This window comes from Canis lupus, chromosome 27 (assembly GCF_003254725.2).
Source record: "Canis lupus dingo isolate Sandy chromosome 27, ASM325472v2, whole genome shotgun sequence".
Classification (NCBI taxonomy): Eukaryota; Metazoa; Chordata; class Mammalia; order Carnivora; family Canidae; genus Canis; species Canis lupus.
In genome coordinates, this window is record NC_064269.1 from 30,659,782 (window position 1) to 30,803,960 (window position 144,179).

General features: G+C 36.8%; 1 protein-coding gene across 2 annotated transcripts; it reads left to right on the top strand.

Moving 5' to 3' along the window:
- Nucleotides 1–11,350: 11,350 nt before the first annotated feature.
- SLC15A5 (solute carrier family 15 member 5) lies at nucleotides 11,351–93,776 on the top strand. Of its 2 annotated transcripts, XM_025455658.3 has the most exons (9): nucleotides 11,351–11,711; nucleotides 16,251–16,473; nucleotides 27,511–27,680; nucleotides 38,796–39,016; nucleotides 43,401–43,587; nucleotides 56,932–57,120; nucleotides 68,614–68,742; nucleotides 88,265–88,373; nucleotides 93,110–93,776. In XM_025455658.3, the coding sequence occupies exons 1-9, from the start codon at nucleotides 11,351–11,353 to the stop codon at nucleotides 93,255–93,257; spliced, it is 1,737 nt and encodes a 578-aa protein (XP_025311443.3). In that variant the 3' UTR covers nucleotides 93,258–93,776. The 2 variants fall into 2 exon arrangements, with proteins under 2 accessions (XP_025311443.3, XP_035562879.2); XM_035706986.2 differs by lacking the exon at nucleotides 56,932–57,120.
- Nucleotides 93,777–144,179: the final 50,403 nt, after the last annotated feature.

Consider the following 144,179-nt stretch of genomic DNA (forward strand, 5'->3'; position numbering starts at 1 on the left):
AATCCATATATGGAAACTTTTGATGGCATTCTACTAAGTTCAGAATAAAATCTATACCCTTTATCTTTATAAAAGATTCTCCACAATTTCACCTCATCTAATTCATCTTTCACTACCCCCTTCTTTTCACTGTGCTCATGTCCCATCAAAATATTTGCAGTTCTCAAACTCTTTCTTTGGTTTCACATATCATTGCCTGTGGCTCACTCCTCCCCCTTCCCAGAATGCACTTCCTTTGGCCTGGATAACCCATTCTTCTCCATTGATATTTCACTCAACCCTACCACCTCCAGAAAGCTTTTTGTATACAGTTGCCTTAAAGTGTATTTCATCTGTTATCCCATAGTGCCTTGTGTTGTGTTATCCCATAGTGCATACTTCTATGAAAACAATTGTCACTATTTTCTTTTTTTTAAGATTTTATTTACTCATGAGAGACACACAGAGAGAGGCAGAGACATAGGCAGAGGGAGAAGCAGGCTCCTCACAGGGAGCCCCATGCAGTACTCAATCCCAGGACCCCAGGATCATGACCTGAGCCAAAGGCAGATGCTCAACCACTGAGCCACCCAGGTGCCCCAATGTCACTATTTTCTAATTTTATTTTTATTTCAATCTCTACCATCAGACTATAAATTCCTTGAAGGCCAGATCTATGTCTCTTTCTCTGAGTCCTCTCTACTTATTATAGTTTTCTAGGATAAGCAAAATTAAATAAATATCTCTTGGATGAAAAAAGTCATCTTGTCACAGTCATATGTACATATGGAATATCTAAAGTATATACTTATTGAAGAAATTGAGAGTTAATGATCAGGTCTTATTTACCCTTGAATCCCTAGCATCATGCAGAATGGCTGACATACAGCAAGTATTCAATAAATGTTAAATTTTTATTGGCCCTAAATACTCCAGATTGAGTTGATTTGGTGCCTGAGTTCCCTGGAAAGCCATGCCAGCCCTCTGCTCTCTTGTCCTATGTCAAACTATGGAGTAATTTAGTCTGTCAGTCTGTCATTTGAAGACCTATATTAAGCAAACACTGTGAAAACCTTAAAAGATTTGGTCTTTGTTCTCTTGGAATTTTTACATAGTTGCATATATAAGTTTAATACCAGAGTCCCTCACACGATCAAGACAGAAAGGCCTTACTATTCCTATAAAATAGTTCTACACACCCCTTGCCCTCTATGGATTCAGAGGTAACCTTGTTCCCATTTGTGGATGCTGTTTTACAATACAAAAACTTTTCTAAAATCCCTATCAAGAGCTAGGAAATGAGTCAGAAAAAGACATCTCACTCTATGAGATAACTCTCTCTAATTTCCTCATTAGTGAAAACGACATCATCATAAAGAATATCTGCCAACAATCTGATATAAAAATGTACATGCATCATGAAAAATAATTGCTGTTCAATTACTACTGAATTATAAAGCCGCCGTACAGGTGCAATAATGCAAGAGCTTTGAAAGTATGAAAAACTGCTTAGCTTAGGTAATTACATGTGTTCAAATAAAGTCCCCAGAATAAAATTTGCAGTTTGAAAAAACCAATAAAATCAGAACCAGAATGCTATTTATAGCTATATATTTTTTAATTTTCTGGGTTTTTTTCCTCTTATATAAATTTTGAAAGGCCAGGCATAATTTTTAACTCTGGGGTCCAGAAAAAGAGAGCGATGTAGTAGCTCTTCTGTGCTTTCTACCTTCCCCACCTCTCAAATTGGATCCACAGGGACAGTACTACAAAGATAGAAATAGCCATAACCAAGGTAATTGTATCTTTTAAAATAGTTAAATCTTACTTATGCCCTCTGCATAGTTTACATATATGAAAGAAAAAATTTATAGGAAGACAATTCCATTACTATTGTGAAAGGGATATATTTCTTATAAATTTCCAAGGTCTTTAGCAAGGGAAATTAGAATCAGAGAGCCAGAAAGGACCTTAAATCTCATCTAATCCAAGGCCTTTAGTCACTTTTTAAGAAAACGGAGGTCCTAAAAATTTTATTGTACACATTTGTGTAGACAGTGGAAAAACTGGATCTAAACACATTCCTATTATATTATAGATTCGATTAAGCATAAGCTCTATTGTTCCAGATCAGTTTCTAATTTTCAAAGAACTCAAACTTCAAAGCTCTAAGACATATTTTTACCCAACTGCAGTGTTATAAAAATAAAATTAGACTAGCAGCAAAAGGACATGAATTTATGGCAGGACAGGCTATTAATTAGTTAAAATAGCTTAGAACAGTCATTTCACCTCTCAGACCTTCAGTTGTAAAACACTGTGAAACAAGGAGCTTGGCCAAAATGCCCTCTCCCAGATCTAAAATTATACAATTTTGAAATTAGAGGCTAGCTGGTCTAAAATTATGAGTTTCTAAAATGAGATACGACCAGTCCTATTTGTGTATCCCCAATTTCCAACCTCCCCCACCAATGGTAAGACATCTTCCTTAGGGGAGGCATCATTCCTTTAAAGCATGTCTGTTAACTTATGGCCAAGCTCATAGTCTAAGCAAATAATTGTTTTGCGGGAGGGTGGGTGGTGGGTGGTGGGTGGGGTGTTAACATTCATCATTACTTTAAGTTTTCAAGACCAGTGCTATAGAAGTTAATTACTTCCTCCTACATATTTTCCCCAAAAGTGGTGCAGGCAAAACCCAAATCTGAGATGAATGACAGAGAATTAGTTTTACCTTCTTGTTGATTAACATAGAATGTGGTCCAACCACTTTCATTCTTGTTTTAATGAAAATATAATCTAGTGTTAAAATAACAGCCACATTGTTTAATTTACTCTAAGTAATAAGAGGAAGTGACTCAAAAGAAATTACAATTAAATGGTGCATGGGTGGCTCTGTTGGTTAAGTAGCTGCCTTCAGCTCAGGTCATGATCCCAGGCTCCTGGGATCTGAGCCCCACAAAGGGCTCCCTGCTCAGTGGGGTATCTGCTCTTCCCTTTCCTTCTGCCTCTTCCCTGTTCATGCACTCTTTCAAATAAAGAAATAAAATCTTTTAAAAAAATTAAAATTAAATTAGATTTGTATTTTGTAATTAATTTTAAAACAACTAAAGCATATCTGTTTTCCTATTTTAATAAAAACTTCAATTTTTTCTCAAAAAAAAAGATTATTTTTGCTCTACAGTTTATGTTTAGCATTGGCTGTGGTCTCCTACAGCTGTCTCTAAATCCCTTCCATAGGAATAGCATAAGAGCCCCATAAATTCTCATGAAATTTGAATGGTATTCAATAGAGGTGATTAACTACTAAGCAATGTTCTAAGCTTTCTTTGCTTTGGGAATGTGTACTATTGTTACACAATGTTTCATTGGAAGGTAGGTTTACTTGGGCTCAAAGCAAGAAGAAACTCTTTCCACATGCATTAAAAAAAAAAAAGTGAATCTGATTCCCCTCTTTCATGGCCTATTGAATATGCTATTGGGGCCTCAAACTCCATCTGTCACATAGGTCATCTTCTTTTACCCCAGATCTGTTCCTTTGTGCTGCATAACACCACTATCCACAGAGATGTCTATACTAGAAACCTACACATCATCTTTATTTTTTTTTAAAGATTTTATTTATTTATTAATGAGAGACACAGAAAGAGAGAGAGAGAGAGAGAGAGAGAGAGAGAGGCAGAGACACAGGCAGAGGGAGAAGCAGGCTCCATGCAGGGAGCCTGACGTGGGACTCCATCCCAGGACTCCAGGATCAGGCCCTGGGCTGAAGACGGCGCTAAACTGCTGAGCCACTCGGGCCATCATCTTTAATGTCCTTCCTTCCTCATGCCACACATCTAAGGAGCCCTAAAACTTCTGTCTGAATTTCTATCAAATCCTAGTGCTTTTTTCCCCTATTTATTTTTACCTAGATTGCTATATTCATACTCTAGGTGGTAATGGTGGGAAAAAGAAGTAGCTAGAAATTATTGAGTCATGCCAGTGCGCTCTCTGAGCCAGATCTTCTGAATCTGCTCCTGCCTTGAGCCATTAAAAACAAATTCTCAGGTCCTTCAGAGTAAATGCTCTATATTACAGACAACACACTCTGTTAGGAAACCCTTCGCCTTACATATTTTCCCCAAACTGAATTCTATTCCTCAAAAGAACCCAAGCATAGATATTGCTTCAATGGAAACCTTTTTGTGAATTTGCTGATATCGGGATACAAGCATTACTGTATTTTCTGTGGCACTTTCTTTATCCTCCATCATGACACATAGCTCACTGGACTGTAGTTCTTGCTTGATTGTTGATATTCCTTACTACATGGTAAGCCCCAGAAAGTCAAGGCTGGTATTTTGGTCATTATGGGATCCTCAGGGCCTGGCTTCTACTGGGCACTTAATAAATATTGGGTTATAGTTAGATAAAGTCCACTGGTACGCAGGGATGCTGTTGTTTTCTTCATAATGTCCCCCAAATATCTAATCCTAAAACATTCTTTCATGTATTCATTCAGGAAGTCAACAACACATTCATCCATTCAAAATGTTTTAATACATAGGCATCAAGTGGATTTTACTCAGTTACTAGAGTCAAGATCCTGGTAGCAGACTGAGAAAACCAAAGGAATAGCACTCCTTTGAGAACTCTGAATAAAGGTTATTTGTATCTGAATTTGGCAAATGGCATAGCCACCATCAGCCACTAGACACATACTAAAGCAACTAGTACATTCCAGACAATGTGCTAGGCAGTGGGGCTATAAAATCAAGTAGTAAACTGCTCCTGTTCTCCAAGATCTCATAATCAGTGCAGAAAATAGTCATGCAGACTAATTAATAGAACATAACATTATGCATTAAAAGAGAGAGAGAGAAAAGAAAGAAAGAGAAAAAAGAGGAAGAGAAAAAGAGAAAGAGAAGGGAAAGAGAAAAAGAGGTATAGTGTTTTCAGAGCACAGAAAAGATTATCTGAGAATCAGAGGAGCCTTTCCTGAGGATGTGATACTTATGCTGAGTTTTAAGGAATGAAAATAGGCTCCCTGAGTGGAGAAGTGTTCCAGGCAGAAGCAGTAGCATGTGAAAAGCATGAAAAGATAAAAGAGCATAGCCTAGTCATGAAACGGTGAGTATGTTATCCAGCTCCATGGCAGACTGGCAAGGGAAGATTCTTGTCACAAGGCAGCAACTTGATCTTCAGAGGCCTTAGGTGCCAGCAAAGAATTTTTAATTTAATCTCTTAGTCTAAAGGAGTTGTTCAATGACTTTAAGCATGGAAGAAAATTGATCAAATTCAAAATTTTAAGATTTTTTTTATTAGAGACACAGAGAGACAGAGACAGAGACAGAGACAGAGACAGAGGGAGAAGCAAGCTCCATGCAGGGAACCTGACGTGGGACTCAATCCCGGGTCTCCAGGATCACACCCTGAGCTGAGGGCAGCGCTAAACTGCTAAGCCACCGGGGCTGACCAAATTCAAAATTTTTTAAAAAGCCTCTGGAGAGTTTAGGGAGAATTAAATGGAAGAATGTTCCCCGATATCTTGGAATTGGAAATGACTTTAGGTGATATGTAGTTTGGGCATCAAATAATGTAGAATTCTGTGAAAAAAAAAACTGTTTTTGTTTTTACATATCTTTCCATATTCTTATTATATAAAAAGAAAAAGCATCTGTTAGGTGTAGGCTCTGGAGTCAGAACACCTAGGTTGAAGTTTCTGCTCTAGAATTGATTATCTTGAATAAGTTATTTGGATTCTGGGCCTCAGTTTCCATAACTGTGAAATGGAGTTCATAAAAATAACATTTATGCCATCAAGTAGTTTCAAAAATAAGTGAATTAATTCTTAGAACAGAGCCTGACCGAAAAGCACTTAATAAATGTTAGCTATTATTTTTAATTAGTATTATTATGTTTATCTTCTATTAGGGTGAGTGATACCATTTATAGTAATTATTTAATTTTTCCTGTTAAATAGACTTACTTGATTTTAAAGAGCAAATCATTCTAAACAATACTGCTAAGGAAATAATATAACATATGAAAAAAATCAGGACAGTCAGAGGGACAAGAGAATACACAGGTATGGCAAATAGGTGAAAATAATGTACACATGACTGGGGTTGAGATCAAAGGAAGCCAAACTGGAGGCAGTGAGAAAGGGAGAAAGGTTAAAAATTCAAATTTAGATCAGGGTAGAAAAGGTGAAGAAGAAAAAGATGGATTTGTGAAACATTTAGAAGGTTGAATTGACACTACTTTCATGCTCCCAAAGTCTAGGATGGTGCCTGGCACGTGGAAAGAACCCAACAAATATTTTCTACGAAAGGATAGATAAAAGAGGTGAGTAAACAATAAAGAAAAAGTCTAAGAAATCTCACAGTTTCCAAGTCTGAATATTTGGGTAGGTGGTGATGTTAAAGAAAGTAGAGCAAGAGGAGTAGGACCTGGAAAGAAGATAATGAGTTAGCATAGGATGTGATGAATCTGAATTTTTCAGTAGAAATCTAGATGGTGATGTCCATCAGTTTACCAGAAACTCAGGACAAATGTCCTGGTTACACATATAGGTTTGGTAGCTAATCAATTCCATATTCTTAAGTACATCTTTGTTTTTCCTTCATGATCAAAACAAAGACAGAAAAATAGGGATGGTATGGATGGTTTTGATCGGTCAACATTTTCCAGAGAAACAGAACCAAAAGGATACACATTTATCTTCTATGTAGGAATTGATTATTGTGAGGAATTGATTTACATAATTGTGGAGGTTTTATGAGTCCTATATCTGATTGAGGACTCTGAGAGGCTCGAAAACCAGGAGAAAGTTACAGTTCTGGACCAAAGGAAAAACAGGAAGAGCCTATATTGTAGGGAAGTCCAAAGGCAATTTCCTTAAGGATCACCTTCTGCTCAGGGGAGTGAGCCTTTTGTTCTATTTTGGCCTTCAATTGATTGGATTAAGCAATCTGTTTTGCTTAAAGTCAGTGATTGAAACATAAATCTCATCCAAAAATGCCTTCATAGAAGCATCCAGAATGTTGTTTGGCCAAATTATCTGGGCATTGTGGCCTAGCCAAGGTGACACATGAAAGTATTACAGTGTACATGTGATAAATCCTTCTCATCTTACTGACTTTATACACATATATCTTCTATGTAGAGTTCAGTGCAATAGCAAAATTTATAATAGTCATTAGTTGGTATGGAAGAAAATCCCCTCTGGAAGACAATGGCCTTCATTATTAGTTATCCACAGAAAAAGAAGAATGGAACATTTTCTGTGTACTCGGGACTGCATGAGCTATTATCTGCTGGGGTCTGAAGTAATTCTCTTTCTCACTAGATAAAAGGACCAGGGTAGAAATATATACAATTGCCAGAACCTCTGTATAATGGAAGAGTAAGGATTAACACAGAATGTCTTTCCTAAAACAAAACTACAGCCCAATATGTACCTTTGCATTTCCACTTTCAGCCTGAACAATGCAGCAAAAATTTCATCCCAACAAGTCTTTGTGCACAATTTTTAATAATTAAGTTATAGTTAAGGCCAGTCCTTGGTCATGTTCTTGACAACATTCAAACCAGGTTTTTACCAAACTTCATAGTCAGCGGAATAAAATGGAATTGATAGGCCTAAAAGAGTAAATATCTTCAAATGACCTTTGTGCTTATCATATACAGAGAATTATTGAGCTAGGAAAGCTCTTCCCTTAAAAAATGCTTATTAAGTGTTTAGAAGACCTATGAAAAGTCATTCCACAAATGTACATAAAATTTGAAAGTGTTACAGTAACACATTGTAAAATACTACAGCTTTCTCAAAAGTTATAATCAACTTGGAGATTATAAAAATACTTTATAATCCTGCATTGCTAAAAATAGCCTCCTTAAAATCAAGGGTTCCATTTCTGGTACATTATCGCAGCCCTCATGGGCTCTGATGCAGTCACACTCTGGCTTCTTAGTAAAAACCATGGAGGATCATTACTTCATCAAATGAGCTTGTGACTAATTTTCCATATTAAATAAGATACATTTTCCAATACTTATAAGTATGGTCAACACCACCCTACACATTGACTTATGACTTTTGTTTTGCCAATGAAGAATGCTACTGTTAAGTATAGTCTTTGCATTCCAAAAAACAACAAAGGCTTTTCAATTAAAAAAAAAAAAAAAAACACCTGAAGTTTATATTGCAATTTGATTTATGTCAACATGCCTGAAAGCTTTCCCACATTTTAACTCAGTAATATGGTTAAATACTAGTCTATGAGTATAATGTGGGTTCTTAAATTCCATATGTGAGTGACTTCATATATTTGTCTTTCTCTAACTTATTTTATTTAGCATAATACTCTCTAGCTCCATCCTTGTCATTGCAAAGGGCAAGATTTCATTCTTTTTGATGGCTGAGTAATATTCCGTGTGTGTGTGTGTGTGTGTGTGTGTGTGTGTGTATGTGTATACATACCACCTCTTCTTATCCATTCAACAGTCAATGGACACCTGGGCTCTTTACATAATTTGGCTATTGTTGACAAGACAAATGATCATAGGGGGAAAGAAGAGAGAAGAAGACCAAGAAACAGTCTCTTAACTATAGAGAACAAACTGAGCATTACCAGATGGGTGGGGGGGACCTGTTAAACAGGTGATGGGGATTAAGGAGTACACTTGTGATGAGCACTGGGTATTGTATATAAGTGTTGAAACACTAATTGTACACCTGAAACAAATATTTAAATTTTTTAAAAGAATGTAATGTGGAAATAGGCAAAGCTTTATGAATAAATACTCATTCTAGCATTGTTTATAAAGGTGTTTTTTCTTTTAGATGTAAATTTATATTCAAAAGTTAAAGAACATCTGGGTTATAACTGATCTGGGACAAATGTAACCAACCAAAAATGGAGGAATAGTTAAGTGAATGATGTATCTATTAATGCAACCATAGAAATTTATGTTCACAAAGACTTCATAATGGAATGTTAAATTACCTACAAAAGGGATATAAAATGCATTATACAGTAGGTGCATATAATTATATAATTTAAATATTTAAAGTCTATTAATAAAAAAGAGTTACAGGGGAAAACAGCAAAATAAATTCTGCAAAAACTCTCACTCTTTTTCTATTTCCAGATATTTTCCAGGTTGGATCTAGGGTACATGCATTGCTTTTAAAATGGAGGGAAAATATGATTTTATTAAGGGAGCTGGAGTGAGAAAGAAAACAAGCCTGATGTTTGGGGGGGAGGGGGGACGGGTTGGCGAAAGTTTGCAGGAAGTTAGCATAAGCCTCATTTACAGGCTCAAATTTGTTGATAAAGGTGATGGTATTCACTGATCCCTGCAAAGTGTTACTGTCTAGTGGAATTGACGCTTGGTCCTTTAAGCTCTCTCTGAGGTTGATATTGAGAAATAGTTAAAAAAAAAAAAAAGAGGTGTTTTCCTATTGCTTTAACTCGACTCAGTAATTGCTGTTGCACTCCCGGACTCAACCACCTCCAAACCACATGTTTGCATTACCTGTGGCCCGTCTGGGGACAAGGAAATGCACTGTAGCTGAAGAATTCAAACATGCTAATCATCAGGCCCTGGAAAGGGTTAGCGCTATCCTACTTCTGATACACCCCTGTGTCAGGTGCTAATTAAATATATACCCAGTGGCTGGGGAAAAAACTGTTCCCTGAACTTGGGACAAACAACAACAAAGTATCACTTAGGGTTCTCTGTAAACCACAGAAATCAAGCATGTCTAACTTAGTCAAAACTAAAATTGACTGAAAAGTGAGTCCTTTACAGAAGAACAACTAATCATGTCTCCTGAAGAATACCAACCAGGATGGCACTGAATTCTCCATCAGTACCTCATGAACAATCCCTTTTTTGAGAGCTACACCTGAATGACTCCGCTTGCACATCCAAACTGGAATCATTCCACCCATGATGAAAATTCTCAGGGAGGAAATAGAAGAGGATTGCATGGGACCATGCGCTGATTCCTTTGGCCAGAAGAAAACCCCACCAGGATCCCATGGAATAGATGGCAGTTATTCCCCAACAGTAAGACTATCTTGGGGCTTGCCCTAGGTGGTGCCAGTTTCTATCGACTTTTCAGGAAGAACTATAAATAGCTTTATGTTCACTCACGAAAATGTCCAAGTTTAGATAACATATTGCATGATCACTCTACACAAAGGAAAAATAGGGCGTTGTTACCAAAGAGGGGGAAGTGGATGCTGAGCAGATGAAAATAGAATGAAACTATTAGTAGGAGCTGAAGCAAAGCATTTGCTCCCAATCTCTCAGGTCAAAAGATAAGAATCAGAGTCAAAAGCCCTTATCAGGCTTCTGCTTCTGACTCCAACATAAAATTAACATTCCTTTACTTGAGTAACTGTTGAATTATGACTTTAAGCCAATAGTTCCATCTCCTCATCTTCCTATGTCCTTGCAGCTAAATCCAGAAATGTTCAAGTGTTCCTCTTTTGCTGCTGCTTTTTTAGCTTAATTGGTGCCCTCCTGCTTTCCAAAATAGAATGCTAACATCCACTCACCCAGCTGGAGGAGGGTCGGGGTGATACCGGATCCAATATTCCCCAAAGCATGTGTGGGATGGTTGCTGCATCCCTGCTGCTGACTAATAATAAGGAGTCAAAAAGCACCTTTTGATTTTGATTTCCTCCGAGAGGCTGTTCTACAAGCATGGGGTCAACTTAAAGGAAAAAGGGTTTTTGTTTAATATTTTCTCCTTTCATTAGCGCACTTAAATTACTTTCTTACAAACTCTGCTTGTTACCTAAATGTACTAGCACTTTTTGTTACCTAATTAGCTTTCTTATCAGAATTCCAACCAAAAATAACAAGAAATGTAATAATGATAAGGTATCCTGCCTCCTCAAAACAGATTTCCTTCCGCGCTTTATCTCTTGGTGCTGTTCTGGCTTGTTTAATTAAAGTATCAGAAATTATTAGGCTCAAATTATTTCTTGATCTAGCGCTCAAATTCTCCCGAAAAACTGCTTCTTTTGCCTCAGTATTTAAACCTTTATCAGTGTGAGACAGATGAGTTTCCACACATATGCAACAAGATTCGTGTAATACAATATACGTTTGGAGGAAGAGCCTAATTAGCCTCCAAATAATTAGACAAACAAATCAGATTTGGCTACTCTGGGCTACCATGAACATTTAAATCCTTGTGTCTCCTCTCCTGTGCTCCCCAACATTAATGTGCAAAAGAACCTTGCGAAACTTTAGCATGGAGCTGTGAAATTCAAAGGAGAGATCTTATTTATTTTTTCATTAGGAGGGTGGGAGTAAAAAATCACCCAGTTCAAAACACTGACATAAGTTGTATTCGAGAAGGGGAGTCATGTCTGTTACAGATTTGAAAATAATGGATGAGAAAGTATCCTTACATCACAGCACTGAGAAGGAGAAATCTATAAGGCAACCTCGTTATTTCTCTTTGGGATATACTGTGAAAAAAATTTGGGTTGGAATCTGCTTGCTTCTGGTGGAGATGTGTGAGAGGTTCACTTTCTTTGAAGTTGTCTGCAATATGATCCCCTTTTGCACTGTCAAGCTTGGCTATCCCAATTACCAAGCAGCCATTTTGAACTTGTGTTTTATTGGAACTTCAGTACTTAGCCCAATGTTTGCAGGATGGCTTGCTGATGTCTGTCTAGGAAGAAACAAACTGGTATATGTTTGCTTATGTCTACATTTTCTGGGTGAGTGTCCTTCTGGCTGGATCGTTTTGCAACTTAGTTGAATAGATTTTTGTTAGAATTTTTACTCTCTGTTATCTTTATCTTGTTCTTAGTGTAAAATGTGATAAATGAAGTAAGAATGTTGTTTCAATTTGCTTTGTTCTCTGTATTATTTGGGGGATGTTAGTAAATGTATGTGCGTGTGTGTGTGTGTGGATATGTGGATGCTTTGATACCTATATTGTTGTACTGATTGTATTTTATAATAATTATCTCTTTACATATCTATCTTCTGTACTCCTCAAACACACTTCTTTTCCCCCTTGCTACTCCAAGCCCAAATTTGTGACAAATTCTAAATGAAACATGAGGTTCATTTGCTTCACAGCTAAGATGAAGTGTGCTAAAGATTTTTGAAGTTCATGTAAAACAATTGAAGAATGTTCTCATCAAAAGGTGGTTTTTAATTAGTCATATAGTAATTAAGATTGCATATGAAGATATGATTTCTATATTATGAACTATGGTTACATGCTAAATACATTAATAAATTCAAACACTACAGTAGGCTTCTTTGCATAGAGAAAAATAAATATATCTACAAAACTTTGGGAGTGAAGTGATTGTGAGAAATGTTGGAGAAATGTCAAGATTGTTTGATAAGGTACAGAGAGTGAGTTGATGAACAGTCTAGAATTTTGGACTAAAAAGTTCAGTTGTTCTTCTGTATAACAAGGAGTTACTGAAGATATGATGAAAATATCTGGGAAATGTTTTTTCTTCAATAAACAAGATAGGCAACCAAAGTGAGAGGTTAAATAGAGGGAGACCAGAATACCTCAGGAGCATGGTCTAGGAGAAATGTCAATCCAGGAGAAAGCATATGAAAAACTGTAAAAACATGGCAACTAAACAAGAGCACAAATATTATGAGGAACAAAAATTAACTCCAAGTTTCTGAGCTGAGGGACTTAGGAAGCTAGTATGTGGTTTACCGATACTGAGAAATTTAGCAGAAATGCAAGTGTGGGGAGACAAGGGAAGAGATAAATGAGTGAGGGATGAATATCAAGTATTCAACAAACCCTCCAATAAATTGCCATTCACCATTCATCAATTAGATTGTGATCCAAACATAACTCATCAGTTTTGTTAAGTAAAAATGAAGTCACTGCATGGCAAATATTCATTCGACATTCAGCAAATATTCTTCAGTGGCCACTCAGTGCCAGGCATTGTCCCAGGATCTGGGAATGCAACAGAAAAGAAAGCAATCTCTTTTTACCAAAGTTGACTTTCCAGTGTGGAAAAGAGAAAACAAATAAGCAAAAGATATTATGTAAGGTGTTCAGGAGTATTATGATGAAAAATATAGGTGGGTAAGGGACAGAACAGACTAGACAGTGACATGATTGCTGTTCTGTATCAGGGAATGTTTTCTGATGAGGAGTCATTTAAGTTAGTGTCTGAATGATTTACTTTTCTCAAATTGGTAACAGGCCATATCCATGGTACTTGGCAACTTCTTATTTAACACGGCAATTCCTATCAGTCTAAATTCCTGTGTAAGCATCAGACTAGAATTGAGTCCAAATTTTGGAATTTGACAAACAAAAGACCTAAGTCAGATCCATAGCCATTCATTTTCTTACTAAAAGCTATTTCCTTGTGCTCCTTACTCATGGCTGCCATCAAATTCTAACCAATCACTGAGTATCAGAGTTTCTATAAAAAATGTGTCTTTTGTTTCAAATGCTAACCCTTAGCTCAAAATCCAGCTTTCTTTTTCAAGGCCATTACAATGGCCTGCTTACTGGGCTATCAGACAATCAGTGTGACTCCAATCCATACACCTTTCTACTCACAACATTGACTTGCTCAAAGAATACATCTATATATTGGCTCTCTTGCCTAAAAAACAATACCTAATTTAGTTCATAAGAATCTTTACAATCTGTCCCAAATTTACCTTACCAGACTTTTGTCTCAAAAATGACCTCAACCATGCTGAAGTTCTTGCTTGCCTCTAATCCCCTACTTCTCTCCTATTACTTATACTTTTTTCTATGCCTGAATTTATCAACCTTCCTTTATTTCTCTACCCCATAGCCAAGACAAGAAAAATCCTGTCCTCCCTTTAAGACCCAAGGTGTTCAACCACATTCTAATCATACCTCTACAATTTCACTTACCACATTATAATTTCCATCTGCATGTCTGTCTTCTACGATGGACTTGTTAGCTCCTGGAGTGGAAAGTCAGCTGTCCCCCACCACCTAGCAGAAGATATGACACATCCTGGTGTTTTATACAGAGCTACTAAGGATATGTGCTGATTTTGTAGTGCACAATAGCACACATCGAAGAGACTCTATCATACATGTCATAGACTTGTATTTTTATTACTTCAATTTTATAACAGATAAAAATAAAGTTTTGATCTAATGCAATCAGTATATTATGACATTTTCTCAAGAGATGGAAGTAGAGTGCCTTCTTAATTTGCACAAAGGTACCACTAAAAGTGCTTTGTCTCTAAATATATGGCTGCTGCAAGAAGTAACTCCTCTGCCCATCTCCTTTGGTTAGCCCTTAGCCTAAGCAGGCTTTACATCACACTTCCAGAGACAAGGAGGATTGAGGGGCAGAGAGAAAGCAGCTGGGATCATATTTGGCCAAACTTAATAGGAAACATTTCAAACTCACTAACTTACAGGGCCTACTCTCATGATAAATCATTTTGATACCACATACTGAGTACACATATTCTTCAGATTGTAAAGTCCACTATAAGGGAGAAAAAACATTAGACCTAATTTCTGCCTTTAAGAAACTTATAGTCCAAATGAGAAAACTAAACACATACAGCCACCATTTAAAAATAAATAAATAGGGATCCCTGGGTGGTGCAGCGGGTTGGCGCCTGCCTTTGGCCCAGGGCGCGATCCTGGAGACCCGGGATCGAATCCCACGTCGGGCTCCCGGTGCATGGAGCCTGCTTCTCCCTCTGCCTATGTCTCTGCCTCTCTCTCTCTCTCTCTCTGTGTGACTATCATTAAAAATAAATAAATAAATAATAAATAAATAAATAAATAAAATAAAATAAAATAAAATAAAATAAAATAAAATCAGGGGATCCCTGTGTGGCTCAGCGGTTTGGCACCTGCCTTTGGCCCAGGGCACGATCCTGGAGTCCCAGGATCGAGTCCTGCGTGGGGCTCCCTGCATGGAGCCTGCTTCTCCTTCCTCCTGTGTCTCTGCCTCTCTCTCTCTCTCTCTCTCTCTCATAAATAAACAAATAAAAATAAATCTTTAAAAAAAATCATACCAGCACCTAGGTGTCTCAATTGGTTGAGTGTCTGCCTTTGGCTTAAATCATGATCCCAGGGTCCTGGATTTGAGTCTGGCATAGGACTCCCTGCTCAGCAGGGAGCCTGCTTCTCCATCTCCTCCTTGCTCATGCTCTCTCACTATCTCTATCTCTCAAATAAATAAATAAAATCTTTTTTAAAAATTAAAAATAAAAAAATCATACCAAAAATATGAATGCTAAATCAATAAAATGGAGGACAAAAGTAATAGGGAGAAGCCATTTTTCGCTAATCAAATTGACAAAAAAAAAAAAAAAGATGATTTGACCAGTTGACGAGAATTACAAAAAGTGGCAGATTATATCGGGTTACTCTGTAACATTGGGAAAGCCACTTAATCTCACCAAACCTGAGTTGTGTTTTTTTTTTTTAATTGGACTAAGAAAATCTATCTTCTGACATCACAAAGGTTTTCCAAGATGAAACAACATAATACATGTAAATGTTTTACAGAATTTAAAGATCTTAGCAAAAGTATGGAATTGAATCATAATTTCTATTAAACAAGGAAAGTGTTGTAGTCCCTGAGAGATGGAGTTGAGAAGAGGCTCACCACCCACTCCTTGTCCTTTCCTGTCCTCCTCTTCTCCCGCCCTGTACCGAATCACCCACCTCACCTTCTCACCTTTGTGTGTGCCAAGATGGCTCTGCTCAGTGGCATAAGAAGTGAGAGAAATCAAAGGGCAGGAAAAGGAGAAAGAGAAGTAGAAAAAGAAAAGAGATCTATATTCTTCTTACCACTATGATAATGTTCTCTGTAAAACATTTTCTTTAACAGGCTCCTTATAAGTCTGAGATCTTCAAATTTTCTATCTCTCTAGTGATTGAGAACAAATAACCCTTACTAACAGTGGTTTTCTCTGGGGGTGAGATTACAGGCATCTCTCATTTCTTATATATTTCCAAATTTTGTTAGAATGGACATGGTTTGCTTATACATTCTGAGAGAGGAGATAGGTCAAGTTAAGGGGGGGGGGAATAATTAGGCCTCTGGATGAATTAAAACACCTATTGAAATTTTTCACATTTAGGAAATCATGCTATCTCCAGAATTGCAGTGACTAACAAATATTTCAATGAAAAAAATCACATAAGGATGCTACTTTCAGAGGAAAACCTTATTTATAATGCCATTTGGTGATTCAGTTGGTCTATGCCATATTTATTCTCCTTTTTTCTCTACCTACAGGCTCTGCTTTGTTATCTGTGGTTGCTTTTCCCTTGGAAGATTTCTATATAGGCACTTACCATATGATTAACAATATACCAAAAAAAGAGCAGAACAGGCTGTTTTACATAGCGCTATTAGCCATCTGCCTTGGCACAGGAGGAATGAGAGCCATCGTCTGCCCACTGAGTGCTTACAGCCTTCAGGAGTATGGATCCCAGAAACAGATGTCTTTTTTTAACTGGTAAGCATCACTGGCCAGGAAAGAAATGAGGCTTATGACATTTCTCCTCTTCTGAGATTTCTCATTGTTTGCTCTCTGCTCCCATTTTGATGGTAGTAATTCACTGTTTGTCATTGACTGGCCTTGGTAAAGTGATGACGTGACAGTGCCTATGACAATGATTCAGCCAGTAACTGTGAGAGTCTATGAGTCAGGTACAGACCAACACAGCTTACCAGAGCCTTCCTAAAACACATAGATAAATTATAAACAAATGTGAGGTGGCTTGTCATACTTAATAGAAGGTGGCTTTGGAGCCAAATAAGCCTTTACTCTACTTAACACAAGCTATCTGACCTTGGTCAAGTCATTTATTCTCAAAAAGTTTCAGCTTAATCATTTGTAAAAGGTTATAATACCTCTTCTTGGGTTTTATTAGAGGCAATAAGATGTGTCTTGCAGCCAGAGAACCTGGCACATAGTAGGTGAAAATAAGTGGTAGCTATTACTAGTTCTGCCCACACTGGAAGAGACTAATATTTGGCAGAGATTATAAATTCACAGGATAGTGCAGAGAAGATAAAGAGGATAGAAAAAAGTATTTTATAATTTGTGGAAACATCAACCAGCAACTCTGTTTTGTATCCACTTTGCCCTTAACATCTAAAAGAGTTTGTATTCCACAAAAATCAAACTGCTGTTCTGTGAATCTTTTTTCTCTCCAAGTTCTTAGACAGTTTTATGTGGTTTTAAGTAATCGATTTTTTATTATCCAATACAAATTCAAAAAATAATTTTGATCTTTACATAGAGTTCTTCAGTGTTTAGTACGGAATTTTGTTGTTATTATTACTTGTCAGTGGATGTCAAGTAGATCTGAGATACATTCTTTTGTTCCCTCTTTTCTGTGAAATGAGTTGTCAACATTTTTCTAACTATTCTGTCTTTCTCCCAGTGTTAGCAATGGAAAAAAAAAATCAATGCACAGACAGAATCAGACAAAACATTTAAAGAAAATTCATATTTAAAGCAGCATTAAATGAAAGAATTTAGAATAAATAATCTAGGTATATATAACTATCCAAGGCAGTTTCTTTCTTTCCTTCTTTCTCTCTCTCTCCCTTTCTTTCTTTCTTTCTTTCTTTCTTTCTTTCTTTCTTTCTTTTTCTTTCTCTCTTTCTCTCTTTCTCTCTTTCTCTTTCTCTTTCTCTCCCCCCCCAATTATATTAATATTACAAAGCACTCAGGCCTATTTTGGATTCAGTCCAAACGTCAGAAAATAATGCAGTTTTACCAAAGGTGGAAGGGACTCTCTACTTTCTTATAGCAAATTCTGCCTCCTTGACCTGCCCAAAGGAGAAAGAAAAATCCTTCTTTTTTATTCTATTCGAAGGTTTTAATCCTTAATTAGCAACATCATTTTGATTAAATAAGACTCTAGAGGATTAAGACTGGAGAGCAATCAGTTGTTCTGAAAGATAGCTCTGGAGAATTTATTGTACTGTGGTCTTAGTCATTCAGAGTTGTGTTTAATCAAAGTGACATTTCTCAGTGTTGATTACAAAGGAGACATTATATGAATGAAATATTTCCTTTGGGAAAGGGGGGACTCCCAATGAGTTTGTACTTTAGGCCTTTAAAGGGGGGATGGGGAGTAGGGTGAAAATGAATTTCTGCAGCAGTGAGGAGCCAGGCCAAATTTAGAATGAACGCATTTCAATGTGGTTTCTTATTCTTTCCTAATTTCACTAAAATCTCTAATAAAAGCTATCATGCAGGGGCGCCTGGGTGACTCTGTTGGTTGAGCATCTGACTCTTAGTTTTTGGCTCAGGTCATGATCTCAGGGTCAAGACATCTAGCCCACATTGCATCAGCTCCATGCTCAGTGGGGAGTCTGTTAGAGGTCCTCTCTTTCCCCGCCACCTCCCCCTTCCCACCATGCTCAAGTGCTTTCTCTTTTTCTCTCTCTCCCTAAAATTAAATAGATAATCAAAATAATCATGCAGAGTTTTTAAAACCTAAAGTTAAAGCACCTAGAAATGTGCATGGGGAACCAAGATGTTACTTTTTAATGTGGTAAAGGATTCTCTGGATGGTAAGCTTCTTGAAGGCTGAATCTGCTTGTTACAGGTTTTTTGGTAGTTTGTTTTGAGGGGTTTTTAAAATCATAATACCAACCTACAGGGAAATTTCTCTGGGCAACTGCTTTTTGTAATTTATAGAAAAGAATGCTAACTCTATTGGTATACATACTGCAGGGGTGGGTAGCAAGATGGACAGAGACACTTACAGAAGACAGAAGGGACAGGATCCCAGCTCTGTCACAGGAGTTTTATGCTTTTCGGCAAGTCCCTTTACTTCTCAGAGCACCAGTATCTCATCCACAAAACGAGAATACTCTGGAGGGCATTTGTATAGCTTATAAATAAAGTATCCTAGCACATCATAGATACTCAAATTCTGATAGCTATTATTATTAAATGACAAATCAGCTAAAATCATTGTCTAAATTCTGGGTAAGAGGGAACCCATTTAGGAGGAGGCCATCTTTAAATGGGCAGTGCCTTAATTTAAAATCTATTCTCCAAGTAAAAAATGCTTCTAGAAATCACAAGCTTGGTTAATATAATGAATTTCAGTAGTGTCTTTAAAAAAACAGCATACCACTTGAATCTGTAACCGCTTGAAAGTTGCATCCAGTTCTATTTTCAGCACAGATGTCAGATGTTCCTAGTCACAGGACCTTTAATGAGATGTGTCATTGCATCTATACCACCTAAAGCTTCCCAGTGATTATGTTAAATAGTATAGACTGGAAGTCTCGAGCATTGAAAGCACCACTTCCGAGTAGAGCTGCCAAGTGTAGGTGAGAAAACCACTCCCAGCCAACATTACCATCTGGTACTGGATCTTCCTCAAGTATGTACCTTATTGAAAGAATAAAGCTAAACTCCCTGAAATCAAGAGGCATAATAATCTTCCAACATCCTTGTGCTGTTATCTAGATTAGAACCTGAATCTTCCAGCATTTTCCAAAATCTGAGGTGTGCAATTAAGAGTTCACCACATTGGAGATCATCTAGGTAAATACACCTGTGCAGAATCTTTTCTGGAAGCAAAAAGAAAGGTGGATAATTAAGTCTGTCTATAACCATAATTTTAAATTCTACTGCAATTAACTTCAAATCTTGCTTCCACATTTCTCTACTTACTTCACCTGGTAATTTGCATCTGATCTGCATATCATAGTCTGTTCCTAACCAGTTACCAGAGTGAATTATACATGATTTAAAAGTCCAAATAGAATATTGGTAGAATTTGAAAAAAATCTAGAGACTGACTTATTCTATTCCAGAAATTTTAAATATCTGGTACACAGATTGATTCTACATAACATTTGTCTCACACTAAAATATTCTGATGTTAATACTTGAATTTAATAACTTTTATATTAGGGAGACACTAGAGGTAAAAATTTATTATCCCACAGAATTTCTTTTCAGAAGCTGTTTTACTATTCACTTGAGTGTTATTTGAAAGCAGCAATCCTCAATCCTAGATGGACATACCCCCTGAAGACTCAAAAATACTGATTCCTGGGTCTCAATATCAAAAGCCCAAAATATATTGGTCTGTGATGAGTTCCAAAGACCAGGATTTTTTGCTTTCTTAAGTTGCCTAAGTAGTCAGGTTTAAGAACTACTGCTCTCAAGTAGTCATCTAATTTTGAGAATCACTTAAGGGCTTTATTTAAAAATGTTTCCCAGGCCCCACCTGTAACACCCAAAATCAGAATTTTCTGGAAGCATCGCTGTTAATGCATACGATTTTTATCAAGTGCTTCAGAATTTTGAAAACAATTCCAGAGGTATAAGGAAAGGGGATACTAATGTGGTCTAGAGATAATTTTGAAAAGAAATGGAACTGGACTTTTTTTGAGTGCACATACTGGAAGCTGCGTGGCTTTGGAAAGTTTTGACAATTCCCAGCAATTTTTCACCACACTTAGAAATATATCTGGTTCAGAGATCCTACCTAATCCTTGAGAAGAGAAAAGAAATAGAAATCTACTTAATTCTGCACTAGTAAAATCATAATTTATAAGGTATATTTCAGCCAACAAATTCAAAGCAGTTCATAGAATAACTGTATTAATACTCAGAATATCATCTGAGGTGCATACTGAGGCATAGCCTGTAAATAGCTTTAAAAAAAAATCACTAAACCTTCCAAAATTCTATTTGCATGGGCTCTAGCCAAGTTGAACAAATGCTACCCACCCACTCTAATAACAACAGTCACCTCCTTCCTTACCTTTGCCAAAATTGTAAGCTTTCAGGAAATACACTCAGAATTCCTCTCCAACATATAACTGTGGAAACCAAAGAATATTAAGGAAAGTGAAAAGAAAGAAAGAAAGAAAGAAAGAAAGAAAGAAAGAAAGAAAGAAAGAAAGAAGAAAGAAAGAAAGAGAAAGAAAGAAAGAAAGAAGAAAGAAAGAAAGAAAGAAAGAAAGAAAGAAAGAAAGAAAGAAAGAAAGAAAGAAAGAAAGAAAGAAAAGAAAGAAGAAAGAAAGAAAGAAAGAAAGAAAGAAAGAAAGAAAGAAAGAAAGAAAGAAAGAAAGACACATTTTTTATGTGGCTTACTGCTCCTTCTTTTTCTTAAGCCCTGCTTGGTTGCTATTCAACTTGGTAGGTACATGACTAGGGGCTTATTTTCATCAACAAATATGCAGTGTTCTAAAAATCTTAAATGAAGGAAATAAGAAAAGGATATATAGGAACAACTGTTATGATTGTTGAAGGAAAAAAGGAGGGGGATTCAAGAGAGAAAAAGAATAGAGTAAGTTAAAAGAAGGAGAGGCAAGGAGAGTAAGAGATAAAGAGTGAGACATTCTCCTAAATTTCTTAATTAAAAATATTCCCTTTACTTAAATTGTGCTGCCTACTCACCAAAAATCAAAAATCTTCCTTTTAAATGTCTTTTCTTTAACTGCAATGTTGAAAAAAATTACAGATAAAAGTACCTAGAATTGTAAAATTTCCATTTGCTGCTTCGTTCTTAAATTGATGGCTTCCAGAGTTTTCCTTGAAGTCCTTCAATGGGTCAATGGTTATGGTAAAAGGAGCAACCATTGACAACTACCTTCCACCAAGAAATTAGCAACCAAGTGTTTCCTTGACTTTCCTAAACAGTTCCATTTTATCCCACCCAGGAGCCACAATCCCCTAGTGAAGTATCTCAATATTGTTTAGTGCAAAATAAAATATTCTCCCTGAACTCTGTAAACTGTCCACTGCTACCAGAAAGACCCAAGAACTTGCCTTCCCTCTTAGACTAAAACAAAAAACAAACAAAAGCAAAGCAATGCAAACCATTTTCCCTAAAATCACTGATAATAAGTCTGAAGTATGTCAAAATGGGTCAAAGAAATGACAAAAAAATTGAGCAACTTTATTCATTATTACTAAATAAGTTATGGGAAATGTTTAAAAGAAATAATTTCAAAGGGACTGTTGAGATTTGCAGCGACAAGTTTTTTTCCCACCTTATTTGTATTCAATACCATAGGATCACGCAGACAAAAAAAAAAAAAAATTAGACTTATACCTACTCCCAGTTATTTGCAGTTCCCAGTCTGTATTTAAAAGTAGGCTAAGGAAACATATTTTTACTGCTGCTTTCAATTTTCCTTAATCACTGGTATTTATTTTGCTTTAGTGCTTTGCTCTCTGACTTTCTGTGTGAGAGGTGCTTTATATACTCAATTTGCTAGTGAGCTATGAGATGAAAGGAGTCTTAATGGTGAGTTTGAACACTGTGGATTTTTATTTCTTTTTTTTTTACAGTTGATACATATACAATTTCACCCTTAATTATCTATGGCTTATCCTGTCCATGGATCAATAAAGGCATATATAAAACATGCTTGTACTAGGTAATTCTTCCAGAAAATTACACAATCAAATAGGTTGGATGGCATTTGTTAAAATACATTTAGTACTTGGTGTGAAATCTCTTCCTATACATAGATATTCAACACTATAATTCTTTTGTTTCTAACCACTTTTCACGAGATTTAAGTCTTAGAATAATTATAATTTTCCTTGACCCTCTTTAGAGCATTTTAGCTTATATCACCATGTTCTGAAGAGCCACACAATGTCCTCTTGGATTTTCTCAGCAATATTGAACATTTAAAAAAAGGGTTTCCTAAAGATTGAAAGAAATATACACTGCTTGCAGCCCCAGCTTCTCCCAGTTGCTACAGCCACAACTCAAGTGTGCAGCTGAAGCAGCATGGATGACCAGAGACAGAGCCTAGGGACTCTATCCAGTTGTCCTATAAAACTCTAACTTTGTGTCTCACCTGCAGTGTGACAAGTTTCTAGTCATGAATTATAGTAAACCAGGTTCCTCAGCATGGCCATGTTTGATGCTTTATCACTTTCCTAGTTCAATTATTGAAAGTTTGTCTTTATATGTTGTTGTTTGATCACTTGATTTTTTTAATGAGATGCCATGTTATTCATCAATCATTTATTTCCTATCCCTTTACTGTGGACCCAGAACCATGTTATGTCCTGTGGAGACAAAGAATAAGCTGTTGCTGTCAGAGAGCTTGACAATCTATAAGTGAGAAGACAGAACGGACAAAAGTGAAATCATTCCAGAACAGATTGTTTTAGAAGTTCAGAGAACTTCTATTTAAGACAATATTGAATGAAGGAAAAGAAATTTGATATGGGACTTTAGTTAAGTAGGGATTGGGGTGTCTAGTGGCTCAGTTGGTTACGCATCTGTCTTCCGCTCAGGTTATGATCCCAGGGTCCTGGAATGAAGCCCCACGTGGGGCTCAGCGGGGAGCCTGCTTCTCCCTCTTCCTCACGCCCCCTCCACTACACTGCACACGGTGTGTGCTCATGCACACACTCTTCTTTCTCTCTCAATTAAATAAACAAAATCTTAAAAAAAAAAAGTTATAGGGATGAAAATGAGCAAGCCTGTTTAGAGGAGAGTGAAAGGACAAGGCTAACTGGGCACATGTCTCCTTTCCAAATATACATCACACACTTACCTCCCTCTCTTCCTTGACTTTGCTACCCCCACAGAAATTCACTCCTGGCTCTCTTCCAACTACAGTACCTGTGATTGGTCTCCTTACCAGGCCCTATCTACATGCATAGAGCTGACACAGTAATCCTTTTTCCCATTTGAAAGCAGATCATTTCAGCCCCCTAATCAGTCACCTTCAAATGACTCCCCAATGTACTAAGAATAAAAACCAAACTCCTTACTATGGACTTCAAGTCCCTGCATAATCTGGATCACCTGTACTCACTGATCCTCTCTTCAAACGCTCTATTCCTTGCTCACCATGCTCCAACTTCACGGCTTGTTTTGTTTCTGAAATCAAGATGGATGAAAAGTGAAGAACATGACGATGTTAGCTTAGCGCAGTGCAGCTACAGTCAATGTTCTTCATTCAGGTTTTACAAAAACCCTGTCTAGAGGGTATGATCCCTATTTTAAAAACAAAGACCCAGACTTCCAGAGTGCCTAAGACACAGTTATGTGATTCTCACAGTAATCACTCAAATTCATGTCTTTTTTTTAATTAATTAATTAATTTATTTATTTGAGAGAGAGAGAGAGAGCATAAGCAGGGAGGAGAAGCAGAGGAAGAGGGAGAAGCAGGCTGCCTGCTGAGTAGGGAGCTGGTTATGGGGCTCAATCCCAGGACCCTGGGATCATGACCTGAGCCAAAGGCAGATACTTAACCAACTGAGCCCCCAGACATTCCAAATTCATGTCTTTTGAGTACCATTCTAAAGAGAAAAAAACAATATTTATAATTAATAATATATAAAATGTGGTGAGAGGCATGAGTGAAAAGTAATTTCAAATGTTAAAGCTTATACTAATGAGGAAATGGTGGTGTCATCAACTTGATAACTAGAAAGACCTAGGAAGAAGTATAAAAAGACACCTAAAGTTAGCCTCTTCTTAGAGGGTACACCAGCACAGATGGCTCCTACTCATGGCTTTGCAACAACACAGCCATGAGAATTTAGTTGAATCAGTTCAGGTCTCCAATGCCAAAATTCCTTCTCCGAAACAGAGATGGAAAATTTTTGTGATCTAGGGTTAGGGAAAGATCTCCTAGATACAACACTAAATGCATGATCCTTAAGAGGGAAAAATAATAACAATTGGGCTTCAACAAAATTAAGAATTTATGTTCTTCAAGAGACGCTGTTAAGAAATGAAAAGGCAAGTCTCAGCCTGAAAGAAAATATTTATTAATTATATATTTGATGAAAAGACTTGCATCCAGAGTATATAAAGAACACTTAAAATTCAATAAGAAAATAGACAACCTAGTTTTGTTTTAAATGGGCAAAAATTTTGAACAGCAATTTCACAAAGAAGGATAAAATCACATGAAAAGTTGCTCAATATCGCTAGTCATTAGGAAAATGTAAAATAAGACCATAATGGGATATGAACACACATCTATTAAAATGGGTAAAATTAAAGACTGATCATACAATGTGTTGGCCAAGATGTGGAGGTTTCAGAACTATCATACACAGTTTGTGGGTAATGCAAAATGTTATAATTACTTGAAAACCATTTGGAAATTTCTTAAAATGTTAAATATTCATCTATTGTATCATCCAGCCATTCCACTCCTAGGCTTCCTCCACACCCAAAATTGAGTCTATATCTATAAAAAGATTTGGATGTGAATGTTCAGAAAATTATTTGTAGTAGCCATAAGTTGGAAAAACTGTCCATCAACAGATATATAGATAGATAAATTGTGGTATATTTATGTAATGGAATACTATTTAGCAATATAAAGGAATGAACTGATAAAAGAAAAAAAACAGCATGGGTCAGTCTCAAAATAATTATGCTAAATGAAAGAAGCCAGATAAAAAGAGTACTTTTTTTTTTTTGTATGCTCCATACCCAACACGGTGCTTGAGCTCACCACCCTGAGATCAAGAATCAGAGGCTCTACCAACTAAGCCAACCAGTCACTATCATCAACTTCAAGCAGCCCCTTAGTATTACCTAGCAAGCAACCAGTATTCAATCATTCCCTTCCTCCTCTTTTAGATGAGTTCTAACCTTTTCTTTTCTCCTCAAACCTTCAGTATCCCTATAGCCATTCTTACCTGTTGACTCTGTTTCTTCTTTCACTTAGAAAAAGAAAGAAGAAAGAAAGGTACAGGGAAGAGAAGGGAAAGGAAGGGGAGTAGGAGAGAGGGAGGGATGAAGGAAGGAAGGAAAGGAAGAGGGAGGGAGAGAGGGAGAGAGGGAGGGAGGGAAGGAAGGAAGGAAGGAAGGAAGGAAGGAAGGAAGGAAGGAAGGAAGGAAGGAAGGAAGGAAGGAAGGAAGAAGAAGGAAGGAAGGAAGGAAGGAAGGAAGGAAGGAAGGAAGGAAGGAAGGAAGGAAGGAAGGAAGGAAGGAGGAAGGAAGGAAGGAAGGATCAATTAGAACATGTAGAGGAAATGCCATAGGATGAGCCCTATCCTTGACAGACCCGTCCCTCAGAGTCTGGGGACAACCTGTTACCTGATTCCACCCAATAGAATATGGCAGAGATGACAGATATTAACCCCTGATTATGTTGCTATATGGCAAAAGTGCAGGGATTTTGCAGTGTAATTAAAGGCTCTAGGGGCACCTGGGTGGTTCAATCAGTTAAGCCTCTGAATTGGTTTCAGCTCAGGTCATGATGTCAGGATCATGAGATCTAACCCTCATTGGGCTCCTTGTTCAGCAGGGAGTATGCTTGAGGCTCTCTCTCCCTCTCCCTCTGCTTCTTCCCCCCTTTGCACACACACACTCTCCCTTTCTCTCTCTCTAAAATAAATAAAATCTTTTTTTTTTAAGTCTCTATTCATTTGATTTTAAATTCGTCAAAGGAGAGATTACCCTGGAATCCTGGGTGGGCCTTATCTAACTAGGTAGGGCCTTTAAACCTTAATGATAATGTTAAGTGTTCTAAAACTTAGATCTCTTAGTGTTTGCCCAAATGAAACATTTATCAGAATTCATAAAACTCTATATTGAGCAGCTATTTAATTGTATTTAATTTTACATCAATTTTTTTTTAATTAATGTTAAGACTCCTCCTCTGCAATGGGATTCCAATAGTGGGGATTGAGACCCAATGAAAAGTTGAGTGATACAGATTATTTCCCAAAAATTACAAACCAGACTACTGCTATAGGTACTTCCTTATAATATTATTTGTTAGGAAGAGGTACTGAAAGTGTTATTCAAATGACACTCATTTTTCTGGTTTAATGAATGATCTAGTATTACCAAGGTATTCCTGAGTTTACCCTTACTTTGAAAAAGTAGAATAAATAGGAAGGATCAACTCTTTACTCACACAATCTTTTCCAGATTCATTAGGCACATTTTTTAAAAGGTGTTATTTATTTGAGAGAGAGAGAGAGAGAGCATGAACCAGAGGGCGGCAGGTGGTAAAGAAAGAGGGAGAAGCAGACTCCTTGCTGAACAAGCGGCTGGATATGGGACTTTATCCCAGTACCCTAAGATGGTGACCTGAGCAGAAGGCAGACACTTAACCAACTGAGCCACCCAGGTGCCCTCATTAGGCATGTTTTAATAAGTATTATCTACTGCTTCTCTAGTGCCACAACACGTAGTTGAGTGGTTGCTATAGAGATGGTATGACCTACAAAACCTAAAATATTCACTGAGGCCCTTTCCAAAAAGTTTGTCAACTTCTACTTTAGATAAGAGAACACATTCTTTCTACCTCTGTTCTAAAAAGGAATGAAACCAAGATAACAGAATAAGATATGTATAAGAATATGATAAGAATATGATAAGACTCCATAGCTGATATGTATACACTTAGTAAGAAATCCAATAAACAATATTTGCACATTCTAGTTCAGCTAACAGACCAACACTTCATAGCTTACATTTAGATCAAAGCATTAAACTTAGCAATCGTTCTCTGAAGTAACTGAATGGTATCTGAAGTAACTGTCTGTGTATCACAGGTTTTGTTGGATCATGAACCTGAAAGCAACTGTTGTCTTTCTGGGAATATCTTACATTCAGCACTCAGGGGCCTGGGTCCTAGTTTTACTCATTCCTTTTATGTCTACACTTATGGCTCTGATAACTCTTCATATGATGCACTGTAACCTGATTTATCAGCCAGAAAAATGTAAGTAAATCACAACTTACATTAATTTCTTGATTTTTATGGTTTTCTTGATCTACTCAATCCTCTTCATCTTTGATCCACTGTAACTTCTCTTTCAACTCAGAATTTGTAGAGTCTCCTAGGTATTATACTTGAAAGCAACAGGGTCTGCAAGAATATCAACAATCTCTAACTTGTTTTGTTTTTTCCTCGTTGAAAATAGTTTAATACTTGGGTGTTTTAAACATAAACAAAAGTAGGGAAAAAAATCATGTATGCACTCTCAGCTTCAACTCTCATCAACTCCAGTCTTTCCTCATCCTGCCTGGTAATTTTGAAGCAATAATTAAATATTATAGTATTTCTAAGTGAAAGAAGTCAGTAAGAGTAGGACAAATACCCTATGATCTCACTCAGATGTGGAATTTAAGAAAGAAAACAGATAAGCATATGACAAGGAGGAAAAGAAAAAACAGAGAAGGAAATAAACCATAAGAGATTCTTTTTTTTTTAAAGACTTTATTTATCTATTCATGCGAGACAGAGAGAGAGGCAGAGACATAGGAAGAGGGAGAAGCAGGCTCCATGCAGAGAGCCCCATGTGGGACTCAATCCTGAGACTTGAGGATCACTCCCTGGGCCAAAGGCAGACACTCAACTGCTGAGCCACCCAGGCGACCCACCATAAGAGATTCTTAAAAATAAAAAACAAACTGAGGGTGGATAGAGGGAGGTGGGTGGGCAATGGGCTAGATGGATGATGGGAATTAAGAAGTGCACTTGTTGGGTTGAGCACTGGGGTGCTGTATGTAAGTGATGAGTCACTGAATTCTACTCCTGAAATATTGCACTGTATGTTAACTAAAATTTATATTTAAAAATTTAAGATATTATAACATTTCATCTGTGTGCATGAATGTATGTCAATGAAATACTTTTTAAAAAACATATTCACAATGTCATTATTACAGACACACACGCACACACACACACACAATGAAAGAGAATTTCTCAACACAATTGAATATCTGCTCACTGTTAAGATCTCTGTTTCCATTTTTTAAATTTGTGTATTTTGTTTTGTTCTAATCAAATCCAAATAAGGTCCCTACATTCTAAATGGCAGATATGCCCCTTACATCCTCTATAGTCCCCTTTCATTTCTGTCTCTTTTCAAATTTTTTTAAAGAAATCTGTACATTCACAGAGCATTTCTCATAGTCTGGATTTTGCTGATTGCAATCACGTATTGTCACTCAACAGGTGTTTCTCCTTAATTCCTGTTAATTTTCCGAAAGACTTAAATGCTTGATCAGATTAAGAGTTTTTTTTTTTTTGGCAAAATTCCTTCATAGATGGTGTTCCGTACTTCAACGAAGAGGTGTGATGTCTGCTTATCTGTTTTTACAGTATCAGCTGATGATTTCTGTCTAATTCCTTACTCCACTTTGGTTTGCAAGATGGTGGTAGTCTATAGTTATTCCTCCTTTATTACCTGAAATAACTCTATAAAAAGAAATATCTCCTCATTAACTATTCAGTTATACAGAGGTACAGTTTATATAAGAAGAAGAAAACAAATGTTTAATTCTTTTCCCCTATTTTTAAGCCTTCAAATTAATGAGTTGAACTTCAATATCGTCCATTGGCAACCTGTTAGTTGTTGTTTTTTAAAACTATTATTATTAATTAATGGGCTTAAAACCTTCAATAAGTTTCAATCCACTGCAGTTATTGATGTTCAAATTATTCCATATTTGGGCAGTGAGGTCCTTTTCATGTTGGTGGCTGAGTCCTTCAGATAAGTCCTTCCGTTATCTTTAGTTGCTCTCTTGCTTTCTGATATGACAACAAACTCTGTGGTTATCATTTCCTTCCCTGAACTTGGAATCATCTTTTTTCCCCAAAACACTGTTTCCTTTTCATGTACATTGGTATTTAGAGACTATAATTTTGGCTCTGGGGACGCTCAATGCTATTTAGTCTATCACAGTTTCTAGGCTTTTCTGTGCACAGAACTACAAAATGTAATTTTTTTCTTTCTAAAATAACATACATTTTGTAATATACTAATACTCTAATCAAAACCAGTGCTGAAGGATTTTTACTTATCAAACTCAGATCCTTTTCTATTTCTTCCCAGGTCGACAATCCTGGTTCTTAAGGACAGCAATACATTTGCACATTTGCTGTATCTTTGACAATAACACCCCCAGTACGGCTGTTGAAAACACTTTCAAGATTCTTGCAGGTTTTTTTTCTTTATGTTATAATCCCTAGGAATGCACACCAAACTTACTGTGTTTTAAAGTCACTTATAGTTTTTCTTTGTCTGGTTATGTCACTAACTTTATATACAATTAAGTGTATTTGTTCCATTTTTCTTTATACTTAGACATGTTTTTAAAATTTAATTTAAAAAAATAAAATTTAATTTTTTTAAGACATGTGAACATTTCATGTACTAAAATTCATGGACGAAACAAAGTGTATTTGTATTCCTCTATCCTCTCCTATTCCCTTAGGTCTACACTTATATATTTTTAAATAATTAAAAATTAAATGGAAGGATTCCATTTTTGAATAAGGGAAAATACTAAAGTTTTATATGCATATGTATATGTCTCCATGTATGTATTTTCTTCCCTCCTTATATAAGCAATAGCTATTATTCACTCTTCTCACCTGCTTTTCTCATTGAATATAACGTAGGGATTGCCTCATGATTGCATATACAAAATATGCCCCATTCCTTTTTTTAAAAATTATATATATATATTTAAAATTTTTATTTATTTATGATAGTCCCACAGAGAGAGAGAGAGAGAGAGGCAGAGAGACATAGGCAGAGGGAGAAGCAGGCTCCATGCACCGGGAGCCGACGTGGGATTCGATCCCGGGTCTCCAGGATCACGTCCTGGGCCAAAGGCAGGCGCTAAACCGCTGCGCCACCCAGGGCTCCCTGCCCCATTTCTTTTTACAACTGCTTGGTACTCCATTGTGTAATGAACCATTGTCTATTTCACCAGTCTCATATTGTTGGGCATTTGGGTTGTTATTTTTTGCTTTTGCTATGTTAAGTAGATTCTAATGAACAGCCTGATGTAATCTGCTCTTTGCATTTTTTCCTTCACCTTAAGGATAGATTCTTAAAAGATTATTTAATCAAGTAAATTACCCACAATTTTGCTATATTTTGGCAAATTACCTTTCATAGTATACCATGTTGTGTTTCCACCAAAAATGTATGAGAATGCCTATCTTGCCATAGTCTTTCCAAGAGTAATGTGAAACTTTTGGATTTTTGACAGTTTGAGGGTGGACAGTGGCATCTCACTGAAGTTTTAATTGACATTTCTCTTATGAGAAAAGTTGAACATCTTTTCGTTGTCTAGAACAATTTGTATTTCTTTCAGTGAACTATCTGTTCATACATCTAGTCCATTTTTTTTCTATAGGATTGTGGACTTTTTCTTTCAGTTTTTGGAAGATTTTTCTGTATTGGAGATGTTAAAACTTTGTCTAATGATAAAAGTTGCAAATATTTTTTTCTGACATAGGCAGAGGGAGAAGCAGGCTCCCTGCGGGGAGCCCAATGTGGGACTGGATCCCAGGACCCTGGGATCATGACCTGACCTAAAGGTAGACACTTAACCACTGAGCCACCAAGGTGCCCCAAATTTGCAAATATTATTCCTCATTTGTCATATATCTTGAGTTTGATTCCTGTGTTATTTTCTACATGCAAGATTTTTTAGTTTATTTTGTCTTTTTTGGGGGGGGTTAGGTTTAAAATAAAATTTATCAGTCTTTTCCTTAATTGCTTTAGATTTTGAATTACGTTAGAAAAGTTTTATTTACTCCCAGATTATAAAGATATTCACTCATAACTTTTCTATCAGTATTCATATTCTTTTTCTTTTTTTTACCTTTGCATTTCTGACCCATTTGGAAGTTATATTAAAATAAGTTTGAGGGTGCCTGTGTGGATCAGTTGACTAAGCCTCCAACTCTTGATTTTGGCTCAGATCATGATCTCAGGGTCATGGGATCGAGCCCTGAAATGGACTCCATGGTCAGCACAGAGTCTGCTTAAGATTTTCTGTCTCCCTCTGCTCCTCCCCCTGCTTGCACACACACACACACACACTCTCTCTCTCTCTCTCAAATAAACGAACGAGTAAAATCTTTTTAAAAAATAAAATAGGTTTTAAGAGTGAACTCAGTTTTATTTTTTCCATATAACTATCAAATTATCCCAACTCACTTATTTAAAAGTCTGTATTTTCCCCACTATTTTGAGATGTCAGCTTCACTGTATACAGCAACTTGTATTTCTGGAGTTTTTGCTCTGTTCCTGTGGTCAGTCTATTTTTATCTATCTTGTCTAACTCTAACCTTAATTTCTTATAATTTTCCTTTTACTACTATCAATGTCTTTACTACAACTATGATCACTAAGAGTGATGAAATGAGGTGTATTTTTACAAATTGAGTACCTTCACCAACATTACTTTATTCTCACCCCCAACCTGTGAAGTAGGTGGGAAGGGTACTGTGTATCCTTTTATAGCTCAGATTCCATATGTTTTACTCTGCTCCTGTGGCAACTTCAGCACATCTTTGCCATTTGATCCACCATATTATGTTGAAATGATCTACTTATGAATACAGTTAGGTATTCCTGTGTCTTATATGGTAAATGCTCAGTGTTTGTTATTGGTAAACTGACTGCAGAAACTGAGGCATAATTAAACTAAATGACTTACCAAGGACCTCACAGAAAATGGCTGATGTGGAACCAGAAAGCAGGCCTTATTTTTCTCAGGCTAGGTCTCATTTTATTTACTTATTTTTATGTTTTAAAATTTTTATTTAAATTTGAGTTAACATACAGTACAACATTGGTTTTAGGAGTAGAATTCGGTGCTTCATCACTTATATACGACACCCAGCATACAGCTCATTTTATCACAGCACAATCAAGAGTGTAGAAAATTTCATCCACAAGAGCTTCTGACCCCATTTCTCAGGACCCTGTAGTCTGTGGATCACAGCTAAGCAGTGCATATCCTCCTAGCAGGCTGTGGAATGGGTTCAATATGCAGAAAGGTATTTGAGGGATGGTCTTTGTCAGCCCCACATGGCAAAAAAAGAGAAAAATGTAAAGTACTAAATTTTATGGAAAGACAACTTCAGCTATTTCTAGAGTGTATAATTAGCACATAATCCTGGAGTTTTGTGAATATATGTATTTATTACACGCACATACAAAAATATATAAATTTTAGATTTAAATTTTCTAAAAACTATTATGGCATCCATCCATTTGCTTCCTGATTTCCTGTTTGAGAACATATTTATCTCAATACAGAAGTATAATTCTTCATATTACATATTTTAACATAGATGAAGTAAACTGTCTTTGGAAAATTACAAGAAAAAATTATTAGTTGCAATTAAAAATATGACAGAAAATCTTCATGAGTTGTTTACTTTATACAACACTCCATAAAATGAATACTTCGCAGTTTTGAGTTTTGTTTTGTTTTCTATTTCCAAGTTATAAGATCACCCAACTATGATGAAGTGAAACTCTGTCTTCCCTCTAGCAAACTATATAATCCTTATTTTGGCTTCTTCCTCTCTGATGACTAAATTGGAAATTCCTCAAAGCTGTAATTCAAAGCCATAGGTGACCTTAAAGAAATGATTTTTTATATGCTACCTTTTATTTTAAGGTAACTTTTCAAATGTGGACCATGCATTCCATTATGTTTAGCTGTCAAGCACGGCCTTCATTTGCATTTCTTCCCACTGCTATAATTTTGAGAACTGGCAGGTGACCAAAGAAGAAAAAATGTGCATCTACCATCTAGAGTGCAATGTAGGCTTTTTTTATTATAATTAAGTAGCATAGATATTCATGATTAGATCAAGGTCAGAGGAGCAGAACATCAGAGCCAAGGACTTAAAGGTACAAAGAATAGAAAAATTGCTTTCTAAAGTTTTTTTTTAATAGTAATAGCTACAATCTTTAAGTTTTGCAATAAAACATTTAAAATAGCTCATCTGTTTTATTTTAAAATGTGCACGCCTGGTGTGTTTGCCATGCACATTTAAACTAGAGCTTGAAGTCTCAGTTGCATTTTCATTCCTTTTTTTTTTTTTTTTTTTTTTTTCAACTTCCCATTTCTGCTCCTGGTGCAGAAAAGCAATTTGAAAATTATAATGACAATGGATTTTTTTTAAACGGAGTCTACATGACACCCCAAATTATTTGTACAGAGGGCATGAATTTTCTATTAAGTCTAATGGATTAATCCAAGGAGGCGGTGTGATGTTTAGATGTCAATGTTTTCAACAGGATTATCTCTCCTGACATTCAGAGCTAACTCCCTGGTTTGATGGGGCAACTGTTGCTCTCCTCGGGCAGACAGATTAACTGTACGATTCTTTTTCTTGCCCTTTCCAACTAGCTTATGATTCCCTCCCAGGCCAGCTGATCAATTTAGGCTTACTATTTCCCCTGCTTTCTTTTCCCCTCTGACTTAAAACCCGTATAGCACATTGTCCACTCCTTCTCAATGCCCTTGATAGTCTTTTTCTTTTCTCCTCTGATCATCTTCTAACTGATGCGAAACCCTAGGATTCATTCCAGGGACCCCATATCTTCATATCATTTTTTCTTAAGTAATCTCTTACCCACTTTCAATGCCAGCTATGCACCAAATGCCCAAGTTCATATTGACCTCACCTTGAAACTCGTATATCCAACTTCTAGTTAACATTTCTTTTACCACACAAAACTTTTATTTTTTCAATTTGATACATTTCTACACAGTTTACCTCCCCTCTCCTATCATATATATACATTTTGAAATTCAGAGAGAAGAATTCTAATCAAATTGTGGATTAGTCACATGTGTTTAATGCTACTTCTCAAAACGTCATTAAAATAAAAATACAAGGATGAAAAGGTATAAGCCCTCAAAAAGTGAAAAGGAAATAGGTTATTAGAAGACAAGAGCTCATACATTTCTTGAAGATGAGCATTGACATTTTGCCCTGCTTATCTAATAGTCCTCTCAAACTTAACCTGACCAAAACTCAACCCCTGATTCACCAAGCTGTAACCCAGCCCCTTTCTTGTTTTCTCCATCTCAGTGTAAATCACCAACATCCAGTTTTTTAAGGGAAGAATAAGTAGTCATCCTCAAATTGTCTCATTTCTTCAAACTCCCCCCACATCATAAAATATTGCTGGTTGTTCAAACACATATCCCCTGCTGTCCACTTCTCTTCATTGCTATCACTATGTCCAAGTTACCACTACCTCTTGCCCTCTAGCAGCTTCCCTTCTTGTTTTCTAAAACCTATGATCCACACCACTACCAGACTTCCAGAGTAACTTCTTAAATGTACAATATCCCCCCTCTGCATAAAATTTCTTAATACTTTCCCATAACATGCGAGTCAGACCCCAAGCTTCTTACTTTAGCCTGTAAAGTCTGATTGATCCCTGGCCAACTCTTGGACCTCACTTCCTTCAATATTCTTACTAACTGAGCTACTGCCTCATTGGCCTTTATGGATCCTGAACCTCTTTCAGCTTCTTTCTTTCTTTTTCTCTTTCTTTCTTTCTTTCTTTCTTTCTTTCTTTCTTTTTCATTTCTTCTTACTTTTTAAGAGATTTTTATTTTATTTTATTTGAGAGAGACAAATAGAAAGAGCATAAGCAGAGGGTGGGGGCAGAAGGAGAGAGACAAGCAGATTCCCCACTTAGCAGGGAGCCTGACCCTGAGCTTGATCCCAGGACCCTGAGATCATGACCTGAGCCAAAGTCAGATGCTTAACTGACTGAGCCACCCAGGTGCCCCTCAGCTTATTTCTACCCTATGACATGTCTCACATATGCTGCTTCCATATCTTTTGCCTACTTCTGGTCATTCAATCCTCAGTTCAATTTTCAACTCTTTCTGTAGTCTTCATACTCTATCCCATAATGAATGTCTACCTTATCGGTCCATTTTGTTTTCATCATTGAACATGCCTAATATTTTTCTGCTTATTTAGTGCCTCCCCCACCATAAAGAAAACTCAGGGATTTGTGAATCTTGTTCACTATTATATTCTCAGGACCCAAAAAGCCCTTGGCACATAGTAGGTACTTAATATGTTGAATGAATGAATGATTGCATTCACATTTGTTTGGAATCAATTATGTGCCCTCCTTGTCCTAGCTAAAACTTTAGACCTCCTTCATGCTCAATCATTTCTTGTTCTTAACCATTTTGTTTTTGTTGCTTCATATTACCCTATCAGATATAATTTTATTTGTTTAAATATATTTATTTTTCAAAGTTGTATTCAGTTGAAGCTAGTGCTATTCAAAGTCTTGTCCATGGAACAGTGCTGATCAATGAACTGTTTGTTACTGGTGTGCAAGAAAATAAATACAGACACTGAGAAGAAACATGTAGAAATATTTACATAAAGTTAGATTTTATGTCTGTTTAATCTAATAATAAAAATGTCAGAACCTATATTTTATATTTTATTTTATTTTATTCTTAAATGAGGTTATTATTTAGGTATTACATTTTGCAGTATTTTTAAAATGTATTGACCATAATGATTGAAACTTAAAAAAAAAAAAAAAGTTTTTTTTAGCACAGCTAGTTTAAGAAGTAATAATCTAAAGATTTCTCTTTAGCAATAAGATGATAGGCACACCCGGTGGCACAGCGGTTTAGCGCCGCCTGCAGCCCAGAGCATGATCCTGGAGACCCTGGATTGAGTCCCACGTCACGCTCTCTGCATGGAGCCTGCTTCTCCCTCTGCCTGTGTCTCTGCCTCTCATTCTCTCTCTGTGTCTCTATAAATAAATAAATAAAATCTTTAAAAAGAAAAAATAGAAATAAGATGATAAAGATATTCAACTGTTTAATAAGATTACATATATCAATTTGCCATGCATTAAGAGCAGATGCGGGGATCCCTGGGTGGCGCAGCGGTTTAATGCCTGCCTTTGGCCCAGGGCGCGATCCTGGGGACCAGGGATCGAGTCCCACGTCGGGCTCCCGGTGCATGGAGCCTGCTTCTCCCTCTGCCTGTGTCTCTGCCTCTCTCTCTCTTTGTGACTATCATAAATAAATAAAAATTAAAAAAAAATTAAGAGCAGATGTTAATTCATCTTGAAACAAATAATGATTTGCTTAAACAAAAAAGGAAAAATGGGTTCAAAACATGTATTCAATATAAGTGCCTAAGTTTTAAAAAATAGTAGGGAAATTGGGGAGAATATCCTTGGAATTAGTCTTCCATGCTGTGAATAGCGATCATATCATCATAAAGTCTATTTGAAAGCATAGAGTAAGTTGGATTAATGCCAGTAATAACCTTACCATCTACACATCCCTGTTTTGCAAAAGTTGAGCAGAGAGCAGGCTGATGAGCAACAGAGACAACATCATAAGGAAATGTCAGGAAGTTAAGCCTCCTAGCCCAGACCTGTTCAAATTCAGTCTCCAGACTGTTCATCAAGACATTCTCAGTTCTCATTTTACTAAAGTCTTAAGTAAACTAATTGAAATAGCTAAGAAAGTCTCATAATAGAGCAGTTCTTCCTGCAATAATAAAAAGATGTCCCTATTCTTTCCTAATAGACATAGCACTCACAGGTGTTTCTGGGCCCTTGGCATTCTCACGCCTGGGGCTTTCCTCTGTGTCTGGCAATAGTGACTAAGAAGAGGCAATAGTGACCACAGGTATGAGCCTATAGGCGATGCAATTATTCCAACATACTTCCACTTGACCTCAACACACTTCACAGAGGCCACCAAAGGGCCACTGCTGTAATCATTCTTGGTCACTACCAATTTGGACTGGATTTGATTCAGTGACTTAGAGGTTAAAGGTTCCATATTCAATTACCAGGCCCCCCAGCTTCCTCAATTAATCAAAGGCTGACATAATGGGTCTATTACAACTCTTAAAAGAGATCAAATCAATATAATCACTCTATAACTATAAAAATTTTTAATAAATATTCTTTATTTAAATATAAAAACCAATACTCAGTGGCACTTATATGAATTTGGTTAGAATGTATTTCATGTAGAATTTCATTATGGGAAATTTGAACATAAACAAAATAACAATCAGATTATACCTTTAATTTCTATAGTGGCCTTCTCTGGGGGAAACCCAAACATTTTTACATTTATTATACCACTTATTCTGCAACCATGATTTGGTGTCTAGTAATTTGTGGGAGGATTTATATGGTCAAGGGAGTACCATGAAAAATTGTAACAATTATGGTGACACAGCTGTACTGCTAACTAAAAGGGGGGGGGGCTTATCTCATTGTATCAGGAAGTCCTAATGGAGTCAAAGAGAAGGTGGAATCTGAAAGATCATAAAAGAAGCAACAGTGAGGTTGCAAATCACAAGCAGCAAGTGACTGCGAACATCTGAAGCAATAAAATGCTTCGGATGCTGAAGTGACAGCCATATAAACCCAGATGAAACTACTGGAAAAGTCAAAAGCCAGCTAATCCAATCTGAACTTTTAGTGACACTATCAACATGTATAAAGTCATTTGAAGAGTTCAAAGTTTAACCGTACGTCTGAAATTCAAGGATAAAGTCAAAGCAGAGAATACATTTCGCTTCATCTCCATGTCAAAATAAGAAACCACCCTCTACCTGACAAGTGAGGATTATTTATATAACAATTTATATTAAGAAATAGTACTAGTTCTTTGTGTTACAACTGTAAAAGAAAGTTCTGGTTGTCTTACTCATTAATGAGTTAGACTTCTAAGAGATTGTGGAATTTCTTACTTTGGTGTTTTATTTTGTCACCTTTCTTCCCTTTTTAGTATGTTCCCATTGATCTTATCTTTTTCATTTTTTACATTAGCTGTCAGGCACCACCTTGGGCTGGTCACCAGGATGCCAGAACCCTTGTCAGAAGAGTGTTCCTTTGAATTCAACCCCTTGGGTGCTAAAACCTTCTCAGTCACTTTACTGCCCTTCATCCTTGCAATTGTCATCTTTCTGATTGACATCTTGGAAAATTGAAGAACAATTCCTTTACTAATACATAATATCTCGAATTACTTACAGGTTGCTCCCTCCTGACAACCTTTGGGGTGTTTATTAATGCACTGAAAATATGCTGTCTGCACTATTGCAGTCTTGCTAGAGATGTGACAAGCTGGTTAGACCATGCCAAGAAAAAAAATGGTGGTTGCTACAGTGAGCTCCATGTGGAAGACACAAAATATTTCTTCACCCTTCTTCCTCTCTTCATTTTCCAGCTCCTCTACAAAATATGCATTATGCAGGTAAGGAAGGGTAATTAGCACTAACCCAAGAATAATAAAATGATCGTATGTGAACATTACAAGTAAATATTTATTTTCAGCCCATCAGACTCTCCTCACTGCCTAACTTTGTCAGGCAGTCATCCTATAAATGTTTCTCATCACCATAGGCTTTAATTTCAAAAGACAAGTGAGGTCAGGCTGAGGCATACCTGAGGAGCACCCAGTATGTTGTTTCTCTCGTAAAACTGGAAATGTCTTTCAGAAGATGTGGACGATATTTCAGAGTGCATAGTCACAAGGCATAAGAGCAATACACGAAAATACAAGATCTATGGGCAATTACCCAACCTTTTTTCAGCCAAAGATTGGCCTTCCTCCTTCATTAAGCCTTTAAAAATTAGTACTAACATGTAACTAACTTGACTGATTTAAGTACCACCTCCACTGTATTCTTAAGTATATGTACTAATGAGCAAGTGATTTTTTTTTCCCCACCCACCTTTAGTTCCTTGGTGAATCAGTGCCTGTGCTATGGAGAAATTAGAGGGAAAATAGCAAGTCCAAAGTACTTTTCATAAATAAATGTGATTTCAAAAAAAACAACTTTAATATGATAATTGTCAAAGACAAACTTATGAAGACATATAAGTGATTATAAAGTCTTTGAAGAAATTCAGGACCATATTTGCTGCTAAGCCACAACTTTGAATTTAGAAGGCTAATGAGTAAGTTATATCCATAAATCTTAGAGCAGTAGAGCTGAAAAGAAATTTAGAGATTAACTTACTCAACTACTTCATTTGTTGAAGAGGAAACTGAGACTCGGAAAAATTAAGTGATTCTGGAAGGGATAGCTAAGTCACATAGTTAATATTAGTGAAAGGAAAAACAAATCCACCTGCTGACTCTGAGGACAAAGCTTGCTCTAATAGACCAGGGGTCAGCAAATTACTGTCTGCAGGCCAAATCCAGCTCACTGCTTTTTTTTTCTTCATTCCCTGCAAGATAAGAAGGTTTTTATATTTTTATATGCTTGAGAAAATCAAAAGAAAAAATATTTTATGACATGAAAATTACAACAAATTCAAAATTCAGGAACAATAAATAGAGTTTTATTGGAGCATAGCCATTCTTGTTTATTTGTCATACTAGGTCTCCTAATGCATGAAAACAATAGGACTGAGTATTTGCAATAGAATCAGTATGTGGAAACATTTTTTATCTAGAACTTTGCAAAAAAGTTTGCCAAGAACCTTTGCTATAAACACTGCATGAAAGCTAAGTTAATTTAGCAAATTCAACTTCCCTCCTGACTCCACATTAGGAGCCAGCACAAAAACACAAAAATATAACCCATATATATGATCTTTAATATCATAAAAAATATTAAAAAGCAAAATTAATAGTAAGTACAAAATTACTAAGTGGTCCATAGCCAGCCTCAAACCTTCTGTGCAAATAGCTGATTCTTTATCTTCGTAATGCAGTGACACTTGCTATTTCTTTTGACTAAATTTGAGCTTCTTCTGCAAATTGTCATAATTTTTTAATTTGACATAAATTACCATAAATATCAATAAACCAGTTTTTAACTCCCTCACCAAATCTAGATGCCCAGTTATTGCAAAGAACAAAACTACTATTTTTTGATCACCTATATGTATCATAGCTCAGAAAAGATGACTTTACAGCATCCAATTTAATCCCCATAGCAAGCTTACAAAGGCTGATATTATGATCCTAAATCCAAGGCTCAGAAACATTAAATAACTTCTAACTTGCTTGCAGTCACCCCACTAACATATGGCATTCCGACTCAGTGCTGGTATCAATACCCACACTTTCCTATTACCCAAAATGCCTCTCTTTCAGCTGCATTAAAAATTCCTGAGAAACACCTACTGGTTCCAAAATTATTCACAGTAATGTTATGCCAGAAAATCCAAACAGAAGAAGAAGAAGAAGAAGAAGAAGAAGAAGAAGAAGAAGAAGAAGAAGAAGAAGAAGAAGAAGGAGAAGAAGAAGTTTAGAATGTACTTCTCAAGGGAGGCAGAGAAAACTTCCAATGGGACAAGCTGAAATTAGATTTTTCCCTTCAGATGAAATAATCACCAACATAAAAGCGATCAAAGTATCAAGAATAAAACATCCTTGAATTCCATATTTTAAATTTAGTAGCTATTATTGACCTTCAGTTCCGAGGCATACATTTAAAATATGTTGATATTAAGGCTGATGATGTTGCCATTTGACATTACTGGCCACTCAAAGGTGAAAATGAATCTCTATTGACAGCAATTATTTCTGAATACTCAGAGGCTTGTATGAAATAAAAGTATTTAAAATTTTAAAAGGGGATGATTTCAGAACTTGAGGCAGAAGCAGAAATGATTTCAAGCTTTCAAGACACTGGAGCCTTTTCTTAGATTAGGCAATATATTAATATTGCTTCACTAAAGATTAATAGTACATTCACCACATTATTAAGTTAACAGGTTTCTGTGTCTGTGATTCATGCCGATAATAACTTTATTCCTATTAACAATAATTCTCATTTGAAATCAGTAACAGAAACTTCCAAATTATGCTGGGAGCCTTTCAGTCTTAGAGCAGATCTGCTGCCAGCACTTAAAAAAAAAATCATTCATTTTCCTCTGATTGAGGGATACGTGCTTAATAATTTTATTGAAGGAGGGCAGAACTAGCTAATGTCCCCTTCAGTCTTGCCGTCTGCACCCAACCAAAGCAGTCCTTGTTTATAATTCTAAAGGTCAAATGAAAGCTTGGAAGGTGAATTATCACCAGGACAGATTTTATATAGATAGAAAGAATGTCTGTGAAAATGTGGTCCATTTCTGGTTTTAGGTAGTTAACATAGCTAACATAGCTAACATAGTAGGAGGCTCATTTCGTAAGTGGTGGGCTTGTTAACAGCTGTACTCGAGACTCTAACTCTTCTTATACTCTCTCAAATTGTACAATTGATAACAGGAGTCAGTGAAAAGTTTCAAACAGGAAGTTATCTATTTGAGGTGGGCTGTGCTCCCAATATGGTGGGAAGGCAGAAATCCTAATGCAGTGCATGCACAGCTAGAAAAAATGGTTGGAGAATCCATTCCTTAAGGACAAGACTCAGGGGGACCTCCTCTCCAAGCCACTTAGCAGCCTTGTGTTCCACTGGGAATTAAGGACATACTAAGCACTGTGAGTGACAATGATGAGTGATTGCAACCAAGTTCACAAACCAGAAAAGTGACGAGATGCCCTCCTTCCTGTGACACCGTCTTTTTAACAAGAGGTTTGGAATACTTGGAAAGGCTCCAAGTTAAGGTTATGCTTTTACTTAGGACTAGGGATTTTTAAAAATGAAGAAATTCTGATACTACTACTCTGAGGGTTTGGGATGGGGTACAGGTTTTCTTTGTTTTGGTTTTTTGGTTTTGGGGGGATTTTGTGTGTTTATTTTTCATTTCTTATCTCTTAGTTTATTATGCAAGCCTTTTTCATGCAGCTTCCTTTGTGGTCCGCAAGTGCCACACACTTAGTTTAAAACAGGAGTGTAGGGATCCCTGGGTGGTGCAGCAGTTTGGCGCCTGCCTTTGGCCCAGGACGCGATCCTGGAGACCCGGGATGGAATCCCACGTCAAGCTCCCGGTGCATGGAGCCTGCTTCTCCCTCTGCCTGTGTCTCTGCCTCTCTCTCTCTCTCTCTCTCTCTCTGTGTGACTATCATAAATAAAAAAAAAATTAAAAAAAATAAAACAGGAGTGTAAACACAAGTATGTTTTGTTTCTCGTTTTTTTGTGTTACTTGGCTCATTTTAGAAGTGAAGCCAATCCAAGAAGGCAATAAAGACAGCCTGTGACAAGTGCTGTGTTTCTAGACTGGGCCTCTCTTCTTTGTAACAATCATTCCTATCTATTTTGCCACCAAACTAGATGCTTTACAAAGGATTTTTTTCTAGCCTCCATTTTTTTTCATCAGTGTAAAAACAAACATCCATAATACTTTGTACTGTCTTTTATTTTATTGTTTGAGGGAAAAGTCTGTTTCATTATAAGCAATGTTACATTTTTTTAGTAAGTTATTTGATTTCTTATGTGTCATCCTAAGCACAAAATTAGGGCCAGGCCACCTTTACTTTCCATAGGAAAATTAAGAAGTTAGACTGAGTGACAAAAGATTCTCCATAAAGGATCAAAGGATCAGTAATATTGTCAATAGACTAACAGAGCTCATATTGCCCTTTGTCAGCTCATAATTGGGACATTGAAGAGCTGGGGAACATCCTGCTCATCTGTCACAGAGAACGTACAAAGGGCAAGAAGGCATCTGCAGCAGGACGCTTTCTCCAGAGTTAAACTACTATCTTAATGCCTGGCTGCTTTCTCCCTCAAATACAGATTCCTTCAGGATATTATGTGCAGACCATGAATTCCAACCTGAATTTGGATGGATTTCTTCTGCCAGTTGCAGTAATGAATGTCATCAGCATCCTACCACTATTAATTCTGGCTCCTTGTATGGAGTATTTCAGCACCTGCCTCTTTCCCTTGAAGAGAAATGGATCATTTTTGTTGGCATGCATTAGTAAGTACAACTCAGCATCTCAAGCGAATTGTTTGTAACTTAAAAAAAAAAAAAAAAAAAAAAAACTCTGCTGAGATCTAAGCTAGCTATATGTTCTGGAGTAGAGACCCATTTTGGCAAATTGAGAAGAGGGTGAATTTAAGAAGAATAACAGCCAGCTCCTCAAGTCTCTATGCAGACATCAGCAGCCCATTTTCTTCCCATCCTTTTATGCTTCCTCAGAGGACACAGCTAATTTAAAGACCCAGTGAAACTTCCAGTACTACCAAATGGCCTATCTTCCCTCAAGGGAGGCAGTCCTTACTCCTGAGTCAATGCTGAATATGTTCTTAAAAAGTAACACAGGTTAACGAACCCATAAAATGCCTGGCTGTACTTGGGAGGCTTTAACTTCTGAGCCAGTAGCAAAATTTACTAAAAATTATTAGTATGATTCAGAGTTTCTACATAATACTTATTCATAAAGTAAGGTACATAGCAAAAATTTCAAACATTTTTCCCAATTTTATTCATCTTCCAGCTTAATTATCATATAAGATTTTGTAAATTTAAGGTGTAAGATGTGATGATTTGATACATTGTATATATTGCAAAGTGTTTACCACAATAAGGTTAGTTAACACCTCCTCTACCTCACATAACTGCTGCTTTCTTGTTGTTATGGTGAGAACACGGAAGCTCTACTCTCATTTTTGAAAGGGGAAAACATTAGGTCATCTTACTCAGAACACAAGCAGTAGACCGTAAAATAAAATTTCTCCCATTTCAGTGGGAGAGAAGGAGCTGAAGCCCATTCTGATCACACTCGCCTCTTCCTGGCCGAGCTCCCTCAGGCACCACCAGGGAACAGGGGACAAGTGCTGGTATAGCAAAAACCAGGTTCAACCTAAGAATCAGAGCTCTGGGCCTCAACCTCTGATCTGCCACTGAGCTGTTGCTGGGTGACCTGGAAAAGTCACCTAACCTTTCTGTCTTCTACTTCGCTTATTTTATTTACTGAGGGGCATATCTTAGATACATTTGTGGTCCCTCTGTTCTGAAAGACTTTCAGAATCACTCCAGATGACTTCAGTGCCTGGAGCATAGACCGGACACATAGTGAAAGCTCTATAAATGTTTACTATTGAGGCACAACCTGGGTGACTCAGTGGTTGAGTGTCTACTTTGGCTCAGGTCATGATCCTGAGGTCCTGGGATGGAGCCCTGAGTCAGGCTCCCCGCCTGTGTCTCTGCCTCTCTCTCTGTGTCTCTCATGAATAAATAAATAAATAATCTTTAAAAAATTAACTAGTATTGAGCTATCATGTGTAGGGAACAGGTCTAGCTGGTGGGCATAAACAGAAAGCAAAAAGGAATTTGAAACGTTTAAGAAATATCATGTAATGGTAACTTAATGTCTTATGGTCTACTTGAGAAGTAATTCCATTGAAATAGTCAGGGTCAGGCATCTAGAAAATTTTCTTCTCTTGGTTAACCCATTCTTATTCTTAATTCTTTCCTTTTAGAGATCTGTGGAGACCATGTAGCCTTTTAGTAACCTGTTATTATATATTTTTGGCTGTTTCTCTGTTTGTAGAAGTTACTTTTAAGGAACATACTTCTTGTTATTTACCAAAGCCATCAACCAGATTACCTCAGATCACATCACAGGATAGGTTTGTTTTTGGAAAGAATCCAAAATGACTACACTTACCTCGGTGTACATTGCCATCTCCAAGTATAGAGGACCTTAGCAAATAACCTTTGTTGATATAGTTCTTAAGCCACTAACTTCAACATTATTTATTGTAAGAGATTTAGGCAAACCATAAATCTTACTAAGCTTTGAGAATCCTTAAATCTTAAAAAAGTACTTTTTGGTCTGCCACTGTAGAAATTCTAAAACCAGTATTTAGTGAATGCCCAACACTATTTCAAGATATAAACAAAAAGCAAGACATTGTACATGCCCTCAACAAGTACACTAGTTTTTAAGAGATTGATTTTATTTATTTATTTATTTATTTATTTATTTATTTATTTATTTAATGAGAGAGAGCAAGCACATGCAGGAAGGGGCAGAGAGAGAGGGAGAGAATCTCATGCAGGCTCCATGCTGAGTGTGGAGCCTGATGCAGGGTTCAATCTCATGACCCTAAAATTATGACTTGAGTTGAAACCAAGAGTGAAGGCTTACCCAAGTGAGCCACCCAGGAGCCCTCAGCAAGTACACTATTAAAACAGAGTGAATGTGGGAAAGAAAGGGGGTAATTTATATTGCAAAATGGCAAAGACTTCAACAGTCGTGTACAGTATACTGGAAATCCAGTCTGGGCTCCCAAATTATGCTTAATTACTAATTTTTTTAATTGGGCCATTTTAGGAAAATATGCTATACAACATGGCTGAAAGAACTACATTAGAAGCCATTCCTGAGAATAAGATATCTTAAATTCATTTTAAATATGAGTTACTGGGATCCCTGGGTGGCGCAGCGGTTTGGCGCCTGCCTTTGGCCCAGGGCGCGATCCTGGAGACCCGGGATCGAATCCCACATCGGGCTCCCGCTGCATGGAGCCTGCCTCTCCCTCTGCCTGTGTCTCTGCCTCTCTCTCTCTCTCTCTCTGTGTGACTATCATAAATAAATAAAAATTAAAAAAAAATAAATAAATAAATAAATATGAGTTACTTTCTCTTGGACAGTTCTTCACTCTTACATATTTAAAATCATTTCTATTCTTTAAAAGGGGTATGTTTTTTATGGATGGAGGGAAGTTAGGCAGAGTTACCTAACATATCTCATATATATGAACTAAATATTCCCCTTCAAGTTTGGTAACAGACTTGTTGGACAGGAAAAAGAAAAAACTAGACTCATTAAAAGAAAAAAAAAAAAAAAAAGCTATGTTCCTCTGAGTACAGAATACTGAATTCAGTTGTTTCTAAGCCAGACTCCATTCATTTGTTCATTTACATACTTGTTCATTTATTTGCATAATATTTTGCTATGGGAATATAAAAAAAAGTGTGATGATATGCATCTTTTAAAACTAGATGTTTGCTTCAGTTCTCCATATTCTGCTTATGATTATGGAAGATTAACAAGTTTTATCAGGACATACAAGCACAAACAGGGTAGTTTTTTTGGTAGTAATTTACATAAGTGAATTAGTCCAATATTAAAATTTCCTTTTATGAGTTCCTAATTTGAACCTACGCACCTTCTTATCCTATTTAGCTTCATGATAAACCATCATTTAATAGATCAAAGGTCTCAAGAGAGACTAAGTGCCATTTGAATTCAAGTCATCTCATTCTAAGGCCATTGTATTATTATTATTATTATTATTATTATTATTATTTTACATACCAGTTATAAATAATTGTTAAGTTATAGCAGGTAAATAATTTATCATTGTTAATTGGAACCCTTACTATTTCTTGTTTTTTAAGATTTTATTTATTTATTTGAGACAGAGAGAGAGAGAGAGAGAGCGAGCACGCACTGAAGGAGGAGAAGCAGACTCCTCCCTGAGCAGAGAGCTCAATGTGAGGCCTAGTGCTGGGCTCAGTTCCAGGACCCCGGGATCATGACCTGAGCCAAAGGCAGATGCTTAATAACTGAGACACCCAGGCACCTCCTTGCTATTTCTAATTAAGTCTATGAAATGAAGGGAAAAAAATCCTTTCATCACCACAAGGGACAGTTACATTTGGACCTCCCCCCCCACACACACACACTCTCTCTTCCACATTCGTCTATTTCCCTCCCAGAAACTGTCATGTTTCAGGAGGCAGATGATGCAGACAGTGTAGATGCCTAGTGTTTGACATGGATAATCCCAGCCCAGGCCAAAAGTGAGGGTTGGTCAAACTACAAATTTAACAAAGGGAAAAATAAACTTACTTCTTCTATCTAGCTCATAAACAATGCAACGAAAGAAGGGTTTCTGATTCAAGATATGACAGTCTTGCATTTATCGCCTAAAGAAATCAAAAAGTATATCACAGTACCAACTATAAAATATCTCCAAACCCCCCAGAACTGTGGAAGGCCAAAGCTTGATATACTCAGACTTTTATAAAGACTATTTTCCTAACATTACATGTGAACAGATTTATCTGTTTAAAAGTCAACCTTAATTCACCTAAAATCTAAAATCAGTGATATTGTGATTTATTCTCTGTCATAATTGGACATACTTCATTTTAGCCTTTTTCAGTTCAAAAATGTTTACATTATGAGTATTTCCTTTCCTTAGTGTTAATTAAAATCCTGCAGTATGTGGTATTTAGTGGTTTAGTGCTGACATACACAAGTATTAATCTGACTAAAATTAGCCTAATTAAGATTGTTATTAAGTCTTACATAAAGCAGAAGTGTATAACACAGTAGGTAGCAATTATCTTGGCTTTTAAATAACATTTAAATTGAAATGTGGATGAAGTACTTTCAAATATCTCACAGACCTTCCTCTTTAAAATAAAAACTTGAAAATTCACATTTTAACCCCATGTCCTTTATGATAAAGGGACAGCCAAGGTGTTGGTCACTTTTTACGAAACCAGTAACTATGCTTGTTCTAAAAATTGACAGTGATAAAAGGTTCCTTTTTGAGAGAGCCTGGGTGGCTCAGTCGGTTAAGCAGCCAACTCTTGGTTTGGCTCAGGTCGTGAGCTTATGGAACAGGAGACTGAGCCCTGCCTGGGGCTCCACCCTCAGCATGGAGTCTACTTGAAGATTCTTTCCCTCTGCCCCTACTCCACTTGTGCATGTGCAAGTGTCCTCTCTCTCTCCTGAATAAATAAATAAATCTTTTTTAAAAAGGTTCCTTTTTTGATTTGAACCAAAGTGCTTGATAAACTAAAAATTGAGTCAGGGGTCCAATTACCTTCATTGCACATAGGATTATTTTAGCAAAACCACTCTTTTATTACTACAGTTTTAGAATTGATGCTTCCCCCCCCCCCAAAGATCACAGTGCATGCCCATTGAAAATACCCAATGAAGAAACTGTAAATACTAGTAAAAAAAAAGTAATGTGTAAATATCTCTCCTGAATCATTAATTCACTCAATTGTTGATTTGTTTCATTAAAGCATATCAATGTTCTCAAGTTCTTATTTTTAAGGTGGACATCAACAACAGATTAAACTTGAGGTAAAGTAGGCTATCTAGAACACCAACCGAAACAATAATTGATGTCTTATAGATACATTTGTGAATCTGATCTCTATGTAAATGTGTTACCTGCTCCATATTTAAAAATTAAAACACCAACTAAAGCTGACTATCCTGAAATGAGTTCCAGTGGTCTAAAGAGATACAAAAGATAGAATATGAATACCTCAATTCAAATATAGGAACACACTACTAATAGGAACAATAAAAGCAAAAAATATGCCATTCTTGTAGTGGGTAAGTAATATCTTCTGCAAGGTAGCAGATACATATGACAATAAAATCATAGCTGTCTCTGTGAGAGTGGTTTATGGACACCCATATACTCTTACATGAGCAAATTTTCTATTCTGGGAATTGGCCAAAATCATGGATCATTGCTCACTAGAATTTCATACTCACAGTTATATTATGTATCAGAAACTCATATATCAGAATACCCATTAAAAAATACCATAGTTTTCTCAGTCAGTAAATTTAACCAATAACTAAAGAATCTTAACATATCTATTTTTTAGTATTAGATTTTGTTTCAATATGAAATGGCAATATTTGAATAAATTCTGACTTTTCTTTATTTCATTGTGGTTTAATTTGGAAAATTATTACATGGCAGGGTAATAGAATAAACTATAAGAGCTTCAAGACTCTTATGGACTTGTCTACAACTACACAGCTGATATTAAAACATACATTATTTATCTGAATATAGTATCTCCTGTGGAACCATGTGCTTTATCTTGTAAATACAGATCTGCTGGAAGTTTAAAATGTGTACATTCTGATAAACTACACTCTGCTTTAGACGAGTTATGATCTCATAGAAGTTAAGAATAAAAATGGAATGGATTAAATTTAGGTTGGAATCAAACTTTGTTTTGAATTTTAAGAAAGTCATTTTTCACTAGCATCAGAGTGCAGTAGCAAATAAAAAGCAAATGTAGTTATCTAGATCCTTCAGGTAAAAATATGCTTTGCCCTAAAATATCTGGGTAAATGAGTTAAATATTTGCGCTTCGCTTGAAATTGTCTAGAGAACCGTCTTTCATTGGATTTTGCTAGATTAGGTCTCATAGTGCTTTCTTCGAGAGTAGTACTTCTCAAAGTTTAATGTGTACAGGAATCTCTGAGGCTTATTGTTTAAATGCAGATCTGATTCATTCCTTCTAGGCTGGAGCTTGAGATTCTGCAGGGCTAGCAAGCTCCCAGGTGATACCTATGCTGCTGGATAGGGATTACAGTTGAGTATCCAGGACAAAGAGGCCATGAGACTGCTCTGTCATGTTTCATGCTTGTGTTCAGGCAGCAGGAGCCCAGAAAAACTGCCACAATTTCTCATGAGGTCAGAGCTAAAATTCAGGAGTAGGCAATAAAAGCTGATGGCTAAACCAGGGCCAAATCTGGCCCACCATTTGTTTTTACACTGCCAGCAAACTAAGAATTATTTTCACAGATGAACATTTGATCTGATGATAAGAAACAATAACTTTAAATACCAATAAACTGAAATTCCATCACCTCCCCAAAAGAATCATTATTTTGAATTTCATCAATCAAAAATTTGTGGAACATTCTATCTCTTGTTGCATAAATTACCTTCATATCTTCAAAATTTTGCCCTTTGTCCCACAAAATCTAAAATGTTTATTATTGGGCTTTAACAGAAAAAAATAGCAAATATCTTGTCTAAGCTTTTGCCTCTAATGCTACAAACTTTTCTGAATAAAAGATAACCTTGTTTAAATAGTACAAAGTGATAACCAAAAAAAGGGGGATGAAGAGGTGGAGGTGATGTTTTTTTTATCTAGATTACCCTAAATTAGTTAGGATGAAGGGCATCATAGAAGATTCTCATAGACTTCAAATTCTAAAACGAGACAGTTTGAGCACTTTCTTTACAGTTCATATGATTATCATGGACAAAATAGTTTGTGCAATTTGTACAACTTAATTTTTTTAAGATTTTATTTATTCATGAAAGACACAGAGAGAGGCAAAGACATAGGCAGAGGGAGAAGCAGGTTCCCTGCAGGAAGCCCAACGCGGGACTTGATCCCAGGACCCTCTGGATCATGCCCTGAGCCAAAGAGAGATGCTTAACCACTGAACTACCCAGGTGCCCCAGTACAACTTAATTTTTATATAATGCCTGAACACACCTGTATCAGTTTTCTCAGGCTGCCATAACTAAATACCACAGACTAGGTGGCTTAAACAACAGAATTTTTTTGGTCACCATTCTGGACAATAAAAGCCCAAGATCAAGGTGTAGGAAGACTAGGTTTTTCCTAAGGCTTTTCTTCTTGGCTTGCAGGTGGCCATCTTCTCACTATGTCTTCACATGGCCTTTCCTCTGTGCATGCACAGACATGGTGTCTTTTCCTCTTCTTCTAAAGACACTATTGGATTAGAGCCCTACCCTTATGGCTTCATTTAACCTTAATTACCTCTCTAAAACCCTTGTCTTCAAATAGTGATGTTGGGGGTTAGAACTTCAATATATGTATTTTGAAAGAAACATAACTCAGTCCATAGCAACACCAAATATATGTATAAATCCATCTCTGAAATTGGGTGACATATTATAATGGATTGGCAGGATATTTTTTTCCTTTCTCAGCGATACATAAAAATGTATTTCTTCGTATAGTTGAATTCATCTTAGATTCAGGAAACATGTTAGGTTAGCAAATAAATAATTCTGAAAAATTCTGAAATTGTTTTCAAATTTTAAGTGTTATTTGTCTAAGTGAATACTGCTAAGTAATATGATTACTAAAATATTTTTATTTAGATCAGTGATAAGTTTTACATATATACACACATACTATATTTATAAAATAGATTATTTATTATGTATATTTATTACAGATTATAAAATATAATTATATTTATTTAAAATATAGTATATAATATATAATAATTTATAACTTTTTGTGTGTGATAAGAAAGAACACAAGGTCTATCCTCTTAGTAAATTTCAAGTGCACAATAGAGTATTATTAACTATAGTCACTATGCTGTATGGTAGGTCTCCAGGACTTATTCATCTAGTATAACTGAGACTTCATACCCTTTGACTAACACTTCCCCATTTCTTACTCATCCTAGTCCCTGGCAACTCCATTCTATTCTCTGATTCTATGAGCTTGATTACTTGATATTCCATATGTAAGTGTTATCATGTAGTATTTGTCCTTCTGTGTCTGGCTTATTCTACTTACCATAATGTTTTCCAGCTTCATTCATATTATCACAAATGGCAGGATTTCTTTCTTTTTTAAGACCGAATAATATTCCATTGTATGTATATACCACCTTTTTTTTTATTCATTCTTTATTCATTTGTCCATTCATCGACATTTAGTTTGCACCCATGTCTTGACTATTGTGAATAATGCTGCATTGAATATGGAAACACAGATATCTCAAGATCCTGATTTCGATTCCTTTGGATGCATACCCAGATTTGAGATTGCCAGATTACCTGGTAGCTCCTTATTTGATTTTTTTTAGAATATCTGTACTGTTTTCCATTGTGGCTACACCAATTTATACATCCCCACCAATAGTGTGTATTAGAGTTCTTTCTCCACACCCCTACCAACACTTGTTATCTCTTGTTTTTCATAATAACCATCTTGACTGGTATAAGGTGATAGCTCATTGTGGTTTTGATTTGTTTTTGCCTGATGATTACTGATGCTGAGTACTTTTTCATATACCTGTTGACTATTTCCATGTATTCTTTGGAGAAGTGTCTATTCAGTTCCTTTGCCCATTTTCTACCAGATTTCTTGACACTGAGTTTTAGAAGTTCTCTATTTTGACTATTACCTCTGTATCAGATACATGGTTTGCAAATACTTTCACTATTTTATAGTTTTCCTTTTCATTTTGTTTGCTATGCCAAACCTTTTTATTTTGTTGCAGTCCCACTTGTCTATTTTTGCTATTTTTTTTTTGCCTTGTACTTTTGATGTCATATCCAAGAAATCATCACCAAGACCATTGCTTTTCCATGTTTTCTTCTAGGAGTTTTACAGTTACAGGCCATATGCTTAAGTTTTCAATCCATTTTCAGTTAATTTTTTGTACATATAAGAGTTCAATTCCATTTTTTTTGCATGTGAATATCCAGTTTTCCCAATTTGAGACTGTCCTGTCCCCATTGTGTATTTCTGGCACCTTTGTCGAAGATTATTTGACCGTATATGCATGGGTTTATTTCTGGGCTCTCTATTCTGTTCCATTGGTCTATATGCCTGTTTTTACACCACTACCATACTGTTTTTGTTATTGTACATTTGTAATATTTTTCAAAATCAAGAAGTGTGATGCCTCCAGTGTTGTTCTTGCTTAAAACTGCTTTCGCTATTTGGGATCTTTTGTGTTTCCACATGAATTTTAGAATTGTTGACTTCAATATCTGTAAAAAAGATGTCACTGGGATTTTAATAGAGATTGAATTGAACCTGTAGATCACTTTGAGTAATATGGATATCTTAACAATATTAATTCTTCTAATCCATGAACATATGATGTCTATTTATACCTAATTTAATTTTTTGATCCATGTTTTAGAGTTTTCAGTTTACAAGTCTTTTGTCATCTTGGTTAAATTCATTCCAAAGTATCTTATTCTTCTTGTTGCTATTGTAAATGGGATCATTCTCTTAATTTCCTTTTTGAATAGTTCATTCTTGTGTATAGAAATACACGTGATTTTTCATGTTGATTTTGTATAATGAAACTTTACTGAATTTGTTGATTAGTTCTCACAATTTTTTGTATGTATTCCTTAGTATTTTCTGTGTCAGATCATGTCATCTGCAAACAAATTATTTACTTCTTCTTTCCTGCTCTGGACACCTTTTATTTCTTCTTTTTTCCTAATTGTTCTGGTTAGGACTTCCAATTGTATGCTGGATATCAATAGCAAGTGTGGGCCAGTAAAAAGTAGGGGAAAATATTTCAGAAGAACAAAGCAAAGACTCTAAGATGGGAAAAAATTTAAGGTCATCAAGAAAAACCAAAAAAATGTGTCTGAGAAATGGTCCAAAAAGGAGAAAGTAGCAAGCAATTAGAGTGAAATGATAAGCACAGGCAAGATCATAAAGGCCAATTTAAAGATTTGGGATTTCATCTTATCATATGGAAATCCATAGAAGAAATTTAGCAGAAGAGTAACATTGAATTTGCATTTATATAAGATCTCCCTGAGTCTTAGGTACTTAATAGGGTACAGGTGGATAAGAATGAAAAATGGAAGCCACATAGTCTGGGTTAAAAATAATAATGACTTGGACTAGAATGATGACAGTGGCTATAAAGTGAAGCAGGTTAATTCACAATATATTTTGAAATAGAACCCGGAAAACTGAATAATATATTTGGAGATAGGAGGAAAGACAGAGGACCCTTGATTTCTGCCTTGAGCATGTGAAGGTACTGGAGGAGATGGGGAAGAGTGAAGAAGAAGTAGGGGAAAGATCAAAAGTTCTGTTTTGTGTAATCACTTCTTTGAAAACTTCCCTTAGAGATTACTTGTATTTCTGACCTCTTTCCATGGTTTTAGCTCTTTTTCTTGCCCCAAATGTAAATACGTTGAAAGACATTTCTAAATGTTCTCTTCACTCACTCCCCATCATTTTTTAATTTCACCTGACCTTAAATTTCCATTCCATGTAGATGATTCATTAATCTTCATCTCTTGACTCAACCAGTATTCTGACCCATGATTCACATTTTCAAGTGTTTTCTGAGTACTTCTCTTTGAATTATCTCTTTGTGCCTCTACCTCAACTCAAAATCAAATTCATTTTCTCCCTATCATGGGTCTTACTGATATTATGGGTAGTACCATCTTTCCAGTCAGCTAGACTTACACTCAACATTAACATCTGCTTCCTCCTTGCTCTTGCTGTGGTTTTATCAGTGGAATCTATTGCATCTTATGTTTATATTCTCTGTTTCCTGGAAGTGGGAGCCCTGACTGTAACTTAAGCCCCCATTATACTATATCAAGATTTTTAACTTTCTATCTTCCTACCTCCACTACCTCTCCCATTCTATCAACCAGCACATAGCCTTAAGAGCAATCATCCTGAATGACAGTTCTAATCATTTCACTTGTGTCTCACATCTTCAGTGATTCCATTATCTTCAGAGCAATTTACAAATTCCTTAAAAATATATTAAATGCCTCTTATGATCTGACCTCAATCTATCTCATCCCCTGATTCCCAAATAACTTGTTTCTCACTATTCTGAAAATCTGTCTGAATCTTTCACAAGTCTGTTTTTGCTCATGCCAATGATACTACCTTCACCTCTCCATATGGACACTCTTCTTTTTTTAAAGCATAAAATTATTTTTCTCATCTCCCCAGATAGAAATAAGTTCTTCTTCTTAGATTCCCCAATAGAATATGAGTTGGCAATGACTGAGAACAGATATTTTTTAATCTTATATCTCCAACTATGCCTAACATACTGCCTTGCATACAGCAGGAAGAGAGTAAATAGTAAATTGAAATGACATATTAGCTCTTTTTGGTAAGTCTATAATGTGCCAAGTAATCTAAATAAATGCAAGTTTGTGATAAATGTGATCTTAAAAGTAGATAATATTAAAAAATAAAAATAAAAAAAATAAATAAAAAAGTAGATAATATTGAAACTCAAATTTTTAAACGAGGTGTTTAAAGAACCAAAATCTCTACCCCACTATCTATGAGCCTTTATGGAAACTAATTTAAAATAATTAAAAACTCCTCCAATTTTCTGTTATTCAGAAATTTCTGTTATTCCTCCTTTTTTATACCATCTATTTCTTAGAGACCCAGTAAAGAGCAGACCTTACAGATGCATTTAAATACTGAGATATAATCAAAAAATTTACCTACCAGTTTCTCTATCAACCAAAATAAACACTAAGCTATTTAAACATTAGATTGATTTTTTTGAATTGAAAGCTTTGCCTTATCTGAAATTTTATGCAAGTTAGCAAAATGTGACTATCTCTAAATTTCAAGTAAATTCCATCAACCTCAAGTTTGCCTCTGTTTAAACGATGGGATTAAGTCCAGTATATATTAATGATAAATTGAGGAATGGAATGGTTACAGTGGATATAAACTATAAAAAAATCATAACAAAATCCCTACTCATTTTCAACCAAAATTTTTAGATAATTCCTTAAGAGTGAAAGGGGAGATGCCTGGGTGGCTCAGCGGTTGAACATCTGCCTTTGGCTCAGGGCGTGATCCCAGGGTCCCCAGGATTGAGTCCCACATCAGGCTCCCTGCAAGGAGCCTGCTTCTCCCTTTGCCTATGTCTCTGCTTTCTCTCTGTGTCTCTCATGAATAAATAAATAAAATCTTTAAAAAATTAAATTCAAAAAAGAGTAAAAGGAAAAGAAGAGCTAGACCAGTTTTTTCATAATTGCCTCCATTTATACTCTTTATCTGGTTAATTCACCTTTACTATTTTTTTCTAAACAAAAGTTTCTAGTCTTTAATTCTCTAATGGCTGCTTTACTTCTGCAAAGATTAGAGAAATGTCAGAAAACTGAAGACAGATTATGTCAAACCATTTTTAAATGATTAAAATCTTATGAAGAGACTTTATTTTAAATTTCTCTCAAATTATTTTTGACTAATATAATATCAAAAATAATATATCTTATCTGAGGACAAAATTCAAAACTATTGCTTTACTTTCAATAATTGCTCCCTATTGCTACCAGGAGCTGTTATAATAATACCAGTACAGTATCTTATTTAAATCTCATAGTGACCCTACAAGGTAAGCATCATTAACCCCACCATAGAGTTGAGGAAAGTGATCATGAGGCTAACTAACGTTCCAGAGGCCCTCTAAGCAGTAAGTCAGGAAATAAGGAGTAGGTGCAGCTGTTTCTGAGAGACTAGAGTAGAAGTACAGGAAAGTCATATAACACAGCTAGCTGGCATCTGGATATTTCCAAGGCAAAAAAATATTGAGGAAACGTCCCCTAGTATCAATGTGAAAGAAATGCTGTGGTCTATTACACTGATTTGGGACTTTTTCTTTCTTTCTTTCTTTCTTTCTTTCTTTCTTTCTTTCTTTCTTTCTTTCTTTCTTTCTTTCTTTCTTTCTTTCTTTCTTTCTTTTTCTTTGTCTGCATTATTTTCCTTCAGTCGCTGGAAATCTTTCTGCTGCATTGTCTGTGATGGTCGCTGGCTTCTTTGAAATACACAGAAAACACTTCCCTCCAGTGGAGCAGCCTCTTTCAGGCAAAGTCTTCACCGTTTCTTCCATGCCCTGTTTTCACCTGGTTCTTCAGTACATTTTACTTGGAGTGGCTGAAACACTGGTCAACCCAGCCTGTGAGTAACGATTTCACCACCTCATGTAAGAACACACTAAGTCTTTATACAGAACACATCACCTCAAGCGGTTGGTGACCTATTCACTCCCTGGAGATTTCCCACAATGCTTCAGAACAACCTATTAATCACTCTCATTTTTAAAAAATGCTTAATTTCTCTTCATTCCTCTGCCAGATGCAGAACAATTATTAATTCTACCTGAAAGTAGACGGAAGGAAAGATTTACGAACTTAAAAGCAGTAACTATTTGGTCAAATACACAAGGGGAGGAAAAAACTGCTAAAACATAGAAGACAAATCCAGTATACTCAGATAAAAACTCTCCTCTCTTTCTTCTTCCACCTCCCACCCTCTCACTCATACATAAATTCACATATATATAGTCCTTCCAAAATGACATTTATAATGTACTCTGAGAGTGTATAAACATGCAAATGAAATGAAAATTTGAGCCAATTTTCCAGATAACTCAATGTCTTTAAATTAAGTTACACTAAATTAAGTGTGATCACTGGTGTTTTATAAGATGGGTTCAAAATAACTTTATTAAATATCAAGGGTTTTCTGGATTATCTAGATAGCTGATATTAATTAAACTAGCCACTTTACAATTCATCAAGATAGTTCAGTGATTCTTGCTATACAACGGAGTGTGTGTGTGTGTGTGTGTGTATTTATTAGAGTAATCTATTGCATCTTATTTTTTACCTTCGTTATATTTCCCTGCAGTAAGAGGGATTATAACTGATTATAACTTATTATACTTCATCAAGATTGCTTTTTGGTTCCTATCTTCCTACCTCCACTATATCTCTCATGCTACCAACCAGCACATGATCTTTAGAGCAATCATCCAAAATGACAGTTCTGATCATTTCACTTGTCTAAAATCTTCAATTATTCTATTATTTTTCCAAATTCCTTAACTATATATATTTAGTAAAGATACATATATATGCACATATATATATATACATATATATGATACCAAAGCAATTCATTGAATAAGGTAAAAATAAAATCAATTAATAGAGTTTGTGTGGGATGTGATATCTGTCACCCCACTGATCCTCAGGGTTGATCTGGCTGATCAGGCTGACTAGACAGGTGTCCTCTTCCTCCCTCAATGCTTCATGTGTGTCTCTCCCAAAGCTGCACACTCAGTGGAAAAAGATGATTTTCCGCACAGAGGAGAAGCATTCTTCAGTCAAGGGTATGTGAGTAGCTGCGTGCCTATGCTAGCACCTCCAAACAAGCTCTCAGCATACATTCATAGGACAATGTAGGGTAGTCAAGCTTCCAATGCTCTAGACACATCTAAATGAGGTGCTGCATGTGGCAGTCTGACTTTCAAAAAGCGAGAAGAAGAAAAGAAAAGAAAAGAAAAGAAAAGAAAAGAAAAGAAAAGAAAAGAAAAGAAAAGAAAAAAAAAGAAAAGAAAAGAAAGAAAAGAAAAGAAAAGAAAAGAAAAGAAAAGAAAAGAAAAGAAAAGAAAAAAAAGAAAAGAAAAGAAAAGAAAAGAAAAGAAAAAGAAAGTTTATGGGACTATAATCATATATGTGTGTTAGACTTCTTTTTAAAAAGATTTATTTATTTAGTTTGGATGGGGTCAGGGGGCAGAGGGAGAGGAAGATAGAATATCAAGCAGACTCCCTGCTAAGTGTGGCACCCGACTTAAGGCTTGATCATGACCTGAGCTGAAATCAAGAGTCAGATGCTTAACTGACTGAGCCACTCAGGTGTCCTGTATTTGACTTCTTTTTATATTTTTAAATCCTTCCATTCAATACATATTATATAGGTAAATTGTTTTATGAGATTCTTTGATGTTGATGTCACTGTTTGATAATACAAGAAATACAAGAGAACTATAAAAGAACACCACTACACAAATGTTTGTGACTTCCCTGACATCGTTTCTAGAAAATTGTTGGAGGTAGCCAAAATTTTGTAGGTTAGAAATGAAGCATGGGAATGAATGCAGATGATTAGTGAATAAAGTCAGAAAATTCCCAGCAATCTTAACAATAGTGATTCAACGTACAAAAGTCAGAGAAGTACTTACAACCATAGACAATTAAAAAGGTATATCATGTAATATAAACCTCTTAGTCTACCCTTCCCTGATTTACCCATCAGGAAATTGACATCCAACTAAGTCAATTGTCTTATCTGCTATATAGGTCATGGGGTAGGGACCAGAAGATTGTTTTGATTTCCAGCTGTGACTCTTACTACATTTGTGACCTTAAGAATTCATGTAACATCTAAGCTTCATCTTTCTGATCTTTAAAATGGAAATAATTGAAATTCTCTATATCACAGCATGAGTGTAAGAATCAATGGGAATGGGGACTGCTCCATGAAAATTAAATGACAACATGTGAAAGGGTGTTTTGAACTGTAAATTCAACAATTACTCGAACCTCCCACCCACCCTCCCAAAAAAAGAATTACTCTTCTGGGAGGCAGTACAGCATACTGGTTAATATCTATGGTCTTAAAGTCAGACAAATCCAAGTTTAAACCCAGTTGTGCCTTGACTAAGTGTGTGACTCTACACAAATTATTCTGCATTTCTGAGCCTTTCTCATCACCTATAAAATGGGGAAAGATTGTTGACAGGACTGTGTGAAGTACTTTATGTAGAAGAAAAAGTAGAGTACCTAGTATATAGATAGCACTGAATAATTATCAGCTATAATGTGTGCTGCTATTATTATTCTAATCTTTCACATGAATTAATAGGGGAAGACTCAGAATTCAAGCCCAGATGTCCTGCTCATACCTCTTTCTACCACACCTATCACCACCTGAACACTGGTGGTGTGAGTGAAATTGTGTCTTTCTCACGTGAGTCATCCTAAATCCCTTTTTTCTCCTTACTTCTCACATCCAATCCAAAAAGACTCAGTCTTTACTCTGCAATATAATATAAATCTGGCCATGTCTCACTATCTTCTTTTCTATTCACTTAGTCTACGTGGTCACCATTATCTCATCAATTCAATCAGAGCCTACTGACTCATCTCTCTGCTTCTTCTTCTGCCCCAGGAGTTCATTCTCTTCAAAACAGGCATCATGTTCTTTCCAAAAGAAGTCCTATCATTCCCCTGCTTCAAATTTCTCAATAGAATTTTGAAATTAATACCTTAAATGGTGAATAAGACTGCCCATGATTTGGCCTCTTGTACTGCTCCAACTACATTTTATAACATTATTCCTTCTGACTACTCCACTAGAAATTTGATGATCTTCATTCTGTGTTTCTAAAGTGTCAAACTTACTTTTGTCCCAAGGCCTTTGTGTTTATTCTTCTCTCTGCCTACAATTTCCTCTCCTCTATTTTCAAGTGTCTGGCTTCTTCTCAGCATCAAATTTTCTCAAAGATTATCTCTTCAGAGAGGCTGTCCAGGTGATCCTATCACTTTCACTCCATTACCCTGTTCCATTTTTTCTAATAGCACTTGTCAGGACCCACAATTATCTTATTTATATGTGTATGTTTACTGCCTGCCTCTCACCATGTGAATGTACAATCTTTAAGCAAAGATTCTTATCCTTATTGTCCATCCTTAAGTTATGAAGTTCTTTCTCCCTTAAAAGTGCATGTACAGGGAAAATTATTAATAAATATACTGAATAAGCAAATGAATTGATAAAATTTATAGCTATTTCTATGTGAGTATAATAAAAATATATCATTCAAATTACTGACAATGACCCACAGTGATGGCACTGAGCAAGAGGGTACAGTGGATTACTCCCAAATTTCAGGGATATTGTTTACTGTACTAAGTCATATCATATCTTAGAGATGATCTACAAGAAAAAAAAATGGAAAACTTTTCAAATTATGTCTTAGTTATAGCAATGTATACCCCAGCTATCTGATAACCTGTGTTTGTTTTATTTATTCAAAAGATACTGTGTTGGTATCTACAATATGCTTGGTACTACTCTAGAACCTTAAGGCACATCAATTTAAAGAAAATTCTGCCATTGTAGAACCTACATTCTACCAAAGGGAGAAAGGTAAATGATAAGTGTAATAAATAATTAAATTACAGAACATGTTGGGTGATGAGTACTCTAGAAAAAGAAAAGATAGGGCAGGACTGTATTGCCTAGCATAGGGGGCAGCAGGTTGCAGCATTAAAGGATGGATAGGATAGACCTCAATGAGATACTACTTAGGCAAAGCCTCAAAAAAGTTGAGGGAATCAACCACATGGATATCTGGAAAGAACATTACTGTTAGCAGGGGAGTTACTAAATGCAAAGATGGAAATATACCTGACAATGTAGTGTAAGAGGTCTTGTGAAGTTGGAGGAGAGTGAAGAAGAGAGAAACTAGTAAGAGATGAGTCAGAGTGGCCACTGTAAAGACTCTGACTTGGGCTCTGAGTGAAGCAGGAAAAGGAATGACATGCTATTACTTACTTACACTTTTTAAAAAATATTTCTGAAGATACTTAATCTGCCTTCTTCATTTCATGTTCCACACATACATAGAAAAGTAGCAGTTGGTTACCATCCTTACAAAGTTCCAGCAAGCATCACTGTATAAAACTATAGGTTGTAATTGTGTACATGTAGACTCTAAAGAATTTCAAACATTTCCAGTCTTCCAGTTCTCCTTTCTGCTCCTCATCTCTTCCCACTCACACGTTGATCTTCCTTACCTTTCACTGTTGAACCAGTATTTGAAATATTTAGTCAGTATTTTCTTCTTTTCCAATGACTTCCATTCCTGATAACTACTTCCCTTGATCTGGAGGCAATTTCTGCGCTCTGTTTACCCCATGGTGTATTTTTCTAGGCTTCACAAATGAAGTCAAGTCCTACTTTATACAGCAAAAGGCCAGAAGAAAATTCTCCAAAGAGAACTGGTATAAAAATATACCTGCCCTACGACCCAGCAATTGCACTGTTGGGGATTCACCCCAAAGATACAAATGCAATGAAACGCCGGGACACCTGCACCCCGATGTTTCTAGCAGCAATGGCCACTATAGCCAAACTGTGGAAGGAGCCTCGGTGTCCAACGAAAGATGAATGGATAAAGAAGATGTGGTTTATGTATACAATGGAATATTACTCAGCTATTAGAAATGACAAATACCCACCATTTGCTTCAACGTGGATGGAACTGGAGGGTATTATGCTGAGTGAAGTAAGTCAGTCGGAGAAGGACAAACATTATATGTTCTCATTCATTTGGGGAATATAAATAATAGTGAAAGGGAAAATAAGGGAAGGGAGAAGAAATGTGTGGGAAATATCAGAAAGGGAGACAGAACGTAAAGACTGCTAACTCTGGGAAACGAACTAGGGGTGGTAGAAGGGGAGGAGGGCGGGGGGTGGGAGTGAATGGGTGACGGGCACTGGGTGTTATTCTGTATGTTAGTAAATTGAACACCAATAAAAAAAAAAAAAGGAAAAAAAAATCTTATTCTGAAAAGGATGTTACAGATTATTTTCAGTTACTTACACTTTTTTTATTAAAGATTTTATTTATTTACTTATTCACGAGAGACAGAGAGAGAGAGAGAGAGGCACAGAGACACAGGCAGAGGGAGAAGCAGACTCCATGCAGAGAGCCTGATGTGGGACTCAATCCCGGGTCTCCAGGATCATGCCCTAGGCTGAAGACGGTGCTAAACTGCTGAGCCACCTGGGCTGCCCAGTTACTTACACTTTTAAAGAACCCTTCTCTCTGCTGTGGAGAATATACTACCCTGAGGAAAAAGACAGATTAAGAATATACTACAGTGAAGAAAATGATAGAAGATAGGTGAATTAAGGAAAGAAAAATGAGTGCTTCAGACCAGGATGGTATCAGTGTGGGTGGTGAGAATAATCCAAGCTTAGTTATATTTTGAGGAAGGAACAATAGGGTATGAGAAAAAGAGAAGAGTTAATGATGACATCAAGGTTTATGGCGTGAGCCTCCGGAAGGATGGAGTTGCCATCTTCAGAGAGACAAAAGACTACAGGTGGAAGAAGCTTTGGGGAAAAGATCATCAAGTTTAGTTTTGGACCTGAATAAGATGTCAGATAGAGGTTGACAAGTAGGGAATTGGATTCCAAGTCTATAATTTCATATTAAGTTAGGGGATATATGCAAATCTGAGAGACACAAGCTTATCGATGGTATTTAAAGCAATGGGACTAGTTGAGATCACCAAGGGAGTCAGGGACATTAGGAGTTGGTGTTATACAAAGAAGAGGATGCAGGAACTCAACCCTGAAGCACATCATCAAGACATTAGAAGAAGATGAGAAATTTTCAAAGAGAGAACTGAAGTGACAAGCAAAAAAAAACAAAAAAGCAAAACCAAGAGAGCAGTATCTTAGAAGTCATATGAAAAAGTGATATCAAGGAGGAAGGAGTGTTCATCAAATGCTGCTAATACATCCAACAAGATGAGGACTGAGAATTGACTATCTGACTGAGCAATATGGCAGTTATTGGTGGTTTGGAAAGGAGCTTTCTTATGTGGGATGTGGGAATGCACAAAAGCCTGCTTAGAATGAGTTTAAGGGATAATGGGAGGAGAAGTATTGTAGATGATTCATGTGAAGAATTTTGCTGCAAAAGAGAATAAAGGAATGGGACAGTAGCTGACAAAGTAATGGAGTTAAGAATGAGTTTTTTATATTTGTATAAGGAAGGAAAGTGAATGGCATCATACAGCACATTGGTGGGAATGATTCAAAAGAAAGAGAAAGAGAAAAATAAGAGAGAGAGGGAAAATTAATAGTATTGGAGTGGGGGAAATCACTGCAGGGAGAGAGGTTGAGATCTAATTTACAAGTTGAGAATGTGGCTGTAAGTAGTAGCAAGGATGCTTCATTAATGCTAACAGTTTGGAGGACAGAGTATATAGGTGCAGGAACTTCTGTGTACATAAATAGGTGTGGAGATTCATATGGAAACTCCCCGATGGCTGATTGAAGTAAGATGTAAGGCCATGAGCTTTGAGTGAAGATATGGCTGTACGGGGGGGGGGGGGGGGGGGGGTTGTTGAAGAGAAAGGAGAGGTATGAAATTGTTGTCTAATATGAGAGAATGAATGAGCCAGGAAGATATGGAACATTGCTAGGGAGCAACAAGAGACCATTTGATTGTGGTCAGGAATTTAAAATGAGTTGGTCAACATGGTTATGCATTCTTCTTCCAGAAATATTGAGCAGCATGGATCTAGGGGCAGGGATGGCAGAGCGTGAATTGTTTGGCCAATCAATTTCCAGAAAGCAAGAGAAAGGCAAGGGAAAGAGGGTATGTGAAAGAGTATCATCATAGCAATTGACTGTGGAACTTAACTTGGCTAAGAAGAGGAATAGGATCATAGAGGCATGAAAGAGGTGAGCATAAGGAAAGGAGCGATGGAGTGAAGGCCCTGAAGGAGTCTAAACACCTTTGTGGTTGAGCAGCAGTTAACTGGGAAGACAGAAAGTTGTAGTTAGTGGGGGATGCACAAAGTTGAGATTGTGGAGCATTTACAATTACTGGTCTAGGGCATGGGTCAGCAAATGTCTTCTGAAAAGTGTCAGATAGTAAATAGATTTTTCACACCAGGCAGACAGTCTCTGTTACAACCACTCAACTCTGTCATTGTGGTGTACGAGAAGTCATAGACACATAGATAATGAATGGGTGTGCCTGTGTTCCAATAAAACTTTCTTTATAAACACCTGGCAGGCTGAACCTTACCTGATGGTAGTTCACCAAGTCCTGGTCTGCTGGCCTGGGGGCCAACCAAGGTTTAGGGTGTGAGCATGGTAATGAGCGGCTAAGGTAGTGTTGAGGACAGGGACATTAGAAAGAAGGTCAAGGGACTGAGAAACCAAGAGCTGGCAGGATGCAAGTTTAGAAGGATGATCTTTATACATAATTGTCAGGAACTAAGGCAGGAATAGAACTGGAGAATGTGACAAGGAGAGAGGAGCTGATAACGTTGACTAGCAGAGGAAGATGGCCTAGAAATTGACAGGTGACTACACAAAAGAGAAGTAGAAGGTGATCTGATTGAATAACACTGATATAATCAGAAACAATGAACCGAAGCTCTTGAGAGATGAGGGAGGAATGGTGATCTGGACAAAGTTCCATAGCCCCAGACAGAGGTCCTTTCTTACATATGTTCGAAATACTCACCCAACATAAGAAGCCCATCTAACCGTTTAAGAACAATTGGAGTAAAAGAAATTTCAGCAATGAGTCCCCAGTACCAGGTGCCTCAGGAAGGTGGTAACAGCTCTACGGTTTAGAGCTTCCACAGATGCTGTGATGGGGCATCTCTGCAAACACTAAGCAGCCTCCGCCTGGAGGCACATTTCAGCTCTCATTGGCAAGACGAGCTCTCACACACACTGAGTATTTTTTACTGTGTCTTCATGGTAAAATGAGAACTTTGGAATAGTGGCAGACTTGTGGCCACTATCTATACTATTATGTGCTAAAAGAAGTACCACGGAGCCTAAAAAATCAGGTTGATGATCGCTAACATAGAAAGAGATCAGAATGTTCAAGGGGATGCCCGAAAATGAAGATCGGAAGACTTGAAAAGCTAAGTCTTCTAAAAGGGAACCGGAGGCTTTCAAAACGACTAAAATGACACCAAAGAGAGATTAACCAGCAGGCAGAGAGCTGGCAAAGTGTGTTCATGAATTATATACCGCACCAGAAGTTCTAGCAAGAGAAAAGCATAGGATTAATAATTAACTAGCAGAGTAATAATGGGCTTGTACATTCTGCTTTTTCTCAGTGAAAGAAATCGGTCTTTCTGCCCATTGTTTGTCTCTTCATATTTATAGAAAGGAAAATTCATAAGCCAAATCCTTTTTATAACAGTGAATCATTTCTTCCCAAAACCTCTTCAGCTTTTCCCTCACCCTGTCGTCCAGATCTTCCTGAAAAACACTTGTGAGCTTGGCCTGGGGCTCTTGCTGGTGATTTGCACTACACAAGAGAGCTGTGAGACCCATGGCCCCTTGCTGCCAAGATTTGAAGCCCTTCTTCACAGTATTTTATTTATCACCATCATTATCTTCACCTCCAATAAACATCTGTGGTATTAAGTGCCTGTTTAGCACTATCTTTAGTGTCCTGTATGTCTCTGCTGTCTGCCTGCCCAGGCTTTAAAATCTAGGAATGATGCACCCGTGCCCGAGCTGAGGGCTGGCCTCAGCTTCCGCACGCTGCACATTCCCTGGAGCACAGATGGGGACTCCTTTGTTTCTTCGAATGTTTCTTCGCTGATCAATAAAAACATGTGGAGGACAACAGAAACCAAAACAGAAATGTTATATGAATGCTAGGAAGAAACACAAATACATGTATATTATATATTAGTAAGTTTCTTTAAAGGGGCTGAACAAATGCAGACTTTTTCTGGGGTAAAGTGCAAGTAAACCAGAGGGTAAAGTTTTCCCAAGACAGAAGGGAAGAGATAATAAGATCTTTTTATAGAAAAGGAAACTAAGGGGTGTGTGGGTGGCTCAGTCAGTTCAGTCTCTGACTCTTGATTTGGCTCAGGTCATGATTGCAATCGTGAAATCAAGTCCTGAGTTGGGCTCAGTGCTGGGTGTGGAGCCTGCTTGAGATTCTCATTCTGTTTCTGCCCCTCCTCTTTCTAAAAAAAAAAAAGAAAAAAGAAAAGAAAAGACAGAAAAAAGAAACTAAAGTTTTAGCCTCTCCAGTATATCAGTTTTCTATCACCACTTTTTTATTTTTTTAAAGATTTTATTTATTTGTTCATGAGAGACATAAAAAGAGAGGCAGAGACACAGGCATGAAGCAGGCTCCATGCAAGGAGCCTGACAGGGGACTCGATCCCGGGTCTCCAGGATCCCACCCTGGGCTGAAGGCAGTGCTAAACCGCTGAGCCACTGGGGCTACCCTATCACCACTTTTTAAAATGAACTTTAGTGTTTATTTTTGATCTCTCACTATAGAAAAATTTGCAAAGTATAGAAGAGTAAGGAGAAGGTAAATTAAAAATAATTCAAACACTCAAAGCTAACACTGTTCCTGTTATTTTATGTATTTCCTTCCAATTTTTTGTGACACATATACAAATGAGAGAGATTAGTGTAATAAACTCCTGTGTATTCATGTTCCAGCTTCAATAATTTTCATGCCATAGCCAAACTTGTCTCATCTCTACCCTCACTTGCACACTCTCTTCTTCTTCATTGTATAATTTTGAAGCAAATCCCAGATATCATATTATGATAAATGTTGTAAATATTTTAGCATGTACCCCTAAGGTTGCCATGCATATTTTAGTATAGTTAATATCATATGTACAAAATCAGATATACTCATTTTCATCTATGCCTGATACCAGAAAAATTTTGATTTTTTTTCAGTTTTTATTTAAATTCCAGTTAGTTAATATACAGTGTTATATTAGTATCAGGTGCACAATATAGTGATTTAGCAGTTCCATACATCATCTGATGCTCATCACAAGTGCACTCCTTAATCCCCATCATCAATTTCACCCATCCTCCCCATCCTCTCACCTCTGGTAACCATCAGTTTATTCTCTATAATTGAGTCTATTAAAAAAATTATTTGTAATTGAAATTTAAAAAAAAATTATTCCATGATTTTTTTCAACCTCTTGCCACCATTACCCCAGTAATGACTTGGGAGAAAAAAAAAGATAACCTTTTTGAAGATCCAAAGCTTATGCAATCATCTCTCTTTAAGTAACCTCTCCTTAAACAGGATAATTTAAATGCATGTAAAGGACTTTGCACAAGTAGGAGCCATTTGACTTGGTAAGATTAATACTGTTAAAAATAGCCAACCTGATTCAGTTCTTACAAGTCAACATTTTATACATATTATAGTATTATACGTACATTATAGCAAGTAAGAGCCACGGTACCTCTGCAAGTGAGTGATGATATTCCCATTTTACAGAGAAGAACACTGAGGCTCAGAAAGTCTAACTAACTTATTTAAAATCACAGAGGTAGTTGACCTGAGATTATAGCACAATCTTGTCCAACTCCAGAACCCATCCTCTTAACCTCCATGCTAATTTTATATGATAAATTCAAGTTTTCTATTGGAAAACTAATAATTTACATAGAATCACAGGATCATGGGTCTTATTACTAGATTGTCATATTACCTAGTACAAGCCTCATCTCAATCCAAAATTAATAAGAAATATTCAAATCAGGGTGAAATTTGGGTGAATATATTGGGACACTTAAACCCCAAAATAATTAAATTTTCCTTGTAGCTATACAAGAGTATAGTTTGCCAAATATTACTCCTTTTAGACATATGTAAACTATAACATCATAATATGTCTTACTATAGTAACTTTAACAAAGTCCAACCCAAATTTTGCCTTTATCAGTAAACTTTCTTTGAGTTATGATCAATACTAATTTGAATAATATCTATGGAAGTATTTTACAGAGAATGTTCTGAATTTTGACCTTCTCTTTTCCTTTCAGTCTCTGTAATATACAGATTTGTTCCAAGTACCATCAGAGGAACCTCTATGAATTTTCTGACACTGTTCAATGGATTTGGTTGTTTCATGGGGGCATTGCTGGTGGAGTTGGTATATCTCATCTCAGAAGGTAAAAATAGGTTCATGGTATGCATATATATATATATGTACATATATATGTTTATATATATATATTGATTTGATGACTAGAGAATCAGGAGACAAAATCTTAAAAGAAGGACTTTGCCGGTGTAGTCTTTTTTTTAATTGATCCACTTTTGCAATTAAGATAGAATTAAGATAGGAAATAGACTCTTGCTGTATTCATTAATTTCTGGGAATTGTTTTTCTTTTGATAGGAGGAGGTAATTACAGAATGTCACTTCTCATGAGACCCTGTCTGCTGTCTTTCTTTAGTGTGTTTTAAAACAAATCGGTCATTATATTCTTATTAGATCTTTCAATGAGGTCATATTCAATAATGCCTCATAGGTGGCACAGATATTCCTCAGGAAAGGTAAGTCTTGTAGAAACATAGGAGGATGGGGTATCTAAACGATCTTTTTTCCTTGTGATTTTCTAGAAATCATATCTATGCAGCCAAAAGGAAACTGTGAATTGAAACGCAAATGGTCTTGGAAAATTTTTTCCCATAGAAATTGATCAAAAAAAATACCCCATCTGAAAAATGCAACAAAAAAATACTCCTTATATATGTGCTGACAGAAAAAGCGACAGGATGACAATGATTAGATGTCATGGTGAAATGCCTTGGGTTGTATTTTAAATCCACAGACTTTTTCCTTTATTTATTCTAAGATGATAACATGGCTTAACATTTTTTAAAATTTACTCTTGCTTATTTTATAAAATACTACAAGCTTATTCTCTACCTTCAAAAGTATTTACAATTGTGCACTTAAAATAATGTAAAGAAAGTGTGGGTTTGTGTTCTCCTATAACAAATTTAATTTACTTACTTTCAAACTATGGAAAAATTAACTTCTATGAATAAGAAACTTTTTTAACACTATCTTCATTCAAAAAATATTTATATGGATGACGCACTCTGTTCTAGGCACGATGTTGGACACATTGGCATGCCATGACAAGAAAATAAACACTTTAAAATCCTTGCAAAATTCCCAAGGGTGTAGGGAAGCAGTGAAATTAAAAATGATAAATTTGATGATAGGTAGAGATCTAGGGAACAAATGTACAATCCTTGAGGGAATATCAATAAGATCAAGTATTGCCCTTGTATTAGTTAACAAGAAAATTAAACAAGTATGTATTGAATATTTACTGTGTGCCAGGCTCTGTGCTACACGGAATTTGTGAGATATTACTCTTTTCTCAAAGGACGAATATTCAAATAGTCATAAAGAACTGTGTGAACAGCAGGCAGGTTGTTGACTGCTCTAGTGGTTAGATTCTTTTATGTATAAACAAGGAACAAAGCACCGGTATTAGACCTTTATAAGATAACCTCAAAAAGTCTTACCTATGTCTTTACCTAAACATCTTATGTGTTCGCATATGCTTCAACATTACTCAATGAAAATGTTTTTGAAAATTTGCTTTTAAAAATGTCTATAATCAAACCACATTGATATATTCTAGAAGAACCATGAAGTCAATATTACTATCGGTTTATATTTTTTTAAGATTTTATTTAGTTGACACAGAGAGAGAGAGAGCACAATCAGGGGAAGCTGTAGGCAGAGGGAGGGAGAAGCAGGCTCCTCCCTGAGCAGGAGCCTGATACGGGGCTCAATCCCAGGACCCTGGGATCATGACCTAAGCTCAAGGCAGACACTTAACCTATGGAGCCACCCAGGCGCCATCAGTTTATCTTGGTATATAAATCTCCATTTTTCACATATATGTTTGAGGAAGGTACCCAGTTAGGCCAAACTTCACAAGACTGTGCTTAGTTTAGTCACTGGCCACAAGTTCATAGGTTCCTCAGGACTGCCATTGCTTCTGATAAGCTGGCTACAAATGTGGAAGTCCCCACAGCTCCCCTTCGGCTTGACAATTTGCTAGAATGACTCACAGAATTCAGGAAAGCACAGTACTTATGATTACAGCTTTATATAGCAAAAACAAAGCAAAAAAAAAAAATCAGAACAAGGCCTAAGAGGGCTTCAGAAATGAAAGTTCTTTCATCCTCAGGGATGCAAGGGCCAACTGGCACACCAACGTGTGACAATATGCAGAATATGGCCAGCCAGGGAAGCTTACTTGAACTTCATGTGCAGAATTTTCATTGAGGTTTTATTATGTACACAGGATTGATTGAATTATTAGCCATGTGATTGAACACAGTCTCTAGCCTCTTCCCTCCAGAAGTTGGGCTATCACATGAGTCAAAGCCTCAACCCTCTAATCACCGTGCTTGGTCTTCCTGGCTGGCCAGGCCCCTTCTATGTCATCTCATTAGCAGAAACCATCAGGTGGGCCTCCAGGGGTCCATCATGAGTAACAAAGATACTCCAATTACTCAGAAAACTCAAAAGGTTTAGTGTTTACTAAAGAGGAACCAGGACAAAGGCCCGGCAAATTCTCTATTACACGGTTATTCTTGCAATCCATTTCATTGAAAAGCTAAATTTTTCTTAAAAATCTGAATAGTATGGTAGGAACTGTTACATTATTGCATTTACTGCAACAATCTTATAAAGGCAATATTCTCCTTATTTTTGAGATGTAATAATTAAGACCGAAAAAAGAAAGCAAAGTGGTCCAGTCATCACAACTAGTATCTGACAGAGATTTGACCCTTTCAGCATTTTGAAACCAACATCAACATTGCTTTTAATACACCAAAGAGCTATTAGGAGTCACCAAATATAAGGACTTTTTTTTTTTTTTAATTTTTTTTTTTATTTATTTATGATAGTCACAGAGAGAGAGAGAGGCAGAGACACAGGCAGAGGGAGAAGCAGGCTCCATGCACCGGGAGCCTGACGTGGGATTCGATCCCGGGTCTCCAGGATCATGCCCTGGGCCAAAGGCAGGCGCCAAACCGCTGCGCCACCCAGGGATCCCAATATAAGGACTTTTTAATGACATTTGTTACTTCTGCAATACAACCTCCTCTGATGGGGGTCTGCATGTTGTATATTACTTGCTGATAATATTCTAGATATAATAAAAGATCGATAAACAAAAGTTTATATAATTTTGGCAGAATTTACCTAGGACAAATGGCAAGGACATCTTAGACACATGGATGTGAGTAGGGCGCTCTCGTACACTTGTATTCGAGAACACCATTTAAATTACCACTAATTAATTCACTTCTTCTTTTAAAGGTTTTTGCTATGTTGTTGTTCATAGTAATATTGTGTTACGTTAAGTCCAATCCCAATAAATCAGAATCTGACAATTGGACATTAACATCAGAAGCCATCTAGTCTAACATTGTACTGAAAACTAGATGTACCAGCATCCTCCAATGCCCAGAAAAGTTCTCTGCATTGATGTAACCTGTGTCTGCTCTCTTGATGACAGTATTTCAAGGAATAAATCTGATTTTCTATCCACATATCAACTCTTCCAACATTTGATAAATATTCAGAGAAATAATGAGGTACAATGTTCAAATCCAGGCAGTCTAAGTATGTGTTCTCAGTTTCTCTACCACTAACAACAATACATAGTTCATCATGCTGTTATCAGGATTAAATGATTAATACACACAGTAAATACTCAGTAAAGATAGCTATGTTTCTAGTAGTATGGCATCTAGGATTAAACACAATACTCAAGATGTTACTTTTATCAAACTGGTGTCTCTCTCCCTCTCTCGCTTTCTCTGAATGCCAACAAAGATCGTGTTGACTTTTTCAGTAGTTGATTGTGCTTACGGCCAATTCAAACCTGAGGCTTTTTGTTTGTTTGTTTTTAACAGTTGCTCCCAGTTCAGTTTCACTCATCTTTCACAATTTTTTTCTAATTAAATGCAAGACTTTATCTTTATCCTTGATAAATGTCAACTCATCATCTTAAATAATAGACATTTTTAAAACTTGATTCTGTCACCCAGTGAATTACTAATCTTAACTTCTTTACTAGCTCTGTGTCATCTGCAAACTTAGTAAGCAAGTTCCTAGACTTCTTCCAGGTAATTGACAAAATTGTTGAATTGGACAGGAACAAAAATAGAGCCTTGTGGAAAGTTCCTAGAAATCTCACTGCAAGTTATAAACTAATCTTCCCCTTTTGGATGTAATCAGCTCCCACTTCATCTAATTACTATCATTCAGCCCATGCACTTCTCCATCATTCCCTGAATGACGTCACAGGACACTTTGTCATATGTTTTTCTGGAAGCAGGATATATCTGTGTTTGTGAAAATTCCTTTAGCCATCAGAATAGCATTCATCAAGAAAGGAAATGAAGTTTATTTAGAGGATTTGGTTCTTGTGACCCTAAATTGGCTTATGTGACTAATTAGGGTCCCTAAAAAAGAGTGATCTTTTGTATACATGACATTGAGTAGGTCACCATCTTCTCTAAGACTGTTTCCTCTTATTTAAAAAAGGGAATGCTGTACTGCACTTTTCTCAGAGATGACGAGAGGATAAAATTAAATAATGCATTTGATCATTTCCATACCAGAGATTCTTTTAAATAGAAAATTAAGTCATATATTATAGTGGCCCCTTTGGTTAAAAACATACCAGTCTTTTAGTCAAATAACCAGACCAATTTTCTTGATAAACCAGAGTGACACCAACACAATAACTATGTGCTTAAGCATCCCACACGCCTCCACATTCCATTTAGCATATAAGATATTTTAAACCTTTAAGGATTCATGTCAGCTGAGCATGTGTGTATGTGAGTGTGTGTGAGTGTTGGTGTACGATTGGGAGAGACGATCGGCTCTCACAGTCTCCCAGGCTCCAAGCCGCATTAGTCATTTTTAGCACCATGATGGAGAATGGTGTGAATGCGGTAAATTCAAAAGATTTCTCAAAACTTGACTGTGCAGACAGATAACTGTTAGAGTGACATTTTCAGTACAAGTGAGAAAACTGATCCTTCTGGGATCTCTAACTCCGAGTGCTTTAAAGGAGAAGATACAAGACTAAACCCATCCTCCTACACTAATCATTTCAGGAATAGTTTCTCTAAAAGTAGCAATGCTAATAGAAGGGAGTGAAGAAGTCACTCAAACTGCTTATTTCCACTCTATCCCATTAGCAACCAGATCAGTTTTCTCACACTCATGGGTTCAAGCTTACCTTTTGACGAAAATAACAAAATAGAATTCAGTGGAAAGTGACATCTTAGTTATGGACGTGCAGGTGATTGAAAGATCCAAAGCAAACTGTCTAAGGGAAAAAGAATAATTGGGCAGAATCAAGAAGTCAGGGAAATATCTTCTTGTCCCTGTTAGTCCTGCCTCCTAGAATTCTGGAAAGGAGCCAAGAATTTAGCTGTTTGATTCCCAACAAGATCATTTTAAATTAAAAATATGATCTTTTAAAATTCTCATTTGAATATCTGTGATTATTGAGACCACTGACAGCCATGTCAGCATGAATCCCTGAGTTGCTCTTGAAACAGGAATTTACAGTTACAGTAAACTTGAAAGAAAATATTTATCCACCTGAAAAGCTATTTAGATGGATTCCATGGACCCATGCCTATTTTCTTAAAAATATGTTTCTTCAGATTCATCTCAGCGCCCCAGATCCAACTTCATCTGTGTTTAGAGATGAGATTTTAGACCTAGGTAGAGAACGTGACCTGCCACCTCATAATTTACCTTTAGCCAGGCCAGACTCTACTTGCCCATCCAGCTGGTCTAATGCCACTGTTCCTGGGGCTTCTTTGATGAGACCCCTGACAACTCTCAAAGGCAAATCCTGCTCATGGTCTTCAATCAGAAGTAGATTCAGAATTCTCCTTGTACAATGAGGTTTTGAATCTCAGATATAACTTATTCTACACCCTCAAACTTTGGAGACTGCTCAGAGGCCTCAGGATTCATAACAGTATCAAAATAGAGCTCAAAATACCACTTAGACTATGGGAAGCAATTATCTACTGCTGTTGGCTTGCAAGAGGTAGAAAGGGCTGATTTTTGAGTCAGACAAACTGGAATTCAAATTCAATTCAGCCTTTAACAAGCTGTGAGTCTTGACCACAGTACTTAACTTTTCTGAGCCTTAGTTTCTCCTTCTCAAAGATGATGTCACTAATAACTTCTAAGATTTCTATAAAGACCAGAGGAAATAGATATAAAGCATGAGGTTAATAAAAGTGCACATAAATAATGATTTGTGGTGTTGTTATTATAAATTGAGTGGGATCTCAACTTTTTTCAATTAGGCCAGGATTATTATCATGGGTACGATGATCTGGTATGGCTTTAATAATTCTTCAAACAAGAATGTGTTCCATAAATGAGGACATCAAGTGTCCTACTCAGCTTCAATTCCAGGTCTGGATTGGGATGAGATGAAATAAAGTAGTACTCTAAGATTCTTCTTGGCCTCATGGACCTATGTCATTAGTGGCACTTCCTTCACACTGAAAACTTACAAGTCTACATGGAATTGCATATGCATTAATGTTCATGCTGGAAATTGAAACTAGACATTGAATTTAACACTAGAAGGATGAGTGGTATTTGGCTTGATGAATATAGGAGTAAAATATTTCTGGCAGAGAGTATATATACCAAGTATATATACCAAGCCCTGGAAGTAAGAATTAATAGGTGCATCAGAAGAACTCAAAAACTGGTAACATGAAAAAAAAGAAAAAGAAAAAAAATAGTAACATGAAAATGATCAGCAAATGGGAGGAAATCGCATAAAGTCAGGCTGAGGAATTAAAAGCAAAATCATGCAGGACCTTTGGCTTACGGGAATTTTTTTAAATTTGAATGCAATATGAAATCATAAAGGCACCAAAAAAGTAACATGATCTATTTGTTTTAAAATTACTATGGATGCAGTATAAATTAGAAGGCAAAAAGAATGGTTTGGGTGAAGTTTACAACTGAACTAACCCAGGCAAGTCTAGGATAGTGATGAACTAGGGGAAGTAGGCAGATGGAGAGAAATGAATAAGCATGATTTTAGAGGTAGAATCAAGAATGCCTAGTGGAGTCAGGAGGTGGTAGGATGCAGGAAAGAGAAGTGGTATCAAGGAAGCATCCAGATTCTGCCAAGAGCAACTGGGTGGACAAAAATCCACCCAAATTACTAAGTGGAGAACACTAGAAGACAAACAGATTGGAAAACTTGTCACCTGTTCACTTTTTAACACATTAATTTTGGCATACCTGTGAGACATCCAAATAGAAATCTCTAGAGCTCAGTAAAAAGATCTGGGTTAGATATATAATTATGAGAATCCTTGGCACGAAAATAGGATTGGCACCCACAGAAGTGAATTAAATTATCTAGTGTGAATATTGAGAATGAGGGCAAAAAAAAAAAAAAAAAAGGAGCACAGTACTTAAACCTGAAAAGGCCCATGTTAGAGTTCAGATGGTGGAAGAATGGCCTGCCAAAGAAAGAAAAGTAGCAGCCAGAGAAGTTGGGAAAAATATACTTACACACACACACACACACACACAAACATACATGTGTATATATGTGAGTGTGAGTGTATGTATATGCATACTATTTTAGTGAAGATAAAAGAGAAGATTGTTTCAAATAGGAAATGGTAAACTGGATAAAATCCTACTGGGTAAAATCCTACTGTGAGGTCAAGTAAAATGAAGAATGGAAAATATCTGTAGATTTAGCAACTTTATGATCACCAAAAACTTTATCAAGAGTCATTTCAGTGGTGAAGGGAATGAAAACCAGATTGGAGTAGGGGTAAAGAACATGTAGGTGGTGAGTAAATAAAGTATCACATTCAAACAACTTTTTAAAGGAACCTGTCAATGAAGAAGACTTAAGAGATAAAGTGGTGGCTAGATGGGGAAGTGGGTAGATTTGCCAGAGTTAGCAAATAAAAATACAGAACACCCAGTTACATTTGAATTTCAGGTTAACAATGAATATTTTTCTTAGTACAAGCATGTCCCATGCAATATTGTGAACATACTTTACACCAAAAACTTATTTGTGCACTGTTTAAGACATAATTATCCTAAAAAATAATTTGTTGTTGTTCTGAAATTCAAATTTAACTGTGAGTTCTGTATTTTATCTAGGAGGTTAGGTGTGAGTTCAAGATACTTTTGTATTTATTTCAAGAGATACTTGGACATATTTAACTGATGAAAACATCTGGTGTATATGGAGAAGCTAAAAATTCAAGAGAAAGAAAAGAGATTGACTTCTCCCTGGAGGGTGGATGCTTCTTTCTTGCATTCATACAGAAGAAAGAATGGGAGGTATGGGTGCAGGGTCAAACAGAGCTGTGGTTCTGCTTTAGACAGATGCTGGCAGCTACTTTTCAAGACTTTCGGTTTTCTTAATGAAGTATGCAGTGAGCCATTCATGAGAGCAAAAGGGGGTTTGGATGAAAATGAGGAAAAGGAAGGGCAGGGAGCTAAGAACGTGTTATCGCAAGAGAAAGAAAAGATGGTTTAGAAGAAAAGCATTAAGATTGCCAACAGTGTTGAAGGCCAGTTGATGCTGGTAACCATGAAGAGTGATACCGAATGACCTAAAGCGTGATTTTGTACAGTGCTATTCAGGTGTCCAATGCAGTTATGAAGCTGTCTGGTAGACTTGTAAACAGTCTAAAGACCACAAGATGGGGAAAAAGGCACAAATTCTACTCTTGAATGAAAGTAATGTGAAGTAAATCTTACATGCAATTTCCCTCCAAATATGCAAGGGAGGGTGGATATCTTTTCAAATTCTGAAATAAATCTCCATCATTAGCTAACTGAAGTTACAAATTAGAGAACAAACTGTACAAATAAGGAGATATTGGGCAAAATCAGTTCCTGTTACATCCATGATATTATTTAAACTCAGTATTTTACCATTTTAAATAGCTCCACTTTGAGGTTGACTTATAAATTCAGTTCACAAATACATATTGGGTTCCTACTATGTGCAAGCACTGGCCAGATAGTGAATTAATAATACCGGGGCTGATGTTTAATTAACAAGAAGAATCTTATAGAAATATTTGACACTCAAATTAATATCAGATATATTCATTTGACTAATGCTATTACAATTACAGTTCATAGCTAATGGCATTATCGGGCTATTATCACAAAGCATTACCTCTCTTCTAAAACTCATTTCCATGATAATTCATTGAAATCATCATGAGAACACACTATCTTGATGGGTTTTTGCCTCCCAATGCTCTTCAAGAGAATGAACTCACCCTTATGAAAAAGCCTGTTATCCCAAGTATCACCCATGCTCATTCTTTCTGCAGTTCAGGTGAACAATGCATAGTGATTTCTCTACATTTTTGAAAGACACGGTGTCCCTTCCTGAAAACAGCAACCTAACTTCATTTTATCCACAATTCCCAAAGTAAAAATGCAAATTAGAGTCTCAAAGCAGACATTGTTATGAGAGCAAGGTATCAAGCATGTGCGAATTTGGGGCCCAACCTCAGTTCACCCATCGAATCAACAAATAATTATTCTGTCTCCTTTGCATGACTTTAGGTAAACAGTTCAGCTTCTCTGTGCCTCTGTTTCCTTGTCTGTAAATTGAGGGTAATAATACGAGTACTTAGACAAACATGAAAAAGTGGGAGAAAAGCCAAAGTTAGCAGATAGTTGTTAGATATTATTTCCTTCAGATATCATGAAAATTAATGTGTTTTAAAAATTAACTCAGGTAGGAGAACTATGAATCTCAAATGAAGCATTTAAATCAGGTTACTGAAAGAAGGAAGGAAAGAAATTAACATTTATTAAGTGTCAGTTATATGCAGACTTTGCTATATGTACTTCACAAATTTATTATTTCATTAAATCTTCACAACAATTCTTTGGGGGTAAATGTTTGTAGCCCCATCACAGGTAAGAGGAAAATGAACTGAGAAAGTTATATAAGTTGCCCAAATCTTACAGCATCGATGGATTCCTGATTCCCAAATTCCTTTTGCTACACCAGGGCTTATTTCCCGTGGCACAGACGCACGTCTGTCCTGGAGAATGGCAGATATGCATTTTTAATTACTTACTTCTTCAGCAGGTAGTGAATCGAGAGGTAAAGTAAGGTATAAAACCCATTTCGGCTCTGTCTCAACAATTTTGGACATTTACTAGCTCACTAGCATTACAAAAAATAACTTTAAAAACACATCTCACAAAGTCTGAGGGGAAGTAATGGTTCGCTGTGCCCAACTATCATTTGAAGAGATTCCAAAAGGCATATTTTAATATTTTCAGAGTTCCATTACATTCAAAATAAAACAGTGTTAGCAAAAAGGGGAACTACTCAATCTCCCTCCAAAAAGACAGCAGAAATCTGCTTCTAATCAAAAGCGTTATGCTGTAGCATTTAAAATAATGCTGTGTATATTTGAGAAATTTGGTAAATCTAGGGTTTCAGCAGGGAGTAAAGGGACATATCACTGAAGTGAATGAAAATTAGGTTTCAGAATAGATTGGTTATTGTTACTCGGGATGTTATGATTTCCCAAATAATATCTTAAGACAGTTTTATACATAGCACATAACTTTTAAGTTACAGCATCCAGGCCACTATTCAATGCTTCAACTGCTGAGGAAGAGTAGGTTACAACAGAACACCAGCCGTTTCCATTGTTTTGTAATAAACCAGAAATGATTTTTAGAAGTAAGAGTTTTCCAAATGTATGCTTGATGAAGTGGTTTTAAAATATTATTTTTTGCTGTAAAGGTAATATATGATGAAATCCAAATTCTAAAAGGAGGGGTGGGGAAAGACCAACAAGATGATGGCAATTATTATTTGGGTAAAGCTTTTCCTAATATTTTTTTATTTGTGTGCATGTGTGTGTGGGTATGAGATTTTATATAGAGAGAGAAGTTCTAAACAAAATTAGGCTCTGAATATACCCTGCTGAATGCTCAATTAAAAAATTATATCAAGTTCCTACTTCTCTTCCTCTTAGAAGTATCAGGAGCAGATTTCCATGTCATTTGAAATTAAAAAAAAAAAAAAGCTCACTTTTTTTTTTTCTAGAATCCTGGAAATGGGATTATTCATTCAATTAGGATAAACATTTTAAAGACTATTAAGAAGTAAAGACAAATTGTTTTCTAAAAGGCTGCATCAATTATGCCACCATTGCAGTAGAATACTACTTGTCTTAATGTGTTAATTGCAGCCCTGAACATAATATTTGATCTTTGTTAATACGATTGACAGAATTATATTGTGTTATTACTTTAATTTGTATTTTTCAGAACAGAAAATTGAAAATTTTAATGTGATGAACTTGATCATATTTTTTGCTCATTTTTCTTTTTGTCTATTTGTCTTTTTTTCTTTTTGACTTAGCTGTTTTTTTTAACTTTAGGGATATTATCACTTAGTCAAATTTATTGCTAATATTTTCCTAGTTAACATTTTAATTTCATAGAGGAGTTTATTTTGCACAGGTTTTGTTGATACATGTAATCAGATCTATCAACCTTTTTCATTGTGACTAATATCACTGCATTTATCTATGGTTGTGGAAATTTCAGTAGTTTCATATCTTGAATATAAGATTCTCATCCATGTGGACTTTATTTATGTGTTAAGTAAACACTTATTTCCTTCAAATAACCAAATTTCACAGTGTAATTTGATATCTGTTGTGAAAAGTTAAACCATAAATATTCCGTAGCCATAGGATAAGCGGAACAGAACTAATCAGTTAATAATATATACTTTCTTATATTCTTAGTTCTTAGGAGATTCTCGGGCTCTTTGGGGGCTACCTTTCAGCTACCGCTTGGTTTTAGCTTAGTGTCACCCTCTTTTTAATTATTACACCTTTATGATATATATTACATATCAACTATTGCTAATCATACTTGTCCTTACGGTTATTCTTCATTTGTAAAAATCTTATTTCCTATGGTGTGTATTTTCAGATGGATTTTAGAATCATCTTATCAGTTTTCCCCAAATCTCATTTTTATTTTAATTAAAAAAGTAAAACTTGCTAGTTAATTAAAAAAATAAAGCTTTGATAATACGTAGTGTTCCATCTAAGTATATAACTTTTTTATTTATTCAATGTAAAAAAATTCAGTTCAATAAGATACTCTTTTCTTCATTATTATCCTGGACATTTCTTGTTGAACTTATTGTTGGCATTTTATGCTCTTTTACTTTTTTTGTTTTTGTGAACTGAAGCATCTTCCCTCATTATAACTCGCTGAGATAATTATTATTATATAGGGGGATTATTAAAATTTATGTCTGTGTCTTGCATTCAACTTCTTAAACTTTCTTAGTAAATTTATGAGAGTATTCTAGTTTATCTTTTTAAGTTCATAGCAAAATTATCTAATCTTAAATACAATTTTTCTAAAAATCCTTTTTTCCCATATTAACTCCTCTGTTTTGCGTCTTTATCAGGATGCAGCCCTATAGAGCAATGTTAATACCAGAAGACATTCACATTTTATCCTGTTTATAATCTTAATATGGATCTCTCTTATTTTTTATTAAGCATATTTTTAGGTTTATGAAGATAATGTTAAAGGATATTATTTATCATAAGAAAATCTCTTATTTCTCGTTTTCTAAGATTTAAACAAATCAGATTAGATTTTATTGAATTCTCCTTAAGTAGTTCTTGAGATCACCTCTTGATTTTCTTACTGTTCCTGATAATATAGTACATTTAATCAATGGATTTTCAATATTAAATAAACAATACTTGTCAGAAGCAGTAGTTGATGATCCTTTTGCTAATGCTCTGGAAAGATCCAGAGGAAAGATTCATTTCTTCCATGAAAATTAAAAGATGCATTCAGGATGTAATGTCTCTTTTGAAGATAATTGTAACTTTTCCCCACTGTTTCTTGCCAGTAAGATTTTTTTCTCTTTTTGGCTCGATTTGGACAATTAGGGTTTTCCTAGATAATCATCCCATTTCCATATTTTTCTTAAGTATTATTTTTTTCTACTGAAGTATAATTAACATACAGTGTCATAACATATATTATAACGAATATATTATTTCAGGTGTACAATATAGTGATTCAACAATTCTCTACATTACTCATCCTCTTTACCTATCTCACCCAACCCTCCACCTCCCCTCTGCTCATCACAGTTTGTTCTTTATAGTTAAGAGTCTGTTTTTTAGTTTGTCTCTTTTTTCCTTATTCATTTGTTTTGTTTCTTAAATTCCACATATGAGTGAAATATTATACTATTTATATTTCTTGGACTGACATTTCACTTAGCATTAGATCCCCTAGATGTACTCATGTTGTTACAGATGGTAACATTTCATTCTTTTTAATGGCTGAGTAACATTACATTTTTATTTATATTTATATATATATATATATATATATATATATATATATTTGTATACACCACATTGTCTTTATTCCGTAAGATTTTTGACACTTTATTTTTTTTCCTTTAACTTTCCTTATATTTGTTTTGTTTTTTAGCGCTTTTTTTGGGCTGAATGTTTAGTGCATTTACTTTTTCCTTAAAAACGAAAACACATGTGCCTTTAAATGTACCTCTGAATAGAATTTACATCTCTATCCCTAAAGTTGTAAATGTGATTTCTTCATTTTCTTCATTTTCAAATACTTTGTGGTTGCAGGTTCCATTTTCATTTTGACCAACTAATTATTTAGGAGCAGTAATTTTTTAAGAGCAGTATCTTTAATTTCTAGGAGATTTGGTTTGCTATTGGTGTTATTAAAACTTCTACAAGAGAGGAATTTTTTTTTACTAAACAGTATTTTAATCTTTACTAAATTCTTATCAATGGCATTATTCTAATTCTTTATATTATTTCTTTTTTTGCCTAGTCTATCAAAAATTGACCAATATGTGATATAATCATTCACAAGAATTGTTGATCTACCTGTTTTTATCCTGTTTCCAACAGACTTGTTATGTTTTTATTACTTAAGGGATGTACATTGACATATCTTTAATTTGAACTGTGCCTTTTATAAATATAAAAAGATCCTTAGTGTCCCTTTGTCATGATTTTTCCTTTTCCTCTGCCTTATAATTTCCTAAATTATTATTATTATTTTAACTTTTGTCAATTTGTGTTAGGAGTGTTTTTTGTAAGCAACAGTTGTGATGTATATTATAGTTGCTTTTTCTTCTATATATTGGCCTTTTTTGCATTTAGTCATCCTCAAAATAAGAGATTTGCTGAGAGGCAGTACTTGCCAACTAAGAATATGTGTAGGTTCCCTTAGCGTCTGTCACTTTCCAAATTTTTAGTAAAGTGCTCTGCAAAAGTGCACCCATTAAAACCCATGTTACTATGAGGCAGACTGCTGGGCCAGAGTGAGAATTTTACACCATTTTCTGGTTGTCCAACAATCTGATCAAATGATGTGATGGTCAACTGGTCTCAAGCATACATGGAGTGCTCCCTAAAAATTACATTCATCTCTATTCTTCTCATTGGGAGCTATGCTATCTGAATTCAGTGCCCCTTGACTGTCATGCTCCCACTACTTCCTGTCTTAAGGTTTAAGGAGACATACTCCCTGATATAGTCTAGAAGCAGAGGTACTTGGTGCTGGCTACTGACTAGAATGGAATACAGAATTACTATTTCTCCTCAAAACAGTAATTATACATTATAGCAACAGCAGCTACCAATATTCTGTTTAGAACTGACCTTGACTTCTGTGTGGGGGCATGTTCTGATCTACCTCCTATTCACCTGTTTGGTGTGGGAGGGATCCTCAACCTAAATAGGATATGGTGGTTGAAAACATGGCACCTGGCACTGGAACGATGGACTGACTGCAGGTTATTAGTCACATACACTTACGGCCCAGGGGAGGAGAAGGTGACATGCAGGGCTATATGGGGTCTGCACTTGGAAGTAAACAAGGGTCTGTGGAAGCAGGTTTGCTAGTAACAACACAGTGAGGCAACTGTTGGGTCCAGCAGGATGATGTGATTGCCTATTTGAATAATATTGAAGGCTGGTAAGGATGCAAAAGCTTTAGGATGAAGACCAGTAGCAGGCAGCTTGTCTGACTAATAGGGAAGCTAGCCAGGTGGGGAGGACTTCCCACTGGGTGAGGAGTGTATCTGAAAGAGCAGAAAAATATGTGATTAGTCTTTTGGGGCCCTGTTGGACTCCAAGACATAAGGCCAGCACATGACATTTCGAGCCTTACAATGCAAAGCATAATATAGGACAAGAAGAAAGCCTATTTCTCTTTCATATTAGCAACTTTGTGCTGTTCATAGTAACATAAGTCTATTAGCATCAATGGGGGCTTTCGTAGTGCTATTGTAAGAAGATGAGGGTTCTACTGAGCAATGCCTCAATTTACCTCTCTGTGCTTTCGCTCTTAATCTGTAAAATACAAGAATTAATGTAGGTAATTCCATAGTCCTTTTGTCTCTAAAATGGCCATGATAATTTAAAATAAACAGAAACATTTTACTTAGTATTTATAAGGCCTAATATTCCAGAGTAATTATCGGTTTGCATGTCTCCCCTACTAATCTATGAGCTCCTTTTCTTAAGCAACTTGGAATGCCCATTTGCTGGTACATGAAAACTTCTTAACTAATGATTTTCAAATGAACAAATAAATCTAACTGAACAAGAAATATTTGGAGGACTTCTGAGGCTTGCAAAATATTTTGTGAATGTTCTATTGCTCGTTACTAACCACACTGGTTATACTATTAGAATACTTAACTAGGGTCCACTGTGAGCATTAACATATGGCACTCACTGTCCCTGACTGTTTATGTGGTACACTTCTTCTCCTGTTGTTAACCTTCCTACCTACCCAAGCTAAGATCTGGAGAAGTTTAGTTCATCCCATTCTAGAGCTAAAGTCTTCTCTTTGTCTCCTTTTGCAAGGATGCCCCAGATTTCAATCAGCTACTGGAAATGTCAGATGAAAAATGGCACAAATGTGAATTACGACAATAAAAGTTTATAAGCTACTAAAATAAAGTTATAGTACCTAAGAGCTGAGTCAACTGACAATGTTAAATGGAACATTTTACAACCAGTCCTGGGATAATGATAAAAAAAAAAAAAAAGGTACATGAAGAACATGAAGAAATATCTGACAGGAAATGGGCCCAAGATCAAGCTCAAGCTACATGATTTTGTATGAGCTACTTCTAAAGTGTGTGTGGGGATTGATAATCTAAAGTTTATGGAGCGCCACCTCTGTATCCAACCCTGACGTCTATTATCTCCTTTACTTCTCATAACAGCTCAGTGAGAAAGGTGGTGTCATTTTAGAGAGGAGAAATCAAGGCTAAAGTGGTCCAATTGGGCAAATGCCTCTAAACAAAACTAGTAAATAATAGAGACAATATTTGACTTCAGAAGTCTCTCTGCTGGGGATCCCTGGGTGGCTCAGCGGTTTAGCAGCACCTTCAGCTTGGGGTTTGATCCTGGAGTCCCGGGATCGAGTCCCACGTCAGGCTCCTGGCATGGAGCCTGCTTCTCCCTCCTTCTGTCTCTGCCTCTCTCTCTCTCTCTCTCTCTCTCTGTCTATCATGAATAAATAAATCTTTAAAAAAAAAGCCTCTCTGCCTCCACAGTTGATGCTTTCTCTGTCTTTTCATACTCAAAGCTATCTCTTTACATAGACTGATCATCTCTGTAGAAATCAAACAAATTTTAGGTTTCATGAAGTATCTCTCTCTGTCCAACTCAATGCTGGGGTATACTCCACACTATCAATTCAGGTGATCATTCTTACCATGGAGCTTACCACGGAAATTAGCTACATAGGGAACATAAAAATTATAGCTAAGCAAAAGCAAAAATATGGGACTAGCATGAAGATTGGCCTTATGAAGGAAGCTGAACACTAAAAATGATATTCAGGCTGGACTATAGAAATGTTCTCAGGAGTTTGAATAAGTGATGTGGCAATCTTTCATTTTATTTTTTAAATAACACCCCTCACAATATGTTTTGTGTTGCTCATAAATTCCAGCTGCCTTTCCCTAACCTTCCTGGCACAACATCCTCCAGTCACCCCTCATGCCCATAATTCCAAGTCATGGCGCTTTTCACCTGTGCCCCTCACATGTTCTCCAGTGGCAAATAGATACAAAAATACTGGCCTGCGCAGGGGGAGCTGGTGCCATATCCCAATGGGCTGGTATTTGCTGCAATTGCACAATGTTTTAGAAATATTATGTTTTACCTTTAAAGATCTTACAAAATTTACATTCTTCTTCCTCATCTGATTTTGTTATAATATAAAGATAGCCTTTTCAATTACTTATTATGGACCAAAACTCATGCTCCAAGAAAAATTAATGTCATGGTAATTCTGAGGCTTCGTGTACTCTGTACAAACTCCTCTTACTCCAGCCAGAGAAACACAGTGATAAAATGGTCTAATCGCATCACATGCAAGGTGCTGATGTGAAATGAAAAGGACAGAAATATGATTGGGATATTAATTCAAGAGAAATAAGGTAATAGTACTGTTTGAATAAGCTTAGCAAGGTGAGTTAGCTCTTCCTGAAAATATGTGTGATGTTATCTTGCCTTAACTTCCACCCCAACTCCTTTCATTCAAATACAATCAAATGTTTAGTTTCTACACACATACACACACCCACTTACCATACACACACACACACACACACACGCACACACAGAGCTACCTAGACCCAACAGACAAACACAAAGGGAAACGTTCTGTGAATGTACTCCTATCAGATGAATGCATTATGTCAATATAGCAATCACGCCATTCATTTCTATTGTAATGGGACACAAATTAATAAAATGGGGGAAGCTACCACATAGCTTTAAGCTCAATACTAGATTTTAATTATGGGTCCAAGACACAAGCTAATCTTTATGGTTGGTCCATAATAATAGTCGTTGTTAAGTGACAGAAGAGAAACAGCTTTAGACGAGAAGTGGCACAATGAATCACAGCTGTCATACTTATGTACTTGCTGACTACTAACCCTGAACAGAGCATTTAATTCAAATCTCATTTAAAAGTGTGCACTGTCAAGGAAGAGGCCAAGAACCATTGCCTAGTTCAGGAAGTAACTCACATCCCATGTACCAAAGGTAGCCCTGAAGATCAAGTCGATGGGCACATAGCCTGATTACTCTGGTACCACACCCCCCTTCACAACCACTCTAGGAGCTTCTCCTGTAACAAAGCAAGAAAATGCCAAACCCTTGGCATCTGACTGCTCAAATAAGATCAATTCTTTTTCTCAAAATGCATAACTTTTGGGGGCAATATTCTACCCATTCAGAATTGCAATTGAATTTAAGTTCTCTCCGTAAAGATAGAGTTTGCCTTTTGAGCAATCTTTTTAACATTCAGTTATACTCAGTATCTATAATATATTTGCTAATGCTAAGATCCCATTGCTGTTCTAAGATTATTGCACAAAGGGGATCCTGTGTGGCTCAGTAGTTTAGCGCCTGCCTTCGGCCCAGGGTGTGATCCTGGAGACCCGGAATCGAGTCCCACGTCAGGCTCCCTACATGGAACCTGCTTCTTCCTCTGCCTGTGTCTCTGCCTCTGTGTGTGTGTGTGTGTGTGTGTGTGTGTGTGTGTGTGTGTGTCTCATGAATAAATAAAATATTTTTAATAAAGATTACTGCATAAAAAAGTGTTGTATATATAATACATTATTTCATATAATGTAATAAATAATAATATCTCAAACTCACTGTAGGAAAGTTGAATGTGTGTAGAAATATAGATGATATGCATAGATACAGATTTGGATATGGAAAAAGAGAGAGAATCATAGCAAAGATTCAAAGCAAAAGTTAAAATTTAGCAGCAAAATAAAGCCAATTACCTGGAATCCTAAGTAGTTTCATGTATACTCACTATTACTCACATAATAGTTTTGTATATAGCAGTTTGACATGATATGGAAGTGGGGGTATGTTATTTAGAAGTATTAATTTGAAGGCATTACTTATCAGGTCAAAAAATATTTTCATGTCAACCAGAGATTGCCAGTAATTTGACAATTAGGGTCTGTGATATTATAATGAGGGGACACTGGATTTAAGTTGTCAAAATAATTAACATCTGGTATCTATGTGTATTATGTCATTAACTTTACAATTAGAATATGCAACAGACTTTCTATTGTGGTAAATAGTTTTCATTCATTCAATACATATTTACTGAACAATTCCTACATGTCAGGCACTGTTCTAGATACTAGGTTTATAAGGATGAATGAGATATATACATGGTCCTGGTAAATCAGCGTAATCAGGGTTACTCTTATAGCCCAGTTCTTCTGAACCTATATTATGTTATGCAAAATCAGCCGTTTTGACTTTCAAAATATTTGGGGTGTTTTGTCACTTTATCATTAACTACAGAATTAAATGAATTTTGACAATGAGTTTCAAATGAGCTTTTTTGCTTTGTAGATATTATTGAAGCAAATAAATCTCTGTGAATAGTGGAACGATAAAACATTCACAGAAACTTATAACTCTGCAGTTGAATAACAATTACATTTGTTCCAAACAGGCAATTGGTTTCCAAACACATTAAACAAAGGCAATTTAGAAAGCTTCTTCTTCTTTTTGGCATCATTAACGTTGTTGAACGTCCTGGGATTCTGGAGTGTTTCACAAAGGTAAGTGTGTGGTAAGATGAGCAATTTCTGAGTCCATGAAATATTGATCTGGGAACCATCACTGAGCCAACGGGAATCCTGTATGCCATGACTGGACAAATTAGCATATTAGAGAAATTTAACAGATTACTCAGAGCAAGAAATTTCAATTTACACTTCACTTTTTCCATTGATCCTTATAATAAAGTTGTGCTTTACTCTAATCTAAAACATGTTCTGAAGAAAGATATTTTTTCTCCACTCTATAGTACTATTTTAGAATTAGAAATAACCATATTGATAATAAGAATGAATGAGTCATTATCATTAAAAGCAAATATCATTAAACAAATAGCTAGAAATCTAATGATGCTTAAGATTTGGATTCCATTCAGGCCTTTAAATCAGCAGTGACCATTTCAAGGTCAATAACAAACTGCAAAATCATTTAGTCAGTCACCTGAGACCATTCAGTGGCTTAATATGTATCATCTACCATCCATCCATCGCCATACCACCTCTCTCTCTCTCACTGACATATTCTTGGATAGCTGTGTACTTTTGAGTAAATTGTGTAACCTCTCTGAGCCTCTGTTTTTATACTTCTAAAATAAAATCAAGAATGCCAACATCTTGTTGGGTTTAGGGCTTTAGGGATATGAATTTTGGTAGAGGACTGAGCATAATGTCTGTCACATTGTCGACACTACAGAGATCTTTATTTGTCTCATTTCCCTCCATTCACTTGTCTTTTTAGTCATATTTTATCCCATGATTGTCCCTTATCCCTTGCCTAAATCATTCATTTACTCATTAAATAAATCTCTGTTGGAACACCAGTCATGTGATGGGTACTGAAGAAAATTAGAAGAACACAAAGTAAGTAAGTCAATAGATGTTTAGTGCTCCTGTGCTTCTATTCTCATAGAGCTTATGGTCCAGTATAGGAGAGAGGCACTTAAATCCTATACAAGGCAGAATTATGATAAAAATCAGAAGTCCTAATGGTTCCCTGAATCTTTAAATTTCTTACCTTCCAAATGTGTGTTAATAAATTAACCCTTCACAATGTATAGTTTCTCTAAAATACCTATCTCAGTCTTGGATTAAAAACAAAATTAGAATATCAGAGAGTCTTACAGAAGAATCCAACAGAGGGGCACTTGGGTGGCTCAGTGGTTGAGCATCTGTCTTTGGCTCAGGTAATGATCCTGGGGTCCTGGGGTGGAGTCCTGCATCAAGCTCCCTGTGGGGAGCCTGCTTCTCTCTCTGCCTCTGTCTCTGCCTCTCTCTGTGTGTCTCTCATGAATAAATAAATAAATAAAAATCTTAAAAAAAAAAAAGAGAATCCAACAGAAACATCCTCAGCTTTGCAGCAAAATAAAGTCATCAATGAAAACTGAAGGTGAAGGCAAAGCTGCTTTCCCTTCCAGACACCTAAGTGGTGCCCATATGCCAATGCTCATAAACCTTCAGTTTCTCAACTTTTATTTTTCCTCCCCCTGTAAGATCTGACCTTTGTCTTTTCATAAAGTAGTTTAAAAGGTGATCTTTCAAATTAGCCCAGGTAAATCCAGTTCCACGACTTAGCTGTACAAACGTCAGCAAGGTATTTAACCTTGCTAAGCCCATTTCTTCATTTGTAAAATGAAATAATAAGAATAGTAATTGTGCCATAAAGTTGTGGGAGTGAGAAAATGTTCAAAAATCTTAGCTAGAGTAATAACAATGCCCTCAGACTTTGTCTCATGACCCCTGCTTCCTCCTTTTTAATTCTGCTTCTAGACTCATGCAGAGGTGTGGCCAACATGACCAAAATTATGGGCTGAATTCATAGAAGAACTAGCACTGGAACCAGAATCTATTAGCTCAGGGATTTACTCATTCATTCATTCATTCATTCATTCAACGAATATACTAAGCATTGTTCCAGGCACTAGAAAAAATAGAACTGAAGAAGGCAAACTACCAGTCTACATGGAGCTAATATCTAGTGCTCAAATTGAATTATTTGTGATTCTTTCTCTGCGATTGTCAGACATGTAAATTAGTATAAAGTAGTGAAATATGGTGGAGTGGGGTACAGAGAAGGAGGCAGGTAAGGCTAAACTTGTACAGAGCATGAAATATTAGAGGAACCAAAGGTAAGAAGGGACTAAGTGATAACAGAAGATTTATTTAGAAATAAATCTGATTCTTAGCATATCTTCTCTATTTCCCTATATCTTTTTTCCTCCTTTTTCTGTATACTTTTTGAGGAAATGGGGAAAAAAAGAGAGAAAGGTTAAAACAAAGCAGGGAGGAAGGAAATTAATTGTCCAAGTGTTGCGCACGCCTATATCTTGTGCCGCATGTGAGACAAATAACATTTACTCTCCAGCCCCTCCTGTTACCTAAATCTTACCACTTTATAAATAATAAAACTAAAGTGAAAACCTAGGTAAATAAATTGACTAGGTTAACACACCTAGGATTAAAACCCAAGTATGTTTGTTTATAAACACTTTCTCCCATAGTGTGCTAAGTGTCATAGTAGAACCCTCTATCTACTCTGTGGCAATCCTTTGACTCTGGTGGGTAGGAAAGAAACCAGTCCCTTCAGTTAAAGTAACCATACCACCATCACCTGTTGATCAGCATAGGGAAAGAATGGATGTCACATATCAGAAGAAAAAAGAGTCTGGAAAACTTGCCAGTAAAGATCAAGCATCTAAAACTAATGACAGTGCAGAGGCACACATTACTTTGGGTGTCTATTGTCCATTGGGGTGGGATGGGTCAAGCCAGAAGTCAGGCAAGAAATCATATGGAACTTACAGTAAGTAGTAGGACATCATGTCTCTGGTGAGGAGTGAATGATTCTGATTTATTTCTATCCTGATTGTGACTATCAAACACTTAACAAACAATAAGTATGTAAAGAAACAGGAGAAAATATAGATACTCTAGGGAGAGTATTATTGAAACATATTTAGGAATCAGAAAGTACTTGATTGCAATAAACATCGAGTCACAATCCAATTTTTACCAAACCCAGCCATGTTCAGAGCCAGATAATGGCAGCAAATCTATCAAGAACAGGACAATCCCAAGTCATTCTTGTCCCTAAGATTTTGAGAACAGTATGTTAATTATGAAACAGCATATTCACCAATAAATAGGTGGCCCTAGACCTGTGTTGGCACCCAAGGGTGCCCCCATCACGGAGTTTTATGTTAGTGTGATACAATCCTTGCATAAGTCCTAGAAACAAGTAAATCTTGTCAGGGTCATTGGGATATCACCTAACTCAGTATAGTTAGGAATTATCTATGAATATTAGGTCAGACTTACTTTTCATTTGTACAAAACAAAAACAAATGAAAAAACCACCCCAAAACATGACACAGCCCTCTGCCACTGTCTGTATTAGAGTCCTCCTCCATCAAATCTGAAATAGGCTAAAGGTAACATGTCATACCTGAGGGTGTCCAGGTTGGAGATGAAGAAAGTAGATAGATAAAGTGTCTCTCCCTAGCTGAAAAGCATGACAAAAACATCACTATAGTGCTGAATATAAATATGTATCCCATATTAACTGCTAAAATAAAGATACCACAGATGTTTTAGGGAGGGAGAGCAAAGGGTATTTGTTTTTATAACATCGCCGCTGTTCCCCCAATGTTGTAAATACATCTTAAAGTTGATACCACCACACTAATTTTGCCAATGATACCAGTAATCTTTTGTGCATAACTCATAACAATTATTGAAAGAGACATAAATCAGAGACAAAAGACTAGTTATTCAAATACATTCTTCTCTTGCAGTTTCTTTTAACAATATATTGAGAGGGGAAAAGAAGGCCTAATGGACTTTGGAAAACTTCACACATCAGAAGTAGATGTCTGTCCCCAGAGGCCTACATGTATTTGATAAGATTGGACTTATCGCCCATATTCATTTGTTCAACCAGTATTTGTGAACATCTGCTGTGTTCAAGGTCCTGGGGACATAGCAGTGAATAAAGCAGTCTGAAGGTCAAGTCCTCCTGAAGCTTACTCAAAGGTGTTTAAGAAAATAATGTGTCTTTAGACATAGTATACCATAGAACCAAAAGGCCAAGATTCTGAATAAGAACTTGATTCCAAACCAAGGCTCACATGAGCCCCGAGGAACTTATTTAAACTTTTAGAATTTCAGTTTCCCTATCTGTGAAATGGGGATAGAAATATCATCCTTCCGGGCTTATAATGAGAATTCAATAAGGTCGAATGGGTATAGTGCCTTAGCATGGTGGCTGGCACTTCAAAAGACACTGAGGAAAACCAGGCATTCCTCGGGTCAGGAGTGAAGGGTACACATTCTAGAAATGTATTCATGGATTTCTTCTTTGACAGTGGTGCTTTTCACATAGGTTCAAGACCGAATTTACAAATCCTCCACGCATCTGATGAAGCTTTCATGAGTCCTGGCCTCCAGGAACATTGTTGAGTTGATAGGGTTTCAGACTTTCCAAGTCTCTTGCTGTCAGACCATTGCAGATTGTAAAAGAGCGCCATCTAAAGGCCCTTATGAGAAACCTTAATACGTCCTAAAACTCCTTTTGTCGCTTTATAAAGACTGTTTTGGTGAGCAGGGCTCTTAAATAATCATCACTGTTGTGCCAGTATCTATGGGCCATAATAAAAAGTAGACAAGCACAGGAAGAAAGCAAATGATTTATCAAGTCATCTACATCTGGTCCTAAAAAAAAAGCTTTCTTTCTTTCTTTTTAGGTATTGTAATCTAAATCATTTTAATGCCCAGAACATCAGTGGATGTAATCTTGAAGAAACACTTCTCCTCCATGAAAAGTCTCTGAAATTTTATGGCAGTACACAGGAAGTTTCTTCGAGTATTGATCTTTGGGAGACAGCCCTATGAAACTATATTTGACTCTACCTGTCTTATGAGCAAAGTATTCATTGTTTTCTAGAGCTGAACATCTTATGCATTTTAGTTTAAGAACTAATATGTATGGGAGTGACTTTATGAATATGATCTGCGTACTTTATTTATAAAGACCAATCATAACTCCTTTAGTGAACTATTATGCCTTTTACATTAACACATTATACATTACAATAAAGTAATTTCAAAGTCTGTCAGTACTCCAACAAAATGACAATTCCATATACATTACAATATTTTGCAACTTTTTACAATAATGGTTCAGCCACTAAAAGCAATATAAATTATATTTGTTAGCTTTAATGTACTAATAGAATCAAAATAATCATATGTTAACATTATTCCTTTCTACATGTCTATTGAGCACTTATTACATGCCAGGCCTTGTGATCATGTACTGTATATGTCTGACTAAATAATAAATCTATATGTTATTTCATATAAATCCATATGTATGTATCTAATCTTGATGTTACACTATCAAGATATGAAGTAAGGAAATTTTCTCTGAATTGAAAAGCAATGTTAACTAAAATAGAGGTCCTTAACAAAGAAAGAATATTCACATACTGAAGGAAATATAAAATAAAGGTAAATGATGGAATGATTTAAAGGAAAAAGGAAAATTGAAGAAGGTAGAATGAGTGTTGAGAGGGTAAGTGATAAATCAAATAGAGAAGATTAAAGCAATTCCCTAACCCCAATGACATCTTTTGGTGTCCAGTGCTACCAATTTAGACACATCTACAAAATCATCTTCCAAAAGATATTCTTCCTGTATAAACAAAGCAATGTGGAAACTCATATTAAAAATAATGAACTGGGGCACCTAAGGCATCTGACTCTTGGTTTTGGCTCAGATCATGGTCTCAAGGTCACAAGATCAAGTCCCACATCAGGCTCCGCATTGAGTGTAGAGTCTGCTTAAGATTCTCTCTCTCTCCCTCAGACCCTCCCCAACTCCCTGTCCCTCCCACTGTAAAAGAATAAAATAGAATAAATAATAATAATAAACTAACATAAAATAAAATTAATGCCCCGTGCCTTTGTAGTAGTGCTTGTTAAAGTTTGGTTGAGGGTCACCTACTTTAGGAGAATCTTTCTGGTCCCTATCAAAGACTACTTTAACCCAACTCTTTTTCCAGGAACAGTGGTTTTAACAAATACACCTGAATCATTCCAGTGCTCCCTAAAGTATAAGCACCACTGCTTTCTAGGACAATTCACAGTGGATAGGATAGGTGGGTTTATCAGCAATTGCAAATGGTTCTGCAATTAAGCTCCTCCCCTGTGAAGGCCTAAAATATTTTAGAACTATAGAATAAAAGATTTATTCATCTTGATTAGATATGATATGCATTTTTAATTGCAAAAGAGCAGCTGTAAAGCACCAGGTGTTTCTCTTACTCAAACGATTTTTTGTTTCCTTATTTGTTTTGAGGACAAAAAGACTAGCTCTTGCACACATGAATTCTTACCCTGTAACTTTTCCAAATCTTTCTCTTTTTTGTATTTGTTCTCTGACAAAATAGCAAGGCCAACCCCTGGATATGTCTTGGAGGTTTTCTTTGCTGCAAAAGGTTAAATGCCACGTTTGCAATTTGGGTTTAATGAACACCCAAAATATCAAGAAACCTTTAAACACCTCACCTTAGTACAAGTGAGAAGCTCTGGCAGTCTCTCTCACCACTAGAAAAAGGGTCTGTTTTATTTTGTTGTTGTGTGTGTGTTTTTTAAATTTGCCTTCATCTCCCTAATTTCTACATCAGAATAGAAAAAAGTGCTCATTATGCTTTCACTCGTCCTTAGAGATGAAAAGAGATCTACAGAATTATAAAGTTGACCCAAAGCAAACACCAAAAGAGCTTAGAATTCTCACATTGGGGTTGACACTTGTGATTAGCTAAATTGCAGTAACTACACATGCCTCCATTCGGAACAGGATGCATTCACACTGCAGTTTCTTCTCTAGAGCCTAGCAACATTATCATTGAGCACCTGGAATAGTTTAGGCATTAAGTGTAATTGGTTTTGCTTTACATAAATCTGTAGCTTTGTAAATAAGCGGAGCATTTCAGCTTCTATATAACACCAATTAACTTAAAGGGATGTGTTGTTTGCAGAAGCCTGCTGGGTCTCTACTGTATTTCTCGGGTAATATGCTCAGTGGCGGGCAAAGTTCTGTGTCCCTGCACTGTTCCAATTCCTCCCAGGCACTCGGTGCCAAGGGTCTGTACCCACACTCATTTGCTCCATTTTTTCAGTTGTGAAAGATTGGGAAAATGAAGTCTTCCCGAAGAAGCGTCTTCTGTGCTCTATTTTTGTCCATGATTGAGACCTGAAAGGCAAGGTATTTGAAAATGTTTTCTGTGACCCACAGAGCACAGATCTGACCCCATCTGATTCTGTCCACAACTGACAGTGACATCTCTTGCCTCTTCCTTTTTTTCTTGTAACACTTCAAGCCAATGCAGCCAAATGTCACTACATTGAGCCTGTATACAAAATTAAGCAAACCATAATCTTAGTACATGAATTTGCTCGTGAAAATGTTTCCATCAGAATGATTTTTTTTTTAATAGTACTCCAAAATCTACTCTTGCAACTTAGTAAATTTTTCCAAGCTCCTTGGATATTTTCCCCTCGTTATATCTTTACTCAACTTAATCCCTTATCTCTCATATCCCCTCAGGTAATCTTGATTTACAGCATTCATTTCACCCTGGCCAACCTCTAATTCTCTTGGTTTCTGAAATTGTTTTATCAACCACCAGAGTAACAGTATCACCAAAAAACAGCTCATGATTCCAAAAAGTTTCCTATTAATACCATGTGATTCACAAATTGAGGGGAGAATCATCCCTCCCAAACACTGTCAGGATTCCTTGTTTTATGGACATAAACCTTCAAAATTAGTTTCCTGAACCAGTGCAGTGCTGAGCATATACCACCTCCACTGCAAGAGAAGCCAGGGTACAATTACCAGTTATAGGCTTATGAGTAAAGCCCTCAAATAAAATCAACAGCCAAGTGATGACAGCACACAGGTGCTGCTAAAATGCAGGTCTGCTTGTAGAGAACCGGGAAATGAAAGGAACCACGAATAATAACAACTTACATCTATGTCACCCTTTACAGTTTACAGGTTGCTGTCACACATATCATCACATTTGATTAGCACCACCCCTCTGGGAGGTAGGCACATTTTGGCATGGCCATTTGGTAAATGAGGAATTAAAGCTCTCAGATGTTAAGTGATTTATCAAGACTTACAGAAATAGTAGATGTCACAGACAGAACTTGAACCTTGGTCTTTCTGTCTCTAAGGTGCTAGCAACTTCTACAAACAGCACTCACAATGTCATCAACACTGGCTCATCCCCAACTGCTTAGACAAAATGCTCTCTACATCATCTAAAAGGAAACAAGAATGAGAGGAAAGATTATGGCAGGGTTAGAGACCCTGGATAACAAAAAAAACAAGGATCTTTCTAACATCTCTTCCTCCTCACCCAGCTTTGGTGGAGACATGAGCTGTCCTCACATGGATTATAGGCTGTCAGAAGCACCACCCTGAAAATATGCACCCAGAGTGACCCCTTTGGGCTGGGGGGTGGGGGGGCTTGGGCTCAAAAACATCCTTTCCTTCTCCCTTCATCAAAATGGTCTGGATGTGCTACAGTCAATCCCAAACCGCCTTGAAAAACAATTTGAGAAACACAAATTTGCCCCCCAAAATATTATTAATAATCGTGAAGATTCCTGTAATACTTGCTCAGGGTAAGACACTGCTTTAAGAGAACAGTTTGGTATATTAGCTCATTTAATCATCACAACAACCCTAAAGCAAAGCCCAATTGTTAATCCATTTTACAGATAAAAATATGAAGCTTAGAGAAGGTAATGATTTCCCAAAGATTATACAGGCACTATGGCCAGAGTAGAAATTTAGACCTCAGAAGTCTGGCTACAAAATCCAGGGTCAAGTCCTTTCTATATACTGCTTCTCAGTACAGCTGTTGTCTACAGAAGATTTTTATATAATCTCAGGGGGATTCCAGGGACAGCAATGCTTTAGCCCAATGGATTCCCATCTTTTTCCATCCCAACACATAAGAAACTGACTTCTTCAGTAAGTAATGGCTAGATTGATTCTTAACAAGCAATTCTTAACACCCCTAACTGCCCCTTCTGTGAATAATTACTGTCTCCTGCTTAAAGCCAAACACATGACTCTGAAGGACAGAATTTCAGTCTTTGTGGCAGTGAATGGGTACATCTATCCAATGATTATTGTATGGCTACTTTCCCAGTGGTCCTTAAATCACAACGTAAGCCATCTGTTGCTCACATAAAGCGATCATTGTTAGATCAAGATGGGAGCCTGAGGTCAAGTAGGTTCTCTACTTCCTTAGCATCTATACATACAGAGAAATCCCTGGGATTTCTCCGGGCCTGTTATCCAGTAAGTGTAAAATTGTCAAAGGTCGTCAAGAACAGTGATGGCAAGACTTGATTTCTCTGTCTTTTTCTTTCTCTTGTTCCCTCTTTCTTTTTCTGTCCCTCTTTCTCTGGCTGAGTGTCTCATTAAGATTGTCAACAGTAGAATGGATGCTATTTGACAGCCAAGATCACTTCCCTGGGTGATAAACTGTCACCAGTCCACACAGAGACCTTACTAACTATTAAATAATAATAATACCCAAACCCTAATCTATCATCCATCTTAGACAGGTTTGAATCATTTTATTGACTGGGCATCCAGTTGTTACTTAAGCCTGGTAAGCCACAAGTGACCAAATCTCTTATACAGTAATGAGTCCATGATAAGCGTCTATCACCATGGTAGCAGCAAGTCAGGAGCACGTTTAGTGACATTTATGCAAAGAGTAAAGCAATCGTTCTACCAGGGATAAAAAGATGGAGAAAAGTGGAATCAATGAGAGACAGAAATCTGGCAAAAAAATCAGGAGGAAGTCACTATAACATTGAAGATACTACCAAGAAAGTACACATGTCATTATCATGGGCAGTTTTCATCTTCCCGATGGAATCTCTTGAGGCAAAATGAGAGAATGGAAAGGGTATGCTAAATTCTAAAATAAGAGGAAGAGCTCTCTATTGGAAATGCCAGCGAGAAAGTGGGAGCTTCAGAAGCGAGAGCAGTGAGAGGCCATCTGGAAAGTCATTTCCCGTTTGGCTTAACGTCTGGCACATAGTAGGTGCCTTGGTTCCTATGACATGATCATCGCCCCAGTGAGAACGCCAGTGCCGGAATGGTTTGCATCCTTTCCCCAAGCCTCTCTTACGAGGGATAAAGCTCTCCAACCAGTTTCCGCCAAGTCTCCAGAAATGCAGACTTTTGTTTCTCGTGCAGCTTATGCAGCTCTGCCTTATTTCCCTGCAGCCAACCGGGCCTGAAAGACGGGAACAAACAAGATGGACAAGTGTGGCAATGAATGAACCATTTTACTGCAATTAGAAGTTCACGGAGAATAAATTATCCTCTAGTTCAAGCTGTCCAGCAGTCATCCTCATTAATAATAACACTTCAACAACAGTCTGCTTCCCACCACGGCAGCGAGTGCTACAAACTTCAGCATTACTCTTGAAGCAGGAGTCACATCCCATACGGCTAGCCCAGATCACCATATGCAGCGTGCAAGAGAAGGCTTAAATTACAAAGAAGCTTGAATGCATAACTGTCCATGAGGTTCACTGGCTAGATGAGCAGGTGGAAAAAATCCAAGGGCTTCTCTCCTTCCAGCTTTCTCTTCTAATTCATGCTAAATTGTAAATGATTTTTCACATTAATGAGTAAATCTATCTAAAAGGATACTTTCCTCTCTTCTTGCTTCATTGAGAACATCTCTTTCACTATAGTATCCTTATTTCCTACATGTGGCCATATATAGGGAATATAGAAGACAGAGATTTTTGCGCAGATATGTTCTGTGGAGATATATCTTATCTCCACATATATACATACATGCATATATACATTCACACACATCATCTCTCTCTCCCTCTCTCTATATATATTATATATATATAACATATATAATATATATATATAAACTAAGTGGAGATTTCAAATACTTTGTTGGTGATCCATACAAGAAACAATGGATTTTGTTCATGTTAGAAATCAATCATTTATACTTTAAAAAGTATATATATATATATATATATACTATTCTACATTTCTAATATTATAAATTTATATATATAAATAAATATATAAAGTATATATAATATATACTATTCTACATTTCTAATATTCTACATTATATATATATTATATGTATATATATAATATATATATATAAAGAGAGAGAAAGAGAGGGAGAGAGAGAGAGCAATCCGGCTCTCAACTGAGGCTGGCTATTGGCTAGAAACCTGTTCTTCTCCATGTGGACTTCTTCATGTTGTTTCTCTACATGGACTACTTTGGGCTTCTTTGGAGCCTGGTGGCTGATCTCCAAAAGCAAGTATCCACCCACATCCCAGAAAAAAAAAAAAAAAAAAGGAAAGCCAAGCATAAACCCTGTTGCCTCTTAAGACCTAATCTCAGGGACTATACAGCATCACCTACATCGATTTTATTTGTTGAAGATGTTAGAAAGTGTTGTCTAGATTTAAAAAGAGAAGTAATAGGCTTCATCTCTTCATGAGAAATAGCAAGATCTTAGGAATTCATCTGGGACCAGAAATGTTGCTGTGGATGTTTTAAGTTTAAAGATGAACAGATGCGTGTTAGACAAACAAAGGGCAGTGGCAGGAGCATTTCAGGTAACATTAGAAAGTGGCACAAGCAAATACCAAAGTGTGACACAGCACAGCTAATTCTGAAAACTACAAGTCATTTGGACTTTTGACTGCAGCAGTTGTTTGACTGGAGTGCAAGATTCAAGGGCAGAAAAATATGACAGATATGTGATTCAAAAAGAATTCCCAGTCAGGAATATAGAGGCTAAATTGCTGGAGACTAGATGAAAGTTAGCCCAGGTTGGTGACTACCTGCAAGTGAATATGGGTAAGATAATGAGGTCTGAGATTATGGTGGCAGCACTGGGGATGGGGAAGTGGGGAAGAACAGAAGAAATTCAAAGGTAGAATAATAGGAAAAACCCATTTATTGAATTTCTACTGTGCATTTAATTATCTCTAAAGCTACATACTCATTTTCCTACAACAAGAACTGGGAGTTCTAGAGTCTAACACTGAAGCCCACACATTTAATTACCAAGCTATACTGATCAGATGTGGCGATAACAAAGGAAAAGGTTTCTGACAAGCAACTAAGTAACTATTACTGCCACTTAATAAAATAGAAAAATAAAGAAATATGGGAGGATGGGGGAATAGGATAGTGGACAAGATATGAACATGTTATATATAATGAATTTTAGGTGTCCCGTAGGAAATTGAGTGGAGATTTCAGATACCTTGGTGGTGATCTCTGCAAGGCAAAATGGATTTTGTTCATGTTAGAAATGAATCAGTCATCAATCATTTCTCCTTAAAAAGGACCTTATGAAACATCCAGCCAATTTTTTATTTCATAAATGAGGAAATCTAGGCCCAAAGAGGTGATCCAACTTTCCCACTGATAAACACCTGTTTAGCTAGTAAAACTTGCATAAATTTTGACTCTTAGCCTAGCTCAGTAGACTATGAATTCTCCAAAGAATTATTATGAAAGAACAAAAGTGTCCATAGTCAAATGCTAGATTTAGCTAACAATTTAGTTTGATTTCCTCAAGACTTCTCAGAAGCTTTATTATATATATTGGGAATTGCTAAGAAACAAATTTTCTATCCAGAGTTTTCTAAATTCACGTAGCCACACAATTTTTACTCAGAGAATACTTCTCAGCATTGATCTTCTTCACTTTATATTGGAAATGCTGGTAGAGTAAAAAATACATAGGCTTTGAAACCAGGACCGGAATTGGATTAAGTTTCTGCATACTAGTAGCTGGGCAGCCTTTGATAACGTCGTTTAATCTCTCTGAGTCTTAGTTCCTACATCTGCAACATAGAGTAAGAACATATTTTTCATGATACTTTGTACGTCAACATGTATAATACATGTGGCAAAGACCCTCAGACATAGAGATGATCAGTAAAAATTAGCTACTATTTTTTCCTCCTCTTTAATCAGCAATTATTCACTGGACATTTTCTATACTCCCCAAACCATTCACAGATATATATTAATTAATATGATATTACTCACCATTATTTCGGGAAAACTAAAAAGATTCTGTCTTTCCTATTTATTTTACTCCGAAAAAAATCGCTACCCATTAATATTAATCACCTTGACACCGGACCCTGAATTCTTCCAATCGGAAAGCTGGAAGAGATGGAGAAGTAGAAATCTCATTTATCATAACAAAAAGTCCCTGTTGATTCATCACAACAAATCTTCATGGAATTTGGAATTTCTCCAGATACACAATTAGCAAGTCTTCACTTCCTTGCTACTCATAATTGAATTATAAATGGAGTTAGAAATTCCTACAGATAATCAGTATATAAGATGGAAAGAAACTGTGATGGCTAATTTTATATGTCAAGTTGACTGGGCCGCAAAGTGCCCAGATTAAACATTATTTCTAGGTGTGTCTACGAGGATGTTTCCAGGTAAGATTAGCATTTAAATCAGTGTAATCAGTAAAGTAGATTATCTTCCCTGATGTGAGTAGACATTATTTAATCCATTGAGGGCTTGCATAAAACAAAAAGTGAAGGAAGGGAGGATTCATTCCCTTCCTAACTGCCTACTGAGCTGGGAAATTGCTCTCCTGCCCTCAGACTAAGATTTATACCATTGTACCTTTGGTTCTCAAGCATTTGGACTTAGACTAGAAGCATACCACTGGCTTTCCTGGGTCTCCAACTTACAAACAACAGGTTGTGAGATTTTTTAGTTTCCATAATTGTGTGAGCTAGTTCTTCATAATAAATCTCTATATGTATATGCTGTTGGTTCTGTTTATCTAGAGAACCCTGACTAATACAGATTTTGATACAAAAAGTGGTTCTAAAGAAACAGAACTTGAAGAATGAGTTTTCTGAATTGGTTCCAGAATTTCTGGAATTGATTCTCTAACCTGATTAGAGATAAAGATGCTGATGACTCTGTTTCCAATAGTAAAGAGAACACTGATAGTCCACAGCATGACCTAGCCCAAACATCTGCATGAGATAATTCTAATCAACTACTTATAATAATCAAGAAGCTAGGTAACTCTGTAATGATATTTTTGAGTATTTTCTAAAAACTAATGAATATAATGACATTGGCTGATTACTTCTAATGTTGGTGGACAAAGTAGTGAAAAAAAAAAAAAAAAAGATGAGCTAAGAGGTTTCAATTTCCAGTTCAAGCACTCCATGAATAACCTAAGGAGTTTTTTTTTATGTGTCCCAAAGGAGACTTCGATCTTCTGTAGCTGCAGAGATGAAATTGCTGAAAATCAAATGCAGAAGAACAATTTTGGTATTGAGTTGCAACCCAAGTTGAACTCCGGACCTCTCAGAGTGTCTACTACTAAAATGAGGGCATTCATTGAAAAAGAATGGGATCCTGTAGGCTGAAACAGGGATGTGTGAGAAGACTTTGATGAAACTGGGGACATTAAAACTAAATTCTCATGAGTCTTTGCCAGTGGAAGAGGTCTCCCCACCCTCAGTGCAATCACCCTTTTCACACATAATAGTGTTGACCTTTCCATCTCAGTCTGCATTGCCTAAAGAAACTGTAATGGCCTCTCCAAGGAAGTTTCCTTTCAAGCTAGTGTTGAGTATCTTCAAGACCCACCCCATCACCCCTCTTTGCTTTTAGCCCTAATAATTATATTCAAGTGTCAGTAAACACCTAAAGATGAGGTACAGCATGTGTCCCATGAAGAGATGCACTACATTCCAGAAGAAACACCTGAATTTTCTAATTTATACAAGACAGAAAATCAGGGAACATCTGTGGATATAAACACTAAGGATTTTGGATAATGGTAGAAGGAATATAAAGTTGGGTAAGGTAGAATTTATTGATATGGGTTCACTAACCAAGATTGTGCATGTAATGTTGTAGCTCAGAAAGTTAGGGCTTTCTAACAGTTTTTTCATTTAGTTGGCCAAAACATGAACCAAAGGGTAGCCCATAGTGAACAAACTGGAAAAGCCCAACCTGCAATGGTTTAATGTATAAGAAGGGACTCAAGGGTTTAGAGACACTGGAATATTAGTGTGGATTTTTTATTTAAGACCTACTCACTCACACTGGAAGGATCCAGAAGAAGGGGCAGCCTGGTTGGCCCAGCAGTTTAGCACTGCCTTCAGCCCAGGGCTTGATGCTGGAGATCCGGGATCGAGTCCCACATCAGGCTCCCTGCGTGGAGCCTGCTTCTCCCTCTGCCTGTGTCTCTGCCTCTCTCTCTCTCTCTCTCTCTCTCTCTCTCTCTATCTCTCTCATAAATAAATAAATAAATAAATAAATAAATAAATAAATAAAATCTTAAAAAAAAAAAAAAAGAAGACACACCTTTTACCAAAACTATGAGAAATAAATTTGTGAGGGAGCTCCAAAATCCTTGAAGAGCTCTGTGATCACTCTTCTTGGTAGGTAAAAATTTACAGTGGAAACTGCAGTCACTGAATTGGGAAACCTAAATGCAATAGGAGTGATTGGATCCAAGGTGTCAGGAGCTGACTGGCAGCACTCAACCACCAAACACAGGATGGGCATAGTTACCATAATGGACAGCAGAATGAAAGTGGCAATCAGAATATCCTGACCTGTGTGGACTTTTGGCATTGGGTAGCTAATCTTATGATGTTCCTAGATATGAAATACCAAATTCTTATACGCTCTGTATAAGCAGAAAAATTCTAGGTCAAATGAACAAAAGTCTAACTTGGATCATAAGACAGAGAGTCATGGCTATTCAATTTTAGGCTTGAGCCCATTTACAGACCCAGAGCACTTGGATGAAGGGGAGTCCAGGTCCCCTTGAGAAAGAACCACAGTACACTACAGAAATGCAATACTGTTAATTTTCCTCCCAGCTTTCCCCAAAAGGAATCTATTGCCATTTACCAGAGTACCTGTACAGGGGGGAAAAGGAAATAATCAGACATTGAGAAGACTATTGGATACTGGCTTTGAACTGACACTCATCCCAAGAGACCCAAAATATCACTGTGGCCCACAAGACAGAGTAAGGACTAACAGGTGCCAGAAGGTCAATGCAGTTTTAGTTAAGGTCTATCACACAGTGGGTCAGTGGGTCCCTAAGCCCATTCTGTGTCTGTTTCTCCAGTTCCAGAATGAATAATTGGAACAGACACACTTAGCAGCTGGCATAATGCCCACATTAGCTCCCTGACCTGTAGAATAAGGGTTATTATGGTGAGAAAGGCCAAGTGGAATCCATTAGAATGGACTCTATGGAGGTATTGCTTTTAGTAAACCAAAAGCAATACCACACTCCTAGAAGAACTGCAGAAATTAGTGCCACTATCAAGAACTTGAAAGACACAGTGTGGTGATTCCCACCAAATCTTGACTCTACTATTTGTCCTGTGCAAAAGATAGATATCAGTACAATCAATAAAACATAAAGGAAGATGGCAAGAGAAGAAAAAAGAGACAAAGAACTAAAAGACCAACAGAAAACAAATAACAAAATGACAATAAAAATCTTTCCTAATCAATAATTACTTTAAATGTAAATAGATTAAATTCCCCCAAACAAAACACATAGAATAGCTGAAAGGATAAAGAACTTCAAGATCCAACTATATGCTGTCTATTAGAAAAAAGATATTCCTTGCAAATGGTAACTAAAATAAAGCAGGGATGGTTATATTAATATTAGTCAAAATAGACTTTAAGTCAAAAACTTTCACAAAAGGGTCAATTCAAAAGAAAGATATAACAATTATAAATATTTATGCACCCAACATCAGAGCACCTAAATATATAAAACAAACAGTGATGAAACTGAAAAGAGAGATAGACATCAATTCAATAATAGTAGAGTACTTCAGTACCTTACTTCCAATAAGAGACAGAACATCCAAACAGAAGCTCAAAAAAGAAACAAAGTACTTAACTAACCTATAAAGTTACCTATAACTTGGACCTATAAAGAACATTGCACCCAACAGCAGCAAAACACCATTTTTCTCAAGTGCACATGGATCTTCTTCCAGGATAGATCACATGTTAAGTCACAAGATAAGTCTTAACAAATTTCAGAAGATTATAGTTTCACCATACATCTTTTCTGGCCATATGGAACTAAACTAGATATCAGTAGCTAAAGAAAAACTGGAAAGCTCACAAATATGTAAAAATTAAGCAACAAGGTATTTTTTTATTAAAGTATATTTGACACACAATGTTAAATTAGCTTCAGGTGTACAATGTAGTGATGTGACAATTTTGTACATTATGCTGTACAAACAACACACTCTTGAACAGCCATTGGGTAAAAGAAATTTAAAAAGAAAATTAGAGAATACATGAAGACAAATGAAAAGTGAAAAGACAACATATCCAAACTTATAGAATACAGCAAAAGCACTACTAAGGTGGAATTCTTAGCAATAAATGCCACAGTAAGGTAGAAGCCACTGCCCGGGAAAGAAATAAAGAGACATTGCAACTGATGACACAGAAATAAAAAGGAAGCAAGAGATCACTATGTATATTTATACACCAACAAACTGGATAACCTAGAGAAAATGGATAAATTTCTAGAAACATACAATCCACCAAGACTGAGTCCTACAGAAACAGAAAGTCTGAAGGGACTTATAACTAGAGTAGAGGTTGAATCAGTAATCAAAAACCTCCCAACAAAGAAAAGCTCAGGATCAGATGGTTTCACTGGTGAATTCCACCAAACACTTAAAGAAGAATCAACAGCAATGCTTCTCAAACTCTTTCAAATCCTTAAAGAAGAGAGAACACCTCAGATTCATTTCATGAAGCCAAATTACCCTGCTGTCAAAGCCAAATAAAGAGCACCAAAAAAGAAAATTACAGGCCAATATTCCAGATAAATGAAGATGCAAAAATCCTCCATAAAAAAAAAATTAGCAAACCAAATGCAACACACAACATTAAAAAGATCACCATAACCAAGTGGTATTTATCTCTGGGATATAAGGATAGTTCAATATATGAAAATCAATTAATTTGATAAACCACATTAACAGAATAAAGGATGAAAATTACATAGTTGTCTCAAGATGCAGTAAAAACATTTGACAAAATTCAACATCCTTTCACAATAAAAATTCTCAACAAGCCAGGAATAAAAAGGAATTACTCCAACAAAATAAAGGAAAGTCCACAGACTGGCATCTGGGTGGCTCAGTCGATTAAACATCTACCTTCAGCTCAGGTCATGATTCCAGGGTCCTGGGATGGCGTCCCATGTCAGGCTCCCTGTTCAGTGGGACTCCCTGCTCAGTGCTTCTCCTTCTGTCTTCCCCTTTCCCTACTTGTGCTCTCTCATTCTCTCTCTCTCTGTGTTAAATAAATAAATAAAATCTTTTTAAAAAGAAAGAGAAAGAAAGAAAAAGAAGAAAGAAAGAAAGAAAGAAAGAAAGAAGAAAGAAAGAAAGAAAGAAAGAAAGAAAGAAAGAAAGAAAGAAAGAAAGAAAGAAAGAAAAGATCCACAGATTACACCAACTCCATGGTAAAATACTGAAAACTCTTCCTCTAAGACTCAAAGATCAGGAAAAAAACAGAGATGCCCACTCTCATCACTTCTATTCAGCATAGTATTAGAAATCATAGCAAGACCAAATAGGCAAGAAAAAGAAATAAAAGGCATCTAAATCAGACAGGAAGATGTAAAATGTTTCTGTTTGCAGATGGCATGATCTTATATATGGAAAAACCCCCAAAGACTCCATAAAAAACTTATAGAACTAATAAACCAATTCAGTAAATTTGCAGGATACAAAATCAACAAATAAAAATTATTCTGTTTCCACATACTAATAGCAAACTATCTGAAAAGGAAATTAGGAAAACAACCTCATATATAATTACAAATATAATAGGATACTTAGTAATAAGTATTAAGGAGTGAAAGACTTGTATAGTAAAACTAAGACATCGATGAAAGAAATTAGATAAAACATAAATGAAAAAAAGTGCCATATTCATGGATTGGAAGACAATATTATCAGATGTAATGCCCATCAAAATTCCAATGGCAATTTTTTACAGAAATAGGAAAAAAAGAACAAAGCTGGAGGTATCACACTTCTAGATTTCAAAGTATATCACAAAACTACAGTATTCCCATGAGTGAAATTGAACACAGAGGTCTGAAATAAATCCGCACCTCTTGGGTCAACTGATCTTTGACAAAGGTGCCAATAACACACTATGGAAAAAAGTGTCTTCAACAAATGGTATTAGAAAAACTGGACATTTACATGCAAAAGAATGCAGTTAGATCCTATTTTATACTACACACAAAAAATCAACTCAAAATGGATATACTTAAATGTAACACCTGAATCTGTGAAACCCCTAAGAGAAAACAGGGGAACAGTTTAATGATATTTGTTTTGGTAAGGATTTTATGATATGATATGAATAACACAGTCAACAAAAACGAAAATAAACAAGTGAGACCATATTAAACTAAAAAGCTTTCTACACAGCAAAGGAAACTATCAACAAAATGAAAAAAGGCAATCTATAGAATGGGAGAAAATATAAAAAATAGTTAAACTCCCACCCTTCATATTGGTTGTGCTGTCTCATGTGATTAACTCAAGTTAATAAAGATGGAATATTTACTTGAATCAAAGAATAGAATGGTGATTACCAGAGGCTGAAGGAAGAAGAAATATGAAGTTACTAATTAGCATAAACTTTTGGTTAAATATATGAATATGCTCTAAATTTCTGGTGTCAAACACTAGACCTCTCGTGAACAATAATGTACTGTACACTTAAAAATTTAAGAGAGTTGGTCTCATGTTAAATGTTCTTATTATAACAAAAGTTTTAAAAAGAAAGTTAAAAAAATCACAGCAATTCCAATGTTTGGACTTATTTAGATCCTGATTCAACACACAAATGTAAAAAATAATGAGATAAATTGAACACTGACAATATTTAATAATGTAGGAATTATTGTTAATTTTTAGGTAATAATGACATGATGTTATGGGGTTTTTTTCGTAATTCTTATTCCTTTGAATATTCACTTAAGATAAATGTGAATGAAATGCTGTGATGTCTAATATTTCCTTCAAAGTAATTAAAGTAGGGGGAATGGTAAAAAATTTAGGTCAATCAAATTTGGCTGTTGATAAATGTTGGAGCTGGGATTGTGTACAGAAGGTGCATATTGGGTGCATATACTACCCTCACTACTTTGTGTATCTCTAAAAAATTCCAAACTAAAAACTTTTGTTTAAAGTGTACTATAAATGTTATCAGTATATCAGTGACATGCAATTAGTTGCTTAACAAATGCATCCTGATCATCCAGTTTTTCCATCTCTTTGGAAGATCCACTTCAAAACTAAGGGAAAGGAAATAAGAAAAAAAAAATGAATGCTTGTTTGTCCCAGTGAAAGTAGCTCTAGATTTCAAAACTATAGTTCAATGATATTCTCCAAATTTAAGATAAAGGACTAACATCTTCAAACTCCCATCCTTCATATTGGCTTTGTGGTCTCATTGTGATTAACCCAAGTTAATAAAGATGGAATATTGCATGCACATGATAAATTTTCATATTGACTCTGAGCATCCGTAATAACTCTCTGCCTTTGGTAACTAATAAAAGGAAGGTATATGTCCAGAGGAAATTCCAAACAACTGGTATCTTTCTTGAAATGTATTCTGTATCCATAAAAAAAATTTAGCTCCTACATATAACTGAGTTGGATATAGACACAGTTTAAATACATGGAAATAAGCACTATTCTCTCCCCCCACATGTGCCAATCATAAGTAGAATTACTTCTGTGCAAATCTAGTTAGCTAGGTTAAAGAAACAATGGCCAGAAATGTATTAAGGAAAATAAAAGTAAAGAAGAAACAAACAAACAAAAGAAGAAATGGAGGGAGGGAGAAAAGAAGAAAGAGAGGAAGGAAGGAAGGAAGGAAGGAAGGAAGGAAGGAAGGAAGGAAGGAAGGAAGGAAGGAAGGAAGGAAGGAAGGAAGGAAAGAAGACAAAAGTTGACACTTCCTACCATAATGCAGAACATTTCAGTTTAGTAAGCTTGGTGCAGCTGTTCTCATAAACCCATGAAGAGTGGAGCCAATTGTCCATTAAAGATTTACCAGCCATTCCTAATCTTCACTGTGCAAAGTGTCCATTAGAGATTTCCCCATACTAGTTGGTGAGGATTACTCTTCCTTTCAAAGTCATTTATGGTCACTAAGGAATCTGGACTGTAAGAAATGGATTGTTGGTTATATAACCAAAAATTTACATATGATTACTGACTTTGTCAAATTCTCAAGTTGTCCCAAGGCACTCTAATAGGACCTTAAATGTGTGCAAAAATAAATTTTTTAACTAACTATCTGAAAAGTTAAATCAATGGTATCTTAAAACCAGATCATGTCCTGAGTTTTGGGTTCAATAAAGGGTATTAACTTGGGAACAGTAACATTTCCCTCTTAACCCACTATCTCCAGATTTGTAAAGATGCAGCCAGGACTAAGACAATAATACCAGTCTTCTGAGATAACTGAACTACCAAAACCTAGAAAATACCAATAATCCTCTGAAATGTCCAAATTACTGATTCAAATAGTTTGGTTATTCTCATTCACATTAATTATTTCCAATGTACGTATTGGCTGCTTATATGCCAAGTACAGTACCTGGGAATACAAAGGTGATAAAAACAGAAAAGACTCCTCATGGAGCACACAATCCAGAGGAAAATGAAGGGCAGGTCTCATCTAGACCCTAAAAGTCTATAAGTTAACCTAATATGGTGGGATGCTCAGCAGCTTCCTCAAGTGACTACATTGATACAGGGAGTCCTTAGAGATATCTAGAATTATTCTTGCCAGGCTTCTCGGAAGGGCCTTCATCCTCTTCCCTCACTTCAGGAATAGTTTCAAAGAGAATGGAGAAAAGAATAGAAACTGGTTTACTTTTGGGAATCCAAAAGAAGAAAAAACACATTCCCTACTTCCCTTCTGGAACTCTGGGAAACATTTGCCTTCAGCCAGTGGATCAACAAACATTCATAGGGATCATTTTTGTGCTCCAGACACATCTTTATATGGCTTTTATTTTTTCACACCACCAAAGAAGGCAGCAGTGGAGCTGAATGACTTCATAAAATGTCTCAGGTAGAGGTTCCAAGATTTCTCCCAGTCTGCAACACTCCAAAAAGAATGGGAAGTACACTGACTCTTCATTCTTCCTCACCTTTTTTAGGATACAGATGTTAGCTCTAAAAAGAGGAGAGAGAGAGAGAGAGAGAGAGAGAGAGAGAACAAGTGTCCTCAAATGGACCCTGACATCATGATGAGGGAGCACAGAATTATGATGCAGCATAGAAGATCAAATGGAACAACTGCTTATCTCAGGAGAGACCAGTGCAGGACAGGTAAGCACCAAGGAGTAGTTCTATCTCTTCACTATTGCTATGAGACTATGAAAACACCACAGCTTAGATCAGACCTAGGAAGAAGTAGAAATGATCACTCAATAGGGCTTAAACCAGAAACAGAGAAAACTCAGAATTGACTTAGTTTGTCATGTTTATAACCAAGGAGTAATGGTGTCTTGGAATGTACATTTAGTCGAATCATACAAAGTTATATTTTTTTTACACAACCAAGACAACTGAAAACAGTACAACCTGTAGGCAAGCTCTGTGTGTATTTGTATGTATATGCATGTGTCCGCAAAAATCACCAGATGTACTTGAATATTAGACCCTTCATAACAGCCACCTTCAGAAGTTCTATTTATGGTATTGTCATTGTTCAACTCTTTCTGAACACTTCAGCATCATTTTATAAACCATACAATAGAAAATCAATTCCATTAGTTCATATTGACTCTCCGTGTTTGATAAGCAATTGTACAATAAAAAAAAAAAAAAAGAAGAAAAGAGATGATTTGCTTAAATCATGGCTTTGTTCACCAAGCTTGGCACTTCCAAGCTTTTGGCGGTTTCCAGAAATCAGTAGACGCATGTTTATTAGCTCCGAAAAAATTCAAAGAATAAAGACAATCCCAAAGATGTTTTAAGTAATGGCTACTATGTTGTATGTAATACATGCGTTGTCCAAGTGACTGCTTATTTGGATGTGCTAGCATATTTGTGAAAAACTAGAACCAAGCCCACCCCCCCCAAAAAAAAACAGCCAAATTACTTGATAGTCAGAGGTATTTTAGGACAGTGACAAGTATATCAACTTTGACCAAATGGTCGTTTCCCTTGAAATCACATTCTATCACTGTCTCAAATTCCACGACGCCTTATATTTTTCCACACTTTAGAAAGAGCTTTTTTTAAGGAGGTCATAGCATCAGTGCTGTCATGTAAGAAGAGCAGGGGGGAGCTTGAGACAGTCGGTCCCCCAGCCTCCACTGTCTCTCAAGCAGGTATCTTAGCATTTTTACGAACATTACTCTTAATCTCATTTTTCATTCCCATCTTGCAACTTTATGCCTTGCTATTGATCTAAGTGTTGCTGCTTAGAGACACCAATGAGAAATGCTGAGAATATTCAATAAATAAAAAATATCCATCCACCCCATATGTGATTCCTCTTTAGAAAATTGTGCAAGTAAAATAGTGTTTTTCTGCTCCCTGTTCGTTCTTGAGACCAAAGTCTATGCCCTGCATGTAGAATTAACTCCAGGGGATGAGTAGTGGGTGTTCTAAATTTCAAATCTCAATCCTGGTTCTGCAGCCCAATATTGCCTTAGAGAAGTTGCCTTCTATAATTATTGATTACCTTGCACATACTGTAATTGAAGTCACATCTACAAAGATCTCGGTTTAGATTGTAGCATTTGTGATTTTTCCTGAATGAGAAATGCATGCATTTGCATTATTTCTATAAAAGAGGTTGTTTTAAAATGAGAAAACACTCTTCTATTGCACATATTTTGCTACATTGAATTTAGCTGGGGATCTTGGTACATTTTTGTACATTCGGTACATTTTTCATTCAAATGATCATTCATTTAAAAAATTCACAAAGACCACCTGGGAGGTGAGGGATGCGGTTTTTATCAAACAAGTGAGTCAATTCAGGGATCAAAAATATGTGCTTCATCTTGGTACTGTGGACATTGGAGGTAAAGTTCACTGAGTAGGATGGGAAGAATCCTGACCTAGGCATCAGGAAATGTGGGTATTAGTATTTGCTTACCAGGCTACCTAGATTTAATTTGACTTCTCTAAGCACACATTCTACTACCTGCATTCTCATTCTCAGGCTCTCATTCTGCTACCTGCAGAATGAAGGAGCTGAGACCTGATGTCTATGACCACTGATATTTTCTGAGCTTCATGCATAAAACGTGAAGGTATATTTTCATACACAACTCATTGCACCTTATGGCAACATTGTCTCTCTTCCCTTGTTTCCAAGTCTCTTAAGAGCATTGAAAATATTTTGTCTACAGAGAATAGAATACTGAGGAGTAGGAGCTGAGAGGTTGCACTGAGAAGCAGTCTCGGTTAGAGTCTTTAAGTTTTAAGTGACCCAAAAAATCCCACAGAAATCTACTTTGATGGGATGAGAACACAACTATCTTGCTGCCTAGGCATTTACTGTATGATCTGTTCACACCCAGAGTCTGGACATTTAGATAAGGACCTGAGTTTAGGATTCCCGCCACAGGTTCCTGCTTTGGTTTTCCCAGGGCATCTATTAAATAACCACTATGGTTGAGCCTACAAAAAGTTAGTGACCTCTGTCCTTACCACCTTATATGTAATAGGTGCTTGCTTCTCTGCTCTCTATTCCCTGTTCGTACATGACCTGGGATGGAGGACTGCCCTTCCCTAGGCTCATTGTGTCTGACCCACTTCTGGGATTTCTATGTAATAAATCTTGAGATTTTATTTCTTTTGAGTGAGGGTATTGAAACCACAACTTCAATCAAAATGACTCTGGGGTTTTGACTTCCCCAAAGTGGGAGCTCAGATGCTAAAGAAGCTATCTGCCACCCCATGTGTGCAGTTTATGCCCCATCTCTCAGCAGGTCATAATCTGCATATTCTTAATTTAATACACCAGCTACAAGCTCTCCAACACACCCGGCATTTAAAAAAGGAAATTTATGGGATCCCTGGGTGGCGCAGTGGTTTAGCGCCTGCCTTTGGCCCAGGGCGTGATCCTGGAGACCCGGGATCGAATCCCACGTCAGGCTCCTGGTGCATGGAGCCTGCTTCTCCCTCTGCCTATGTCTCTGCCTCTCTCTCTCTCTCTCTCTCTCTGTGTGTGTGTGTGTGTGTGACTATCATAAATAAATAAACATTTAAAAATAAATAAATAAATAAATAAATAAATAAATAAATAAATAAATAAATAAGGAAATTTAGGGATGCCTGGGTAGCTCAGTTGGTACAGCATTTGACTCCACCTCAGGGTGTGATCCCAGGGTCTGAGGATGGAGTCCTGCCTCAGGGTCTTTGCTCATGAGGAGCCTGCTTCTCCCTCTCCCACTCTCCCTGCTTGTGTTCTCTCTCTCTCTCTCTCTCTCTCAAATGAATGAATAAACAAATAAATCTTTAACTCATTTCTTTTTAAAAAAAAAAAAAAGGAAATTTATTGCTCATGCCTTTGAATAGCCTAACTATGGACTGAATTGTAGTCCCTCAAAATTCATACATAGAAGCCCTAAGCCTCAGAATCTCAAAATGTGACTATATTTGTAGAAATACTTTGAGGAGGTAATTAAGGTTAAATGAGGTCATTAGGTTAGTGGACCTTAATACAATTTGACTATTGTCCCTATAAAAAGAAGAAATTTGGACAAAGAGACACCAGAGGTACACATGCAGAGAGGGCCAACCATGTAAAGAGGCAACAACAGGATGGCCATCTGCAAGCCAAGGAAAAGGCCTCAGAGGAAGCCAACCCTGACTTTGACCTTGGACTTTAAGCCTCCAGAACTGTGAGAAAATAACTTCTGTTGTTTCAGACACCAAGTCTGGTGTTTTCTTACAGGAGCCCTAGCGAACTAATACCGGTCCCTTGCAGGGCTGGATATAATTTGCAAAACCTAGTGAAAAATGAAACTGTAGCACCCCTGGTTCAAAAAGCAGCAGCAAAAAAAAAAAAAAAAAAAAAAAAAAAAAAAAGGCACCAAAAATGATAGTAAAACATTAGGCTTTTTTCACTTTTTCTTGTCTCCCTCCAATTTATCATGGTGGTGGTTGTTTAGGTTTTAGGAGCATATCTGTTTTTACTTTTTTCTATATAAGTAATCTTAAGCAGAGAAAAATTATGATGTTAAATTATTAGCACGGATTTTACCATTCATCTCTATATTGTGCAATGCCAGGTTTAAATGCAAATGTAAGGCCACTTAACACACATGCAAGATCACCAAAATGGCACAACTCATATTTCATAACCTTTCCATGCATATACATATCAATCTTATGAGAATAGTGGAAACACTGCAGAAACTAACTCAACTATTTCTATTTCACTTCTTGAGACACATAAATCCTGCCAACACAGTCTATCCTACATTTATTGATGAATATGGAAGAACTGAAAGGAAAAGCAACTAAAAGTTACTCTTTCTTACCCTTTCCTTCCAGTGATCATTTTCAGAGTAATGGTTAACTAATACAGGGAAGTAATACACAGGCAAGAAAAGTCCTGACAGGGTGGGTTGTCTGATTATGGTTTTTTAGAATGCCCTTGCTTGCTAGCTGTATTCCAAGTCAGTTCTGATTCAGAGGGAAGGGATGGCCTCCCTGGACCATCAGAACCACAGCTTACTCAGTCACAGACATGGCAGGCTTACCTTGTACTCGCTCTGAATCTCACTGAGCCTCTACACATTGTGGAGTTTACTAAAATTCCGTATTTCTGGTTCATCATGAATGCTATATGCTGGTGGGGTGGCAAGGAAAGCAGACACATTTACATGTATTCCTGTGTTCATACCCATGTTCCACTGTTCCCCTGGACATCACTTACAAAACTCAAGTTAAAGAATGAAGTGTATTAAGATTTTCAAGACAACAGCTGAGCATCCTTCTGAGCATGGGGCCTTGTGTACCTGCACCGGACACACACCCGGAAAATTAGTCCTAATCTCTTGATATGATGTTATAGAAAGCTCACAATAGCATCAAAAGTCAATGTCTCTTTTTTTCCTTATCTGCTGCTGCTGCTGCTTGCCCCCATGTTGGCCTTTCTCTCAGGCAGGCTCTTATTTCATGGTGACTAGATGGCTGCAGAAAACAAACCAGGTAGAGTTCTTTCTCAAAACTTCCAGTGACTGTCTCAATGCATCTTGCTAATTCCAATGATCATATGCCCATTTCTGAGCCAATCACTGCAACTAGATTCTCTATATAATTCTCTAATTATTCAGAGATCTATCCCAATGCCCATCTCTGAAGTTAGGGTTTGAGACTACTCCACTGGAATGAAGGGCATGTACAGAAAGCCAGGAGTGGAGTAGGCGGCCAGAGGAAAATTGGGGTACAGTCACCAAAAGTAGAGCAAACAGATGCAAGGAAGCAAAAATAAAATAAAGATCAGAGTTCATTATAATGATCCTGGTCTAGGATGTCAGGGTAGAAAGCTCAGTGTAATTAAAAGTCACAGAATTTGAACCCGGAGAAGTCATGGAACCTACATTGATGATTTTCCTGTTCCAAGCTAGGGTCACCAGGTGAGGTTGTGCAAGAGCAAGAGCTCTTGCTATGGCTCTTTTCCAAGAAGTTATGGTATATGTGCAAGTTCTATTCCAGGATATTCCATTTGGATGCTTCTTTTAGCATTTTCCCATTATCATCTGAAATTTACAATCGAATTATCTTATACCCCCTGAAAGCATTTCTATTTCTAATTATTACATAAGAACTGCTTGCAAACATGTAGTAACTAGCGCTGCAATTACTTACCTGAGTTCTATTCAAACTTCCCATGAGATTTCATTTCTGACCCAGTGGTTTTCATCATAGGGAATAGGAGGTGGTTAGAGGGAGGAGGCTGATGGGGATGCTGTTAGAGGTGGAAGAGGGAGAGTGAAAACAAGGGGTCACATTTACAGTTGTACACCATGTTTGTCCGATCGGCCCCTGGACCAGGGACCAGTGATCATTGGGGCTTCTGCCCAAATCAAAGTCTCCCCTGGGGTGAGCCTCATACTTTCTCTTGGAGGAAACTTCTCCACCTCATATGGAGTACATATTGCTGTGTGACATCTCTTACACACACACACACACACACACACACACTCCCTAAAAAGCCACTCAAGAGGATGTCACTGGCAACGCTGCAGTATATACCCACAGTGAGGCCACCAACCAGAAGGATCTTCCTTCCAAAGTACTCAAGACCACTCCAGGTATCATCACTTCCAGATCCCCTTGTCAGAGCCCCCTGGGTATCTTGATAGCTCTTGGCAGTGTAACTCTGCTAGAGCATTTTAGATTCTGTATTCTGATGTCCTCATTTCACAGAAGTCCCACTTCTGTTCCCTGACAAAGGTCTTGTCCATTTTGTGTTCCACCCTGTCACTTAAATACCAAAGCAGATCAACCTGGCTCCCTTAGATCACTTGGAGTTGTTAGTGGCAATAGGAAAGTAAAACTAATGGACTTTCAAAGACTTTTCAACTACCAAGGCTAGCAGAGCATAGAACTCTTCTCCAAGAATTTCCACCATGGACAGAGACTACATAATGTTGACAGATCTCTATCCCAATAGGCTTCTAGGGAGTCAGTGACCTCACTGGCTTGGTTTTGCCAAAAAGAACAGATGTGTCCTACTGTCTTCAGTGACAGTAGCTTAGACACAAGCTTGGGACTCACTAGCAGTAAATTAAATCTGATGAATTCAGCCAGGAGGAAGTCCAAGATGGAGATCTTGTTCAAAATTGGGGAGTCCCAAAAGTATGGTATACAGAAATGTTACTCTATTTCTCATAGAAACTTCTGTCATAGAAAGTTGTTTGGGATTCTTCTTGGCATATGAAGAACACTTTTTTTTTTCAGCTACCGAGTGGCAAAGCTGGAACTAGAATCAATAATTCTTTATTTTCTCTCCTCATGGAAAAAGCACAAGAACCACAGGGCAAAGATTACTGACACTCATAGATTTGGCATCTACCACCTTTGTCCCAGATTATGGAAAATTTGCCTTCATCCAATCCAGATGACTTATTATTCTGTATTCTCATGAGAAATGATAGAAACTGTCAAAATTTTGTGAACTTTGATTGGCATCTATTCCCTAGGTTTATATGACAAAGCCAAAGTCTTACATCCTATTTTCCATAGCAGGTACCCTGGCTCTTTCAGGTTTTTTACCCACTGAATTTTTTCTCATCTGTGATCCATCTAAAAGAAACGTCCTCATTGTCTAAATGATTTTCTCTCCTACACTTACTCTATTTCCCCAGAAAACCAGGATATGATTCTAGAATGCTAATGAATTCATATCTTTCTAAACTTCACAGATCTCTCTGATGTTAGCCTCCCCTCCAAATGTAGTTCTCCAGAGGTATGGGAGAGTTTTCACAGAACAGAAAACAATAAAGGTTTAGGTCATTTTAATAATGGAGAAACTGAAGAAAAGTTAAGTAAAAGTCATACAAAAGAGACTCTAGGGACATGACTAGGACATATGTGATCTTGTCCCCAGGCTACTAGACAGAACCTATATATTATTCAAAGAATAATCCTGCTGACCCTCTGATCTCTGTGTATAATTAGGTACGGCTCAGATTCTTCTTAAGTGTGTGTGTGTGTGTGTGTGTGTGTGGCTCATGGCATTTAGTCCAGATAAATAACTTTCCAATTGCTTACAATAAATGTAATGCTTCCTGAAAACAATAATCTCATTCAATTCTGCCTCCCTTTTCTTCATTCATGTGACTAAACAAAGACCTATGAGATTAGTCCCCCAGTCCCCAGGTCATCACCATGAGTGATTGAGTTGTCAGCCTTTCTACGAAAGCTCCTACCTGGATCTCAATTAGTGCTAATTATTATAGGGACTCCATTACCATTACCCATGTGAAGAAATGTCTCCCCTGATAAAGTCTATGCTGTAAAAAAAAAAAAAAGAAAGAAAGAAATTTAAATTTGCCTGCTTCTGAATCAAACATCCACATTTTTAGTGATTCCCAACACCGGACCTATAAGCAGGGTAAGTAGTAAGACAACATGGCAAGGGTGTACCCACATGGTGCCAAATCATGAAGACCCAAAGCGAGTGTTGGTAGGAGTATTCTGTACATAAACAAAGATTATCTGCCATTGGCATCTAGCATTGTGCCCATACTACTGTTAACGGAACAGTTCTAAAGGAAAGGAGTGGTGGCCTCCCTTGTCACCAACTCCGCTGCCTCTCACTTAGTACTCAGCTTCACCAGCTCTGCCTTCAGTCCCCAGCTGAGCTTCTGCTGATTTTACCTCTGGAACAAGGTTTCTCAACCTTGACACTATTGACACTTCAGATCAGATAATTCTTTGTATGAGTGGCTTTCTATGTACTGTGGGATATTTTGCCCATCCCTGGCTTCTACCCAATGCATGCTAGTAGCACCCACTACTTATAAAACCAAAAACATCCCAAGACAATGTCACATGCCCCAGAGCAGGGAGCGAAGCTGTCCTTGGTTGACAACCACTCACCTAGGGTCACAGAAAGCGGGGTCAGGAAGAGGTCACAGGTAAATTGGCTCTCAGAAGACACAAGTTAACCTTTCTGGTATCCTAGTACTCTCCCAGAATGTGCTAGGGAAAAATTTCTTACCCCGTATACACAAAAACATGTAAGTACATATGGGCAAAATTTCACTTCAGAGACCCCTCAAAGCCCAAGAATTAATGCTCTAGGGCATTACTATCTTTACATCAACATTAGAATTTTTTCACACAGGAATTCCCTAAGAAGCAAAGCAAAACCAAAATAAAAAACAAATACTGCAAATGTAGTTCAAATACAGATACATTTACAAGATAGAGATATCTTATCTTAAACTAACTGAAGTCTAGTCACAAAATGGTTTGGCACAATTTAAGAGCTTGCAAGCTCTAGATTTTTTTTTCTTCTATTCTGAGTGAGCTCATTTTTCCAGCTCCACCTGCATCCCCTTTCCTTCCCAGAAAAGCACTGAATTGGAAGTCAGAGTACTAACAGCTAACTTTCCTCTAGCACTTATTAAGGGCCAGGCCTTAGTCCTGAGCACTGTTCTAAGCATTTTTACTTATACTCTCCTCCTCATGGCAACTCGATGGGATGAGGACTAATTCTTCCCATTTTACAGACAACGAGATATTTAGAGAGTAACTTTCTCAAAGTCACATAGCTAATAAGTAGCAGAACCAAGAGTCAAACTGAGATGGCCTGGTCCCAGAGCCCATGCTCTTGACCACTCTACCCTCCAAACTATGTGTGGTTCACAGACAATGGGTAGTAGTTATCTAATGATAAAGGAAAGAGTCCTACATTTCCAGGATGTATGAGTTTCACAGTTAATACTATAGGCATCTAACCATCATTTCCTCCCTGTCCCCTTTTCGCCTTCATTTTCTCCATCCCTCAGGAGGAAGGTAAAGCTTTGTTTCTTTATTGCATCCTGACTAGTCTCCAGTGAATTCAAATGATTCGGGTATCATTCACCATTGTTCCTCAAAGTCTGGCCCAAGAACCATCTGAGGATGAATCACAGTAGTACTTACTAAATATGCAAATTCTTAGGTCCTACCACAGATCCACTGAATTAAAATTTTGGAGGATGATGCCCAAGGCTGTGCTTTAAATAAGCTGTTTAGATGATTCTGATATATACAAAAGTTTGAGCTCAGTTTAGACTTCTATGATTGGTTAGCTCAGCTAGTTAGAGCTAATTAGACTGCAGTTCAATTCTCAGACAGAAGAGCCAACTTTGCTTGGCAGTTCTACTTCTACCCTTTCCTTATTTATTCAGCATTCTTCCCAATTACAAACAGCTAAACAATATGGGGAATTGGGGGAAACAATCTGGATAAAGTCAAGCTTATTACCCAAACTGGAAAACTAATTTCAAGAGTATCATTTTTAATCACAGTGGGCAACATTTTTTTTCCATCAGCATTTCTTGAATGCCTAACTAATAATCAAGACATAGTACTAGTTTCCAAAAAAGGAAAACATCAGTGAGACTTACCCTAGTTCTTGGTTAACGCATGTCTGGGTCGTAGGTCCAAAGATCTTAAAGGCAACAGAGCCTGTAATTCACTCTTCTGAGCATCTTGTGAGGTCATATTGTGGGTGGATTCTTTTTATGAAACAAAAGCACAATAAAAGCTCTCAATGGGATAACCAGAGCCAATTTACAAAGTTCTGCCTTGGCCACAAACCCTGAGTAATATTATTTCTTTATCTACCTAACTCCTGAACTACCAAATCTCTCAGCAGTTTAGAATCACTCTCAACCAAACCAAAGCTAATAAAAGCCTTTGAATTTTACTCTCAGTCATTTAAATCAGACAGTATCTCTGAAATAACTTTTGCTAAAGCTGCCAATGACAGAAATACTCTCTGATTTTTTTTTTTTTTTTTTTTTGGCTAAACTATATAGAAACATTGGTATTATTGTAGAGAATACATAACCAAAAAAGGAGTCAGCTTCTTCCTTTGAGAAATACTAATTAGTAGCCTGGTAGTCAGTGTTTGGAAGTGAGCATGAGAAAGTGTCTCCCAGTAGATGAGCTCCAATACTGTCTTCCCAGCAGGAACTGTGTGCCAGGACTGCTCCTTAGTTACAAGCAAGTTTTATTGTTTTCCCTAAACGAAAATAAAATAGTCTGGTGGTAGAATGGAATTAGAGAAATGGGACTTCATTTGGGAGCCTTACCAACCCTGTTCAGAGAGGAAAATTCTCAGTTTTCCATAATTGTCTGAACATTTCAGACCATGGTTCCAGAACAAATGCAAATTCTACCGCATTTCATCCCCCCAATTTGACTTTGACACAGCCATGTAATTAATGGTGCAAAATCATTCCTCAACTTTGCACAGCATTCTGTGCTTCAGCTTCTCATCAGTAAAAACAAAAACAAAAACCCAAACTCATATCATTTGTCTCCCCTTCCCTCTCTATAAAATCCTAAGAATTAACAAAGTATCTACAGCATTTTTTAAGAGGGTTCTACTTTCCAAGGCCTTTTTTGAGGTGAAGCATTAAGTAGTTTGCATTATTTTCTCTCCCTGACACTTTAAAGGGGGGAGTTGATGTGGTTAAACAAATGTTCATTAATTCCAAGTAGATAAGAAAATATATTGTAAGTAAAACTAAAGCCTTCTATTTTCCATTTTAACTAGACCTAGATTTTTTGAAGATGTAAAGTCCTTTTTGAACTTTTAATTGCATCTCAGATTTCTAATATATTTGACATTTATTCTGTAACCACCATGTCCTAGGACCCTTCATATATATAAAATATCATTTAAGCTTCTCAACAAATCTGAGGACAGGACTTCTATCTCCATTTTACAAACAAGGGCCTGGGGTTCAGAGAAATAAAGCATACTTGTTCAATGGCATAGAGCTAGTAATATGATTCAAATCCTGGTCTTCTAACTCCAAATTTAAAGTTCAATCATTTGTCCTATAGCCATTACCTGGTTAGGTACAACTGCTTAGAATAACTGAGTGATCAAAATTCAGAGATTCCACTCTGCTAAAGAATCTCCTATGCTTTATATCCTGTACCTTCATGAGGCAGTTTTCATGTATTTTGCAAGTTTGGCATGCTCCCATGTTCTCACCCTTTCCAAGTCATACTTGTTTTACCGGCGTGAATTATAACAGAAATATCCACAGACTTCCTTCTTTTTTAAACGCTTTTTAGAAATATGAGCCATTGGAAAAGATATGGAAGTAAACATGCATAACATATAGTGACATGACCCAAGAATTTCTTCCACTCAACACAAGACTTTAAATCAGCCTTTCTAGTCTGCCCTGTTGTTGCCAGGGGCAAACAGTGCTGCTAAGCACACCAGAACTCTTGCAGGATCTTTCTAAAGGTTCCCCTGCAAAATGCATTGTTTTTATAACTGCCAGTTAAGTGATGCTTTGGCTGCATTTGAGGAAGAGTGGGGACATCCAGTGGCCACCTAGGTTGATAACAACTGAATTATCACTACAATGATACGTTATGATTTGATATAAACCCTTATGCTGCAAAGAATGCTAAAAGATTTTTGGTTTTAACAATTTTTAAACGATTGTAAATGGGATCCTTTGGTAGCTACCTACTAGTATTGAGAGTTCAATTGGCAAGTATATCTCCCCCAGATAAATTTATTTTTGGATACCTAGGTCATAGTCCACTGCTCAAAATGATCTACCACATTAAACCAAAGTACGTGATGACATTAACTTCCAAAAAAGATTCTGAACATAATAAGCTGTTTGATTCAGTCCATTTACATGGATGACCTTCTGGCCTCAGGGTGTGCATGGCATACCAATATTGAAGAAGTCTTCCGTTTGGCAGTAGAAAAAAAAATGAAAAAATTAGAGGGGTCAAGAGGTCTCATTGACCAGCTAGTGCAATTTGGGAATTGAAATTTTTTCAGTGAGGAAAGAACACTGTGTCTTTTAACCTCTCTAGAACAATATTATTGAAAGTTGTTTGGTGTTGTTCTGTCATGAGATGAAAGAGTTTGGCCAATAAAAAATACCATGTCATATGGTTCTCCTGGAACGCAGTTTTAATTATTATGCTTGTAATTTTTTCCTCCTGTCACATGGGAAATTTTAGACCTGTTCAAAACTCAACTTTCATATCCTTATCTGAATAGAACAGGTAAAAGTGGAAGACAAGGTAAACAGATCAAGGACAAGGACAACGGAACTCCTAAGATGGAATCTTTGGAATATGCATCATTATATCTGCCCTCCGAGTGGCTTAACGCAGGGGCAGCCACCCTCAAAAAAGTTGCAGGTAGATGCATCTTTTCTTAGTGTTTTCTCAGTTTTCTCAGTGTTGGCCCATCCCCTGGCTTTCTATAATAGTCACTACAGGTCTTAACCGGCTTGCCCTGTAAGCAGTGCTCCAACCTTCCTTAACTTTCCCCACAACTGTCAACACAATCGTGGTATACAATCACAGGACCCTGCTCCCAGTGAGATGTTCCTAATCAGAAAGGAAGTTAATGACTCTTTGGAAATTTAAGGGTAAAGGACAGATGCTGTTTCACAAAGTTAGTGCTCCAAAAGAATGTTTCCCTAATAGACAGTGCATATCACATAAAAATAACTTGCAATGTTGGAATTCCAAACATAATGGTGGGTGTTCAAACTGTCCATCTCAGAGTTTTATAAGTCATACCAAGTAGACTCTTAGCTAGAAATAAAATCAATCCTAACTCTTATCTATTAAAAATAATCAGAAGAAACAAAGTCCTGTATTCTAGCATCCTCATAAATCTCTAGATTTTTTTGCTTGACAACCAAAAAATGTACAAATATACATTGTGCTTAACCCTCTATCACCCAGGCTCACCTTGAATACAAAACTCATGTACACAGTTGATCACCTAACGATTCCCATTTTGAAGTCTATCGTCTCTGTTTTGTAATAACACAGTGTTCTATTTTAGAATCGCTTTGGAAAGATTGAGGACCAAGAGATCAGTGTCCCAGCTCTGACTATTCCGTCTATTAACCATGTGACTCCACAGTAGTCAGTGACATTTCAAGCTTGGCTTTCCCATCTGTGAAATGAGTGAAACATTCTCTTCTACATTTCCTTGTTTGTAATTGATCTATTCACCCAGTGTTACACAATTATACAAAAGTCATCTGACATCCTGAGGTCTTTGTAGTAGATTCTTTCCTTCCAAAGAAAGAACCACCAAAGTTTCACTGCCACACAGAAACTCTGTACTTAGTTAATTGTATATCCACATTTAGGCTGGATGATATGTGGCACAGAAATGCCCCAGATCCTCCTCTAAACTCCCAAAGCACTTTATTATACCTCCTATTTCTGTGAGATGTAGAAAAGGGGACGATGAAATGAGAATCCAGGATCTTACATCTCACTTTCTGCTCTAAACAATAATTATAATGATTTCTGAAGAAGGCAGAAAAAATGAGCAGTGCTGCCGTTCACGCCATGGTTCTCAACAGTTTGCCATAATACGCATTTGAAGATCTTTCTTATTTTTTTCCTGCCAACACAGGAATAGGAGGCAGATCAGCAGTGAGGGATATCACAGGAATTTGCTTTCTCTGTCTTAAGAAGAGCCATTCCGTTTCTTGCCTGAAGTTTAACTTGATTATGCATTCATTAAAGACGAGTGATGGCAATGATTAAACAAAAACATCTTTAAAATGCAGAGTTCATTTCAGCCCATTTGGTTTTGTTACACACAAATTGGATTTGCATTGCATCCTGCACAGCAGGTACTCCACTTGAAATCAAAGACAGATGCTTTTATGGGATTAAAAAGAAAACCTAGGGGGAGGGGGAGAGAGGTAGATATTGAGATATTTTGCATTTCGGTAATAATGGCTCCAAAATGAAATAGTGATCGTATTGCTGCTTTATCTACACAAGTGTTTGGGCTATAATTAAAAGGAAACAAGAACCCCCCATCATAACTTAAATCATTGTCACAGAAGAACATTTAATTTGCAGGGGAAAAAAATGATTTTTCCCATAAATGTCTAATAATACCTTAGCATATTTGAAATTTAATCATAAGTGGCTTAGAATTAAACCATTTGAATTATTACTGAAACATTTCAAGTGGTGACATTAAATGCTTTGTTTGAAATTAGCCATTAATTCAAAAGTCTTCTCTAGCACTGCTGTGAGAGTTTAACTCCTTGTCTGTAAACAGAAGTCCCTGATTCTCACACTATATAATTAATCGGCATACTTCTAGAACATTCACATTGCTGGCTATTTACTCTGGCACCTCCGGTTAAATTACTCTGGACACTATAATTTTATAATTGATATCATCTGCTGTTTTAAAATTTTTAGATATTTGTCAGCTTACTGGACATCTGTTGGGAATGCTGAGGAAAAAAAAAAAAAAAAAGTCAGGCTGCCAGAGCCCCAGTGTGGATTCCCTTTCTATTACTTCTGAGAAGCTTTGTATGGTGAATATGGTTAATATCTTACACTGTCTTGCAGAGTGTCTGACTCTGTAGCAGAGTTATATTAGAGCTTCTCATCTGATGATTGCATCTTGTGATAGCTTGATTGCACTGATGGCCTCAATCATTGGCCTCCCTTATATCTATGCTCTTTGGAATGTGAATTGTAGATCTTCCGTAAAGAGATGGAATCTGTCTTGAATCTGGGCTGGGCTTGTGATTTGCTTTGGTCAATAGAATTTGGTGTAGAGGATTATGTTCTAAGCCTAGGCTCCGGAGATCTTTCTCTTGAACCCCTGATTCTGCAGTGAGAAGAAGCCCAAGCTTGTCTGTTGAAAAAATGAGAGATGTGTGGCCCAGTCACCCATAACTCCTGCCAACATCCAACTACATCCAGAAGCAGAGCGCCCCAGCCAAGATGAAGCTGACCCCAACTGAAACAAGAACAGCCTGGCTGAGTCCAAGACAAAGAAAATCATTAATTTGGAGATGTTTGGTTACACGGCAATCAGTAACGATACACATCTGGATCAGATTTTTTTTTAAGTAGTATTTAACTTAGACTGTAAATGGTGAGTATCTTTCCAATGCTTCACACAATGTTTTATGTCATAGCATACATTCTGTAAGTATTTACTAATTCATAGTTCAGTGGCAATTTCTCTATTTTAGACTGTGTGTTCTAATAAACTGCCATAGCATGTAACTATGTCCTTTTGTACAATGCTTGGGAAAAAACAGAAAGAGGTATTATGTCCTGCTCTTTTTTCTCACTGCAAATATTGCACATGAAAAGTGACCCAGGAACAATGGATCAAAGACTTGTTGTAGAGAAAAGCCAGTCCCATGTGCAAGTATTTTAACCAGCCTAAAAAGTCATGTGAAATCATACCAGATGGGCTTACTATTTCAAAATCTTCATGGAAGAAAAAAAAATCTTCATGGAAGAGAATTCCACATTCAAGGCTGGATGTCACTTTCCAATGATCTGTAAACCTCTCAAAAGAAGGATGTTTCTCAATATGCTGAATCTACAGAAACAAAGAATTGGAAAACATTTTAGGAATCATCTTGCCCAGCCTCCTACTTCACACAGAAATCTCCACCTCAGTCCCCCAGAAAGGTAATAATTGTAATTAGTAGCTAACATTTAATTTACACTTACCAAGTGCTAGATCCTGTTCTAAGTACCATCTGTGCATTAGTTCTTCACAAAAATATTATAAGGTAAGAGCTGTTCAAAAGTTAGGAAAAAATGAGCTCCAGAAGGTGAAGCAACATGTCCAAAGTTATGTAGCTAGTACATGGCAGAAATGGAATTCAAACTCTGGAGCCCACTCTCTTAACTATGAACCGGTACTCCCTGTTAACAATTAGAGTCGTTCATTGAAGATCAAGCTATCCTATGGTGAAGTGAGTTCTCCCCTTCTCCCAGAAATACTCTAGTAGAAGCAAAACATCTGAAAACTATATAACTTAATTATTCAAAACCAAACCTCCCACATTGTAATTTCTACCCATTGACTTTGTTTCCAGCCTTAATAGCTGCAAAGAAAAATTCTGTATTCTTTTCTACATGACAGACTCTCAAATATTTTACCTTTCTTTTTTCATTCATTCTTCATCCAACATATGTTTCATGTTCTTCACTAACTTGATCACCTTCCTAATGAAATCTCCACAACCTCGTCAGTCCCTACCTTGCCATTTAATGCAGAGATCATTATCTTTGTAACCTAAGATAACATCTAGTTTTTATGTTTTGGTTGGTTGGTGTATGGTTGATTTGATGATTTTAACTAGAAAAATTAACCCTGAAAATATATCAAACACTGAACTATTAAAACTACAAATATTTTTCAAGCCATCCTATAAATATTTTGTACATTTGTGTTCTTTGCCTAAGTGTAAGACCTCAGTTAATACTTGGAAAGGTACATGAGTCAAGTCCATTACCAGATTCAAAGCAATTTCATTGTTAGCCTATTTAGACATATGGAATCCAGAGATGGTACAAATCCATTACTGTTTTTCTAGACAGCCTTCTAATTCATTCAGAGTCTGCTTCAGAAAGGTGTCCAGCATCACTTCTTACCATTGGCCCACTTCCCAAGTTTCCACGTTCATTTTGGTGGTCCTTCTGTACCTGAGGTCATAATACTTATGCACTTAGTACGAATATGGCACCAATGCATAGTAAAGGATGTCTTCCAGATTCTTCAAAATAAAGTATCCAAAAGAAAAATAATATGATCATTATACATCTTCTTTTTAAAGATTTTGTTCAAATCTTTTGCTCACTTTGGAGGGTTGTTTGTCTCTTAGTGAGTTGTAAGAGTAATTGATCTATTCTGGATTCAAGTCATTGTTAAATATTGCAAATATTTTTACTCTTTTGGTTGTTTTCCTCTTCATTCACTCAAGTGGTGTCTTTTGAAGAGCAGAAGCTTTTCATTTTGATATGGATCAATTTATTCAATATTTTCTTGTGCGCTTTTTTGTGTCTTAAGAAATCTTGGTCTACTCAATGTTTAAAAGAGAGTTTTCTATGTTTTCTTCTAGGTGTTTTATGATTTTATCACTTGTCTTTAGATCCATGCTCCACCTCCAGTTTATTTTAGTATTATGTTGTGAAATAAGGGCAGAGCTTCATGTCTTTCTCCTGTATAGATAGCCACTCTTTCCAGCACCATTTGTTAAAAAGACTGCCTTTTCCCCCCTCATTGAATTATCTTGGCACCTTTATACAAAATCAATTGATAATATGTCTGGACCCTATGCTGCTCCATTGATCTATATGTCTATCTTTATGCCAAGATCACATTGTATTGGTTACTATAATTTTATAATAAATCTTAAAATCAAGTAGTGAAAGTCTCCATCTTCCTTTCTCTTTTCCTAAATGTTTTTTATCTATTCCATACCCTTTGTACCTCCTTATAAATTTTGGAATCGATTTGTATTTTCTATGAAAATCATATTTACAATAAGATTTTTATTAACATTGGATTGACTATATCAATTTGAGAAGGACTATATTAAATCTTTCAATCAATGAATGTGATACATCTTTCCTCTAATTCAGGTTTTCTTTCATTTCTTTTATCAGGGGTCCTTAGTTTTACCAGGCAGGTCTAGCACAATATTGTTGAAATGATATTTCAACAAATCTTGTGTAGGAATTTCAGGAATTACTAAATTACATTTTTCAAACAAGAGAACAAGATGATCAGATTATGTAGTTCGTTCAAAGTCAAAGATCTAGCAACTGGCTGAACCCAGATTTGAATCGAGAAATGACTGAATCCAAAGATCATGTTCTTAACCACTAGGCCAGCAATTCTCAGGGCAAAGATAGGCGTTGAACCAATGAGGAAACTTTTTCAAATCTTATATGCCCATTGCCATATTAACTCGTTAGAGAGAGGAAGAGTGGGCCTGGATGGGTTACAAACCTCCCACAATGTTTCTGTTATAGCCTGAAGAACTGTCAAGAACTACTGAGTAAGGCTTCAGTCTCAGCATGGTCAATTTCAGCTGGCCACCCTTTGAAGCTCATCCCACTCGGTTTCTAAAAAATTAGGCTAGGAGAGAAAGAGTCTGGTATGACTGGAGAGCTAGACAGATCCTATGCTACCAGACACAGCTTCATAAACTGATGAAGCTCCCACATTTTGGTCTCACCTAAGCTTCCATTCTATGAATAAGTTTTCAGTCATTAAAGATAAAGCATGCAATCTAATTTTAAATACAAGTTAGGTTTTAAAATCTAACAATTATTTAATTTGTTTCACTTCATTCATTCCACTTTAACCTTCCACTTTTCCCTTCTGTCTCTCCTTCCTTTCATAAGCTAAATGTTTAGTTTTGAAATGTAAAGTTCAAAGAATATGAAGAATGGAGAAGCTACCAAGAAAAAGAAATGGGATAGGGTATGGCAGATTAGATGTGCTGCATAGTACGTGGAGAGAAAAGAGGATCACGGTCATGGACAACAAGTCAGCAAGGAGCCATTCTCAGGAACTTCCCTGTCTGAAGAGTTTTGCCATGATGTGCTGGTCGTAGGATACACCAGAGGGATCTAGCAGCACGAAAACGAAATGGGTTTAGTAGTGAAATCTGCCTATGTCTGTTAGAGAGGGAAAGAATGACAGTAATTCACGAATTAGCTATTTGAATAGAAAGCAGACTTTTAATAGATATTTTTTATTATAATACTAATAATTGCAAATACTGTCCTTGGAGCTGTGTCAATGAAAAGGGAGAATAAGTTCATGTTTACTGCTCTCAAGGAGTTATCACTTCATAAGGAAGAAAACACACATACGTAAAAGACAAGATATCCTGCAGTAAATGCTGTTGACTACCCAGAAACAATTTCTGCTCATCCTGCCCGCTCTGCACAGCACTCTGATATCCTAGGACCCTGACATAAAGGGTTAATCATCTTATACAAAGGAACAGGGATGTGGATTCATAGGACCTAGGTTAATCTACTTGTAAGATGGCCTTAGATCATTGACTTGATTCATCTGAATGGATGCTTTGGTCTGTAAAATGGAATGAGAATAAATGCTTTACAAGTGTCTAATGAGTATTAGCAGAGATAATGGGGAATACTTGGTAAACTGTCAACATATAGTTATTGGTGCTGGTGGTGGCAATCATTGTAAGTCATAGTACCACAATTACCGCCCGTTTCCTCGAGCCCACTGTCTGTGAGCCCAACCTCAATCAATTACTTCTGTCTTCACATATTTTTAGGGACATCCATGATAACCCTTTATCTATATACTTTTCCAGTTCCGTAGCTTCCATTCAATGAAACTCCAAGTGTCCTCAGAATACCAGAACCAAAATTCAGATGTCTGAGTGGTGACTGTTAGCATTCATTGACCAACATTTGCCTGTTGCTGGTCAGATTTAGAACCCTGTATCTTCAGTTACAACTACTTTGGATCTGTGCTACCTCCCAGTCACAAACTTCCAGTCCCCTTTGGTTTACCCATCTATACAGAGACTTCTGTCTTGACTGCTGATTCTAATCACTAGTGTAATTTGCCTCAGGGTACCTGGCATTTTGCCATGACTAGGACTCTCGATTTACCCATTCTAGAAAGGCTATATTGCTTCACTCCTGATAGAGGCACTTATCTTTAAATGTTGCTCTATGATGTAGAATATTGGGACTATATTTGTAATAATGACTAACATCTAAATAACATTTCAGATTAGAAAGCACTTTCACATCTAACCTCATAGCAACCTTCTAAGAGAGTTATTATTTATGCCCACAGTGAGAAAAATTGAGACTGGAAAGGTTAAGTGAATTTTCCAGTATCATATCATATATCTAAGCTAAAACTTAAAACAGGGCTTCTGACTCCAGTACCTACAAATTTATCATGCCCAAACTTCTATTTGGTAAAAGAATCTTTTATTTGCCAACTTAACCAAAACACACACTCATTTATTCATTCAGCAAACATGTAGCGAATACCTAAATGCTATAAATGCCTTTTCAAAGGTGTTCACAGTCTAGCAAGAATACAATCCTATAAACACAGGAGCAGTTTCTTATTCATCTTGGAATTATCAACTCCTGACACAGTATCTGGCACAGAGCATATTTATTGAGTGAATGAATGGTATATGAATGAATATATTAAAAATTAAATTACTTTTTAAGGCAAATGCTAATACAATGAGAAATTACTCTGTAAAGCACAATGTGCTACATAAATTTTAAGCATTATAACTGTAGTCAATTTTAGGGGGAATTTTAATTCCAATTAGAATGCCACCGTGAGTTCTTTGATAATCTTAATAATGTCTTTTTTTATTCTATTTAACATTATTTCCTTCATACTCAACATACCATCAGTAGGAAGACTGTTTTAAGTCCCTACTTCAAGAGTTCTTTAATTCTCTGACCTGATTGCAATCACTTCAGCAAATTCACCCACACCCTGATTCTGTCATTGCCAAAATTCCCATATGGAAGGGGAGGAGCCCTCTCAGAGGACTTGGCACAAATCCTTATAATAGCACTTATCACATTTTATTGTAATTATCTGTTGACATGTCTTTTTCACCCTCAAATCAATGCCACTTGATTATTCACCTACTAAAAGTTTTCAAGATCTCAAAACACAATCCAGAATTTTTTTAAGTAAAATTTCCTCAAGAAATTAACCCCAAATAAACTTCCTTTACATTTAGAAAAGATTTAAGAATGCTCCACTGCTTGATTCAGTGTCCTTAATACATATCTTTCAAGAAAGCCTTAAATTAATATGCAATATCCGAAAATGAATATTCAGTTTTTTAAACACACACAACCTAATTTGAGAGGGTAGTTTGGAACTACAAGGTTCTCTGCATCCAACTGATGGTAATGATGGCCAGGCTAATATGTTTCATTATTAAAGGTCAGTCTACACGGTTATTACTGAGTTGCTAGTTAAAATCAGTACCATGTGGCTAAGGCTTCCACAAGGCACTTTCACACAGAAGTCAGGGACCTTGTGCTGATTTTTTTCTATAAGATAAATTTAAAGTAGCTTCTTGTAGTTTAAGAAAAATATTTAAAGATTGGGTAAAATCACTGTTTTAATAACAGATGGTCATTACTTCAAATTCATTTTCTTATGTGTTAAATTTGCTTATCATTTTATGTAATATTTGTGTACACATGCTCAGAGACTCCAAATTTTGTTAGGATCTGATTGCTACCGATTTTGCAGAAGAAGAGAAGTGGCAATATTTTGGAAGCTCAGTATCTGAAATAGTTGGAAAACTTCCTAGAGTGATCTGTTACTGAGACCCTCAGAAGGCCAAGATTTTTCTGCTTTACATAAATATGCCACAAGCAGATGTTTAGAGTTTATGCTGTGTACTAGCACCACCAGACATTTGGATTTGCGTCAGGCTTATGAGAGGGACAAGACCAGAAACAATATTTGACTCTCAGAATTGAGCTAAATAAGAGTAGGTAGCTAATTTTAAGTAAAACTTGGAATTACATATTACATAACTAGGATAGGATAGTGTGTGGCATTCACTGTTTCGTTGTACACTACATATGTGCTGTTTCTTTATAGAGATTCTAAAGCCTATCGCTTCAATTCATTACTCCCTAAAATTATTTTCAAAAAAGGAATAATAATTCCAGGCTATGGTATTGAGAAAGTTCATCTGACTGGTAAATATCATCATAGATGTAAAAGGTTCACAAACAAGCTAAAGACAAAATTCAGAGCAGGAATATTCTGTCAAAAGAATTCCAGCCACATTGGCAATAGCTCAGTGACAGCGGTTACTCCTGATAGCCTCCTGTCAAAGGCAGGGTTGCTGGGAAGTGACTGACACATTTCATCAAAGCTTCCACTCAGCTGCCTTAGCCAACTGTCGCTGGTAAATGACTTAATCTTTGCTAAACTTTCATGCAGCAAAAGCGAAGTAGTTGAAATGCACCCACATATAGACCTGAAACTCTAATGAGATCATTTGACATTCTGATTGATACGAAATCTACACTGTGTTTTGACTTGCCTGCCACCATTGATATGGTGTATTTCCAGTTTGAAAGGTTCCAAAGTGATAGTTATTTTACAATACATCCTGACTGTAACTGAGAACGAAGAAATGTGGAAATGAATTAGTTAATTGCCAGTTATTTGTTACAAGGTAAATTTTTAATCACATTTCATATGTACTATTTTTTTTCTAAGGGAAAGTAATTGGTTAGGAGGACAGAGGGACATAAATATTTTATGTAATCTCCTAAAAATAAAGAGTTGTGTGGGTTCTTTCATGAATGTGTGTTTATATGCCTTAGGTCGAGGGAATTTATTCATGAATGTTGAAATGCAAGATAATGCCAGTTGCAACATCTGCCTAAGTCCATCGTAGAACAGCCACTGCCACCCTACAGCATCCGCGACTTTCTTACTAGAATTTCAGATCGGTTTGTATTTTATGGTAAACCCACACACTTCCCAAAGAGGTTAGTGGGGCTGTGACTTTTTGTGCTCAATGGCGATCTTTTATACAAACCTACGTCGTAGTCTTCGTGAGCAGGGGTGGGAATCAAAATGAATTCTGGGCACCTCCACTATACTGTACTGCTAAGTCAGGGAAATCCTATTATAACATTTACATACGAGGTGGGCAGAGAGGTCCAGCATCTGCATTCATGTACATTCCTCCGTTTCCACCACTGCTTGAGAAAGATAAATTGCTATTACCGGGAGAATTAAGAGGGAAAATGTTTGGCTTATGTCATCCAAAGCTTCTTTACCAGGGGAAATCGGCCTAAGCTTGTTAGTCACCCAACATACTAAGGCTCTGTGATCAAAGGCAACAACCCCCAAATTGCATTGTGCCAATCACTGTTTTCCCTTTGTTTTCCCTTCCACCTCTTAAGACATCAGCCCATCTGTTTCTGATTCTTTACAGTTAACTCTGCATGTTGGCGCTCCTCCCTCTCCCTCCCCCACTTGCTTCCTCTTTCTTTCAGTCTTGAGAACCGATTTTCCTTTAACTAGGAAATTTGATCTTGCCAGCAATCAGAGCTCGAATACAGACATACACAAGTTTCAGTCGAAACTCTCAATACGTAAAATTTGAATTGCTTCTAAATTTGGCAAAGTGCCTTGCTTTCTCCAAATTCATAAGACAGATGAGACACAAAAGTGAGATCTGTGATGCAGTCCTGCTATTTCAAATGCCATATTGATATAGTCATTATTTGTGCCAATAAGGCTCACTGTCATCTAATTTTAACCTGTTTCTGTGTTAATTATGCTGAATTTTTGTCTTTCCTCTCTTTTGATATATTATGTTCTTCGTTGAATAGAATCTAAGTTTGTGCACAACAGAATCTTTGCAACAACTCCCCGAGTGCCTGTCAGGTGCAAAACACTGTACTTGTGATCTGAGGTGAGGGTCGGAAAGTATTAAAAAATGAACCAGACATGCCTGGCATGTATTATGGGCTCCATAAAATGTGTGAAGAACAGAAAGAAGGAAAGGACAGTAAGGAGGGAAGAAGGAAAGATAAAACCATCTAATAACTCATTCCGTATAAGAAAGTATACCCTCCGTCCCACCATTCCACTATAATTTTTTCATGGCAGATGTTATTACCCGATATGGTCTTGGTTACTTGTGCGATTATCTTTCCATTTAGCCAAAAAGAAAGGACGATGAAAGGAACAAACTTGCTGGTCTGGCTTGCAGTTTTGAGAAAGTGTTTTTGCCTAGAACCTGGGACATGCCAGAGAAATGGGAAATTAAAGAAAAATGAAAAAATCGTCTGCCTTTAGAAGGACAAGAGGATAGGAACTCTTTTCCACTTTGCACATTTATCCCCAGTGAACAGCCTTCCTTCTGGAATCTTTAGTCCCCACCACAGTGAGGAAGCCTACTCTGAGTGATCATGTTGGCCCAGTAATCAACTGTGGTGTGTAAACAAATTAGCAGCTGAATTTGTCCCCATCGACTGAGGGATTTTATTTTATTTTTTAATGAAGGCCAGCTTGGAAACTGATTGCTTTTGATTGGTCTTCCCCTAGCAGGTTGAAGGTGGGATTCCTCTCCCTCCTTTCTCAGCCCTGCTTCTTCACCCACCCCATCCTCCCATGTCACATTTGAGTCTTTCTTTTACTTATTTTTTCTCCATTTAGCTTCCAAATTTCCCCCATCTCTTCCTGACTGAGGAATTCTTAGAGACTTTCTTAGAGTTTTATCCCTTCTTTCCCACTCTGTTGTACGCCTTTCTTTCTTTCTTTCTTTTTTTTTTTTTCATACACAGTTGATTTACCACAAACAGTAATCTATTTCCTCCAGGGAAAGGTGTGGTTGCCTCGGAGAGCACACTTGCTAAAATAATGGAAAGTTCATAGTTGATTATTTGCCTTAATTATAGTTCAGATACTCATGAAAATTTCCTTACTCCTCTTTGCAATTAGGTGTAGTGATTAGAAAACCTTATATATCACTCTCCAGTTATCCTTTAAAAGCCCTCCTCTGCTTCACGGTGGTGTAATTGGCTCTTAATTTTATATTGCATAGGCAGATTAAAAAGAGGCAGCTTACCCTTGAGAGAGCTGGATGAATAGGTTAAAAAAATAATAAAATAAAGGAATTAGGACCACACTGCCTGTCACCCCAAATAGGTCTGGGGTCTCCTAATGACAACTAAATAAATAGCTCCAAACCAAACTTGAGCAAGTGCCTTTGGCAGTGTTCCTGGCTCTGCAAGTTCATTAATTACAGCCTCATTTATAGTCCTATAGGTGAAGAATGATGCTTATTATGCTTATTATTTATTTATTTGCTTAAAGAAGATCCTATATCTTGCTGAAAACTGTCATTTTGTAAAAATATTGCCGTAGGGCGGGCCCCTACCGAGAAATGTAAGGCATGTGCACTTCACACATCCTTGTGAGATGCAAGTGCCTGTGAACTCTGACAGGCTATAATTACTGGCAGGCAGAGTTGGCTGTCAGTTACTTGTAGGATTTTGGGGCTAAAACGCTTCATGCATGAGATTTCTTCCTGTGTGGCCTTTAGCAGATACCTGAAGCTCCCCTCTTAGGGATTTCTATGTTCAGGTCAGTGATTCCCAAGAAGGTGGGAGCGGGGGAGACATGGAGGCAAGGAGGGGAAAGGCGATGTGAGAATCTTCATAGAGTGTGGAAAACCTGCCTAATAGTTTGTCGTTTGGTTTTGCAAATACTAGAACTACAACTCTTGGTTTTATCTTTCTGAGCTTAGAAAATACAGAAGGAAAGAGTTTTGCATATTTGACTGTACCAGTTGATGTAGAACCTTGCCTTCTCCTGGGTTTTAAGAGTAAATGCGAATGCCTCCGGGGTAATTAGTTTATCTGCCTACTTTCTGCAATAGGATCACTCTAGCAGGGCTTTCTGAGGATTTGGAAAAGTAACAGAGCAAGATCACATTTGCTCACACCTAGATCCTACCCCCGGCTTTTCTCTGGTCCCACTCAGTCAGGTGATGCATTCCAGGGCCTTAGCAGTCTCCTGGCTCCCCTCCAGAGAGGACCACAAACAGACTCTGGCGGCCTTCATCCTACTTCTTTTTCCTGCCCCTCACCTCCTTTTCCCTCTCTTCCTTCCTTTTCCAGGTGAGATTCCATTATTCATTATTGTAATCACCCTCTGACATACACCTTCCACTGTCTTGCCCCCTTCTCCCTCTGTCTTGGGTTCACTTGGTTGTGCCAATGACTGGTGTTGCCTTGCAGCTCCAAACCCTCCCTTCTTTGCTTTGCTTTGTGATACCGAACCTAGATTCTTCAGGCATCATTCATCCTTTGCCTGCTACTCCAGGGTGGCCTTTGCCGGTTGAGGACGCTGGCAGGAGACTGCAAGGCCAAGGAGGAAGAAGGTGTTCTCTCTTCGGGCGCTGTGTCTACCCCCAGATGCAGGTGGACTGGCACATTGGTGTCAAGGCAATCTTCCTCACAGTGGCATGGTTCACTCTTCGGCACACAGCTGCAGCGGCCAGGTGCCTCCCCAGAGACCAGACGCTCCGTCTGCGGGGCGCTCCTCCAAGCCTCCAGACCACCTCCCTCTTCATGGCTCCTTCCTCTGTGGTTGCTACCTCTGTGTACCTTAGATTTGTCCTTTACCCCCTTCTCATAGTCAGCCATTGCTGACCTAAGTATTGGTATTTATATTACATTTTTCCTGCTCTAGTTCCTGGTGTGGTTTGCCTTCTGACTAGACCCTGACCCCACAGCTGGTTAAACCAACTCTTGTCTACTTTGCAACTAGAACCTCAAATCTAAACAAAGCTGAAGAAAAGGATTGAATCCTTCTTACTACCTCACTCACTCTAAATCCATGATCACCAATATCAAGCAACATTTCTGCATCTGTAGACTGCATATGCACCCCTCATCTTCTAGAGCACTATTTCACATCTCCCTATCTCTCCCCAACCCCCAGTGCCTTTCTCCTGGTGCACACTCTCAGCTGACAACCCTGCTTCCTATGTTGATAAAGTAGAAGCTATCAGAAGAGAATGTCCACACATTTCTACTGTCATGTCTGTCAACTCACTTGCATCTAAATCCATTTACCCAGTGCCTTTCCCTGTCCTAATAGATGAATTTTATTTATTCATTCATTCATTCATTCATTCATTCATTTAGAGAGCATGCAAGCAGAGAGGGAAAGGGCAGAGGGAGAGAGAGAATGTTAAGCAGGCTCCATGCCTAGTGCAGAGCCCAGCTTGATTTTATGACCCTGAGATCATAACTTGAGCCAAAATCAAGAGCCTAGTGCTTAACTGACTGAGCTACCCAGGCACCCCAAATTGTGGTCCTATTTAAAACCAAGATCCCACACTTGAACACTAGGTCTCATCTTCTAGGGCCACTCCAACAATTCTCTCCCTCTTATAGTCCTGATACTTTTCTTTCTCTACTGAGCCATTCCTATCATTCAATATTAAAACCTGTTTTAATATCTCTCATCTTACAAGATCCTTCTCATGTTTCCGCAGTCTCCCTCCAGTTACTACTCCAGTTCACTACTCCCTCTTGTATTTCAACTCCCTAAACTTTGTCCATGTTTGGTCTTTACTTCCACTTTTCTCATTCTCTCTTCAACTCATTCCAATCCAAAGAAACACCTTTGTCAAGGTCATCAGTGCTCTCCAAATTGCCAGTCAGTGTCAGTTTCAACTTTATTGATATGTCAGCAACATAGGACACAGAATCTTCCTTGTTTTAGCCACGGGCATCACCCTTGTGTCAGCCTGCTGGGGCTCACATAATAAAATACCACAACAGGGGGTGGCTTAAACCATAGAAATCTCTTTTCTCACAATTCTAGAGGCTAGAAGTTCAAGATCAAAGTGGTATCAAAGTTGATTTTTGGTGAGGCCTTTCCTCCTGGCTGGTTGAAGCCTGCCTTCTTGCTGTGTCCTCATACAGCCTTTTCACTATACCCATGTTGAGACAGAGATTTCTTGTAACTCTTCCTCTTCCAGCAAGGACCCTGGTTCTCCGTGCCCACTCTTCCAATCTTATTTAACCTTAATTACCTCCTTAGAAGCCTTCATTCCAAATACAGTCACACTGGGGGTTAGGGCTTCAATGTATGAATTTGGAGGATACAGTTCAGTCCATAATAACTCTCTAAAACTATGGCCTATTTTCCACAGAGTTTCAGAGTACTCCTTTTAAGATGTCAGATTAACTCATTCTTCAACTGCAAGCTCTTCAGTGGATTCTCATCTCACTCCATAAAAGCCAAAATTCTACAATGCCCTCCCCTGATCTGATCCCATTCTACCCCCAGTATTTCCTCTGATCTCATTTTCTAGCATTATGCCCCTTGCTCCCTCCACTCTAGCTGTAAGGGACTCCTTGTTATTTTTTGCACATATTCTCATTTCTGTACTTTCTGCTAATTTCATAAATTTAATCTCATTTTACCCTGATATCCACATTGCTGGCTCCTTCACTTCCTTAAACTCTTTGGTCAAATCCTATTTTATTAAAGGAATTTTCCATGATTACCCTACAGAAAAAAGAAATTCCTTACTCCCAGCTTTCTATCTACTCTTTGCCTGTCTTATTTACATTTCTTTATATGTATAGTTTCTTTTTTCTCACTAAAATTTAGTCTTTATAAGAGAAGGACCTTTGTTTTGTTCACTGTCGTATCCCCAGTACCCAAAACAGACCTGGCACATAGCAGGTCTGAAATTTAGGCACATGGAATATTATCTGAGTGAATTAATGAATATTCAAGTCGGAACCCTATAAAATATGGTTTGGAAGTTGCAAGGAAGTCAACAGGGGGAGGGGAGCTTATGCCTTCAGTAATTGGGTTACTGATAATATAGTAAACCAAGATAGAGAACACAGTGATAGTGAGTTTAATGAGTACAATATTTAATATAATGGATTTGAGATGCTAGGAAGAATTATATTATAGCTTGAATCTAGAAAATGAATCTCAACCGGAGAAAGACTTTATTCAAAATCTTTAAAAAAAAGAAGTCTTAGAAGTAGATGATCTCCTGTCACACAAAGAAGACTAAGAAAGGCCTTGAGGAACCAACTGTTTACTGGCATTGGTGCCAGACAAACGATGTTCCCTTTGCCTAAAACTATCTTTATGATGGTATCGTGTTTATCTTAGATCCAACTCTGCCTCTGAAACCAGGATAACTCTACAATGGGCAACATCCCAATAAACTGATACCAAGCCTTCAACTTTCATGATAACTACAAAACAAAAAGAAAAAGAAAAGTGTGTTAAAGGAAATGATGGTATTTCATACGTGCAATTCTTTTGACGTCAGCAGCCAATTTCCCAGAGGTGAAATTTATTTTTCCCAAGGGGCAAGCAAAAAAAGTTCTTCCAATTACTGCCATGAGGTGGAGACACTAGGTATTTCAGTGAATAACTTAGTTCGTTAATTCCTATTCCAATTAAACTTATATGTTTAGTCTTTGGAGGGAGCTGGGATACAGGATCTTTTCAATGAGCCTACATAACTGTGTACTAAGTGTTGTAGTCTTTTGGCCATGCATGATCAATTGTCTCTCTGTGATATTAGTGTATCTCCATCTCCTTTGCTTCAGTCCTCTCTCCATTCTCTGAGTATTGAATTCTAATGTAGTTGACATCACGGACCAGACCCAGGGATGAGCATGTAACTCAGACTACACAAGAAGAAAAGTTTCATTCTCATGGCCACAATATTTCATTTGGGATTGGGTTTATGACCCTATCTGGGCTGATAAGAGTTGGTCCCAAGACTTGTGTCTAGTCTATTTGGTGAATGGAATTCTATTTCTCCATGAGACATGAACCTTAGAAGATGCTGAGCTGGAGCTACAAGTTTCCCACTAGCTTCCAAAAAGAACTGTGAATGAAGCCAACAAAGAAGGCAGAGTGAAGAAATAATGGGAGAATTGGTCCTGGTAACATCATTTTAGTCCCTGGAGCAGTGTATGAAGAGTTAGTCCTAGTCTGACATTTTGCAGTTCCCAAGCCAATAAGCTCGCTCTCTCTCTCTCTCTCTCTCTCTCTTTTTTTTTTTTTTTTTCCTTTTCTGCATGAGCTGATTTGAATTGGGTTTTCTGTTATTTATAAATCAAGGAGTCTGAAACATAAAAGATGCCTGGAATTAAGACACTCACAGGAAGGAAATTCCAGGCCATAATCTGTAGATGGTTGGTGGGGAGCTAAAACCCCTGCATCATGCCCACAGCCCCATCAGTAACAGGGCCACCTATGAACTCTGAATCTTCCTCTCAGTTTCTTCAGGGTTAAGTTGATGGAAGAAGTCATTTTATTGTTTTCAGGTGCAATTGGCACTTAAATCTGCCCCCATCAAATAGAGGTGAGATTTGTTCAGCTCTCACAGTCCCAGGGAATGCAAGATCAGGATTTCCTTAGAGATGGGAAGACAATTCGAATCAGGTTGTCCAGCTCTATTTTGCTCCTTAGAATAATTTGTAGCTATGAGCAATGCCATTGCAATTCCAAGACCTAGGTTTATTTAAGCAAACCTAATAAACTTTTCCCCAGGTTTCCTGCTTTCCAGCTTAGGGGTTTGATTAGTGTCATAATCAATTTATCAATGATCTGGGGCCAAAGGGATTTTGATCTCAATATTATCCTGCTTTAGTCTCTTCTCATTTAGGCAGAAAATTAAGGAAATATATGGATTAAATAGGTTTTTAAAATAAATCTTTTATCTTTTTATACAGATCAATTAATAACAGGTCAACTGAAATTCTACTATACCCATATGGCAAACTAGTGGAAGAGGTAACTTCTTTTTTTTTTTTTTTTTTTGGCTTATTTGTTTGTTTTTGCTTTTTTGAAGGGAAGAGGAGCTGGCACTGCCTACATAAACCTTATTCTTTTCATCCTCTGACAAGGATTCCCAAAGGAAGATCCTGTGGGACACTATCTATCCCAGCAGGAAAACAAACAAAAGCCCATCCTGCTTTTGAAGTTTATCACTTTTAAAATATTGCTATTATGATGATAAGCCCTTTTGAGATTGGCTTTTTTTTTTCTCATGGATATTCTGATAGTGTTCAAATCAGAAGCAAAACAAAGTCACCTTTGGATTTCTTTTTTTTTTTTTTTTTTTTTTTTAGAAATATACTTCACTGAAAACTAAACACTTCAGTTCAAGAAGAGACCAATGACGTAGTCTAGCATTTAGCTTCCAAAATCAGGTAGCCTTGAGTAGAGTCTGCTGGTCTCCATAATACACTCTGCCCCAACTTCAGTATACCATTAGACACAATCCCAAGCATTGTCTTAATCTACCAGCAGTGTTTTACCTGCTCTCTAGAAAAATATATGTTATAGCTCAGCCTACTGAGGAAATGTTCGTATTATTTCTGAACCTTCATGACTGACTTATTTGAAAGTAAGAGGTAATGCTCCAGGAGGAAGTTGGTAGAGAAGAATTTATTGCTGCTATTGGAATATAAGTGGGATATTCCTAGCCTTTCCCTAGCAAGAGGCATTCAGCAGAATCATAGTCTTCTCACACATTTAATAAATAATTGTTAGAGACCCAAACAGCACAAATATTCATTAGCCCTCATATGCAAGAAATAACATCAAGAGAAATACTACTGTGGTACCCAGGTGGCTCAGTGGTTGAGCATCTGCCTTTGGCTCAGGTTGTGATCCCGGGGACTTTGGATTGAGTCCTGCACTGGGCTCCCCACAGGGAGTCTGCTTCTCCCTCTGTCTATGTCTCTCCCTGTCTCTCATGAATAAATAAATAAAATATTTTTTTAAAAAGAGTAATATTGTAGACTGAATAGTATTTATCACTTATAAATCCTGTTTGGGTGTCAACATGAGAAAAGTTTGCTCCATCCTGTTCCCATATAGCTCAGTTGCAATATTTTCACATAAGTCGTGAATGCCAGTAGAACAGGATCTGAGTAGATAATTCACAGAAGAAAAATGGAACAGCCAAAAAAATTAAAAACCATATGAAAAAAAATGTTCAGCCTCATAACTAATAAAAAAATCCAACTTTAAGCATCAATGATATATAACCCAATTTAGTCTTCACAGGGGAAAGCCTAAATCCTTCCTAATGCCTTTGAAATTCTTCGAAATCACTTACAATTCTTTATAAATCTCATTCCACTTTGGCTCCATGAGTTCAGTACATGGTTGGAGCATCTTATCGTTTCACAATGCTGTCCTTTTTTGCAAACAATGTGCTGCAGACATGAAACGTATCCTCCTTTCTTAATTTTCACATAAAGAACAGACTTACCAAAGGTTTGCAGGGACAGAGAGGTTGTGAGTCATTATTTTTCTAAGCTTTACTTCCTCCCTCTATTTTCAGAATTCCTATCCTCCGATTCAACCCACCCCCCACTCCTCAACCCATCCCCCCATCCCTGTCCTGGATTTCCTACCTTCATACATCAAAACTCAACTTCCCTCTATCTTTCCTGCAGTTGTTCACTTCCTACTTAGCTAAAGGCATCCTGAGTCACTGATTTTTTTCCCTCTCTCTAGTCTGTGTCCCACCTTCAGCACAGAAAAATGCACTGACGGGGACTTTGAAATTTCCTGCTTTGCCCTTCTGTCAACTCCACAAGGTTCTCTGAAAAGAATGAGAGGTTTAGATGTTTGTTTTCTCATCAATTCGAATTGTGCCACTGCTTTTAAAAAGCAGGACCTGCTGCAGTCTGTTTGGGCTTTAAGTAACGTTTTTTTCTCCTTTATCTTAAATTAGTAAGATTTTCACAGTAATAATACTCAACGCCAATGAGGGTATATGGTATAGTCACATTCACACCTAAGTACTAGGTGTGCAAATTGATGAAAAAAATTTCAGACAAGCAATATAAAAAGAATATTAAAGCCAAGATAGTTCAAAGAATCTATACTTTTGAGGCTAGTTATTCCGCTTCTAGAAATTTATGCTAGAAATGGTAATTAATGAATTAAGTCTTATATGTAAGGCTGTTTCTTACAGTATGGTTTATAATAAGGAATTCAAAAATCCAATAATAAAAGAATAATCAGAATAAATCATGATATATTCATACAAAATACAGCCATTAAAAATTATTCCTTTGAGGAAAGTGTAAGGCATGGGAAAATGTGTTATTCCTGTTGCTAGACTTCAGCTCTCTAAAAACATGATTAGTTGATGACTAATTTATATTTGTACCTCTCAAAATTCCAGAAAGAGCCTTCCATGTGATACCTGCACAACAGATATTTGTTGAATGATAAATAAATGAATGAATAAACAAGTGAATTTTGACTTGGTGAAATTCCCTTTCTTTTCTTCTAATGCTTTATGATTCCACATGGTCTTTTCTGTTCCAGAACATACAGTTTAAACGCAGAGACAAGATAAACCCAGATGGTAACAGTGAACAAAAGAACACTCTGCAAAGAAGTACCGACTTCTGGTTTCTACTTTTGCATGTAAACAGCTTGAAAGTTGCCAGACCATCGTAACAAAAAAGCAAAAA

Coding starts and splice junctions, on each gene's coding strand:
- SLC15A5 (XM_025455658.3), top strand. CDS start 11,351: ATGTCTGTTACAGATTTGAAAATAATGGATGAGAAAGTATCCTTACAT. Junction 27,681..38,795: donor GATTTATCAGCCAGAAAAAT/GTAAGTAAATCA, acceptor AATTACTTACAG/GTTGCTCCCTCCTGACAACC. Junction 43,588..56,931: donor ATTTTTGTTGGCATGCATTA/GTAAGTACAACT, acceptor ATTTTCCTTCAG/TCGCTGGAAATCTTTCTGCT.